Source organism: Cyrtonyx montezumae, unplaced genomic scaffold, assembly GCF_038088225.1.
Source record: "Cyrtonyx montezumae isolate F1298 unplaced genomic scaffold, pur_monq_1.0 scaffold_8, whole genome shotgun sequence".
Classification (NCBI taxonomy): domain Eukaryota; kingdom Metazoa; phylum Chordata; class Aves; order Galliformes; family Odontophoridae; genus Cyrtonyx; species Cyrtonyx montezumae.
Window position 1 is genome coordinate 51,055,897 of NW_027072089.1, and position 144,179 is coordinate 51,200,075.

At 34.6% G+C, this 144,179-nt stretch overlaps 1 protein-coding gene across 2 annotated transcripts; it reads left to right on the plus strand.

Moving 5' to 3' along the window:
- Positions 1-17,517: 17,517 nt before the first annotated feature.
- On the plus strand, positions 17,518-89,483 carry CDH7 (cadherin 7). Of its 2 annotated transcripts, XM_065751864.1 has the most exons (11): positions 17,518-17,727; positions 46,847-47,141; positions 54,365-54,484; positions 57,259-57,426; positions 58,728-58,915; positions 69,710-69,963; positions 73,847-73,983; positions 76,139-76,260; positions 78,808-78,925; positions 81,522-81,773; positions 88,990-89,483. In XM_065751864.1, exons 1-11 carry the CDS (start codon positions 17,518-17,520, stop codon positions 89,481-89,483), a joined length of 2,358 nt encoding a protein of 785 aa, XP_065607936.1. The 2 variants fall into 2 exon arrangements, with proteins under 2 accessions (XP_065607936.1, XP_065607938.1); XM_065751866.1 differs by lacking the exons at positions 81,522-81,773; positions 88,990-89,483 and adding an exon at positions 80,807-80,850.
- The last annotated feature ends 54,696 nt before the right edge of the window (positions 89,484-144,179 follow it).

Sequence of the window (144,179 nt, forward strand, 5' to 3'; positions counted from 1 at the left end):
TCAGAATGCCTTTAGAGAAACAATTTTCTTCCCTCTTCTCTCTCTTTTCTGGTGAAATTGTCAGAAAACAAATCTTCAAATTACAGAGCACAGTAGACTTACAATACTGAAGAACAGTTAAATTTTCCTTTGTTTTTTTTTTATTCTTAGAATTAGACGGTGTTTGAAAACTGAAATCTTAACCACGCTTAATAGCAGGAGTGAAGGAATCTATGCTTAAGTTCCAGATCTGTTGCCTTCTAATTTGTTTTATCTTTTAAAACAGCTATAGTAATGCTGGACCAACTGCAGCATTTTAGTGCTATAGCTATGATTGATATTATTTATATATATTTTGTGAAGTTATTTGTTATGTTTGTTTTCCTATATGTTCCCCTCTCTTCCCTACACTCTTACTCCCTAAACATTGATTTCATTCTGCACTTAGGAAGAGGCAGTTACTTGGTTTTGTCTCCCTTTTTTCTTCACATAGCTTTTCACAGGCAATTTTGCTCTGTCCAACCATGACATGCCTTCATAAAAATGACAGATGAAGCAGCTGAGTAAATGGAGGGTATATTATCCTCTTGCAGGCATCTGCCTCTGAAAAGATACCTATTCTTCTGTTGGCCTTGGGCCTGAGGATGTATACTGAACATTATACATGAAGGCATTCTTATCAGCTTTCCACTATTTTGAAGACAATCATAGTAAATGAAATAAAAGCTTCTTAAAAGAAGTCTAGTAGAGTTATTAAATTGCATACTTTAACAACAAAGCTTTACATAAGTACAAAATTTTAGATGCAGAATGTAGTGCTAGGATTCTCAAGAAGACCTCCTGCAGTGCATACAGTTGAAATGATTTTTTAATTGATCGGGCCATGTCCAGTAAGCTCAAAGAAACATGAATATGTGTGAATGAACACGTATTGGATGTGTGGATGAACATAAATTAGATGAACACTCTATGACATCAGAAGTCCTAAAGTGACAGACTAACATGTGTATTGTGTAGATTTGTGTAGTAAACTATTAACGTGTACATATATGGTGGTACTTCTCATTAAGATATTGTGTTCTTATGTTCTAATGATCTGTCTGTACTCTAATTTGCAGAAAATTTTGACCTAAAAAAGTCTTGCCTCAGAAAGTTCACAGCAGAAATTCACATGACATAAGCTTCAGTGACTCAGAGAATAGCAAATGCAGTACGTCTATCAAGAAAACAAAGCATGTAGAACTCGTAGTACTAAGGTCAGTGTTGCTGGATGATCAAACACAGTGTCCTAGTGACCAGTTTCTAATGCCTCCAAAGGCCATAGTGTGGAGGAAATACACTAAGAGATTGAAGGAAACTCAGTGGCTCTTGATTCTGATGCCAGGGCAGTACACTATTAACCTCCTAAAAGCAAGAGCAAGAAGGTTGCAGAGAACTGTCATTTTCTTTCACCTGACCTCAAGCCCTTTTCTTTCTCTTTGCATAAGCATCGGTAGAAATAGTAGGAAGTAGAACTGGTAATACTCAGTTTTGATTCTTGCAGCACAACCACTGACATATTGCCTTGGGACATGCATTTTCAGAATGAGAAGGGATTTCTACCAGCTTCTTTAAGAGTGCTGTATTCCATGCCCTGAGCTGATTTTCTCACTGACATAGGACTGACATATTCTTCCCCTACTGAATCAAACTTCTTTGTTTTTTTTTTGTTGTTTTTTTTTTCCCCCACTGGTTTTAATGAATGCAAGAGCAGGCAGAAATTATGTAGAATTAAGGGATTTAGAAAGTTTAAAACATTTTAAGGACAAAAGTGAGGTCTTGTCACTTTTAACAAAAGGAAAAAAAGATAAGTATATCAGTTTGGTAGAAAATTTATATATACATAATCATGTCTCCTTTGGCATTCACACCAATTAGTTACTACAGTAAGCAGTTCAATCAGATGAAGGTAGTCAATTCTTTTCTCCAGCTACAAAATTTTTATATCTGCTTTCTATAAAATAGCTTTCATGTCATTTCAGAATTCTGTCTCCGTAAATATTCAGGTATTAAACTTCAGTGTTTAGGTTAACATTCAGACATGACAAGTTTGACTTTCTGAAGGTGAAAAAGAAGGGTCACCAGGATGCTCCTTACTGACTGCTTATTCTGTACATTTTGTAAATATTAGTATTGTAATATTTCATTTTTATATTTGAAGGAGAAAGAGAGTACGCCCAATTATTGCTGTGGCCAGGTGAAGAAAGTACAAATAAAACTTGCTTAATTATTTAATGTGTTCATACAGAGAATGTTATGAGCATTCTGAATAACAGTTTGGATCAAGCAATGTCCATAGCTTGGTCCAATTATTCTGAAAAGTTTTCAGAAATTGTAAGGTCTGATTTGTTCTAGAACATATTCAATTTTGAATGACAAGTTACACTTGAACATGAAAATCTTGTTTGGGTGTAGAGGTCATTGGAGAAGTTATTCAAACTAATTTTGTATAGATGATGCAGAATATAGACTCTGACCAAAAGTGATATATATTACTGTGTATGAGCATTTACTGATTTATTTGTGTACACATAGGAATTTTTCAGGAGTAACTCAGCTGCAAATTTTCAGAAAATTGTTATACGAAGCAGCTCCCTGAAGAGTGCAAAACTCCCTGAAGTCAATTGGACTTCCTGTGTTTAACTTTTCATAGGATCAGACAAATGCTCTCAGTCTAGAGTGCAATTCCTCTGATAAATTGACCTCAGTTTTGCCACAGTGTGAATGCCCTGCAGAACTGAGCTTAATATCCAGCAGAAACTTATCTAACCTAATTTTTTTTCTGCATACATCAGAAAAGAGAGAAGTGCTGATTATAAAAACGTTGATGCCTCTTCTCCACCAGCAGGATATTGCTAGCATGAAACATTACTCTGAGACCCCAGTGTTCATGGATATATTTGTTTACAATTTGAATGATTATGTTCATCAGTATTTTAGAGATGGTCATAAATGCAGCTACTTGAGAGAAACACTTTTTAATATGCTCAGTACCACTGCAATATGACTGTTACATCATGAGGTCCAAGGATACATGGGTAAATGGCACTACACTTCACAGGAACTCTATCTTCTGCATTTTTCCCTTTTTTTAAATTTTGATTACAATGTTTCATTTCCTACCTCTTTGTCCTAGCTCTTGTTTTATGAATTCTAATGTTTTCAAAATAATTTTCACACTTTTATTCTCAGCAACTTTCTTTGTCTGACGATTTTAGAATTTGACGATTGTGCTAAAGGACTTAATTTAGTAGTTGGGTAGAGATAGTGATAGGAGGATGGTTGGACTAGATGATCTTATAGGTCCTTTCCAACCTTATGAACTTATGAACTTATGAACTTATGATTTCTTTCCCTATTGGTAACATGCGTTCTTGAAGAATGCTCAATGCACAACTCTGCCAGCTTTGTCCTGTCATGTTCTATCTATCTGTTTCATTGTTGGCCAGCTTGGTACATCCACTTATAATAGGATGAATGACATCTGGAGCCTGGCCACACAGACTACATTCTGTACACACAGAATTCTACATTACCTGGTGTAGGGAACCTGCTTTGGCGGGGGGGCTGGACTAGATGATCTCTTGAGGTCCCTTCCAACCCCTATGATTCTATGATTCTAGTCTTGAGTTTCTTTTAAGACATCTATCCTTGCTCAGACAAATTGCCCGTCCCTATGTGGTCATAATGAAATTCTCCATTTCCCTTTCTGGCCTTCTGACAAGTTACTTACCATTTGCCACCATCTTCTTGTGAGATTTTCAAAATTTCAGTTTTTCAGTTGAATTTCCTTCTTTTAAGTTTTGACCATTCTTAGGATTAAATTTATTAACACACAGTTTCCTTTACTAAAACTTTCTCTGCTGCCTGTATCTGAACTATTTGATGATAGAAACTCCATTTTAGTTTGCACCTGCATTTTTTGCCTTAGGCAACAGCACCTTCTTATTACTTTTACAGTTATAGTCCCTTAGATTAACTAAATTCTGAAGAAGAATATAATTCTTAAGAATATACCAGCTAACCACTTGTACCAGTGTCTGTATACCCAACACATCACCAAAAGACTGTGAAAACTCAAGACAAAGCGCAGAGGGACAAGAGAAGAACAGCTAGAACCATGATGAGAACGCTGAATTGGTAAAACTGCTTCCTATGTGTCATGGGCCATTGTGGATATTTAACAAATTTACCAATTATATTACTATTATTTCTATTTGCTACAGTGTAATTCATATTATTATCTAATTTGGCCTACCAAATCTTCTGCATGAAGTCTTTTATAGAGCAGACTGCTGAACTTTTGGGACTATTAGGTATGTTCCCACAAAGTACTTGACACAAAAGCTCAGTTTAAATGGTGAATTAAGTCATAACTGGATGGACAGTGAAAAGCAAAGACATTCCTGTGTTGAGTTAAAGCCTGATTCTTAAATTTCAATAGGCCTCTTGTTTTTCCTCCTGCTAATGATAGAAATGAGTGTAAAAGATGACTAAAAATCAAACAAGCAATGGTGGGTTCTAGCATTGAAACAGAGCCACTGTAACCATAGAACCATAGTGATTTCCCATGTGATATGAAGGTGAGAAGTTTACATCAGAATCAGAGCCACCTGTAAATAACATCTCTGTACAGCAGAAGTCCTTACCTAAAAGTCCTGTTTAATTGTATTAATATTCATAGAGTGCAACCCTGTGCTAATGGTTATTTGTAATGTTTTCTTTTGAAAAAAAATCTTAAAGTGCAAGCTCTTCTACAGCTCTTCTATTTGCCTTGTGCAAGTCATATGAGGTTTCAGGTAAAGCAACAAAAAGTTAGCATTTTGCCTCGGAAACATAAAATACTCTAGTATCAAAGAAACAATGCAAGCTGTTGCTGAGTGCATGAAGGTAGTTATTTTTGCCTACAGTCAATGAGTTATTGGCATCCAGGTAACCAGACACTGTATTTATATATATATATATATATATATATATTTGAATGCCTATTTTGATTGCAAAGATGGAAATACTGAGAAACTGACAGTGGCTTAAGAGACTGAGGAGGACTATAAAGCTCTTTCGTTTTCAGCCTCAAGTCAAAATGTTTCCTAACCAATTGTCACCAAAGCCCTCATTTCTAAGAAGTATTTGAGAGTGTGTGAGAGAGCATGATTCCTGGTTGGTCCTAGATCTGCCTATGGATCTCCTATACAGTACAGTATTGTAACTTCAAGACTGTGATGCTCACAACACCTCCAGAAGTCAAAGGAAAGTTGTAAGAACCAACAGGATCTTCAATTACAGGGCCTAGCTAAGACATAGGACTAGTGCTTGTTTTGCCAACTGTAGACTTTCCTCTGGAAATGCTACACACATACCTCTCAGGATGACTAAACGCACTATAAAACATATTAGAAAGAAATACAACAGCACTGTTAGAGTGGATTACAGCCAAAATGTTCCAGTCAGTGTAGTGGAATGGACTGACTCACTGGCAAAGACCCACCAAGAAGACAGTTCAGAACAAATTGTATTAAAAAAAAAAATATACATTTGCTTATGTTACTAAAAGTGGTAGATTGCCAAAAGTTACTAAGAATAATTGCTTCTTTATATTTGATTCTGCCTGGGCAATGAAATTAAATTGGACTGCTTAGTCACACTTTTTCTTTGGAGTCACTGAACTGTTTTTCTCCTGTGAAAGTCAAAGGGTTTAATACATTTTATTTTGATGTGACAGGGTAAGCATTTAGGAAAAAAAAATAATGATACAAAAATATCTATCCTATTTTCAACACAGTAAAAATAAGTTCAAATGTTTTCACAGGCATGCAGTTTAATGAAGAGTTTTGCTTGAGAGAATATAGATTTTTGGAAAACAAACTACATCCTTGAGAATGGTCTGCTAAGTCAGTAAGAACATCATGAAATACTCTATGAGGGTCTACCCGTGAAAGCTTTATAACTGGGTGATAATTGGCTATTCCAATTCTGATTAGTAACATCAGAATCAAAATTATTGAGAAATAATCCTTCTATCCTAAACATTTCAAGTGACTGTACATTTATTTTGTCCCTATTTTAAATCTGAAGACCAAAGAAAGAGATAGAAGTTGTTGGGTAACATATACGAGGATCACTGCCCCTGTATATTTTTTTCTTTTGTTTCATCCCATTCTCAGGCAATGAAATACTCTTATTTATTTATTTTAATGATTGAAGTTATAGCTGCTAAAATAAGTAGGAAGAAATAAGGTTCCCGAGTATTGTTTGCATGAGAGAATGAATTTGAAAGAAGATGAAGGAAGGGTATTTGTATTATTTAGTGAGCAAGAAGATAATTTGCCCTTGAAATTCGTCCTTCAAGGATCAGTGGAAAGAGTCTTATTTTGATTAATTTGTGAACGATGAATTAGGGATTGGGAGAAGGAGGACGAAAGAAAGAAGAGTCCTTAATTGCAATCTTAAGCAACTGTGTGCAATCATGTTTCAGGATTTTCTTGCCTGAATACATCCTATTACATCGTAACCACACACTCAGATACTACATAACTTCCAGAATGAAGATTGCTTCTAGTTGCCCTCTTTAAACTACTTCTCCTGTTCACAAATGCCATATACTGAATTGCCTCTCCTTGCCTGTATGGGTGATATTAGAAATGACATATCTGAGAATGAAGCTAAAAGACAAGAAACACAGAGCTGTTACCATCTATTAAATATGCATGCATGTATGTACTTTTGAATTCAAAGGACAGAAACACATCCAGAAAGTAAAATGATAGAAGAAATGAAAGGAAGAAAGAATGAAAGATCACTTGTGATATAAATAATTTTCTATGTTAAGAAGTGACTTGGTCTTCACATTATTACTGTTGACACCACACTTTATAGTGTATATATATATACATATATATATGTAGGAGGAATTGAATTCAGTTATAAACACAGATTATTAGTTGATTCATAGTAGGTAGAGAATGCTTTTCTCATAAAGCTATAAATCAAAAGACATTGACCAAGGTTGCCCTTGGTATGATCCATTGTTCTAAAAACAGTAGGTGTTAAAAATATTTTTGCCCGTGGAAAATGTCAGCTCAGCAGCTCTGCTAGCACTTGGAACCTCTCTCTGCCTTTTGCAGGAGGAGTCCTGACTCCTCGGCGATCACCTTTCAGTGGAGGACCTCCTTTGTGCTGCAGACCCAAAAAGGCTTCAGCAGTGCTGAAACGAGGCAGAAAGTTTGTGCTACCGCTCTCCCAGCCGATCCAATCCCCAACAAAGCAGAGATTCATCTCCCAGACCGGCATCACCGGGCAGCTTGTGGGGCTGTGCGTGGCTGCTTAAGGCACCGACCCCGGTGTGACACGGAGCCTTTCTCCTTGCCGGTGCGCAGCGCTCCATCCGGCACAGCCACGCTGCCGTGCCTCGGCCACCTCTCCCTATGTCCTATGGGAGCACCTGCGTCATTTATTCCAGCTCTTTATAAATACTTTTATTATTATGATGATGATTATCATTATTCCCCACCCCCCGTTTAAACAGAGTCAGGAAGGAGGGACATCGGCACTGAGTGTGGCAGAAGTGAGTGGGTAGCCGTCCACAGTGACAGCTCCTTGTCGCTCCCCGGGAGAGCCTCACCTCGCCCAGCGGCCCGGGACACTCAGGGGGGACACGGAGAAGGGATCCGCAGTGGGGGCTTGACCCTCTGCCCCCTCGCTGCCCTTCAACGGCGGTATGGGGTCTAATGGGAGTCTTCGCAAATGGGAACAGGGGCAGCCTGGGGAGACTGAAAGGGCAAAATTGTAGAGAGCCCGGATACTTCGGATTAGTTTTGCTACTTTGCCTTCGCACCCCGCGGTGCTCTGTCGACAAGCTTGTTTGTGGGGGGAGGGGGGATTAAAACATATCTTAAACTCTCTGCCCCAGCTCCATGCTTTCAAATGCAAATCGGGAGATAGATTGGCTCGCGCCCCACCCCCCTAGCCCTACTCCTGATTTTTATCCAAAGGGCTCCATCTGTATATCCTGTCAAGGAGGAGGAGGAGGAGAGGCGGGGGGAGCTGCTCGCTCTTTGGATCCCTTTTCAATAGCGGCCGCTGGGTCTTCGGGAGGTACAAAAAGTCGCGGTGCCTCCTCCGCGCCCACGAAGAGATCTTGGCAGCCGGCACCGGCCGCTGAGCGGTGATATCCCCTGCCCAGAGCAGCATCCCCACCTCCACTGTCTCCTCCCTCCTTCCTCTCCCTCCTCCTCCCGCAGCCAGGATCCGCACCCAGTCGGAGCTGGGCTTGGCACCGGCACCCACTTCTCTCTCCGTGCGCACAGCGGCTGCCTGCGCCGTGCAGTGCCGTGGAGGAGGAAGAGGAGGAGGAGGAGGAGGAGGAACGGGGCAGCGGCGGTGCTCGTGCCTCCGCGGGTGCGGGCAGTGCGCGGGCGGGCGCGCAGTCCCCATGCCAGCCGTGCGATCGCCGGCCGCAGCCCAGCCCCCGCCTGGGAGCACCCCGACAGCGCTCCGCCGCTCGGGCACCGCCGGCCCTTGGGATTAAAGCACTCAGTGCGCCGGGCAGCCGAGGGAGAGGGGCTGCAGGTAAGTGCCGCCCGCACCTGCACCTTTCCCCGTCCCCGTGTAGGCAGAGGGAGATCGGAGGAGTTGAGGGAAGAAGGGCTGCGCGCGGTTCCTCTCCCCGTGTCCCTGCGCGGCTTTCCGCGGCAAGTTTCCACTCCGCGGTGCGGGGGGACGGCGGGGAAGGGGGAAGCGGGGACGTAGGAGACCGCCTGCTGTCGGGAAGTGAGAGCGCCGATGCTCTGCTTGTGTGTGCGCCTTCTGAAAGGAATAAGGGAACAATGGCATCTCCTGACTCTTTGGAGAAGTCTCACGAACAGGGGGGAGATAGAGTGGGGGAAGGGAGGACTAGACTTCTGCACAGCGTAGTCAGCACCGAGCACCAAGTCCCCGATCCTCTACCGAAGCCGTTGTCTTGCTGGAGCTCTGAGTTTAGCGCTGATGCTACAGAGGAAGCTGGGAAATCACCGGAGTTATTTCCCAGACCTTTCCTCCTCTTATGTCAAGGATATTCTGGAGTTTGCAAACGTGGAAATGGTGGGAGCTTGTCTCTTTGATTAGTATTCAGCTGGTAGGGCTGGCTCTGCAGTGCTTGGCTGGTTGGTACTGACCCTTCCCCCTGCCCCGACCCCCATCTATCTATGCATCCACTCACAAAAAGCACAAAAAGCAGATTGTGTGTACTGATAGTAAGTGTTCCGTGATCTGGATCCAACTTGTAGTTGGTAAACAGAAGGAAATACCCTTCTTTGATAGAGGATTTAGCCTTTATACCTGTGCTTTCCAAAGGTGAGACAGTTCAGGTGAGCAAAGATTCTGTAAACGATGGCTTTCTCAGCAAACCCAGGGATTTAGAGAGGAGAGGGCAGAGAACAGTGAGACATTTGATTCTGGGACCTGAAATACTTTAATCTTTTTACCGTTGCAAGGAAAAAAAAAATTCTTGTTCTGATAGATAACTTCTCGAGACAAAGCAGATACTTGAAAGGGCAGCATGTGCTTAATAGTCTCTCTAACAAGACATAGTGCAATGCCATTTTTCAGGAAAAATAAAATATAATCGGTGATCATAATGTTTTGCATATAATAAATTACTTTCCAGGGCAAATAAGAAAATCAATAGGAACCAAACTCTTATGTGTCCACTCCTGTAACAATCTCACCTTGTCAGTGGTGTGTGACTTTTCTGCCTTTATCATGTCTACTTACTGCTCATGGAAAGTTTGCAAGGGCTTACTACTGGCGCAGGATAGATCCTATCCTGTTTCTGGAAAAGACAGGTCTACGTAATATCGTGTGAAGAGTTATTCACATGGATAGACAAGTTACATTAACAGCGTGACAGTTGTGTAAGAAATCGAAATTTGCTTAGATTATTGCTTCTAAAGGTATAGCAGGTCAGCAGATGAGTTGTGAAATGATGCTGGTTTGCTCTTAAGAATATCATATCAATATAAAAAATTGTAAAAGTGAAGTCAGAATGTTTAGAAATAATCTGTGCGCCTCATTTAAACTAGTTCAGCGTGACACTGGCATTAGAATCTTTGGGAGAAAAATAACAGTAAAAACACCAAGCAAATCTAACGCAACTCCCAGAGGACCAAATGTGACATCCTGTTTAAAGTCCTTCTACGCACTTCTCTGGCTCTCACAGCCTGTGTCTACCATGGGATCTCATCTAGACATACTTCTTTTTTTATGAGCATGGAGAAAGGCTAAGTAAGATTTTAAAAATAATTACAGTAAAATCCTCAGGAAGTAGAGCAAAGAAAAGAATCTGAAAGCTGATTCTGATAATTTTAATGTTAAGTATGTGAAAAAAATCTGGGTTTGAGAAGTTAATAGAGATGTAGAATGGCCTAGCATATTAAGAAAATATCCAAGTTAATCTGAGCTACCACTGCATGTTAGAAATGTGTCTGAGCTAATGTGAAGAAAAAAAACAAAACAATCACTGGTAATGTGGACTATTTTCTTGCAAAAGCCATTGAAGATTGGATTTTTAATCAGAGGGCATTTCAACCTAATAATGGGAGACTTTATTGTAATTAAAGTCTGCTGCAGATCATTAGAAACGTGTTAACAATGTCAGATGACAGCCTTACAGCTCTTTTAAGTCTATTTTTATTGATATAATAGCAAAGCACTCTTGATTATGTCTTTGATTTAATAGCAAAGAACTCTTATCCTTCCATACAAAAGGATAATGGCAAATCATTTGTTTAGCTGCAGATTACCCATGAATTATCTGATGAGAAGAATGGATCCTTTTCATGTATAACTTTGTGTGTAATGTCCGTGTTCTTTTTTTTTCTTTTTTTTTTTCCAGCAGTCAGACACTTGACTCAAAGTTATTATTAATGTAAAACCTGAGGTTGTTTTACTCCACGTTAAAGTCTTAGTTTGCTGTAAACTTGGCCGAACCATTCCTCAAAGGTATTCAACACAAAAACAGATTCCAATGTCAATGAAAATAGAAGGTATTTTCAATTTCAAATGCTCTGCAGATGAATATAGTATTCAGAAGAACATTTTAGTGACGGGTTGATTAGCAAATTTCACTGTTTTTCTTTTTTTTCTTTTTTTTTTGACTGTTGGCTTCAGTGTCTGAACAGCTCAGTGGTTCTTCAACAAATGCCTTTTCTGAGCCATTCAGTTTAGTTCAAATTTATCATGCACTTTTTTTTTTTCTCATGTATTTCATGCCACTACTGGGCATTGTTTTCTTGTAGCAATAAAAATCATTACATTCTAGCTGAGGAAGGGTGAATAAAATCCATGACGATTTCTTCTGTCCTGCCTGTCAAATCAGGCTTAACTCTGAGCAGTAATGCAGGAGTGCCTCCTCTGGGAATTCAGTGGTTCTGCAAGGAAATGTCACTAAGTCATTTCTTCCCCTAGGTATTATATGAAATTCCTCAAATTAAATGAGGCTGCAGATATTGAGCTTGAGGAAATTTAAATATTTGACTTGATTGGTCGCAGAATTACAAATACTGCTGCTGTTTCTTTTCAATAACAGACCAAATTAGCATAATCCTTTCCAGCAACTTAGATCTATAAAATATAACATAGCAAGGTGGAAGAAAAAAAACAACAAAGCATTTTCATTTGGAGAAAACTATATAAACTTTTTTTTTTTTGTTGTCAATATATCTAGGGAAAAGGGGGGTAAAAGAAGCCCAAATAACCGAACTCTCCAGCCACATACAGAGTTATGATCAACTGCAGAGCATGGTGAAAAACCAAAACCAGTTTGGTGTTCTCTCTTCATTTTTGTGAAGCCATATAATTTATCAAAATGTGCCTAGTGTGTTCCTGTTATCTCACCAGGTTGTTCCACCTGAGTCAGAGGGTACTGGAGCCAGCTTAGTGTAACAGTGCCATATGTTTGGAGCAGTGGTAGTTTCTTGCTTGATAACCAGATGCAGATTGCAGAATGTGCACTTCATTTACAGATCTCCCGTGTGAATATTTAGGCCAGTTAGCTGCAGGAGGTTGTGGTCTGTAGATGTTATGTCATCTGGCACAGGGAGTTAGCAGGTCTGATTGTATCACTTTGACTCCTAGACTTTCATTTCATGGAATGATTCCCACCTCGCTTGCTCCAAGGTACCCTCCTAAAAAAGGAAAAACTTTTTAATTTTTTTAATTTATGTAAAAAAATGTCATGACCAGACAGTTCAATCTACACCATGATTAGACATGTTCTCATCTCTAAACCCTTTGTCTCAATGATCATAAAGTTCCTGTGCCTGCAGAAGAGTCTCCTGTGATATTTAGATGTGTGACATTGTTATGAGACTGCAGTTCCTCAAAGGAAAATTTTCTCTTCCACAGAAATTGAAACCCTTTCCAGTGGGCATTATAAAATTGAATGTCAAGACATAAATATTTCAGCAAGGTTACTTCATATGTCAGGGGGCTTACCTGCTGGTTCAACTTTGTTTAAGTGATCCTGGTTCAAGATTTAGTGACAACAGTCATCCTCAGAATTAACTCACAGGGTCTTGTTTTCTTGAATGTCTAAAGTGTGTGTGTGTGAGGGAGGGGGAGAGGGGGAGCAGGGAGAGAGAGAGAGGAAAACTGTATACTCTTGGCCAAGACAAAACAAGATTTACTGGCAAGTGTTTTCTGGGCTGCAGTTCCAAAGATGGTGAGATCTGAGTTTAACTAGTGAATTTTGTTATGGTATCAAAGATTGAAGCAATCTTACAAGAGGATTGTAAGAGTGAGGGAGGCAAGACTATTGAAAAATTCTGCAGTTAAACTTTAAATGGATGCTCTGATCTGAAAGCAAGTTTTCAAAATAGAGAAAAGTAATCCAGCTCCACGGAGTTTAGTAATGGAAAAGGTTTGGGATTTCTACTTCCGCCTGAAGAATTTTTTAGGGAAGACTTCAGAACAACAAAAGGTGATGGACAAAATTCTGTTAGGTTGACAGAAAAATGATATGGTTCATATATTAAACTGGCACTGTAACACCAGTAGTAGCATGTAAATGAAAGATTGAAGTAATTTGTACTTTGTTTGCAAATGTTAAGTGGTACAAAAAGGAAGGGCGTCATGAACCATCACTAAAGGCCCTTCAAGGATGTAGAAATTTCAACGGTGTCCATGAGGACATCTAGGAGGCTGAAGACATGTTTTGTCCATACCTACTGAGGCGCATGGCTACATGCAGATAAGGAGGACTAGTCTTGGTGTGTTGTTTTAGACATTATGGAGTCAAACAAAATATTCAGAGAGATTTTCAGTGGGTGTAAACGATCTTTAACTGCTTGCAGCAAAGGGAATTATTCCTTAAAGCTGAGGATCATATTCATGATCTGAATGCTTTCATCAAACCAAGATTGCCCCTCGGAGACAAGGCATAATGGTGTCTTTTTGACACTAGCAGATTGTTTTGGTGAAGTACAGTAACATTTTTCAGAATAGTAGTCAGAAAACTTCCACTACAGGGTTCTGGGTCAAATACTGCCCAACTTCTATACAACAGATGGCAGAAAACGTAAATTTTATGCTTTATATTGAATAAATAGAAAAATATACTTTTTCAGATATATATTCTCCAGTTTAATGCCTTATAGGAACATAGAATGACAGAATTGCTCAGGATGGAAAAGACCTTCAAGATCATAAAGTCCAACTACAACCTAAACATACTACACTAACAATCCACTGCTAAATCATGTCCCTGAGCACAACATCCAGGCGGTTTTTAAACACATTCAGGGATGGTGACTCAACCACCTCCCTGGGTAGCCTATTCCAGTTCTTAACTACCCTTAGAACAAGAAGCTATTTAAGAGCATGACACGAAAGGGTAGACGTTTGATGGATATGTTAGTGGACTTTTTTGGGGGGGTAGAGGGTGTGGAATGAGGTGGGATTTCTTGTAGCATTATACTGATATGGCTAAAGGCTCTACATATATAGTCCAGATCACAGAACATACTCTTTGAATCATACACTGTTTGTTTTCAATTTCTTTTCTCATATTTGTGAATATCAGAGCTATATGCAAAGCAAATAGGGAATGCAAGCTTATATGTAGAAAGTAGAGATTAGTGAACTTCATCTTAGTTTTAAAATCTAAATAGCTTTTTAAGAAAGTAAAGCTTGAGGAGACATTATTTTTCTTTGGCCGCTTCTTGAGGAGAGAAGCAACTTTATATAAAGGTACAATAACATACTAGAATAATGAATGACATTAATTACAAGTGCAAATATTTCTGAGTTCTGTGTAGTTCATTTGTACAGAACAGGATACCATTTAATAACAGAGGAAAGTAATTGCAGGTCAGTTTTGTGTTCATTTCACACTCAAGTCTGTAAATAGAGATAACAGAGAAGAGACCTAAATCAGAGAACTCCATCCCCCCCCACCGTTGCTGTCATTATTAGTCATATCAATTGCTGAAAGTGCAAATTAAATTTATGCCTTGATGAGGAGAAAAACACCAATATTCTAGCTTACTTTTCAATTTCGCAAATTCTGTGATGTTGCTTGTGTATTAAGTATGGATACTTGAGAACTTCACAGAGAAGGTGACGTTGAAGTGCTAGCCATGCTTGAACAGAAACATATTTTCTTTATTTACATATAAGCCATCTACACTTTATAAAAATCTCTACATTTATATCAATATGAAAAAGGATGAAAACCAATTTAATAAGTATTTTTTTCCCAAACAGAAAAGATTTTATGCATTTATTGCCCTCTCCTTAAAAAAAAAAATAATTATAATAACAAAAATACAGCTCTAAGAGGAATAGAAAGATTTGTCCTGAAGAAGGGGAAGGAGTGAAGGGAAGAAGGTTTCAAAGCAAAATGCTGCCACATAGCTGAACAAAAATAATTGGGATTCTGGAGTCTGTGTGATGAAAGGATTTGAGAATGAGTAAATGACAACAATTATTATTTTTTTTTTCCTAGGGGGTGTGAGTATTCCGTTTTTCATCATATTGTGCTGTCTAGCATATGGACTGTTTTTCAGTTGGTATTTTGGGTGCATTTTTTAGTTCCATGCTGTGGTGTGTGGCTGGGGACCATGGCACTCCATATGGTGGCTTTCATACTTCCCTGCAGGTGTAAAAGAAAGGATATAAGAGAACACTGTTCAAGATAAAGGTTAGAGCAATTCTAGGTTTGAAATGTCTGTTCAGAGCAAGAACAAGACATTTCAAACTGCTTAGTGGAAAGACTTTAACATATTGTAAATGTTTTACTGACATTTCTTAAGAAAATCCATTTCATATTTTTATCTCTGTTAAGTAACAATCTGCTGCTTCTTCGAAATAAACTGACAGCTTATCAATATCAGATGTATTAAACCTAATGTGACTTAGACACAGAGAGGGAAAACTACGGGGTGTGCAAGCAGCCTCTACTATAGACAATGCTTTTCTTACCCAAGTGGAGTGCAAAGAACTGCAAGTGGCACCTGGGTTGAAGAGTGCTCTCCTGGATGCCTATGGTAGTCCTTCTGGTAATTACAGTGCCATGTGTTCATGATTTACCCAACAGCTCACATCAAAACTGAGCTACGACTGTTTGGGATGAATCATTTTAAACTGGACTCTGCTACTGAGAATGGCACTTGCATGTTAATTCCACTGAGAAAAGAATCTTGGTGTGTGCTGGAGAGGCGTCTTTTGTAACTGTAGCATCATGTTTTGGAAATTAGGATCTTTAGGTAAGATATTTCCTATTCTCTTTGTTTTGCCTGTAGGGAGACACTAGGTTTTCACATATGGAAGCTTTCAAATTGCTGCTGCTTAGCATACGTGCTCCGTGGGTTTGTATTTTATCCCACTAGTCTCTAAGCAAAGCTTTTTTGGTGCAGGGCAGTACCACAGAAGGGATTATTATAAAAAGGCTTTAAATACAGTCTATAATCAGAAGAGCTTTTTATTTGTTTCATGTTTATGCCCTCTAGGTACTTTGGCAGCACATACATAGTTCTGCAGCTAAAGAGTCTGACATACTGAAAACAGATATCAGAGATTGCATTCCAGGCAGTTTTTATAGCAATGGCTAGGAATACAATAATCTAAGAGCGTATAATACATACATGATTTAATGTCTCCTCTTTTTAGATTAATACAATGTTCAAAGGATGAAATCTTCTTTCTTCCATGACTTTCTAAGCAGCAACGGTTCACTCCAATTGAAAGCCTTGTTATGCGTTTTAATTTCATCCTCATTTTCACCTTGTGTTTGGCACTTCTTAAATACTTCTCATCTGCTTCACTGCTCTCTCAGATGAAAAGTAAGCCTGTTTCAGAGAACACTGCTTACTTGGCCTTAATGCAGGTGAATTCCCTGAAATGCAAAGATGCATTTTGCTTCTAACATAATGTGTGCTTTCATAATACTTATATTAATATATCCTTAGTTGGCCAGACAGCATTCTTACCTGTAAGAAGCAGAAATGAGGACTGATTTAAACAGTGTTAGAGGTTTTTATAATCTTTACTGAATTCCTCCAGTTACTAAATGATCAGGATTTTGAAAAGTAAATGGTCAAGATGCAAAGGATGATAAAACTTCTATGTGTTATTGCTAAAAAATCATTAGTCATTAAAGTAAGTTAGCAGTGAAAACATAAAATAAAATTATTTTCTGATAATACATGTGTATAAGCACATAATCTAGTCTAATGTGCCTCTTATGTTTTAAGAATGCATGTAGAAAAAAATGAGTGTGGAAATGTTAGAGCTTTTGAGCTGGTCATATTCAGATCACAGCAAATCCTAACATCTGGTCTACTGTGACTAAGAATCAATTAGATTGTTCTGTTTCATTTTATACTCTGTTATTTTACTTTTCAGTAAGAGAGTTAAGCTAGCATATGTCCTTTCCATTAATACAGCTTTCTGCATGTAGCTGGTTTATAATTGTCGTGGTAATGGCAAGTAAAGCTGAGTATAGCAGGCAGAGGAGAAAAAAACCGAAACAAACAACTGCAAAGTAATCACGCTTGTTTTGCTTATTTTAAATAGAAGAAGAATCAGCCTTTGTCCTGGGGAAACAGTTATACAGAAAGAACAGTCATAAGGAAATATTATAGCTACAAATACAGACTTATCAGCAATAGTAATGCCATCCAAGCAACACAGTCTAAACTATGAAAGACTTCAACCATCTGTATTGATGATTAGAAAAATTATAAATTAATATTTCTATATTGTTAATTTTGTCAAGAATTTATATTCTTAAATAAAATAAAGTTCTGATAACAATTCTTGCTTTTTTTCCCCAATAGGTACCTATTATGCTATTTATTTGGTGAAGGCTGCTCAGCAGTGGTGACCTCTCCCAATCAACCACTCCACAGATTATTATCCCTGGACTCCCAGCTGACACCCTGCTGGAGGCGAGAGCTGTAGAGACAACTGGAACTGTGCCCATTCTCATCAAGGTTTTTTCTTACACGGGAGAAAAAAAAGATGAAGTTGGGCAAAGTGGAGTTCTGCCATTTGTTGCAGATAATAGCTCTTTTCCTGTGTCTTTCTGGGATGAATCAAGCAGAACCCTCCAGGTCCAGGTCAAAGCCCTACTTTCAATCTGGGAGGACGAGAACCAAACGCAGCTGGGTGTGGAATCAATTCTTTGTGCTGGAAGAATACATGGGCTCAGACCCACTCTATGTAGGAAAGGTAGGGGATTTAATCAAACTTTGGAAGGTATAGGTGTCTGCTTTTCAATGAAATTGTAAAGTGCAACCTGAAAACTGCAGCTCAGCCAGTGATGTTGAAATGCACTGAGATGGGTCAAAGTTACGTTATTTGGAGAAAAACAAAGCCAGAAAACTTTTAGCACTTTCAAGCAGCAATGCATTGTTTCTGATTCCTCATAATTTTCTAAAAGCATGTTGTCTATGCTTCTTTAAAGGAGTACAGTAATGAAAATGTTTTACTATCATTGATACAAATGCAGTATTTTATTACTAATATAAGTTATTTTTTGTTGTGTGGGAATAGAGAAATATAAAAACGTTCTTTCATACAGACTAAAAGCTACTCCCAGAAAACAGCTGCTCTCTGTTTTGCTATTTGAGCAAAGACCAGCACTTTTGTGTTCAAGAGAGAAAGATTTGGGCATCTGGGGGTGTGACAGTGGAAAGGAGGGCACATCTGCAGCGCTGCTTGTTTGGCAGAATGGTACCTCAGGGGCCTGCTGCCTTCCATGGACAGCACAGCCCTGTGGCTTTGCTCACCCTCTGATGGGCACCAGACCAGCACAGAACAAGCCCTTGCGTCAGGGCATCCCAAATGGCTTGTTGTCAGCATCTGTAGCTGCACGTGGAGCACACTGAGCACAGCTGTGAACCCGGGCCTTAGCTCATTCACTGTGTTGTGTTGGTGAGCAATGTGCTTCCTTCAGCAATCATGGAGCAAAAAAAAAAAAGAAACAAAAACCCATCCCTCTTGTGCTTCTGTGTAACGTTTTTGTGTAATCATCTTAGTGAAAGAAAAACTCATTTCTCTGTGTAATATCAGAATCAATAAATAGAGTTTCTCACTGAAAGAGTCAATGTACAGAAAACACAGGAGTGACAGTTTTTGGCAAAATGGCATGCTTACAGAAAAAGAGTTGAAATAATCTGAATTCAAGTGCTTTAGATGTATGAGTGCTGGGAATTTAAGCATACTTGTTTTGTCCTACTGAGACAAAAACCTTGATGTTTGTGTTAATGCAGTTAAGCACTTAGATTTTAATCATGCCATCTGAGTAATCAAGCTGAATGGGGATCTGCTGTCATGATTAAAGCTATAGTTGTGTTTGGATGCTTTTCTGAACTAGGGCTACTATTTCGTGGCACTGAGACTTGAAGAAATAAGTGCTAGAATCAAAAATAACCTCCTCTTGCAAGAATAATGAATGTTTCCGTTAATTTGAAGAGTATATAGCAGTTTTCATTTTGATGCCATGTTGCCATGCAGCAACTACTTGGCTTTGTAAGTTTTGTCTTCCAGGCAAAACCATTCTCAGGTTGGAGCTTCTTTTGTGCTCCTAGAAAATGACACATTTGGCATTCCTGCCTTGTAATAGAAAAGGATATGTGACTTACAAATTAGAATTTCTCTCCTGGAAAAGAAATGTCTCTAAGTATTTGAAAGAAGTCTGGTTTTTGTAACAATTCTTGTATTCATTTAGTTATTGTATTTTACCCAAATATACAGTGGTAGTGCTAGAGTACATGATATCTGCATGAATGTGGTTACTTTTAGCTTTGCATTCTGCTCTTTCCTGTCCTTTACAGGAGTCCTAACATTCATGAGCAGATATCTTCTGAAAAATAAGCAGTCTTTTTTCTTTTTTTTTTCTGTCAGCAGTATGATTTGTTGGCTTAAGAACGCACTTTTATACCAGCAGTTCGTTTTATAGGAAAAGCAGACGTAAATCTGCACTTGCAAAAGGAAACCCATCTTCCTGGAAACAGAGCCCTTGCTGAGCATCTTATGAGATAAGACATGCCCAGTTCCTAACCTTCACACTGGAGAGGCTTTTTACTGTGTGATTCCTGAGGTGCAATCATGACCGAAGCTGCATTCCCATGCAGGGGAGCAAAGAGGTGAAGAAGTGATTTTCTTTCTGTGTTAACATATTATGTGTAGCACCACTCTGAAGTGAGCAGCAGTCACTTTCCCCTCCTAAAAATATTGCTGTCCTTGTTTCAAACCTTTCAGGTTAGAAACTGACGAGACTGAGATTTGGATAGGAAAGGGCTTTTTTTTTTCTTTCCCTCTTGGCGAGGAAAGTGAAGAGCTGGCACAATACTTCTCTGATCAAGTGAAGTGGAGACAGTAGCCAGACTGCCTCCTATTCTGTGGAATGCTTTGCTCCTGGGGAGGTCAGTCCTGTGCTCCTTGAACAGAAGTTCAGGATGCTTCGTGGGGTGCCAGTCTAACTGCACACCCAGGAAGGAGGAACCTTCCTCCAGTTTTTAAAAGGTCTGTGAAAGAAAAACGCTTCAGAAACACACAAATGGAGCTGTGCTAGGGGATGTTTTCCTCCTTGCCACTATCCTATTTCAAAAAGCCCTAGGCAGTTCTGTTTTGAAGTCAGTACTGGAGAATGTTAGTGTTACATGGCACATTACTGAAAAGTCATGAAATACTAGTGTTAATTCTATGTTTGGCATTAATTCTGTCCTCCTGGGTGCATACATTTTGACACTCAAATCACTTTAATATGCAGGGTAAAATCCTATTCCCTTTAAATTATTATAGAATTTCTATTCACTTCAGATAGGTGGGTCTTTTGCTCAGGATGTTTTTCTGCCTATTTTGTTTTTAATGTTTTTGTATTTTCAGACTATACCTATTGCAGGGCATATATTCTTGTATCCTCGAAAGCTATATAACGTCAGTGGTGGGAGCTTTGTTTGGCTTTGTAAAAGTATTTATTTTCTTGAGGGAGCAAGAGCCTGTTTCTTCAATTTCTCTGAAGAAACTTCTGGAGGAAGAACTGTATTTTTATACTATAGGAATGAGAGATAAGGGAGGTTTGCTGTTGATGTTTGGTTTTGTTTCCTTTTTTTATTGGGATTTCTATCCATTGTATACATTTTAATCATTCTGAGTTAAAGCTTGAGTAAATCTGAGTGTCTTTTGGGAGGTGCTTAGCATATAACCAGATTGCAGACTGATTCATACACAATTTCTCTCGATCTGTCAGCACAGCATATGTTACATTCACTGAAGGGGCTGAAGCATTTAACTGTTTAGCTCATTTACCTGTTTAGATAGGTCCTGTTATCTCCCAGATGTGCCATGTAGGAGTTGAGGCAGTTAACTATGATACTGATCTAGCTGGAAGCATGTCTTCTGTTTTCCAGAAACCATTTACTGTTTCTTTTTAATATGTCTTGTAAAATGCTTTATTCTGTATTTTCCATATAAAGGGCTTTGAACCTATTTGGACAATCATAATAATAGTACAGAATAGTTTTAAATTATTAAATACATGAATACTTAAAATAGGGAAGTATATGTGTTGAATTTTTGAAAATCTGTATATAGCCATTTAAGTAAAGTATACGTAGATATGCCCCTGAAGTATAACTTTACCAGCCTGTTAAATATAACAAAGCAAGAAGAAATATTTTTTGTTACATAACCAAGCAGACTTCCAAAGAGTGTATTTTTTGCACTTATTTCATTTTGGTTTTTCTTTTTCTTTTTTTAGTTTCCCCAGTGTTTGGGTGCTAGAGTGTTAGTTTCCTGAAAAGTATTGGAATGACACAGACTCAGTCAGCAATACTTGTATTTTAAAAACAAACGACAAACAACAAACAAATCAGAAGAACCCCACAGATTAACACAGTGTTCACAGCCTTGTTTCACTTCATGTGAGTGTGAAGATTTGTGGCTAATTCCACTTTTTTCTTTTTAAATCCAGTCCAGATCTCCATTTTCAATGGCTCTAGACTTAGGGATAGAGAAAGATGGGGGCAGTTTCAAGTCAATAAGCATCACTTTCAGGCTGAGAGAATGGGGCAGTTCCACCCTCAAGGGGTTGAAAAAAAAGAGGCTCTGAGGTGAATGGATATCAGCCTTTCAGTATCTAAAGGGGGGCTGTAAGAAAGAAGGGAGCAGATTCCTTATTGAGGACCTGTTGTGATATGAAAAGGGGAAATTATTCCAAACTAAAAGAGGGGAGATTTAGGCTGGATAAGGAAGAAGTTTTTTAGAAGTGGTGAAGCACTGGAACAGGGTGCCCAGAGAGGTGGTAGATGCCCATCCCTGAAGACATCAAGGTCAGGCTAGAAAGGGTTCTGAGCAACATGATCTAGCTGTAGCTGTCTTTATTCTTTGCAGAGAAGTCAAACTAGGTGGCCTCTAAGAGTCTCTTCTAATTGTATTTTTTTGTTTGTTAGTTTTTTTCCCACTTGAAAGCTCAAAGATATGAAGGGATGAAAATAGAACAAGGAAATAGCGTTGATTGAGCACAAAGACAAAAGGTTGGTATCAAACTTTCAGAGGCTCAGTGGTAATTCTCAAAAACAACACTTGGAAATTCTGTGGTGCTCTGCATGTAATTGTTTTCCTTAGTACACTGGAAAAGAAAGCATAAATCCTAACCCACATTTCATTGATGGGAAGACCTAAAAGAGGTGGGGGTGGGGGGTGGAAAGAAAGGTTAAAATGATGAGTAAAGACCATACAACTGGTTAGAGCTCACAGTTATTGCCTTCCAACTATATTTTATTTGTCTCTCTTTCCCTTCTAACCATTTTAAGATAATAAGGGTTGTTAGATTTAATTTTCAAACTAAGATCAACATGCAAAAATGCTATCATTTGCACTCCTGTTTTCAGGAGTAATAATGAGTGAAACATTAAAAAAATGCAGTGAATTTGATATGTCACTCATTTCCTAAGACATCTGTAAGCAGCATTTTCATGGATGACTGAGACAGAGAAGGGAAAGGGCAAAATAACCAAAAGTGTGTATTATCATCTGGCATATAGCATAGAATGTCTCTTCCAGCTTCAGAAGTCTGGAGAGGTGAGCAGAGGAGGATGTTGTTTTTGTAATATTTTATTATTATTATTTACTTATTATTTTGACTTAAGATGTCAGGGAATATGTTAGCAAGCTGACAATTATTCACGTATGATATTTTTCTATTGAGTATTGCTGTATCAAGCCAAACAGACATAGTGAGAAATAGATTTCTTTTTCTTAATTATAGCCTGCCATTTTTAAATGTCTGGTAACTTTTGTACTGTGTTGGATAATAGACATCTTTACTAAGATACTTTAAAGCAGTGAATACTGTATAAGCACTGGCCTCAGTCAAACTCAGAGCAATATGCTGAATATCAGCCACTGAAACAGAAGGAACTTCATCTGTGAATGAAATAGGTGAAGACCTCCACAATAGAAGTAATCTCTAGAAACCCAGTGCATCTGCTTTACTGTCACTTTTGGAAATGGAGAGAAGTGAGGAATTACAAAGGCTAAATGTAGGCAAAAGGGTTTAGGCTCCTGCAGGGAGCAGGAGGTGGATTGGGTGCAATTCCCCGTGGAACTCTTTTCCTCTTGTTGACTGTGGAGATAATCCATAGAGACCAGATAACTTGCTCAGTGTTGGGTTTTCAACCCTCCAAACAGAAGGATAAATGTTTACACCTTCTCTGAAAAACTGCAGGTGAGCAATCAACAGAGACTAGCTACAGCTCTGTTCAGAACTAACTGTATTTTTGACCAAGTAATTCGGGGGGGGGAGGGGAAAGAAAGTTCCTCATCTCTTTTCTTTGTGCATACTCATAGAAAACAAAACATAATAACTCAGAGAAACTTCCATCCTCTTTGTTATATATAAACTTTTTTTTTTACTTCTCTGTTTATGTTATCTTTACTTTAAACAAAATCTTTGAAGCACTGTTATATATATCCCCAAAGGTCCATTCCTAAAACTGAAAAAGCAAATCTACTGTATTTGTGTTATTTATCCATCTCAGGGACTCTTTGTTGTGCTGTGCTGTGAAAATTTATAATAGTTGACCTTTTAAGTAATATGGGACTTGCCACTTCTGTCAATATTATTCTACCACAAGTGCTACAAATGAACAAACAAAATACTCAAATACTGCTTGCTGACTGGATTGAATAGGCCTTGGCAAAGGGGTGCCCCATCCACACAGAAGTGGTATGAATTTACCAGCTCAGCTTGTAAAATAAAGTCGCAAGTGGCACAGATTTTTCTTCACTGGAGAGTCACTGTGGTCTCTGTGTTACTCCATGCTTTATTTTATTTGGATTACCCCAAATAACAGAGTTCACTGACAATCTGAGTGTTTCCTACTTAGAATCCAGGGCTAAAGTGTCCCTAGGGAGAACAGTGAGATTAAGGCACACAGGAAGAATTATCCAAAGGGATAACCCCAAATCAGCTTTTTTTTTTTTCCCCTGATTTATTTCATTAGTCTGCACTGCTATAGTATAATTTCCTCTTTTGCTCATCGAAAGTCATTGTCTTGCTCACATAGTTGAATGGATACAGAAATGGTTTTTATGCAGGGGATTTAAAGTGATGACAATTTCACATGCTCAAGCACTAAAAGACAATTTATATGTAATTTCATTATTAGAAGTGATAATAGAGTTGAGAGTCTTATGGTTGGATACTGAACTAGGACATGAAGCTTTCTGATCTTTTAGTATAATTCAGAACATTGGTCCTTAACATGTGGCATTACAAAAGAGGAAGGTTAGTGAAGGTGATGACAACATCTGTAAATTAAGTGTCACTCACTGCAGTTTTTCTTCAGTGGCAGTTATGCTAGTTATATAAACATGTAATACCAGTTCTGTATTTCAGAGGCTATGAGGCTCTACCAGGAGTGCACTTTTTTTAGGCATTATTTAAAATTATATTTTATAGCTTTCTCTGATGAAAAGCAAGAGTAAAAGGTAATTTTGCAACAATATGTAGATGGAAGACTCCTGCGTGCTTGACTGGTTATCACAAAATGCCTTATTTTCATGAGAGCTTGAGGAGATGTATTTTGATATCAGTCAAGCTCATGCTACTTCAGCTGTTTTTATTATTTTTGTTTGTTTGTTTTGTCATACTTTAACATTTCTTCTTATTGTTTGTGAAACTTGCTTTTAATCTGATTGTCTGTGTTATTGGTTGTCCTGTTCTACTTTAGTCTTCCAGTCTTATAATGTGTTGGAAAAAACATGTCTATAAAGCAGGGGCTACCATGAATTGTCAATATTTGCATTTTTCTATAATACTATCAAGTCCATTCATGAATCACTTTCCCACTGTACTAGGCACAGTGCAAGCAAACAAAACTGTGCTGGGCAGGGGTCTTGTAAGACAGGAGACAGTAGCAGATTAAAGTAACAAAAGAATCCAGTGGAATGTGGAGATATCAGTCAACATCCAGAAAATAGCTTGAGAACAATAACTCATTCTCGTCCATTGCCATGAAACAATGTGAACAGATAACAGGGCTGATTTCTTGCCTTCATGTTCCATCTTTTATGGGTGACAACTTGATGAAAATTTGTAAATGCAGATCTCTTTGATACTTACATTAGTACAAGGTTACTTGTCAAAAAAACTTCTTTCAGGCCAGTGAAAATAAAGGAAAATTTTCCATTGCTTTCAAAAGATAAAAGCGTATGTAAGCTTTTACATCGTGAAGTCTGCTATTTCTCTGTATTTTCTGTGCTGCCTTTTTTCTTATACCCTGTATTTAGTATTTTTCATGTCACAGGTCTACAGTTAATCCAGGTCTACTGCTGCCTTCTCACAATTCTTTCTTCTTTCCTCCACACCATTTTATTTATTTATTTATTTGTTTAATGTCACGCTGCACTTCTCAACTTTCTTCTCTTTTTTTTGAGTAATCACTTAATAAAATAGTACCCAAGTATGTATGCCAGTTTTTTGATGCTGGCTTTAACCAGTCAGGGAGCATATCTGATATCTCAATACTTAAGAGATCTTGAAATATCAGGAATGATAACCCAGCATGTTGGCTCTTATATATACTGATGATTGAGTGTTGGAAAATGTCTTCAACATAATACAGAACTTTGAACAGTGATCCACTTCCCTGCTAGGAATGTCTGAGCTAAGTGTTAAGGTTGGAATGGCTGAGAGAAGTAAGGGAATACAGTAGGTTGTGCACTTCAGTCACAGTAACTATTAAGCTTCTTTATACTACCAGCAACTTCTCTGTTACTTTTTGCTCTGGAAGAAACACCTATTGCAAAGTCAATTATAGATAAATTACTCTCAGAAAAATCAGTGCAATCCAGTGGTCAGTGGTTGACTACCAGCACACCCTGTGAGCAGTAGTTTGAGGAGGTCCTAGCACTTACTGCCTAGTAACTTTAAGGCTATAAGAAAGAAGATATATTTTCTTTAGCTTCTCTTATTACAAGACATTTCTAGTAGAATTCTGTCTGTCCAAGAGAGAAACTATATTTCTCTTTTTATCATTTTTAATATTGATTTAAACATTTTATTTTCAGAGCTTTCAAACAGACTGGTTTGTATTAAATAAAGAACAGCGTAACAATTGTTTTTATTTCTGTATTTTAATTACAAATGGTTGTTCAAGAGAAAAAAAACACCCTTACAATTTTTTACTTCAAGAAGTCGTGTCTGAGCTCAGGAAAATTAATGGCCTTTGTTCACCAAGATACTACCATTGCAATTTTTGCTATATATATAGTGGGTTTTTTGTTTGTTTCTCTGCGTGTGATTCACTGTAGCATTGAATGTGGATAATCAGCAACTGGAGATCTACTTATACTTTCTCAAATTTAAAAGATCAGATTTTGTTAGTTGCATCATACAGTACTGGCAACATTTTGGAATGACTTCATTTGAAAGAAAAAAAAAACATACAGATATATTAACATCAGTGTTTTTTTGCTGAGCTTTCCATTTTGAACAAAAATATACTGCATAAATATGCCGTTGCTACGCTATATTCTGAGAGTTGGGATGGTATGATAGCAGCAAATGCATATTTCACTATAACCTGAGACTATGATAAATGTAAAAGAAATAAAACAGAAATGTTTCTTTATTTCTTAAATTATATATTCTTTTTCAAATGCTGAAGACATAGAAAATAGCCATTGCTCTTGTATCCTAGATGCAAAACTGAAACTCAAATTTAAATATTTCCATGATATTAACTCTTATTCCACTAGTCATTATATCCTGTACAACTTTATAATTGAAAGGGTACAGAAAATATCTATTTTGTTTATTAGTAAGTATTTTATTTGCATTAAAAAAACCCCACAGGTTTTACTATTGTGTGTTTCTCCTATTCATCACTAAGAGAAACTTGGTAAACTAAAAGAAGATAGTGATGTACCTGTGTTAGCATTGTGCTTGAAACGTCAATACACTTCTGCAGCGAATCTCCCAGTTGTTTCTGTTTACTATACTTCAGTTTGCATTGTGGAGTGGGATTTGAGTGTGTAAAGCTAGATTCCAGTTAGTCAAGATTAAGTCAGAATTATGAGATCCATAAATATACCCACTGAGCTTCTACGTGACCAGTGTATTCTGTTTGCTAGACCAGAGAAAAATCCTAGAACTCATAACAAGGACATTAGTATCTCAGCACCAACTATTTTACTCTCCCTTTTATTGTACTACTTGCTGACGCAGATTTAGTTAATGAAGTAGTTCTACTAATGACAGAGGAGAAACACATCATAAGAAGTTGTTGATAATCAAAATCAGGATAAATATGCTTATAAAATTGTATATTTAGGATTCATTCCTGTAAATATTCATGACTCAGCTTAAAGATCACTATCATGAGTAGCACTTTTCGTATTCAAGTACAGTACAGTATTTGCTGGCCTGTGCTGTTGCAGAAGTAATTTTGCTCTTTATGTTGGTTTAAAACACATGGTACAGTAGCAGCTCTATATAAATCATAAACAGTATAGCAAAGAACAAACATTATTCTATCTTCCAGATAAATAGGAGTGCTATGACAAATACAGCTCCTTTGCGCATAATAGTTCATGTGAAGCTATTCATGTATGAGATAAACACAAAATATGCCTTACTGTCTCAGACTGTTTTTAGAATGCTCCCCTGGGTTGTGGCAAATCAAAACAATCGGGAAAAGGGCAAAAGTTTTTGTTGTTGTTGTTGTTTGTTTTTAATGTGTGTGGTTTGTTAAATTCTGTATTTCATTGAGTAATTGAAGATTTAATCCAGATTGTTGAGAAGACCAATTTTAGCAACCTTAGAAAGCCATCTGGGATTATGAACTTTTTAATTCAATTATTTCACTACTTTGGTAAATATTCGACAGATTCAATTTAGACCTAATATTTTATTCCAGGGAATACTGGGAATCGATCAATAGCATTTTGCAACATATTCCACATTTTGACAAAGAAATAAAAGTGCTTTCCTTTTGTATAGTCATACAGTGTTGTTTGAGCACTGAAAGCCTACTTTATGATGCTTCATATAAAAAAAAAAAAAGGATATATCTGTTGCAAAAAGTTAAGAACAGCCAATCATAAAGTTCTGCCAATATAACAAGAAACCCTTTGGACATTTCTGAGTAGGAAGAAATAAACATAATGTCATTTTCCAGGTAATGTAAGAAGATTTTTCTTCATGAATTCCACGAAGTGTTATCATAGTCATACTGTCCCATTTACTCTTCTTATTTCAGTCAATCATGAGAAATTGCACTGAGGACCAGAGAGGTGTGCAATTTTCTTGCTGTGGAGGGCACATGAGAAGAATTAAGCCCATGAAATTATTTTCTATCTGAAATATTTACAGAATACAGAATATCTGGCACTTGGATATGTATGTAAGGAAGATAAGCTACTTAAACATTTCATACTGAGCTATCAAATTGTAAACCTCCTTACTTGGCAATCAAGAAATTCACTATTTTATTTTTTCCTGCAAAGGAAGATAGGTACCATGTTAGGAAAGATTTATTTTGTTGTTCCTTAACAATGGAAAGTTTTCAAACACAGTTGTGATAAACAGATGGTTGTTTCTAAATTTTCTGTAACTATGATATAATAGCAGTACTAGAAATTAGCTGAATGCTTTTGTTTCTTATACAATATGTACATATTATATATGTGTAGAATAGGTATTTGGGAAAAAAGCTTTGCATATTTTATGCTTTTTTTTTTTTTGTCTGCTTGTCGTTTTTAGCTTCTTGCACAGTGTTTATATCAAATTTTTAAAACAATTAGTCTTCTTTGATGTTCTTAATCTTCATATATATGTAGGCTTTTGTCCTCTCCATACTTTTCTTTCCTATAACCACTCTAACTGTTGCTTAGAAAAGCAATACACATTTCACTTTCTTAGAAGTTTTCCTTATTAGAAAGCTTTGCTGCCTTTTGTTAAAATTTATGGCTCTTCTGTTCTTCCTGATGATAGAATGCACAGGAGCAAAAGTACTTTACTATACTTTCAGCTAAATAGGAAATAAGCAGAATGAAACTATTATTTGCTGTCTATTTGTATGGTTCAAATTGTATAGTTCATTTTTGTTTCTTCCTTTGCAAGCTCATGTCCACTTCTACACAGGGGATCTTAAAGCCTTTCTGGTTTTCTCTTTCAGTCTCTTAGCTGAATTGTGTGCAGCATTCAAAAAATAGAAAAGCAAAGGAATTGGTAAAACTTAAAGTTATTTAAGTTATCTGTTTGACCAACAGCTTGAATTCAGCCTGGTCAACAGGAATGATTTTACTGGTGGACTGTATATGTAAATATGTGTATATGTAAGTATGCATAAGAAACAACTGAGGGAGCTTATGTTGAGGAATAACTCCTAATTGGACTGACACATTTGTTCAGTTCAGATTTACCTTAAGAATGAGAGAAATTGTAAAGGTTGTAGTAAAGCTGAAATTAGTTTGGAAAATATGTTCCTGAAGAGAAGGTGCAAGAAACACAGGAATCAAGGTGAAGGAGTATGGTATGTTTTTCTGAATCCAGAAACTGACATAACATTGAAGATGATATCAGAGCAATTAATACAAATATTAGATTAAATTATGATACAGTAATATGCCTTGTTCTTGATTATCTTTGTTCTTTTCTAATTATGTTATATACCTGAGCGCAGGACATACATTGTTTTAAGTCACGTTAATCCACCACAGTGATTCTGGACATATTGGGGGAAGCTAGCCAAAGGTCCTGTCATACTCCAATTTGAGAAATGTGGAAAAGACTAGGACTGCCAAATAGCAAATACAGTTGAAAAGGGCATAAGGATAAATAATGTTCATTTGTAGTGGAAAGGAGGATGCTGTATGACAAGGTAATCTGTGATTACTGCTGAAAAAACAAATATTGTCAAGATTAAAAAGGTGATTTTGTGTCCTTTTCTGTGAACCGGGAAGAAAGGAATAGGAAAAGAGAGATGTAAATATTTCTAATGAAACGCTACTACAGACAGGGAGAGATCCCAGAATTTGACCTGAATAAGCCTAAAACACGAGAAACACAGACAGGATAAACAGGACAAGATAAAAAAATCTGTCTTTTCCAGGCTGTTTTTGGTAAATTTTGCTTGTAGAAGCACAAAATGAAATCAATGATTGTTTTTCACATGGGCCCAGCTGCTTTGTTTTGCTTTTAAAATAACTGCCTGGCAGGCAGCAAGAATGTGAGGAATACAGAATGATAAGATATCCAGCCTGATGACAGATCCTCCTTAGACCTTTAAAGATTATAGGTTCTGTATCTACAGACTACACTAAATAGATATTTACCTGTGAATTTAGAATAATTGTATCTTTAGTATATTAAGATACAGTAGCTCGCCTCCCAATTCTGACTGTTTCATGCATACTTTGTTATGATTCTTAAACTGAGAAGAACACTTTGGAATATGGTTGTGGACTGCAGCAGGAAGAGCTAACAGGTTGTGGATCAGATTCAGTTCTCCAGAAAATTAGTTCATAAGGTAATTAGCATGATACAGGGGAAATGTGCTGCAGCTTAAACATCAAGGTCAGAAGTGTTCTGTTTGTTACAGTGAAGCAATTTGTCGGTGATAGTACAGATTTTCTTGGAGTCCAATGTTCTTGCATGTTTAAATAACCTTTGCTGAAAACAGAGCTGATGCAAACTCATCTATGCCATCATAGAGAGTAGTGGTACAAAACCAGATTTTTTTTCTTTTTTTCCCCTTTTTACTTTCTTTGGAATTATTAGTATAAGCAGTGATGAATAATAAGTTTGAATCTTAATGTGTTCTTTATATCATACTACACTTCTGGTTTCATTTTTGACAACAGAAATTTTTGCAATTAAATAACCCAGTTTTTCTTAAACTCTAAATAATTGAGATGCTCCTTAATAGTGTTTTGTAGGGGACAGCATTATATTTCTGAGTGATTATTTGAAGGGCAAAATAGTGTTTCTGTTCTTCATACTTCTGATGCTGTATGCCCCATTACTTAAAATAAAATCCACAACTTTCCTGATGTTTTTCTTTAATGTTGAACTCAAAGAAAACATTCAGTCTTTCTGAAGTTTCTTTTTAACCTCAGTGGAAAGCTTGGTTTTGTAGAATCACCTTGTAGCAAATAGCGTGTTAATAGAAAGTCTTTGTACTCTCTTAATGGTTTTATTTATTTATTTATTTCCAATAATAAGATGAGTTCACTTTATTAATTTTGTTTGTTCTTTGCCACTTAACTTTAATTCACTAGATTTTATACTGAGCAACTATTTTCCTTCATCTTGCACCACCATTTTTTAGTATATATATGGACAGAACGCAGCTCTTACTCAACTAGCATGCATATTCTTTGAGAATATTGGAGCAGTTGATAGTGCATTCTGGTTCCCATTATACAACTACTGTTTTTGTATTTTGAGTATTCCACCTGTTATATAAAAGTAACTGCAGAGAAGACTGAAAGATACTTCATATCCAGTGCTCTCAGTGACCATCAGTGTTTGGTCACTTCTGTAGACAACATGCATTGGAGATTCTCACGTATTCTTCACTGAAAACAAATGAAGCAGTCTTTCTGTCCTCTCATCTTACTGATAAAATACGAATAGAGATGAATGGAGAAAACAAAACAGGAAGAAGCAATAAAAAGAATATGTGTAGAAAAATCAAAAGCCAATCAGGCAACTAACTAACCACCAAATTCAGGAAGGGCAGGAGAGCTGAGGGATCATTAGGAGAACATTAGGGTTCACCAGTTAGAAATGTGAGTAATAGAGTAAGACTTAAGAAACACAACGATATCTGAAAATCTATATAAATTAGAGAGAGGAGGGGAATACAAATTCAAGCTGTGAACTGCAAGTGAAGTGATTAAGCTAAACTTTCTGTTTAGTTCAGAATGCTTCATATTAATTATATTTGAAGCTTATACATTCTTAATGGGCATTAGTTTGACTATCTGCTTGTGACCGTTTGTGGAAGCTTTTATTTATTTGGATTATTTTCAAAAGCTAGATCTCAATCATTCATAAGTAATATAAGTTTTACTAAATTACTTGTGTATTTATTACTTAAAATTGTTGAAGGGGAGAAGTACAGAAGAAGCACTATAAATAATACATTTATTTTTCATTTGCTGAAAGTTGATTTTTGGAAATTATTCATTGAATTGAAAAAAATATATATTTTTTCTTTCTGAAAGTTTTTTTTTTTTTGTCAAAATGTTGGTATGTATTAACGTGCAAGGCTCAGAATTTTATCAGTAGGGTTATAATTAATTTCTCTTTCTTTAACAATGTAGAAATAGATCCTCAATGAATTGAAATTGCTCTTTCCTTACAATCCGCTGAGCTCTTCTGATTTACCACAACAAAAGCACATTGTGGAATTTCCATAGGGGAGAATATTTAGGATAGTTAAATTACGGGTTTTTTGTTTGTTTTTCATGTTCTTTGGATGGACCATGCGGAAGGTCTAAGTCAAAAGTTGGAAATGATACGAAGTTCTGCAAACTATAACTGATGACAGAAGACTAATCAGTGAAAGAGTAATCCTATAAAAATACAGAAAGACCAGATTGCTTATGGAATTAGAATTGTTTTAATATGGATGTATGCAAGGGGACAGCAAAGGAGCTGGAAACTTTCCATCTGCTTTGTATACAGAGTGATTAGGTTGTGATCACTTAGTCCGAGAAGATAGAAATGAGGCAGTATTCTGGCAGGATGAAACATGCAAATTGGATCAATTAAGCTTTGAGAGTGCTCAGACAATCTGGTGGAGATGTTTACAACTGCGTCAAGTGAAATTTAGCAAAGATAAGTCTTGGATGCTGGAGGCATTTATTATAGTGATTTTAAACTCTAATCTCCAAGAATAATTCATTGTTTTCAGATATCTTTATAGAAAGAAAATGATCAGATAGCATAATGAAGGACTCCTTCAGGAGGTACTTGGAGATACAGAAAAATTAGTATAGTCAGTTCAGAATTCTGAGGCCAATGACAATAAATTCAGATGAGTGGTATTGTTTGCAGTTAATAGATAAATAATGCTAACAGTTCATACTCCTTCACGCTGACCGCAGTTCTTCAGATGCAGTGTTCTTGTAAGGAACTCATTGTCTGCCCCATTTTTGTTAAACTTAGAAGGGATACAAAGGGTAAATGGTCATTAGATAAAAATGTTCTAATTTCATCAGTGACCAGGTAAGAATTTGAATTATGTATGCAATGCAAAATCTTGCAGAGTGCTAAAAGGACACATTGTATTAGATAATTAGAGGAGTTTTTACATATATCACGAGTTCTTAATATATGTGAAGTACTGGAAACTTCAGAAATTGGTTTTTGAAGGAAGACTTCAAACATTTTCTGTAGAATACAGATGGTTTTCAGAATTAAAAACAGTTCTGCATAGTTTGAATTCCAGTATATAGACAGCAAGGGCACATGACTAACATAAAATAATACCTGCTTAGTGCACATCATTTATTCATCAATAGCACATAAATTGATTGTATTGCCAGCATTTAATGACAGTGACTGAAATACATAGCAAGAATATTTTATGGAGAGAACACAAAGAACAGACAAATAAATCCTGGATTGGCATTAAAATTGAAGAGGTCAAAATCCATGGATTTTTTTTCTGAAAAAGGCAATGAGTGAAATTCAGTTTTAATCTATAAATACCTTGTCATCATTTTAAATGTCAAAATATGATTTAAAGGGAAAAAATAACTACATAGAAATTTGTTTAGGTTGTCTTTATTAAATACTCCTCACCAAAATAGAAAAAGGCATCAGGAAATCACTGCCCTCTACATACAGCTGTTAAAATCCCTCTAAGCTGGAAGGCTTTATATACAATTAACCTAGCGTTGTTCATATAAAGGCAGTTCATTATGGCTTTGAAATACTAATGCATTATCCTTCCCCTCAAGTGTTTAAAAAAAAAAAGGCATAAAACACAGGCATTAAAAACATTTCTTTCCCAGCTTTAATCCCACGGAATGAAAATGCACATCAAAATATGAATTACCATCTTGAGATCAGCCCTCCTAGACCTGCAAATTTTAATGGTTACAAAAACTTAAGGAGAAACCAAAACTTTTAGTGTTTATTCACAAGGGATCATTTTAAATTACCTAAACTATTTAAAACAGATTTTCAGACGTCCATATTTATTGTGCATACTCTACTTCAGCTTGTTCTGAACACTGAACAGCTACGGTGTGAATTTATGTAATGAAATCACTTAAGCTTTCAATGCTACTTCTTACAAATTAGTCAATGTGATACACATTGATGTTTATTAAAGTACTCTTTCTTTACTCAGGGATTAAGGCTCTGATTCAGAAAGGCGCTTAGGCATATGTTCAGTACCAACTTCCATGAACAATAAGCAAGTCATGAAATGCATAAGCATGACATCAATGAGGATACTTTCTTAACCTAGAAAATTATAAAGTGCAGATTTAATTTCATCTAACAAGGTTACTTTTCTTTATTCTTTGGATTAAAGTTTGAACAATTAGCTGTTAATTCAGTAGCCAATGGAGACGAATGGAAATGGATGGATGGATAAGTATATTTCAAATAAACACTTGGGGGTGAAAATGGATAGGATAAACCACCTTAAGTGAAATATATAAGAGTAGATGAAAAAAGAATTAAAATTTTACTGTAGATTTTTCATTGCTATCTTTTTCATGTAAAATCATTTACTCATTTTATTTTTAAAATTATTATTTTAAAAATTATTATTATTTTTAATTGTGTATCACTGCTTTGTTTCCCTGACCCACTCTCAACTCTGAGCAGATACTACTGTATTCCCTGCATAACTTTCCAGGGACTAGTTACATGTGATATGAGCCTTATGTCAAATTCTTAATTTTGCACTTTAAGTCTAGAAACATTCCCATTGATCTCTGTGGGAATACTCACAATATTTGCTTTGTGGTAATGTTTTGATAAACAACTAGGTAGTGTGAATTATTTTATAGCATAAGAAATATAATCTTATGAAGTTCTGTTCTATAGCACTTCAAGTTTACTCTAAATCTTTTGCTAAATACATCACTAAGGATTGCATTTGTTCAAACTTCTAAAATGTTTGACTGTTTATATGAAAGGCAATATAAATTTAATTTTTACAAAGCAAAATATACTATCAGATGCTAGTAGTATATATATAGTACAGTATAGATAGTATGTATAGGCACCCTGCCATGTATGTTTACTCACTTCGGTGAGTAAAATAAGCAAATATATACCAACCTACTGTTTCTGCTTTGTTTTAATAATTTCATAAATTCTATTTAGTGAATCTTTAACTGTTTTCATAGAATTAAAGGTTAGTGTGCCTGTAGACACTAACAATTCTTTATGTATTGTAAATCTTTCATAATTAAAATGATCAGATTGTGCTGTCTGCCATAGTCCAGTACTTTCTAAGCTTCCATAGACATCGTTAGTCACAGTAACTCCTTCAACAGTTTTACAGCGACATATTTTGCAATTGTTTTCTAGCCTGATAGGCTTTCAACACTTCCCACTAACATAGGAGGTAAAATTACAAGTGAAGCTTAAGTAGAATTACATTTTAATAGCAAATTGGAAATGAGCAAATAGCAAATTGAAATTGAGATTTTAAGATTGGCTACAATGTAAGAGCTAACATCCTTATATCCCCCCCCTGCTTTCTCTCACAAAAAATGAAAGAAAGTAAAAATAATTTAAAAAAAATAATAATAGTAATAAAAAAAAAAAAAAAAAAGAAGAAAAGAAAAAAGCTGTAAATCCTCCAGGAATCTGTTTCCTGGTACTAATTTTCTTTGGATGACATCTTCTATGAAAAAAATATTACTAACCAAACAGTGCTGCAAGCTATTTTGGATAGTTGAAGCTGAAATAAGGTGATTACTCTAAACTATGGATCAGTAGTTTGATAAACAAGAGGCAATATGAGAAGTGCTATTTCTATTCTAAAATAAAGATATTCAGTATAAGTATGTACCTTATCTCAGAAATTACTTTAACAGCAAATGAATTTTTGTTTGTAAATTTGATATTATTGATAAGGATAGTTCAACAAGAAGCGTGTGTGATTATTTTCCCATTTTGTACCATTATAGCTAATTCCTTATATTACAGGCATAGAGATGAAAAAGTAGATCCTTTAATGTGCTCTCATCTTTTATGACTGAAATCCCAGGCCTGAATTATCATGGAAAAGTAGAACAATTGACAGAGGCAAAACAACTTGTCTTGTTGTTCTTTTCCTTGTTTCTGTTTCTAAGAATAAAAACAATTAAAACAAAAGCCCAAAAAGCATTAATTTTGGATTATAATAGATATGTAAATTCTACCATTGCTGTCTTCTCCCCTCCCTACTTGTTTCCTGTACTAAATTTTGAAATGCATACATGTATTTTCTGGTCTCTAGTAAATAAATAAATAAAATCCAAGACTTTAAAATCATGGATTTTCTTATAATGTTCAATAGTATAAGAAAGTTTTGAGATTACTCTCCCTCTATTTATATATATGTTCGTCTATAGATGCATGCATCTATAAACATATTGATTTCTTTTAAAGAAGATGTGTACTTAAGAAGTACTTCTTTATATATATTAATGTGTCAGTAAGAATTGTTTGATGTATAGTGGAGAAGTAATTAGAGAATAGTGAGTGAAGTTTCTTAAAAGCTATTTCTGAAAGCTGCTACACATGCATAAACCTTTTCAAGCCAATGGATATCTGCTGGCCCAGAGATATTCCTCCGTAAAGTATGCTAGGGTCTTTGATATCCATTTGTCATGTTGCATTTTTTAAGCCTGTTCATTTTCATAAAGGATATACGTGAGGAATAAAGGAAGAGATAATCCTCACATAATTTCATTATGCTACTGAAAGAAAGTAGTGACTTTAAGAGAATTTTGTCTAATGACTTCAGTGATTCTTGGTAACAAAATAATTCATATCACTGGACCAGTAAATGCACTGGTTTAGTAGGTAACAGTAAGTAGTATGGTGCACTATGAAACATATAAAAATACTAGTGGTATGTGTGGAAGATAATTTAGTCTCTCTCCTGATTGTAAGTAAATATAGAGACATGTGCAATTAGTAAGAGCAATCTTTCAGAATTTTGTAAAAAGAATTCTACTTCAGTGGTATTTTGACATGATGTAATTGTTTTAGGCTGCTGCATGATTGAGTATTAAGACTGTTTTCTTTAATAAAAAAAATCTATGTAGGCTAAAAATGAAGCAGTTTTTATATGATAAGTCAGAGGGCAAATCCACTGCTCTGTGTCTTGGTTTGTCAGTGGTGTAATTTTGTTCCTGAAAAACTCAGAATAAGAATACCAAAGAAATAAACCATTAGGGACTCTGAGAGTTGTTTGAAAGAATTGCAATATGCATACTGTTTACACAGGACAGCCCTAGTTCAGGTGTATTTTGAAAAACTTTGGATGTATGTGTGTGTGAGGGAAAAACGGGTCTCCTTTCCATTCTTCCGAATGTGTTATGTTGCCTGAAGACTCTTGGTGGTGCTACAATACAGTAATGTTGTGTCTACCCCCAAGCAGATTCTATGCAATTAGTATGTGATGATGCACAGTATACAGATGAGCTCCTGAAGCTGCCAAACTGTCTTTTTAAGAATGTGAATGACAAATAGTCATTTTAGAGAGTAACATGCCGTGATGATCACCCAATAAAACTCCTCAAGAATACTCAGCCAGCTACATATGCCCACTCAGTTCCATCTACAGCAGCAACTGCTCCTGAGTGCTTCCTGTAGCTGTGCTGATCTTAATAGGCTGCTGCACAAGTCCCTGTTGCCACAGGGCATTTTTTGCTCTTTTAAAAATTGGGAGGGCTGTGGTGGGGGTAGGCACAGATATATGAGTATTTCAGCTTTGGTAAATGTAGGAAAAGACATAATAAGGATATGTATGTATATAAGCATGTGTGTGTATATGCATACATTCGCATGTTTCTGTATGTACATGGTCACTATTCGTCTTTATAAGGAGCTGTCATACAAGTATACAGAGAGAATACTATGGACACAATCAGGCATTATTGAAAGAAAAAGGTTAAAAATGTGACATGGCTGATCTTATCACATCCAGTTTTCAGTATTTCCTATTAATTATTCAGTTCACCAGCCCTTAGATTACAGCGTCTCTTATCCCTAGGGGATTCTTCCATCTAAACTTTGTTGTTCATTTAGAAGTCTTGAGGGCTTACTTAGAAACTAACTGGGATGTTACAAAGCATAATTTTTAGACTTCTGATACTTCTATTTTGAATTTTGTTGGAATAATAATCATCAAGGGCTTAAAAAATTTCACTGCTTTCTTTCCTGCCTCACCTTTCCTTTTCAAAAGGTCGACAAAATTAACATTCACTTCACTTTCTGTGGCTGAGTCATTAATGTTATTCTTCTACAGGAGAGCTGATCAGTCAACAGGGAGTATAAGGGCTATATACTACTTAGTGAGCTCTACTATGAATTTGACTGAACTGTTGACTGAGGAAACAACATAGAGAAAGAAAGGGGAAATGAGGCCTAACTGCTTACTCAAATTTTAATCATAAGAGGAAATGTCTGAGGGGAATAAAAAATTCTTACAACTTTCATTTCTTAGAGTGCTAGCAATACATACCTTGATTAAAATAACACCTGGCAAGATTCAAGTTATCAATAATTTTGATTCCTGTTGCAATACACAGAGCAAGAAAACCAACAACAACAACAAAAAATGCTGGCAGTACTATACAGCTTTACTCTCCAGTACTATTCTTAACCCTTTCCAATCACTGAACAAAACAGGTCTACTTATTACTACGTGATTTTGTTTCTTTTATACTTGAGGATTTAGTTGCATACTATTTCTTTCCTTTTCAGATTACCCTCCTTTTCTCTGTGTTCCCCTGTCCTTTTCATGCTCCGTCTTCTGTACCCAAGCACATTCCTTTTGAAGGCTTTCCTCAATCTGTTAGCCACTCTGCTTCTCTCCTGTCCTCTCAGAACTGCTGTTGTTTTTATTCCTTTCTTTTTTTGTTTTTAAATCTGCATTTCCTTTCTTCCCTCTTCATCCTTTTTTATTTATTTTCTCTCCTGTCCAGTGCTGCCTTTATCAGGCATCTATGTGAATACATAAAAGATAAAACTTTGTTCTTACTGGCTATGTTACATCCTATTGCATATGAAACTCTCTGAGGCCCCGGAACACAAATAACATGCAATTTGCTTGCAAGAGGGACCAAGGGGGACAAGCTATAGGGTGACATGGCCTGTATGCTAAACTGGAGTACCAGATTGATTGTGAAATTCACTTAAGGGCTATTTAATCTTTAAATAGTCAATTTCATTTTGGGTGCTTTTGGATGTACGTGTTAGCTTGTGGTCATAGTGTTCTAATGTTACCAGATGCAAGGTGAAAGGGTTTGGAGATGGTCTGAGTTCTGGCTGTGTGTAAGGATTCTGCTGGAAGAGTTCTCAGGAATGTCTTGGACCTCAGCCATTTCAGAAGCTCTTGGGTATTCAGTCTGCTCTGGGGAATTTGGACACAATTTTGGGGATTTTAGTTCAACACAGAGAGAAAATCTTTACTAGGTTGGCGGGGTTTTGAGTAAGACTGCTACAAGTTCCATGTATTAAATAAATATAATGTAGTTATGCTGTGGTCTACAGCATGGGAACTTGCTGTGTTCCCACATGTCTATTATTGCTTCTGCCTGATAAGGAGAACCTCTGGAGGCAACATAACAGTACATGGAATTGCTACTGTGCCAAAGTGGCAAATTGTGCCATTGTGGCACTGTTGTCTGTGCTGATTTCCTAACTTAATGCTAATATCCTTGTGACAAGGGAACTCAGGCAGCGTTACAAATCTATATCCCAAATTCCTTACATTTAATCTCCATTTTATTAAAAATGTAGGCAGCTTTGGATGTAAACAGTTATGTTTACTTGATCTCTTTTCCTCAATATAATCTGTTGAGCTGAAAAAACAGAATTTAGACGAACCTGTTTTGTTTTGACTCCAGGCTTGTGCTATAGTTTTATATAAATTAATAAAACCAAAAGCAAACAAAAACCCTTCAGGACCTTCCTTATCACTTTCTCAATGTCTTTTGGTGAAAAGAAGAAAAGAAATTCACTGTCTGCTGAGCAGTACTTTCACTACTGCCAAGGTATGAAATGAATCACAATTCGCGAGGTTTTGTTGATATCAGTAATGTTTGGAATCTGTTTCTGCCCCACACAACTTTTGAAACAAGACCTATAAGGAAATTGAAAAAGATGTCTCAAGTCATTTGTAATGAAATATGATTACAGTTTGCAAAAGTGAGAGATTCATAGTTATTTCTGACAATAGAAATGATATCCATAACTAATCTTTGTGATTTCCTTGCAGGATGTAGAAACTTGATATATGTGCAGATTGGATTTTAGTTTAACGTTGATTCTGTTAACTGTGCTACTTTTAAATATTAATTTTTGTTCCTATTAAAACTGTTCTAAATCAGCTATACTGAGTTGTTCTGATATCTAACAGTGTTATCTAAAAAAAAACCAAACCAATATAAAGCAAACCACAAAACAAAACAAAAACAAACTAACAAAAAAAAAGCTGAAAATACAAATATCTATTAATTTAGATGTTATCATGATTCAAAATACTATTATTGACAGTGATAATCTAAGAGGAAAAGGGATTTCAAAGTCTCCTAGTTGCAACTAAAGTAAATATGAAATCCAAGAAAAGAAGTTTCAAAAACTTCATTGATGTAATAAACAAGATTTAACAGAAACAGACAAGTGAAGCCTTTGTTTGGAATTACCTACTTTCCTTTATCTTGCAATTGCATGTTTAATCTGTATACAAATTCCTTCTCTAACTCTCCTGAGAAAGCAGCAGGTGTATATTCTATATGAAGGTAGGAGTGCCTTTCTTTCTCAGTCAATTCTCCATTGTTTTGTGATAGCTATAAATAGAAAGTTTTCTGTTATGTCACAGTAAGTTATAAAACAGGCAAGATGATTACTTCTGTCTCAGTGTTCTTTCTTCATTTTGTCACTTTTCTTCATTCTTGTTTCTTCGTACTTTTAGAGTCAAGGTAGGAATAAAGATGCAGTTTAGCCACTTCTGCATGACCAAGATATATATAGGTGCCTGTACAGTCATAAGAACATATATGTTATTCCTTTCCCTTCTTTGTAGCTATTTTCATATGAAGAAAGGAAAGAGTACAGGCAAGGCAACTCCAGCTTGAGAAAACCTTCCAGCCGTTCTGCACACATCTGTATGTTTCTTCTTGTTTCAGGGAGCTATGCTGCCTTGAAACATCTAATATTTTCTCTGTCTGTCTTTACACTGTCATCATTACTCTGGGAGTCTGCTGCTGCTGCAAACTTATCAACTCCACATGTTCTTTCTGAGCTTTTCTTCTTCATGGCCCCAGACTTGAATGTGTAGAATTTGCCCTGAAACATTAGCCATGCTGCCACAGCATCTACAAAGTTAAAACTTTGAGGAAGACAAAAGCATATGAATGTTGCACCTGCTTTAATGGGGACATAAACTGAAAATCAGAATAATAGCAAACCTCGCATTCAGAACTCAGATAAGTGGTAGCCAGATAAATTGATCTTAATGTAGTGCAGTACCTCTACTTACTGATAATAATAAACTATTGTTAGCATACTTTAATTGCATGGAATGTAAAGATTTGTACCTAAAAATAGACTAAACTCAGAAACTATTGAGTATTAGGGATAATGAAGTAAATGCATTTCTTAAGTTTCTTCTGAAGAATAGTCATGGTTCTGCGGGTCTAAATAAGCACATGTGCATTGGATGATACACTGTACTGAGCTTTTATTGCTGCAAAACCAAAAATGTATGTAAGAACAAAATTTTACTCATCATGGAAGTGAAGGTAGCACTGCCTTTCCTACTGAATGAAGCTGACCACTTCCTTCTGTCACACATACCTTAATATGCATTTTCTAAATTTGAAAGGAGATTTAGCGCTTGGCCCTTAGAAGATTTGAGTGCCCTTTTTTTTGTTAATCTTGTTCTCTCTAAAGAGAAAAAAATGTTTACTTCTAATAAGAATTGACCCTCTCTACCTCCACAAAGCTTATATGGCTTTACTTATTAAATCTGTTCACTCTCTGTTAACCTTTCGAACTTCAGAGTTATCTTCCTGCCAAAAATACATGATCTGTGCAAAATCTTGCTACTTTATTTCTCATTTTTCCGTACTTGTTTTTACATGTGGTATATTTCAGGGAATGCTCAACATAAAAACACACAAAATCTTCAAGTTTAATGCATGTAGAATGTAGCAAAGAGGCAATAGAATCAGCATATAATAATTTCATTATGACTTGCATATTATGGATAAGTTCAGTTGATAACTATGGCAGACTAAATGGTAACTATCACGGATAATTTTGTGGAAGTGGAAATTAATGAAATAAATTATAAGTATGCAAACATCTTTATGTATAGCATTGCCCTTTCAGAAAATAGCAGGAGAAATGAACATACTATGAACCAGACTTATATCTTCTTAGAGTTTTTTGTGAGGGGCACAAGAATAAGAAAATAATATTTGGGGGGGGGGGGAGGAATCTTCTGAAATAATTTTTTTTCTAGAGTATTCCAGAATGAGATACAATGAGATTTATTCATCATTTTTTTTAATCTTCCATGTCTCTTGTAACAAGAATTTGAAGCAGTTTTTCTTGCTCCCCTCTTTTCTAAAGTCAGTGTTTCTATATGCAGCTACAGACTGAGCTGCACTTCTGTCTTCTAAAGGAATCTCTCTATAGAAAGTGATAAGAGTAATAGACAAGATAGTAGATAGCACAGCCATCCTTATGGAGCTTACAGATGATTTCTGGAGATATTCTGTGAAATGCAACTCTCCTGGGACTAATATTGGCAACAACTCTACAGTTGTTGTCAAAACAATCGTGCGAACAAATAACAATATGTACCTAATCCCAGGGCTCAGTCTAAAATGTACTTATTAATAACAGAGCAAACAAACAACAACAACAAAAAAAAGCAAAAAAACACTGAAAAAGGCACTTTATAATGAAGACATCCTAGGATATTAATTAATGTAGCTGAAAGTATGCTAATTGAAGTCACATTGGTGGTAGCAGAGGTGGAGAGACAGAATCACAAAATATTCTGAGTTGGAAAAAGCAAGGATCATTAAGACCAACTCTTGGCTCCACACAAGTTCACACTATGTATGTGAATGTTGTCCAGACACTCCTTGAACTCTGGCAGTTTGGAGATGTTCTTACTGCCCTTCTCAGCCTGTTGCAAGGCCAGTCACCCTGTGGTACAGAACCTTTCCGTAATACCAACCTAACCCTTCCCTCACACAGCTCCATGCCATTACTTCAGGCCTTGTTGCTGTCACCAGAGAGCAGAGATCAGCTCTGCCCTTCCAATCCCCTTGTGAAGAGCTGCAGCCACCATGAGGCCTCCCCTCAGTGTCTTCTGCTCTGGGCTGAACAGTCCACTCATAGATTTTCCCCTCCAGGCCCTTCACCAGCTTCAGTGTGGTTCTTTGGAAGCTTTCCAGCTGTTCTACCTTCTCCTTATATTGAGGCACCCAAAACCTTATACAGTATTTCATGGAAATATTGTGTGGGGCTGTTGGGTCCAATATTTTTGTTCATAGTTGCAAAGCTTTGATGCAGTTATGTTAATACTTCAAAGATCATCTTTTTAAAGACTATATTGGAGGGAACTAAAAACAGCATCAAAAATATGTTGTCAGAATAGCTTATGTTTTTATTTTTCTCTTGTATTTTGCATTTTTCCGCACAATTATTAAAGAATGAACAAAAATTTTAAGACAAATCCTTGAGGGTATTTTATATAGAATTGAATGTACCATAGTGCCAGAGATTAACTAAATCTTTAGGTATACCATCTTTACTGCAGTTAGGTAGGTAGAGAATGGTGCTTTACCCACTTAAACAAGGGCTGCTGTTTTTTAAAAGAGATTTATAAAAAGTTTTATAAAAAAGATTCAAATCGTTTTTTTCACATTCACTCTTAAGAGCTTCAGACTTGGAGTAATAAGGGGCATCGCTAACCCCCTTACAAATCTGTGCAATAGCAGTTTTCTATTAAGGCATGCTTTCAAAAAGTAACTTTTGTTGAGCATGTCACTCCAGTACATGAGCCACTAGTATAATCCTCCTGAAGATTCAGACTTCAGAGTAGAACTCCTTAAAATACAGTATGTTAATCAGAGAGTTACAACATGAGAAAATGGGAAATGCTGAAGTCACTACTTTTTTTCTCTAGTATGTGAAAGTCTTAGTGCATCTTTGAGGATTTATATTCTAGTCTCTCCTCTGAAGGTCTCTTTTCTTTTGTAATCCTGCTAGAAAGTTACTCAGGCCATCTTGATCTAAATACAAGGTGAAAGGGAGGCCGTGCAGTCCTATGGCATGAGATCCAGATGTGAGTGCTACAGTCTTGTGTGCTGATGGGTGAGGCTTCATCCTCATGAGGGAGTGCTAATGTTACCCTCTGCAAGTTGAGATGTGGATTCAGTTCCCCTCTCTGCCTGAAGAATCTACTTGCACATCTCTAATGCTCAAGCATCTGCTCTACCTGATAAAGAGCTGAGTATGCTGGTATCATCTGCACTTTCTCTCATCTAGCTTAACCTTAACTATGGCAGGAGAAGAGGAATTATTTTTATAGGGACAATGGCACGTCTCAGCTGTCACAGAAAGACCAGTGCTCTGCTAGAATATGAGATATGGAAAAAAAACCAAACACCTGAATCTCTTCAATGAGATAAAAGCATTGAATTCTTTCTACCCCATAGCTTCTGTTCTTGAGTAATACAATGCTGTGTAGCTCATAGGAGAACCTTGAAATACAACATAGGGAAAATAATGAAACACAAGCTGAACAAATTGTTACACACACCACTGTTCCTTTGTAAAAAAGATAGGTACTTCTTCCAGTGAAGTTTGAAAAACAAGCAAGAGCCACTGCTGCCAGATTTGTGAAATGAACAGCGATATAGTTAATTGAGTTAACTCAATATTATGGCTGAGGAATAGACAGTTCTGTGCATGTTCAAAGAAGCGGGGTATGAAATATATTTTCTCTTCATCTGCTCACAGTGTCAGCATTGATTGATCTCGGGTGTACTGAGAAATAGGAATTTAAAGGTTTGAGAAACTGCATCAAAGCAATCCCAGACTTCTTTAAGTACCTCAGGAGTCATATAGTAGTCAAATGAGGTTATGCTACATTTTGAAATAATGTACAAAAATCTGCTTGAAGCACCCTAGTTCTGTTTTCTTGATCCAGTCCTAAGCTCAGATTCATTTTCTGTTGTAAAAGCGAGGATTACCCTGCAATTGCAAAACTATAAGGTATAGTAACAGTGAAATTGAGCTAATATATAGGAAAAAGACAGCTTTTTATCCATGTGAAAAATTCAAAATTGGTCACTAATTCTCCCCTTCTGATATAGGGAAAGGCCTTGCAGCTGTGCAAGTTATGCTCGAGATAGCAATTTTCTGCAGGTGTATTCTGGAAGTGATTATTCTCTCAATGATAATTCCAGTTGAGAGGAAAAAAAGAAAAGTTAGCAGAGGACATTGTAATGATGATGACAGTATATTTAACTCCAAACTCAACATATGGAGGAAGACCAAGAACAAAGTATAAAAGAAACAAAGAATGCTCTCTTCCATTATTTACAAATAATAATATATTTTTAACTAGCTAAAAGGTATTTATTTATTTATGTTATATTTACCTGTATCATATTAAATACATGGGGCATATGTTGTTCTTTGACATGGTATTATATTGCTAATGCAAGTATGAAAAGAATATGAGTTTGTGTAACTCTGGATTCTGTAATAGTAGTGTGTGACTCAGTAGAGAAAAAGAAGCTATGAGAAATGTGGAATCTTTGTGACTTAAAAAAGCTTGCAGAATGAGAAAGAAAGTTTCTTTCTATAAACCTGTTTTGCTTTTCCAGCGGTAAATATATTTTGGCCTAATGGAATATTTTTCTTCTGAGTCTGCTGCGTGTTTTCCAGGGAAACTACACTTGGCATGTGATGCTGTACTTCAGACAGCATTAGGACATTTCTTAGCCTTTCTCAAACTCTGTATTATTCTTAAATTAGATGGCATTAAAGTATATATGGAAGTTAAGTTATTGTTCTAAGCAAGAAACTGAACCATTGGCCAATCTATTCTGTTCATTTGAAATATTTTAGTGAACTATATAGTAAACACTGCAGAAACACATATAGGCACAGTAGCAAAAACTAACATCAAGTTTATAGTGACATTTGTTTGAAGTCACACACTCTAGTAGGGCAATAAACAAACAAACAAACAACAACAAACAAGCCAAAATTAGTTACACTTAGGTGAGAGTAAAGGTTATGACAATCATGTGTGTGTAGGTTTGTATGTGTGTGGTTGTGTTAAATTCCAATATAAGAACCTGTAAGAGAATACAAAATGCATTTGAAAATGAAATGTTTATAGAAAAGAGTGAAATCATTTTGCTCAAAAGAGCAAGCTGACAGATTCAAATGGTCCCTTATGGGCTGTGCACAATAAACATTCAGCTTATCTTTCCAAGAACAATAAAATTTAATGTACTACTGCTTGACATAATTATTTTTACATATCTCCATGCCACTGACTCTCTTGGAAGTTAATCTCATCTCTCATCAATTTTTCACCAGCTTCACTCTGATGTTGATAAAGGAGATGGTTCCATCAAATATATCTTGTCAGGCGAAGGGGCAAGTTCCATTTTCATTATTGATGAGAACACAGGGGATATTCATGCTACAAAGAGGCTGGATCGAGAAGAGCAGGCCTACTACACACTCCGAGCACAAGCACTAGATAGGCTGACTAATAAACCCGTGGAACCAGAATCTGAGTTCGTCATTAAGATTCAGGACATCAATGACAATGAGCCAAAATTTCTGGATGGTCCTTACACTGCTGGAGTTCCTGAGATGTCTCCTGTGGGTAAGTGCAAAATAGATTGCTGTCGTTGTGGGAAATTTCACATCTATGGTATAGTATTCAGAGGTGATATCATTTTGTTCAGATTAAGTCTGTTCTTAACAAACTCTTTTAATTCCTGCTAGTACATTACATGTTTTGTAAGTTTTGTGTATATCATTAACAGGTAGTTTACTGTGAATCTTTCCCAGTGCTGTCATCCAGCACTCTGTAAAGTATATACAAATGGAAAACACTGGGCTACAGCTGAAGATAGTTGATAAAATTCCAATGGAATCAGAGAAGAATTGCTCATAGAAGCTTCAAACCCTCTCTTAAGCTTTTAATCCTGAGTTCAAATTAAGGAAGAATTTCAAAATTAAGGCCACTATCTCTTTATTTTAAAGAGAGCAAATGGTTATTTTTTGTCAGATGCTAGTCTTCCATCAAAATATGTTCAATTCAGACCAGATAAGAGACATTTTGATTAATTTCAATTTAATTTGAAATTATAAATGCATGCATGACATTAAAAGCATAAAGAATTTCACTATGTCAGTGGAAATATGTGTATGGGAACAGGTTCTTAATCCTCAGGTTAAGAAAGTTTTACAGTGATTGTAATTGTAATTAGGAATGTATTTGACTGATTTTTAGACTCTTAAGTAAGACTGAATTTACTGTGGTGTCCTCAAGTCAATTTCTTGTATTTTTGTACACTAAACAATGCCTCTAAATTAGAGCTTGAGAACTAAAAATGATCTTCCCTGCCTGTGTACTCTACAGTCATTACATTTTGAATCTGAATCTCACTTTAGAAGCCAATAGAATATAAGTAAAACAATGCTAATGAGTTTTCTATTTATTTATATTACTTAACAGTGAACATTTGATACTTTATCTCACTTGATACTTGACAATAATTCAATATTACTGAAACACAATGTGAATATCTGAACAATCAGTGGTGGCCTTGGAAAGAAGAATGGATGCCACAGTTTTTTAAAACATCAGGAAGGAGACAAAGTTTTGATATATTCCTGTGAAATTCCTTCTGTGCTTCGGAAAAATAAAGATAATCAGATAATCCAAAATTAAAACAAAAATATTCAGCACTTTAAAAATATGTTGTAAATATTAATTTGTTTTATTTTTTGATTATATTAACTGAGCTGTAGAATACATAAATAATTAGTATTTTACACCTTTGTTCTGCTCTCTGAAAATTATTTCTACACATCCTTCTTGGATGAGTTAACTCTTTCTTCTGTACAGATACAGTGACATATGAAAAACTCCTATAAACATCTGAGGCTTCCCTACATGCACAGATCCATGTCCTAACATGTTCCATGTATTCCAAAAACATATAGAGAATCAACTATTGGAAACTGTATAGTGTACAGTGGAGAACATAAGGACTATTTTTTAAAAGGGAGCAAGTTTTGCACATTTTCCCAAATCTTTATTACAAAATTGAAAGGCAGTCTGTCCCATGCGGGCTGCAGTATCAAATATATATTTAGCTTGGAATTGTGCAAAATTATTGTTAACTCTAACTTTGCTCTGTCTAAATCTGTGTTGAATAAAGGCAGTATCATTTTCACAAACTTTGTGGAACTTCATTTTAAACAACTTCACTATTTGTATAACACAACTACTGATTACTAAATTAGGGATTATGATGAAGTTCTTATGTGGCACTTGTCTTGCATAGTCATGTAGGTTCATAGTTTATTCATATAACACAATTTTTAATTACCACCTAGATCATTCATGAAATATTAACGAGAAATTATCTTTTATTTAGTACGAAATTATATCTTTGACAAGGATTTTTAATTGGATATTAAACAAAATGAAAGAGACCACAGGATTATAAGCCCAAATTAACCATAAAGCTTGGAGAACCATAACCTTTAACCTAAAAAGGGCAGTTATGGAAGTAAAATGATTCTGTATTACATTTCACAAATATTTTAGGTTATTATCTAAGGCTAATTGAGGTCAATCTCTTCTATTATTTGAAATGATTTCAGGTCAGGTTCAAATTATATTTGGGTCAGAACCAATTATATTGATTCAGGAAAAAGTAAATACTTTGTGACAATACATAGCAAGAACCAAAAAGATATAGCTTTTCTTAGTGGGTTTTTTTTTGTTTGTTTTGTTTTGTTTTGTTTAATCTGGAAGTGTTATATTTCAAGCAAAAAAAGATTGCAAATTATACGTAAAACAGAAGAATATCCGTGATGTTACACACAAAAATATCTGATGTGAGACACACATCTGTCTTGATAACAACTGGAAATAAAAATTCAATACCCAACATAGCTTTGGCTTTATTTCATTATCAAGACTCTCCACACATATGAACAGCTTTATTTATTACCCAACAAGAGAAATGCCTGTCTTTCTTGCTACATTTATTATACCTGATAGAGATGGATTAATACTCTAAATATTTATGTAAAACAAGGAAAAAGAGGAGAGGGAGAGGGAGAGGGAGAGGGAGAGGGAGAGGGAGAGGGAGAGGGAGAGGGAGAGGGAGAGGGAGAGGGAGAGGGAGAGGGAGAGGGAGAGGGAGAGAGAGGGAGAGGGAGAGGGAGAGGAGGGGAGAGGAGGGGAGAGGAGGGGAGAGGAGGGGAGAGGAGAGGAGAGGAGAGGAGAGGAGAGGAGAGGAGAGGAGAGGAGAGGAGAGGAGAGGAGAGGAGAGGAGAGGAGAGGAGAGGAGAGGAGAGGAGAGGAGAGGAGAGGAGAGGAGAGGAGAGGAGAGGAGAGGAGAGGAGAGGAGAGGAGAGGAGAGGAGAGGAGAGGAGAGGAGAGGAGAGGAGAGGAGAGGAGAGGAGAGGAGAGGAGAGGAGAGGAGAGGAGAGGAGAGGAGAGGAGAGGAGAGGAGAGGAGAGGAGAGGAGAGGAGAGGAGAGGAGAGGAGAGGAGAGGAGAGGAGAGGAGAGGAGAGGAGAGGAGAGGAGGGAAAAATATTTGCTTTGAAATGTCTTTGGTACCAGTGGCTAATGGAGGCTCTCCACTTGCAAACATCTGTATGAGTTTATCTAACTTGTTAATGGGCTGGGATCAGTCTTGTCTAAAGGAAGACTAAAAAGGCTGTGGGAGAAGAGGAGGGAGGGATGAGTCCTATGTCTCCTGTTTTGTACTCCTTGAGTAGAAAAAGATCTTATAGATATCATTGCACGAGATCTGAGTGAATACTAGAGGCTGAAGCACAGAAATGCCACACCGTATAGATCAAAAGAAGGCGAGGCTATTGCATGTAGGTATTAAGGAGGAATTATGGATATCTTCATAGTAATGGTGTTTACTGTTTCTGGTAGTAGCTGATATCACTTTGAAATGTGAAGACAATGTAGAATTGTTTTGAGCACTATACATCATTAACTTATATTAGTCAGTGTCTTTAGTAACTGACTGTTTTTAAAGGCTTATATTTAATTTGTTAATGTGATTATAATTTTATTTTTAGAGAGTGTGTAATTTCAAGAATTGGCAAACTGATTTTCCTGTAAATGTTAAAAGTGGAAGTAATGCACATATTCCTTACACAAATGCATTCAAAACTTTGATCAAATATCACACGCTGTAATAACAAGATTTTAGAAAGCTCTGTGCAGAAGTTTCTAAAACAATAAACCCAGAGATTTAAAGCTGATCCATGTGAACAATTTTTAACTCAAGATAAAATCAACAACCCTCTTATCTTGCCTTTATTTGACCCTATCACAGAAAAGGTCGATATCTGCAACATGTCCAAAACATCTGTGAATCTTGACTTAGGTAAATTAAAGTACAAATATCATTCTAAATTAAAGGTCCTCTCCACAAAAAAACTTTTCCCTTCCTTTTTCCCTAATATCAGAACTGAAATAGTTCAAGTTCTCAGATAATTGTGATTCTTTAATATCTACCAGTATGTATTAAAGTTTAACATAAAAATGACAGCTTAAACATTCTGGAAGAAAATGGAAACGTATGCCAGCCACCCAAAAAACAGTGTGTTGTTAGCAATCATCAATAAAGAAATATATGGAACAGCCTTTCATTAGCAACACAGACTTTCTCCCACCTACTTGCTACCATTGATGAAAAAGTTTATGAAATGGCTTCAAATAGAATTCATTTCAGTGAACTGACATTCTAACTTTGCTACTAGGACATAGATAATTGAAGAGAAAGATAATTGTAGAGAAATTCACAGCTGAGAGGAAAATAAACTATTTTTCAGTGAATGGACCCTATTTATCTTTTCAGCCTGTATGAGATATACAAACTATAGGAAACATCTGAAGTTGAAATTGTGAAGCTACAGGCCATAACAGTTTTTAATGAAAGTTCAAGGAAGGGTTGTTGTCCTGTTTACACCTCAACCTAGGACTGTGAACAATGCTGCAGTAAGCAGGATTTACTGGATCAGACAGTTCATTGAATAGAGAGAAGTTTTAGTTCTGTTTGTAGACTGCCAAATGTTAACTGAATCTTAATGTTGGACACTTGCATGATAGATGATTGCTGGTGTTGTAAGGTCAGGGAACACATCCAGGAGTAAAAAATAAGAAAATGTAATTGATGGAACATGAATTATTCTTTTGAAAAATGATTTTGTATTTGGAACTATTACACAACTACCCATTTTTCCTCAAACCATAAATTATCCATCAATAGTATCCATATAGCTTACTTGGTTATTCTTTAAAGAAAATAAAGAAATGAATTTAAATCAATCCATTACTAGAAAAATAGGACATCTCTGTGTTGCAATGATGATCCTCTGAAGGAATATTTATTCTTCAAGAGATATGCTCTTCCTCTGGAAAAATCTGGAAATCCTTACTATCTATCTTTATGTTCACTATATTTCCTTGCAACTGATGTCCTCCATGTAGGTTTATTCACATAGTTAAAGCACCTTGTATTAGCTAGCTTTAAAAAAACATTTTGGGCAAAATTATCTTGCTCAACATGGAACTACTGGAAACAAAGTTTTTGAGTGAAAAAAGTAAAACATTATGATAATAGTAGCTGTTATTAGTTAGCTGTTATTAGTAGCTGTTAATAGTAGCTAAAATATTTTTCTCTTTTATGAGATTCGAGAAAAAATACTTAGTACAAACTAGAAGTAGATAAGTATAATAATTTTCTAGTCGCTGATTACAGTCAAGTACAATGAGCACAGAAAGATTTGGTGTTAGAATTCTGCTTAATATTGTTTGTTTGCTTTTGTTTCTAGAGGGTATATACATTTGAATGGGCAAATCTTCAGTTTACGGAGCCAGTTAGATTCAGATACTGGCTTTTATACATCTCACAAACAGTAGAGTCTTTGCTACATCAGTAGATTTACATTAAATAAAACCTTCTAAGCTTACAGGATTTTCCAAAATTTCTGTGTTGAGATTGAAGAGACTGTAATTTCTTTGATCTTCTATTGGTCTGAAGTCCTTGAAAGAGGCAAAAGCAAGGAGTAAGTGTATAACTGTCTGTGAGGTTTATAAGCACTTTTCCCAGTATTTGCAGACATTGTAAGCTTCACTGGCAGGACTTTGACTCTTTGTAAATGTGTTAAACCTGGCTTTCTCAAAGAGTACTAGATGTCAAATAATCATTATGATATCCTTCTACTAAAAGCTTGAGGGACTTGAAGTTTAGAATAGGTCTCAGTATGAAATTACATTATAGAGTAATCTGTGAAATCAGTTTGACATAATGAATTAAAACTCTTAGTTATTGGTGAACAGAAAATTGATGTATTTTAAGTCCTGTAACAGATAAACGACTTGATAGATAAACTAACAGTTTTCTTTTTAAACTTCCCATCTGTTTAATTTAAAATTTCAGGTGGAGAGTAACCTTTTCTCTGTCCAAAAATATTACCGTCCACAAGAGAGAAAAATAGAATTTGAGATAGAATTGCAATCATAATTCTTTGACATTGATACTTCAGGAAAAGAGGTCAGGCATGTGGGTTAGTTAGGTCATAACTTAAGTGAATGAAGTTATCTTATGAAGGATGACTTTTTGGTCAGAATTCATTCCAGCAGGTCTCATCCTTTGTTGTCTGTACTGTTTTATAAAAGGTCACATTTATTCCTCTCCTTATCCAAACTTTCAGCTGGGTCCCAAAGCCCATTTACAATGCTCTACTTACCTAAGAACAGAAATGATTAGGAAAATGGATGGTGCACATACTATATCAGACATGAAAGATTTAAGAATTTTCTCCCCACCTTTCCTAAATATGTCCAAATAAAACAGACCAGGTTGCAACTTACGTAAAATTCACCCTGGTCACTTGTTAGTACAGTTTCTTCTTAAAGAGTGATTTATGGATTTGTTGTTCTCTTATTTACGTAAAAAAATGTGTTCAGTTAGAAAATGAACACTCTCTGTGACAAACGCTATTCTCTAATCCTTTGTATAAATCCTGTTTAACAGGGAATTTGATCCTCTGCTGAAGACCTAAACTGGGCATCATCCAAATTGCTACAATATTAATTTGCAACTTAACCTCCAAATGGTTCCCTAAGGTGCTGAGTGGAAGGTCTCAATGTTCCAGACAATCTGCCAGTGAGAAACAATAATCCTTTCTGCCTATCAAAAGATGGTGACCATGGCCAAGGCCTTGGCTTCTAAGTGTTGTCTTATTTTTCTCTTGGCATACATCATGGAAGCAGTTGTACAGAAAAATAAAAAACGGGAACTGACATGGTGAATATAACAAACAGGAGGTGGATGTTGAAAAAGATTCTCAAAAATATAGAGGTCTTGCTAACCAGCTGAAATTTTTCCTTATTAATTCCTGTTAATGTGTAGACATTTCTTTTAGATAAATGTTTATGTGGCAGATTATTACCACAAATGGTACTAAGACATTGCAGATACAGTGTGAAGTGAGTACCTTTTAAAGGAATTTAGGAACAACTCTGAGCTGTTTGTTGTTGTTTTTTTGTTGTTGTTGTTTATTGTTAAATTGTATGTTAATTATATTAAAAAAAAACCCTTCAAGTGATGTGGCTTTATTACTGTTAGTCAAAGTCTGAGAACATTTGGGAGGACCAAATTCTGTAATAACTGATACTACTGATTTATGAATTTTGTAGGTTGAATCATGGAAACAAAGACTAGTTATGAAAAAGACATCTCACACTGCTCTACTTGTACCTGGTACTGTGTATAGAATGTGGTGTGGATGTGTGGATCTTATATGTACAATAGTTTCTTAAACATTTGCAGGTACCTCTGTGGTTCAAGTGACAGCCACTGATGCAGATGATCCTACTTATGGCAACAGTGCCCGAGTGGTTTACAGTATATTGCAAGGACAACCTTACTTTTCTGTGGAACCAAAGACAGGTAATTTTCCATAAATTCTCTCTACTTTAATGCTGCAAAAGTATAAATTTGCATTAAAATATGTTAGCAAATTATTAGTGTAATCTCTTGCTTAATTGAATACATTAGAATTCTGTTGATCTTTTATACTTCTGAATAGATTAGAAATGCTATACATGTGAACTATGTGATAAGCTTACATTTTTGGAATGGAAATTTTTATCTTCTTGTCAATCTTCAAGCTCCCTGATCTATTGTCTAATACAGTATTTCTGAACACTAAAATTCAAGATGCTGTGAATAGGTTTAATTTTCAGATAGTTCTGGAAATATCCAAATATCACCTTCTCATCAGATTTCCTACACCACAGATATATGGCATGACCAGCTCTTCATTTTACTTTCTAAACAGACTTTGTTGTGGAAAATTTGTATTGTCTTCATCAGTTTGAACATGAAATTGTTGTTCTCATCCTCATTTGACACACCATTTTACTACCACTTTCAAAACATTATTGTGGAAACATTATTTTGGAAACATCTTTTTTATTTTTTAATGAAATTTTGTGAGTATTGTTACTCAAAGAAAAATCATCCTTTATTCCTCTATTTTAATGAATATTGCCCATTCTGCTGTATATTTTGTTCAGTTTTGGACACCTCACTGCAAAAAGGACATTGACTTGCTCAAGTATGTGCAAAGATGAGCAACAAAGCTAACAATAGGACTATAAAACAAGACTTATAAAGAACAACTGGGGGAATTGGGGCTGTTTAGTTTGGAAGACGCTGAGGAGAGAATTCTCTGTAACTAATTAAAAGAAAGTTCCAGCAAGGAAAGCATTGGTCCACTTTCTCAGTGATAAGTCAAGTTACACCAGGGGAGATTTAGACTGGGTAGCAGGAAAAATTTCTTCATGTAGATGGTGATCAAGTATTGGAATGGGCTGTCCTAGGGAACTGTTAGTGTCACTGTCTCTGAAGATATTTAAGAGACTGCAACATTTAAGAAGTTGTGGCAATGAGAGACATGGTTTACTGATGGGACTCAGTAGGTCAGGTTGGTAGCTGGACTTTGTGATTGTAAAGGCCCATTCCAATGAAATAAATGTATGATTCTGTGACTTGATGATTCTGCAGTATCATTTTGCACAGCGCGAAGTTTTCAGCTTACTTAGTTCAGCCTGATCTCAGCCTACAAGGAGAAAAATTACAATCTGCATTTCAGAAATGGATAAGCCGGAGCAAAAGAGAAAGAAAATATTTACCCTATTCATCATATAAAAATCAACCTATGAAACGACTGCTGGGAAACAGACCTGAATCCTAATGTTATGACTAAGAGGTCACACTGTTATTTAACAGCACCTAAACTTGCAGAAATAAGTAGTATAAAAATATTAACATACTTATACATTCATATGTTTATATACATTCATGTATTTATGAAAAAGTTCATCCTCAACAGGGTTATATAGTACTTTCTTTTTCTCCAACAGATATGCAATATAGTAGGCTTTTTTTTTACTCTCTATATATGTACAACACACACTGTTACAATGACTGCAATTAGCCCCTAAGCAATATTATGGTAGTTCCTGCAAAATGAAAATCTTTAAGAATTAAGATTGAAATGTTTGCATACATTTTCATTTTGATGTGGTACTCAAATTTCATTTATGCATGATAATTAGCTCTCAAATTGTCAGTTAGCATTGCCTGGCAATTTAAATGTAATAGGAAAACAAATGGGCTAGGAAAAGTAATGTTGAGACAATAAACTTTTGAAATTGTATGTTAATCATATTTTTAAAAGTCTTGACAAATGGTGAAATAATTCCAGAAAGTCTGTGAAGTAAATGTTTCAGCAAATGGCAAGTCCTGAATTCAGATGGGAAGAAAGAAATACTGTAACTAAACATTCAGCAAATATCAAATGAAGAAATATGTGCCCCAAAATGCCTCTCCTTTACTTAGGTTGTTCATGTTTCCTTTACTGCTGACACTGATTCTCCTGGAATAGTTGCCTCTCTGGAAATCAGAGTTAGCAGTTCTACTATGTGCCAGGCATGAAATATTCATAGTCATCATGTTTTGAGAACCAATATTTATTTTCTGATCTATATCTACAAAACTGAAAGAATGAAGTGTGGAGCTTTCTTCTAGTTTCCACTTCAAATAATTCCAAATTGTATGCAGATTATCAATTGGATATTAAAAAACCTACTTCAGATATTACAGTATTTTGTTTAATAAATGAGGGCATTTTAATCACACTAATGTTTTAGAAATGGTTTATTTTTAAGCAAATATTTGGTGAAATGAGATAATTTCATATATATGCAAAGTGTGGCATGATATCAATATTAGTAAGAATTAATGTGTAGAATGACTATTTGAGACGTGAAATGAATTTTTGAACTTGTAATCTTAAAACTGAGTACAGAATATTCTGTTCTTAGCTGTAAGAGAATGAGAAATCATACACAGAAGAGTATATCCTCCAGGAAACCAAGTGTTATGCAAGTTACTATAGTTCAGGGAGAAGTGAACATGGTCATGTATGACATTACTCAAAGCGTGTACTACAAACTAAAACGTTGTTTTTTGTGACTACTTAAAGTAAGCTTGTAGCATAGCAGTTTAGATCCAAGTAAAACATTGTGATATTAGCACTGAAGTTATTTCCTCCATTTTTGAAATCATTATTCTGCTGTTGCCTTTTAAGGTCAAACTCAGTTTTCACATTAATGTATTTACTTTCACAACCACTGACATGTCATGTATTACTGCAGGCATTATCAAAACTGCCCTTCCAAATATGGATAGAGAAGCCAAGGACCAATACCTACTAGTTATTCAAGCAAAGGACATGGTTGGGCAAAATGGTGGATTATCAGGAACAACATCTGTAACTGTCACTTTGACTGATGTTAATGACAACCCACCCCGTTTCCCACGACGTAAGTTACACGAATTGTAGTATTCTTTCTGAACATTGCAGTTTTCTTTGCTTTTTATGTTATATATAAACAAAGAATAAAAGAACTTGTCTTCCTTGTTAAATACTCTGAAAACTACTCAGAGCAAGCTATATTATTACTACTACTGTTATAATTTTTTATTTTTATTCTTCTTTTTATTATTGCTACTGCTACTACTACTACTTTGAAAGAATCATTTTTCCTTACCTATTTCAGATTAGCTGAAATATAGTGATATGGAATAGATGCATTTATTAATGTACTTTACTTCTTCACCACAAATAAAAGGACAAAAAAATACACCTCAAATCATCTCTATCTCTTGACAGCTGGACTGGCACAATTTCTTAACTTGACTGTTAGTCTTTAACATTCCTTTGTTAATTCAGCAGGATTTCTCTTGTGCATGTAGTGTTTCCTAAGAAATTGTAGATCTGTAAAGTCATCTTTCCTCAACTAACTGTCTCTAAATAAGGTAGCTGTCATCTCAACCAAAAAGGGAGTACACAGTTGTAATCTCATACCAGTTTATAAGTAACATTCTGCCTGGTATGATTATTTATTTATTTATTTACACTATCTTATAAGATCTTTGCAAAATTAAATTAAAGTGAGGAACGTGTTAAGTTAAAGAGGAACGTGTTAATTCCACCCTCACCTCCAATGATATAAAACACTTCCTGCCACTAATTATTTGAAATAATGATAGATTAACAGAAGTTACTTTTGAAGGTGAAAATATTATTGCTTTCTGACTTCAGATATCCTTTTGACAGCGTATATATGGTTTTCTACTTGAATGAAAATGCTGTAATTTTCAAGGCTGTAGGTGGTGACTTTACTTTTAAAGAAATGAATATATATATATATATCAGATTCTAGTCAAATTAGGAGTGTAAACTGCCTAATCAATATACAGATTTGTAATATTATAAGGCTTTGTATCAATTTTACTGGATATATTTGCTTTACTTTCTTTATTTGTGGAAAACAAAGCATTAATTGCATTGGAAAATTGCAGGCATTTGCATCATGACTAAGTGTCGAATAAAAATGTATGCATCTTTGTCTTAGATTTATCTCTTGTGGGGAAAAAAAAAGGAAAAACAGAAAAAAGATCCATCATAACGAAAAGCTAGAAAAGAAATGAAAAAATTCTATTTTAAACTGAAGTACATTTTCTGGTAGCATGAGCAAATATTCAGTTGCATGAATATAGACTACTTTTTAGCTTACAGACTCAGAAATCTCTGAATTTATTATATTTCTGAATTTCACAGGATCATATCAGTATAATGTCCCGGAGTCTTTACCCGTGGCATCTGTAGTGGCCAGAATAAAAGCTGCAGATGCAGATGTGGGACCCAATGCTGAAATGGAATATAAGATAGTAGATGGTGATGGTTTGGGAGTATTCAAAATTTCTGTAGACAAAGACACCCAAGAGGGAATCATCACAATTCAGAAGGTAAGTCTGAATTTTCTGACTGATTCTGCTTGAATCCAGGCAAGATAAGGGAAAGAAATGTGGTTTTTTTATTCTATCACTCTTATATTCTGTAGGAATTCTCACTGGTTAATTTCACCATGACTTTAGAGTATGTTAAAATTGTGATTTTTTTTTGTTACTGGGCTTTTTCTTGGTTCTATTGGGGTTAATTTATTTTTTTATTTTTATTTTTAGAAATTCTCCAGCACATATGGAAATCTCAAATTTTCTTTCACTTGTTTTTATATTAAAGAGAAAATGTATGTCTTACAGTAAAACTGTAAGGTCAAAATCTGAAAGGAATCCAAAGCATAAAATGAAAAAATTAAAAAGAAAATCTGTTTTATTAATTATCTTCTATCCAGGAGGTATACAGTATTATCAATAAAATTACTTATTGGTAAGATTAGTTGTTTTGCAAGAAAATCTTTTATTATATGTATTATCCCCAAAATATTAAAATAAATATATATATATATATTAGCTTTTTATATGTGCAGTTAAAGAACTAACATTTTTAAAAGAAAAATTGTGTTCACAGAAAAATAGTAAAACTCAGCATTTTTGCCTTTTTGCAACACATTTTAAATAGTATCCTTTTCCAAAATAAATTTGAACTGAAATATTTTGGCAGAAAATCTTAGTTATGAAGAAAACTGTAAAACAAAGAAAGAAAATCTTGCACAGAAGAGCATGTTGTGAATACTTATCACTGACAACACTAAAACTATATGGTCTTATCTCTCCCAAATTATTTAATACCCTGTAAAATGTAAGACTGACTTAATATTTTAGAATTAGTATATTCCTGAACAAGGACCTATTCCTATAGTTTGATTACTTAGATCACTTTTCTTTTTTTCTTTTTTATTTATCTCTTTAAACTTTCAAGATTTCATGTACCAATTTTCTTTTTTTTTTTTTTTTACTGCACCCATTTCTTCCTAAAGTAAAATAAAATTTCAGTACCATGTCTTCTTTGAAATAAGTTATTACTGCCTGATATTGCAAAGTAATGGGCTAATTCTCTGATGCCCTGAACACCAGCTGAGAGCTGGTAAGCATCTGTATATGTAAGTGAAAATGCAGGATATTCAGCAGTTTTGAAATATCAGGCTCTAATAAATGTAATGCAAATATATATATATATATTTTTTTTTTTCAAAGCAAAAGCAATTGTCTGAGTCTTCTTGCAGACTGCTAATTTCTTCTTAGCACATTTAAAACACAAGTGATGAAAAATTAATCCATTCTTTGTTCAACAGCCAAATTCAATGTGGCTACTTCAGCTTGTTCATTTTAAGATTTTTAAGGAAAAATCAGGAAGAGTTATGCCCATCCTAGAGGGAGGGTGTTTATCAGTGTCATAGCAAGCAACACATATGGTTGGCAATTGTCAACAGACTAATTTGGGAGCTTATAAGAACATTTTAATTTTCAATCTATACTTATACTCACAATGCCTTTTCTGGGACACTCTTAATTCCAGTGGACCAATAATTGTCCAGCAGACAAATAACTGTCATTTATTATTTCTATAATCACTTTCATCAGGAAACTGGAGTTATTGTTTCAGTACTGAGTCTTTGTGCCAAGAATCTCTTTGAAATGGCTACTGGACTGCAATTTTTGACCCAAAGAAATGCTCCAGTTTGCAAATCATTTTAAACCTTGTAAATGCTGCTGTAATTTGACACAATAATTCTGACTTCATTTTCTCTGCTACATTACAAACGTTCTCTCATTTTCCTACTATTGTCAAATACCTTTCCTCTGTTGTATTCAAGCACAAATTGTCATGCTGAAGGGCACCTCCCAAATCTCTACATGGTCTATATTTGAATTTCATGGAAGTTAAATACCTTGCTAAAGGATAAAAGATCTTTCCTATTAACCTTGAAAATAAAAAAGTGCAGATTTTTGACTAGGAGGGAAGAAAGAGGTGAAGAGCCCAAGCACAGTAACCACGGAGAACTGCAGCTTCTTCTCCTCTTGAGGGCATGCACATGGAAGACTGTTAATGAATGCTCACAGGTTAAATGGACTTCAACTACAGTGGCTAGCCTGACAGGTCACCATAGAATCAAACAGACATTATTCTTGCATGATGTTGTGTGCTTTTTAGTAAGGACTGAGGGAAGAAACTGTAGCATGAAAACTGCCTAAACATTTTACTACCTGGCACATGAATTTCTGAACACATCTGAGAGCCATTTGCTCTTTCCTTTTCATACACCTGAAATCAGCTAAGACACTGAGAAACAGCTCAGCCTCCAAATCTGTGCCCATCGTTTTAAACTTGTGCATATTTATACACTCAAATAACAGTTTTTTTATCCACATTAAGAAGAAAGACTTCTGAAAAGGTATACTTCAGTTCCAAAAGCGAATATATTAACTTTGCATACTATTTCTGCAATCACACAAAGGCCACCCATCCAAAACTGAATTTAGAATGACTGAGAATACAAAGTCAATACTCCATCTACTTTTGTGCTTGGTGTTGTGGAGGATGTTTGGCACTTGTTTATCAGAGATTCACAAACAAGCTGAGGATTTTATGTTCTCTTCCTAGAAGGATAACCATTTTGAAACACTTCTAAAGCTGACTCCCACACTAAAAATTAAGTTTTTGTTTTAACATTTAAGGAGCAAAAAAAAAAAAAAAAAAAAAGAAATTGTTTAAAAATATGTTAAGAGAAGTAATATTTCAGAAGTGTGAAAATTAAGATTCTTTGTGTTACGAGTAGATGAAATATTAACAGAAAATAGCTAGGGATCAGCAAAAACTTCAATTAATGAATTTGTATATAGAAGGTTAGAAAATGGAACAAGATTTAAAAAGACAGGTACTAAGGACAGAGATTATATAATTAATAAAAGATCAAATAGCTAGGAATTTCCCAAAATTCCTTGTCTGTAATGGACTTGACTAATTTAAGTTCTTGGTGTGAAAGTTGGCAAAGTTTATGAATGCAGTTTGAGTGGGTTTATTCATTCATTCATTCATTCATGTGCATTTACACACATTTTTGCACTGTACCCAAAGATACAGAGATTTTAAACCATCAGAGGACAGAAAAAACAAAAATAGATGTTTTTATTTTAGCACTTAATATTCATTGAAGTATGTATTGTGTTCTGCTTATACATATAGAAAAAACCTATCCTGAAGCATTATACTTATGTTAATGGAACTAAATATATAACGTTTCATTTCCACTGCAATACATTACAAAATTCATTAATTGATGTCACATGCAAATAATTTATCTAACCTGCATCTAGGAAGGCATATAAAAGTATAATACATAATACTAATATAAATAATATATAAATAAAAGTTTCAGAATTGTCAAGTGAAACACAAGCTCCTACTTTACTTTTCTCCTGTACAGAGAAATCTAAATATAACACCCACTCATACTCCACACTAGAGTTCTGATGTTGCAAATAATGGTAGAGCTTGGCTATTCTCTAGCTCCAAATTATTTCTTCCCCTTCAAGCCCGACTCGATACACACACACACACACCTTTTAGTGAATTCCTAAGTAAAACTCAGGTGCCTAAATTACTATAAAGGAGGATTTAGACGAACATCAATATTAGATGATCATTTTGGAAAAACAAATCTTATACAGCTTTTGAAATGGAACTGGATATTTATATTCTATACGAGTATTTGAAAAGTTTATCCTCATTCACAATGTGACTCTATTTTCAGCCTGTAAAGTAGGATTAATTCCTTTCTATGGTTTCATTTGTAATTCTTATTCTGCTATTAATACTGTTTTAGTAAGAATGAAGATCTTTGCATGTGAATGGTATATCATTCCACAGTTTCGAGAGTTTTTTGAAGAAAATTTTAAGCATATACTAGTTTTTTTTTTGTCTTTTCTGTTTGTTTTTTTTTTTTCTTTTAAATGGGTTTGATTTGTCTCTACAGTAACACACTTAGAATTGTAGAAACATTTATGGAATTGATTCCATCAATTAATACAGCAAATTTTGTAGTGTTCTTTTGAACTATATCTATACAACCCCAAAGTGAACTCATGTTGTCTGTTCAAAGAATCCTGATCATAATAGAAATAAAGGGAATTTTTGCTTCATTTCTCAGCAAATTAATATACTGACCATACAGAACACCCACAGCCCTATTCCTAAAAATAGCACACTGAGAGGTATCATATAAGTATGGCTTCAACTTTATTCACAAACTTGCAGGCAACTTATGGACTATCTTACAATTAGTCTTCAGTAACAACAATAGCTGAGTTGTAGAACATCTTAAGGTAAAATATGATATATAGTATGCACTCTGACACCTTTATCAGTTACTTGGTGCTTCAAGTAGTAATGGTAACTTAGCATGGTACGTTTTCATTGTATGTACCATATGGAACTTTTTCAGAGTATGGTATTTGACTCAAGGTGTTTGAAGCCAATGGAGAAATTTTACTGGACTTCAGAGAAACAAGTCTGAAGGCTTTGTTGAGGGTTTTCTTGTCTTTCTGCAGCAAATGACAAGCATAAAGATTTGCCACTGTATAGTTATTGCTCACTTTGTCTTCATTTCTTCCCCAAATACACAGCTCTCCTACCACTATCACCAAACCATTTGAATATAATATTGCAAAATGTGAAAATAAGTTTTGCAAAGTAATTTCTCATAGAAATTGGCTGCCAATATATTATTCAAAAATCTGACTTTATTTTAAGAGTAAGAAGGCAATTACAAAAATGGGGTTTTTATGTGTAATCCTTTGACTGAAAAGCTATCTTTCTGTTATTGTTAACATTTCTCTTTTTTTCCAGCTAAAAAATTTGCTTTCAATTCTATATCAGAGTTTACAATGTAAGAACTTGAGCCTTCCATGGTTCCTTTGAGAGATAATGTGCATTTGTTTGATGTACTGCAGTTTTCAATATAAAATCTCAACTAGGCTTAAAAATGGGATTTTCACCTTTGTAGAGTACATTATTACAAAGTTACCATACAGTAAAAAATGAACATTACAGAAATAGGTTTCCTGTGAAAGATAAGTTCATATCCAGTCTCTGTGATATAGATGACTTGTTTTGTAATTTCCTTCAGATAGGAAAAAAATTCTCACCCCTTTGAAGAACAAGGCAGACTGACAGAAAACATAAGAACACAAGTTCTCAATTGAGGGAAAGATAAATAGTCCTGCAGAGGTCCCAATCAGATAACATTAATGCACAGATATTAATGAAGCTGTCAAGATCTATTCACTGTACTGAAGAACTGATGTATACATTGTCCTTTTAACCTTCCACAGTAATGTAGTGATTTGTAAGTTGCTGACTTGGTATTCCATTATTGAAATCTGTGCTTTTATTGTAAAAGGAAATAATAATGGTATAGGCCACAGACTAGTTAAAAGATACTCATTATATAATAAGGGTTAGCAGTAATTAGATAATAGAGGAGGAAAAAAAAAAAGAGAACTTCTCACTTTGCTTTTTCACTATTTCACTCTGTGGTACATCTTCATGTATAATTCTTGATTTGTTGAAAGATTTCCTTCAGATCAAGAAAGTTTGTATAGTCACCATATCTTAGAAATTTTATTTATTTTCCTAAAGTAGAATATGCCTCAAAACTTGGTACTTTTGTATTAATCATAGAAACTGAGGATTCGTATCTTATTGGAGTAGACTGAGGATGATGACTTCAGATTTACAGTCATTGTCACACCCCACAGAATACTCTACTGTAAAGAACGAAGAAGTGAATATTAGCATTGCCATGTGTAACTATACCATTTGATGATGTAACCTTGCCCCCCTTACATTCTCTACCTCTTCTAAACACCAGCTGCTCCATATCACATAGACACATATGAGTACATTAGATTTTTTTTTTGTTTTATTTTCATTAACAAAGTACCTTACAAATTTTGTGTACTGACAGCAGCTTTAGTTATCAGATCTGAGGGAATGCTAGGCCAGGATTCATATTATTGAAAGCAGATATTTACATCTTTCAGTTATTGACACTCTACTGTCTAGTGAAAACCAGACATTTGTAAGTAGACCAGGTGACTTCTTCCCTGTAACAATTTCTACTCACAGTAAGCAGTGTATGGTAATTTTGTAAGATTTACAAGGCTAACTTAGAGAAGGTAAAAATTACCTTAAGTAAGCAGACTTGTTAAACATCACCATCATTAGTTTTTCATTTATTCTACTGATTGTGTTGTCCCTGTATCCCCTACTAATGCAAGAGTCCTGTATTCCACTCAAAAGGGCAATCTCTTTCTTCAGGAGTGAAATAGAAAGGTTTTAATGGGCATGTCGAACGCGTTAAATATCCACATGGAAAACAAATGATTATATGATTTTCAATAAAAACACTAAAGCTCTAATTTAGTATTTTGAAATAATACTCACCTGGAGTATTATGTCCAGTTCTGGGATCTCCAGTAGAAATAAAAGCAGGTATCTCCCTGAAAGAGTCCAGAAGAGGGCTACAAAGATGATAAAAGGTGTTGAACACTTCCCTTATGAGGAAAAGCTGAGAGATCTGGGTCTGTTCAGCCTTGAAAAAGGAAGACAGAGAGGGGATCTGACCCACAACTATAAATACCTAAGGAGCAGGAGGCAAAGGGATGAGGCTGGACTCTTCTCTGTAATATGTGATGATAGGGGAAGTGGCCATAAACTAACACACGGGAAGTTCAGCACAAATGCATGTGGGAACTTCTTCACAGTGAGGGTGACAGAGCTCTGGAACAGGTTGCCCAGAGAGGTGGTGGAGACTCCTTCTCTGGAGGTGTTCAAGACCCACCTGGATGCCTACCTGTGCAACTTGGTCTAGGGAGCCTGCTTTAGCAGTGGGGTTGGACTCAATGATCTCTAGAGGTCCCTACAATTCTGTGATTCTGTGAAACATAAAAACATGAGCAAAATTTTCATTTAAATGAAATTTAATTTCTTCACAATTATGCTCAGTCTAATAAATTTTATAGAGTTTGTTCAGTTATATATATAATGCTCTATGCATATTTTGTATTAAATTCAATTTTTTCATCATCTTTTTTTTTCTAAGGATAGCAGAGATACTGACATTAACATGTTGTAAGAAACTATCTTGTCTTCATCTTCATGATTTCCATACTGATTCCATACATTGATTAAGTATTGTTGTAATTTAAATTATCAGAATTTAACAGATGTCACTGATTAGTGAAAAGAAGTTACCCTTAACTTCTATAGTTTATGCAACTTTAAAGTCAAAACAGTAACTTGAAAAAATCTACAGTAGGAAAATTTTGTGATACTATTAGCTGAAAATTGGAATCACGAGATTTGTGACGTGTGTAGGAGCATATCAGTGGAAAAATCACCACTTATTTTGCCTCATAACTTGGCATGCACTGGCTACTCCTTCGTTCAGTGTTAACAGAAATTAGTAATTACAGAAATCCAGTAATGGGTCCTCCTTTTTATTCAATGGAAAACATGCCCAAGTTTAGAATATTTGTGTGTCACAACAAGTTTCAACTTTTCTATAGAGCTAATCAGTCATAGAGGGCTACTCAAAGCATCAAGGGAAGATTAAAAATAGAAGGCATGCAATAGTACATAGGAATATATGTATTAGGAATAGGAATATAAATAGGATAATAGGAAATAGGAATAGGAAAATAAACAGTATCAAAGTACTGTATAAATTGGGCTAATCCCTTGTATGTCTATTAAAACAAAAAAAAAGTTTCTAATGCAAATTGAGTTGCCACAGAATTTTCTTTCTGCCATGGCAGAAAGAATCATAGAATCATAGAATATCTCTAATTGGGGGTGATCAAGGCCAACTCTTGGCTTCACACAGACCACCCAAAATTCAAACCCTATGTCTGAGCACAGTGTCCAAATGGTTCTTGAACACTGGCAGCTTGGGACTGTGCCCACTGCCCTGGGCATCCTGTTCCACACCTACTGCCCTATGGTGCAGAACCTTTCCCTAACCTCCAGCTGTCCATTCCTTGGTACATCTCCATGTCATTCCCTAAGGTTCTGTCACTGTAACAGAGAGCAGAGGTCAGTGCTGCCCTTCCACTCCCTGCTGTGGGCTGCCATGAGGCCTTTCCTCAGCTCCTCTGCTCTGGGCTGAACAAACGAAGAGAGCTCAACTGTTTCTCATACACCTTACCCTACGGGCCCTTCACCATCTGTGTAGCCCTCTTTTGAACACTCCCTGATAATTTTAAGCGCTTCTTATATTGTGGCACCCAAACTGCACACAGTGCTTGAAGTGAGGCCACAAAACATAGATCAGAGCAAGACAACCCCTCCCCTCACTTGGTGGCTAGTGCCCCCCCAGGGTATGATTGGGTCTTTTTGCTGACAGGGTTACTACTGACTTGCGTGCAACATGCACGCTCATTTGAACACCTAGACTCAGCCTGATGTAACCCTATTTTCTATAATCCTTTGAGTCTGACCCATCAGCCAATTCATCAGTTTCTGAAATTGAATTCTGTATTTAATGGAAATATATACTTTGTTGAAAGTTTTTGCTTTTTTTAATCATCAAATATCAGACTTCAGTCAATGACACTCTTCAGGACATAATTTCTGTAGTCCGTACAACATTGTTACAGGAAAATAATTCTAATATATTTTCTGAGAAAAATATTATTATTTTTCTTTATTTTCTGAGAGATTTTTCCTCTTAATGTAGAATCATAGAATGGCTAGAGTTGGATGGAATCTAAAAACCCACTCAGTCCCAATCCCCTGCTGTGAGCAGGGCTGCCACCCATCAGATCATGCTGCCTAGATCCCAGTCCAACTTTGACTCAAATACCTATAGGGATGGGGCACCCACAAATTCTCTAGGCAGCCTGTGTCAATGCACACATCCCATTACATTTGCATTGTGGCTGTGAGGTGTGTTCCATGGCTCATATTTTGAAATTTAAATATAATGCCAAGATTAAGATTCAAAAACAATATCAGTACTAATGAACATTGACCAGTACCCAGTTGTATCAAACGTATTGCCCAGTATTCAGATAGGCCTTCTTTTATGCCATAACACTATTTGGAGAACTGGATACTTCAGCTCTGGCTTAGTGCAGGAAGTAAGTGCTTGCATAAAATGAAGTTCATACACATGAACTTCATTTCAAATCTTTCAGAAAAGATTTTTGCTGCCACATAAAAGTTTATAAAAGTATCCAAGTGTGATGTGCTGCAATTCATTTTTCATTTCTAAATCCAGGCTGTTTACAGCTGTATTGTAATATCAGCTTAATCTGACTTTAAGATGCTTATTCGGGATTTATTTTACTGTAACTCCATGGAGAACTTAGACCCTTGCAGGTAGTACGTCAACAGATGTGTGTTTCTTCTCTGCTGCTCTTCTGAGTGAGTACAGAAATATTTTGCAGATGCTGCCAGATTATTTTTCAACACCATTTCAGATACTTAGGATTCGTTGAGGATCAGGATTGCTGAAACCCTTTTTTAATCTGTTTTATACACTTGAAAATATAGCTTGAAAACATAGTAGACTAACCAGACTGAGCTTTTAGAAACTCTTGGGTCTTTTGTTTCCATTCTTAATGATTAAATTTGGAATTGCAAAGAAATATTAGTCTAGGCATTTAGTGCAAGCTGACGGTCTAAGAAAGTAGATGTAAAATAAATTATTTTAATATTAATATAATGCTTTCCTCCAATATCTGTGAGGAAAAAAAGATTTTTATTTCCAAAACAGTTCTAGTAATGGTACTATTGTTTAGATCACAGTTATTCCATAAATTCTGGAGGATAGTTTTTGAATTGTAATGCAGTATTAATTCCAAAGGAAACTCTAATAGAATTAAAGAAAATTGAAGTAGAATAAAATTTGAAAGAAATAATAAAGATTGTATTTAATAAATAAAACAAAACAATCTCCAAGCTTCATCTAAGTAAAAAGTCTTGTTATATAAGCAATGTAGTTTGATAGTTTCCTACATTATCTCCATAACTTTATACAGAACTTCAAGAAGTATTTGATAATTAATGTCAGTTTTATGCAAAAACGAAACAAACAAGAATAAGGCGTTTTCAATTGGGTATTTTCAGCTGTGAATATTATATTGATTTCTAATGTCTGGGTACTATGACACATTCTATTTGATACTATGTATAAGAAAATATGAGTAAAAAAATAATTCATTCACAGCAATGAAATGAAGGAATACTTGGTTCCCATAGAAATCACAGAATGTTTTACTATTGACTCAGAGGAACCTTGTTTCATTCATGGGTAGAATTTTCAGCTTTATCTTTCCCATTACATAATGGAGGAATATTCACTAGTGTTAATTTTAGTGGAACTAAGGGTGTTCTTGAAAATCCTATGCATACTTTTCTACCAAAAAACTGAAGTATGGAAATATTCATTAATCCGTTACCTTTTCTTTTTCTTTTCTTTTTTCTTTTTTCTTTTTGGTTATATTTAGTCAAATAATTCTTTTTTTTTTTTTTAACAATGTTTTCAGTAATGAAAAATACCTTCAATATCTTATGATTACCTTATAGTCATGTGAGTTATGTTTAATCAGACTGAGTAGGACACTGCAAAGACAGTGTTTGGATAAAGACGAAAGAAGAGCCATCCACTATGCTCTAACAGTTGAAAGTACTGCTTGGATAAAGATGGCAAAACTCATTTTCTTCTTACTGTCTGTTGTGAGTTTTGCTGCAAAATTATTGGGTAATAAAATTTTCAAATAATTTTATCTGTATAGGAGTTGGATTTTGAAGCTAAAACAAGCTATACCCTGAGGATAGAAGCAGCCAATATGCATGTTGACCCTCGCTTCCTAAGTCTGGGACCCTTCAGCGACATGACAACTGTGAAGATAATCGTAGAAGATGTTGATGAGCCACCTGTGTTTACTTCACGTTTATACTCCATGGTGGTGTCTGAAGCAGCAAAAGTTGGTACTATCATTGGAACTGTAGCAGCCCATGATCCAGATGCCTCAAATAGTCCAGTCAGGTAATTAGAGCTACAGAATGATAAAATCACCTAGGTTGGAAACAGTCTTCTAGATTACTAAGTCCAACTCTCAAAATGACCTATTGAATCAAATCACTAAACCATGCTCGTTAGTGTCACGTCCACACATCTCTTAAATGCCTCTAGGTATGGGAACTCATCATTTCACTGGGTGGCCCATTCCAATGTTTGGCCACCCTCTTCATGAATAAGTTACTCCTAACATCCAATTTAAACCTCCTGTGATGTAACTTATAAGACTTCTTAATTAATTATTTATTTAGCCTTTGCTTTGAAGCTGCTTTTAATTTTTTTTTTTTTGTAATGAGAGACTATTTGTTTACATTTAAAGCAATTATTTTTTTCCCTTGCAGAAGGAGACAGAGGTACTCTTTGCGTATTTTCAGTTTTTTACACATGAACAGATAACATTTGACAAAAATTAATATATTTAATTCTCTGTAAAGTAAGTAGGTAAGTAAAATAAATAAATAAGTAAATAAATAAATAAGCAAAGATATAATTTCAGGATTCCAAAGCAAAAATAATCCTCATTATATTACCTATATTATCTTCTTTGTAAATTTAGGAAGAATGCATTATAATCTGTAAAAAATTATGTTGCGTTCATTCAGTTAAGGCCAAGATCTCTCTCCTTTTTTCATTTACTGATTGCACTGTACACAAGAAAGTAATAGTACTGGGATGCTTTTGCATGGTAAACCAAAACTGAGATCTCAAAAGAAAAATTAATAACAATAAACTGTTTATGTGAGAGAAATGGATAGGGTAAGATGTGTCCTGTATTTGCCAGGATAATTAAAGGCAATGATCTTATGACTATGGTAAGCTCTGCTACAGTTAAATATCTTCAGTTGAAATAGACACTATAAGACACATGAAAACCTTCAGGAGCTTCTTCCTTTGTCTTGCTTATGAAGAACTTGTAGTTGTTCAATAATCTAATGTCCAAGAGCATAAGGAACATAGGAAGGATCTGAAGGGTAGTACTGTGACTCAGGAGAATTCTGAGGACTTAAATACCTGTAGCAGGAGGACAATAATAAAATTGAAAGTTAGTATCAAGTTTCATCTGTTATTATTTGTTTAGGGCATATAGAGAAATAAACTTCAGAGATACAGAAGTCATTTGGATGTTATCATTTTTGTTGATGTTAAATTTTACTTTTATGCAGTGAGTATGACTTTGTGACACTGGTACAAATTTTAAAAGTAAAGTGTATGTTTTACACTTAGAGGTGATGCAAGCATTCTCTCCCTTTCTTTCATTATGCATTTGCAGGAGATTCAAAATAGTTGCTTCCTATCATGTATAAACAAGTCTTAGATGGATGAGTTGGCAGGGATTTACTCGTGAAATCCGTCTTTGATGATCTTTCTCTGCTGTGGAAATGTTTTCTGGCATGGACGTTAGTATCTGGTACATAATATAGTTTAGCATACCCATCATAAAAAGCTGTTATATCACCAGCTTAACTGACATCTGGAAGACTTCTTCTGTTTCAAAGTTGCCTGGAATTCAAAGGAGATGAAAGTGAGAAATAGTGAGAGTTTATATGCTTATGATCTTGCTATGTATGTTATCAGGGGCACTGGAAAAATATATAGAGATGTCCTGCATCTGCTGTGGTGTACATAATAGACCAGATTTTCCTAAAACTGGAATCTGTTAAGGAAGATTTAAGCATAATTCCTTTCATGATCAATTTATAAAGTTTAATTTATTAATCTGTACTCAAAATTCAAAAATTGGAATATTGGTAGATTAAAATTTTTCATTTGTTACCATTCAGAGAAGGTTGCAATTAAAGGATCAGATATGCCTAAACTTTGACAATACCAATACTACTACTATTACTAATAATAAATAATTTGAAAATAAGAGATTATTTCATATGGACCTGAGAATTATTGATGCTTGAACTAGCTTAAATAAAGGGTTTAAGACTCCTGCAGCTCAAAGATTTTGAAGTTTTAATGGTTGCAAGGAATTAAAGTATTTAGAGTGTTTAAAATAGTTTGTGGTTGTGTTTTTTTTTTTTTGTTTTGTTTGTTTTTTTTTTTGTTGTTTTTTAATTTGAATATGGTACAATAGTTGTAAATAAGGGTTAAACAAAGCTGCTTGGTTCCTATGCATAAAAAACTATTTTTGATTCTTGTTTCATAACAATCTGTTTATTTTATACAACCTGTTTTCCTGTGTTTTCCTACAATCTTTTCCTCCTTCCCTTCCTTCCTCCCTCCCTCCCTCCTTCCCTCCCTCACCCCTTCCTCCCTCCTTCCCTCTTTCCTATTGCTTTCTTTGGTTGATTTTCTGCTTTTTCTTTTTCACTTTTTTCTATCATATTTCTTTCCCTTTCTCTCTCTCTTTTTGTAATTTATTACAATGTTTGTAAGAAATACCTTATTTTCAAATTGCAGAGTAATATTGTTTATAATTACAAAGCATAATGATTGACAGTGGATTGAATCACAACTACTGGACCTGCCATGACTGACTACTTAGTAGAGGTGGCAGACAATCTGCAGGGAAAACTTGACAGGAACAAAACAGTTGAAGAGCACAGCTGACCAAATAAACAACTGTGCTGCAAAGAAAATTAAAATTGAAGTACAGTTCAGGTTGTCTTTAAAAATGTAGAGTGAAAAAGGGAGACCCTCAATTAAAGAAAACTTCTGTTGCTTTATTTATTAAATTCATTATGTCTTTCTCTCACTGTGAGATAATTAAGAAAAGCAACGCTAAATGCATAATAAGTCTATACTCTAGAGATTTTGTATCCAAGAGGGTTAAACACAGTAATACAACAGGTTATGTTGTACAGCTGGTGTATTTCAACACAGAACAAACATATCGTGCCATAATATTGTCATGTCTGGAAAGTCCTGATTTTGCACTGTCATCCATAATTCTTTCTTTCCACATTGTTAAAAGGTTTTGATTAATGCTATATCAATAATCTAATATATTGTCAGTGTGACAGTAATTGTAATGAACACACTTGGTCTGACTCAGACATTTTAATTCATCTTGATCTAAATGACAGTGCAAGATTCTGACCCGATATTAAATAGAACATCAAGAATACTCCAGCTGTAAATCTAATTCTGCCTAATCAACTTCCTCATTCTCTCAAAAAGGATATAAGCAAAACACTCACAGGCAATCTGACCCTTTCACTCATGCTGTTTTCTGTTTACTAAAGATCTCATTTCCCCTTCCTAAAACAAGTTTGAAAATAAAGCATATGTTAATCTAAAGAGTCCAGGGAATGAACTTATGTTTGTCTAAAGACAGTGAAGTGCTGGGAGCTGACAGTGATGGCATACAACCCCTTGATTTACTTCCCAACCTCATTTTTTATTTTTTTCCCTTCCCCAAAGCTCTGAGTGACTCAGGGTTTCTTTTGCTGGTAACAGAAAAGATTTATGCTCAGACTGTGACCCCCTGTGGGAACAAAGCCTGGCTTTGCTTTCATCAATGTAGCAAACTTCCAACTCACTTTCTCTTTAGTTTGGGTTCAGGAGGATACTGTTCCATGAGTAAATGGATATTTACATTGTAAATATATTATACTATGTCCAGAGAAAGAAAAGAGGGGAATTCCTATAACGTCACTTAAGAGGGCACTGTAGTAACAGAGCCTGCCATGGTCAGGACAGGTCATTCATTGTCTAGCCTGTGTGGTCTTGTCATTACTTAACAGTTTTGCCTCTTTTAAAACTCTGGAGAAAAGGGACAAAACCAAGCCCAATATGGGGAAATAATGGAAACTCTGTCTTTCTAATGAGAAATCAATGAAACATTTTTACAAGCTATAACTGAATATAAATCAAAAGTTTTCTTTCATCCTTCACCTAGGTACTCAATAGATCGAAACACAGACCTCGAGAGGTATTTCAATATTGATGCCAACAGCGGAGTCATTACAACTGCCAAGTCTTTGGACAGGGAAACTAATGCCATTCATAACATTACAGTCTTGGCCATGGAGAGTCGTAAGTAATAATTAAAAGATTTTATGAACTGTTTATGTGCAAAACTTCAGGTTTAGTTGGGATCAGCTACACCAAGTGAAAGTATGACAATATTTAAAAACATGACAGACTCTTCTCATTCAATGTAAAAGACACTTATGTGATTAGAAAAACAAATACAACAGTTTAAGCATTCTCTATTTCCTTTGCCACACTTTGTGTAGGCTTTTAACTTTAGAAAAACAAGTACAAAGGTAAATTGAATTAGTTATCATAAATCTCACATCAAATATCATTAGAACAAGAGTAATATGCAATAGATTATATCAGTTATCCCCTCTTAGTTTGAGACTCAGAATTGATTGTTGTTGGTCTACAATAGCACTCTTAAAAAGGATGAAAAACGTGAATACTTATGTGTCTTTATTCTTAGGTAAGATATTAAGGGATATTTTGTATTTTATGTCTTTTTTTTCTGGAGAAAAGTGATGAATCACACTTTTGAAATGCATGCAAGAATTTTGTTAACAAAACTTCTAAGTGTAAAGTTGTTGGGCTCTGAATACATTCTGTAAAAATATGTTTTTGTGCCTTTTTATTTGAATAATTTCTTGATTTAAATGTAATTCTTATTATTAATCTATTGGTCTACATGTGTTGGCCTTGGGTGTTTGCCGTCAGTCTACAACACTATGTCTCTGCTGCTCTTTCATCCTCACTCTCTTTCTCCATTACAACATGGGTCCCTCCCACAGGATACAGTCCATGAATTGTTTCATCTTGTGCTTTCAATGGGCTGCAGTTTTTCAAGGACTGCTCCAGCATGGGTTTGTACCATATAGCGCAGTCCATCAGGAACAGGCTGCTAGCATATATTTGTTCCTCAGAGGTCCACTGTATGATTTTTGCAGTTTACAGCTTCCATCAAGGCATATTCACCTGTTGCAGTGTAGATTTTCATGGCTTTCAGTGGAACCTGCTTCACCATGTTCTTCAACATGGGCTGCAGGAGAACTGCTCTTGCATCTGGAGCATATTTTCTCACCCTACTTCACTGGTCTCCGTGTTTTCAGGGCTGGGCTGTTTCTCTCTATTTTCCTGCTCATTTTCCAGATACCGTGAAGCATTTTGTACCTTTTCTTAGATACATTGTCACAGAAGTGCAACCAGTGTGCTCATAGACTCAGTTTTGCCCAAAAGTAGGTCCCTGTTACATCAGTAGAGGGGAAAGTTGGTGTCAAAATTGCTTGATATTTCACACATGGAATAAAAAGAAAAAAAGACATTGTCTTTCTGTGTCTGAATGCATTTCTTTAAAAATTTCTAATGTTTGATAAGATTTGTTTGTAATACACTAAAAAAAAATAGATACATCTTTTAACATCTGTACAGTTTTTTATTCTGTACTGATATATCACTAACGGAAATAATGATGGTAAAAATCAATAAATAATAGTTATGTAGTCTCTCCAATACAGAAGTTTTATGTAACAAAATAGATACAATATGCACAGATGTTCATTTTCTTTATTCTACCAAATATCTGCTGTTTGAGATTCATTCAACATTTATCTGCTGTTTGAGATTAAATGGTGACATTATGTCTTGCACAAAATGACATTTTAGCTGGAAGTGTGCATCAATTAATAATACTGTTGAAAGGTATAGTTCAGTGTACACATTTGCTTGGAAATACAAATTCTCACCCCACTTTTTTGTTTGTTTCTTTGTTTCAGGTAGCTGAAAGAATTCTGTTTTTAACTTTTAAATTTGAGTTTTACTTAAATTACTTTCATGTATAATAACTGGGCTACTCCTGATATGGGTAGTGCTGTTCTGTCTCACTGTGCACCCTCGCTGATGGTTATAGATCACTTTATTATCCTTCCATGTGATGCAAATGATTGCTCTGACTAATGAGTTAGATTTTCAACATAGTCTTCATAATACATTCTTGATTTCATTGACTCTATCAAGAAGCACAAACATTGTTTTAATTTGGAATAGAAGATTAAACTAAGATCTTTCTTTTTCTTTTAAAGAGGGATTGTAATTGATTTGGCAAGCATATGAAAAACAATGCAAATGAAAAATATACTGACCCAAAGAAAAAATCTCTTAGAGTTCTACTTAATTACATTGTTGGCTTTTTTTTTTTTTTTTTTTTTTTGTATAGAGAATCCAGCACAGATTGGGAGAGGATATGTAGCCATAACTATCCTTGACATCAATGACAATGCCCCTGAGTTTGCTATGGAGTATGAGACAACTGTCTGTGAAAATGCTCAACCTGGCCAGGTATAGGTCTTAATACTTTTTGTGTTTATTTTTATCAACTAGGCAGTATTTCCTTTGAAAGTCTGTAACCTTTAAGATAAAATAAAATCAAATTATAGCAGTAAAAATGATGCTTTGATGTGCAGTGTAAGCAAATTTTCCTTAAGTTCTAAAATATTTACCCTGTGTTGTGGTCGAAGGGTGGACTGGTGGATAAGGAATTGGAAGGTCATGACCAGAGTGGACAGTAGCTCTATGCCCAGGTGAAGGCTGGTAATGACTAGTGTCCCTCACAGGTTAGTCTTGGGACTAGTATTCTTTAACATCTTTATCAGTGACACAGATGATGGGATTAAGTGCACCCTCAGAAGGTTCATTGATGACATCAAGCTGAGTGGTGCAGCTGATATGGCAGAAGGAACGGATGCCATCTAGAGGGACTTTGATAAACCAGAATGGTTGGCCCTTGTGAACATAATGAGGTTCAACAAAGTAAAGTGCAAGGTTTTGCACTTGGGTCAGGGTAATCCCAGATACATATACAGTCTGGGATAAGATCTCCTTGAGAGTATACCTTCTGAGAAGGTCTTTTAGAGGTCCTGGTAGATGAAAAATTTAACATGAACCAGTAGCCAATGGCATTCTGTGCTGCATCAGAATAGGGTTGGCCATCAGGCTGAGGCAGGAGATTATCCCTCTCTATTCTGCTCACATGAGGCCCCACCTAGTATACTGTGTCCAGGTTTGGGGCCCCCGACACAAGAACGATGTCAGGCTTTTGGAGAGATCCCAGAGGAGGGCCATGAAAATAATCAGAGTGCTGGACTACCTCTCCCATGAAAACAAGCTAAAGAAGATGAGCTTGTTCACTCTGTAGAAGAGAAGGCTGTGAGGAGACCTCATTATGGTCCTCCAATATTATAGGGAGATTATAAACAGGAGGGGAATTAATGTTTTACTTGTCTTTATAGAGTTAGGACAAGGAGGAATGTTTTAAACTGTGGGAGAAAAGTTTCTGATTCATTGTCAGGGGGAATTTTTTCACTGAGAGGGTGGTGAGGTGCCTGAACAGATTTTCCAGAGAGGTTGTGGATTCCCTGTTCCTGGAGGTGTTCAAGACCAGGTTTGATGGGGGTTCTTGGCAACATGGTCTAGCACTTGATCTAGTGGTTGGCATCCCTGCCTGCAGTAAGAGGGCTGGAACTTAATTATCCTTGAGTTCCATTCCAACCCAAGCCGTTCTATGGTTCTACTGTATGATTGAAGAGAAAGATGCAGATGTAAAAATGACTTATTCAGTGTAGCTGTTAATGTTCTGGTTTCTTTACAGCATAGCTAACATATTTTGCTAGCTCATAATGTTTTTACATAATGTTACATAATGTTTAACAATGCTTACTTTCTCATAATTTTACTGGGAAGTGGGAAATCTCAACACTGAGCATCTTCTGAGGCAAATTCCTATCTTTTCTAAAACAAGTTCAGTTTTCATTTTTCTTAGGAAATATGTTTCATAAGGTATGAATTTCACAAGAGGGAGATATTCCTAGAAAAATCTCTAGTGTTTTTAATTTCTGACCTAAATTCCAAATAATCTTAAACTCAAATAACCTTATGAAATTCCTCATAGCCCTAGACTCCAACGTTGTTTATCCTTGGTATCTGTCATATTTTAAGTTTTCCATTTTAATTTATAAGACATCTAATTCTCTCTTCTCTCTCCCAGACAGCTGGTAGGTCTCTCACAGAGATCCCACATACTCCCTGGGATTCTTTACTCTTTTGTACCTTCTTCTAGAATATCTTCCTTTCTGTGGCAGATATTGTTTATTATACATTTCAAAAGTACAGCAAAATTTTAATTCTCAACAGAAAAAAAACTGCAGTTATTAACTTACATTCATAAGAAATACAGGAATAGTATAAGAATGTTCTATTGGAGTATCTTCTTCTTGTCCCTGTGGTCCAATCAGAACTCTTACCTCTTAGTATTTGTTACTTAAAGGATTGTAAGCAATATTAAAATCTTTTTTGGGGGGGAGAGAAGTTTTGACAGAATTTTAAAAAATACAATTTAAATAAAGTGAAAAAACAACAACAAAAAAAAAACCCAGTACCCTATTATTATACTTAGGATTTGTCATTTTCCTTTTCATACTTCTTTTTAAAATAAAAAAGTGAATGTAAATAATCAAAAGCATAATCTCTTATTTGCAAATGATTACATTGCAATATTGATTGCAACAATTGATAACTACAAGGGCTGTGTTCTGGATATCACTATGCAGTTCATTCTCCAAACACTGATGAATGACAGGTCCAATTCTCTCGAGGTCCTGCAGAGCATTACTTTCATTGAATAAATTTCAAGTATGGGGAAAATAAGTCATGTTTCAATTAATAATACTATCTACTCATGCTTAGGAGTTAAGAAAACTTAAACACAATGTAAGCAGGACTTGAAGAGAGACTTGACACTTTAGCAGGTAATAGAGAACATATATAATATGCATGTATTTATGCTCCTTAATGTGCTAAACAGTGAAACATCTACGTATCTCAAAACAGATCATCCAGAAAATCAGTGCAATTGATAAGGATGACCCACCAAATGGTCATCAGTTCTACTTCAGTTTAACAGCAGAAGCAGCAAATAACCATAATTTTACACTTCAGGACAACAAAGGTAAGAATATAAAGACAACAGAACTTTTTTGTTTGAGTAAATATTCACCTCTAATACTTACTGTTTTTAATATATTGTGCTGATTATGATCTATATAAATTTCTATTCTGGTAATGATGTGAATTAAAATAGAATCAGCCCCTAAATTAATCCTATCTATAGACTATCTGTCAAGGAAATAAAGCTGTTGTCTGCATCATTTAAAGCCTTGAGCCAAACAGGAGCTTCAATTTTTTTAATTTTTTTTTCCCAGAAGTTGATCTTTTCACATTTTCCCACTGTATTTATATGTTTTTGTCTAAACTAGATTTTACCTTGGGGCAGTAACTGAAAGACATCCAGGAATTCATGTTTTATTAAAATAACTCAAGGCATAAAAAATAAGTGTACAGGGTTGTTTTTTTTTTTTTGTTTTGTTTTTGTTTTTTGAAAAACTAATCTTTTCAATAGGCATACCACCTACTGAAGAATGATTTTGAAAATAGAAGCTGTCTGCAGTATTTACACGGACTTCTTACTAACATTTCCCCACAGACTTATGAAAAGAATCCCATGGACATCACATTTCTATTAGTTAAAATATCTGAGAACATGCTTCTAATTAGTGTTCTCATTGCACTGCATAGTATAGCAGCTGGATATGAGTCAGTTTAGATATTAGTTGAATTTGAGGAAAGTATAACTACATAGGTCACTCTGAATGTAATGCCTCCTATTTATTTCCATGGAAAATACAACCAATAAAAAGAGCACAATAAAATTATTTGGTAGAGCACATTTTTAGCCACTGAAAACTATTTCTCAACACAGTCATCACCATTAGGTATGCATTTTTTCCAGTGATGAACAGGAGACTTTATTCTTTGCCCATAAAAATTGACACCAGCAGAGGCGAACCACTATTGCTGTGGCCACTCCTGAAACACACCACCCATACTTTCAACTATGCTCACATCTGCTTTTTGGTTTCCATAAATGTTCAGCAAGCACTGAGGAATGTCAAGATGTGCCATTTTTTTCACATGTAGAAATTAAGTTCTACACCTTTTATTCATACACATGTCCATGTCAGATACCATTTGGTTGGATTTCTCATCAGTTGCCATATGTTGCATGGCACCAAAATGTAACAGCATATCAGTGGGAAGTTTCAACCTCTATTGCCATACCACCAGCATCCACTTCTGACTCTGTGGGACAAAATAATAAAATGGAAAGTGTTACTTTTGGACCAGCTCTAATGAATAGAACCATCTTACTCTTGGATTGCTCTTTCATGTACTAGTACTAACTAAAGTTGCAAAGTCATTTTTATTAATAAGAAAAAAGAAGACATATGGTGGACTATGCAGTAATGTTTGTACTGACTTCAAACAACTTTCACTGTGTACACGTGACCTAATAAAGACCTCTCTCATGCAGCTGTTTATTGCCTTTTCTTGCATGCAACTACTAACATATGTAATGTTCTTCATACAAGAAGCTTACAGTTTGAGAAGAAGAACTGTAAATAATGATCAAGATAATATATTTCTAGAAATTTAGCACTATTACAAGTATTGTAAAGTGTTTAATAAAAAGACAATCTCTTTTCCAAAGAACTTATAATTTGCTGAGGTCAATAATAGACCCTTCTAATGCTGGTAAAATCAATGGAGTTACAAAATAGTGCAGCAGTTGCCTCTTCTGACATTATTTAGTTTTATACATATCGCATATAGTTCTGTATGAAGAAATGTTTATATGTTTTCCAGAAAGGTCATAATAGATGACACAATAAGATACCTCTACTGGACTATCAATGTATCTATCTATAGAAAGGCAGATAGCTAGATGATAGATAGACAGACCGACCGACCAACCTTTTCTATACATTTCTAGGAGATGTATCTCCCTACCTCTCAGGAGCTGTCAACCTGTATTGAACACAGTGAGTTTTGCAAATATTTTCTGGAACACATGGACTTTTCAGTCACCAAGCTCAGAGCAGCACTGCAGCACACATTTTAGATTGATTATATTAATCATCTTGTTGAGTCTTGGCTGAGGTGGAAAACAAGTGCATGTCTTTATTATATGTGACATTACCTGTATTTGTACACCAATTGAATAATTTCTTTTTTACATTTAAAAAAAGAATCAATCATTTGTCTTCAGAACTGATTCACCTATGAATACGCTCATGAATTCCATACTATCTATACTGCAAATACTTGTAACAGAAATTTGGAAATCAAAAATGAAATGTATGCAAATACTTAACCTAATTACTGTAGTGTGTCTTTTTTTTTCTCCTTTATAATAATTGTATCTTCAACTATACATCAAGACTGTGTAAATGTGAGCATGCTAAAACCAAACAGATTTCTGAAATTCTGAAAAAGTCTTTCATGGAAAGCAGAAATATTTCTGTGTATTTGATCTTGAATTTTCAGCTGATCCTACCTCTGTAGATTAAGAAGTGTTATGACCAGGAAATAGAAGCTCATTGAAATAATACAAATGTGCTTTTAAATTCTTTTGTGTAACAGCCTGTATTTTTTATGTTCCAGTAAGACCAAGTATTTCACTTTGATCCTTTTATTCCTTTGCCTAGATAACACTGCAACTGTATTAACTAGAAGAAATGGTTTCCGAAGACAAGAACAATCTGTTTTCTACTTGCCAATATTCATTGTGGACAGTGGATCACCTTCACTTAGTAGCACTAATACCCTCACCATAAGAGTCTGTGATTGTGATGCAGATGGTATTGCTCAGACATGCAATGCAGAGGCATACATCTTGCCTGCAGGACTTAGCACTGGAGCCCTGATAGCAATATTGGCTTGTGTTTTAACACTGCTGGGTAAGTCTTCTTCCTGTTATTATTATTTTTCATATAAGTAGCAAAATATAAATACATACATACAGAGTTCTTTATTTTTTTTAAATCCCTACTTTTTTTTTTTTTAATGGAGTATCTAATATTGCAAGTGAAACAGCATTTTGTATCACGAACCGCACAAAACCCTCAGTCTGGGATTTACAAGTTCAAATATTTTGTTTCTTTTACAAGCAGCCTCCAGAGGCATATATAAAATAACATTAGATGGAAAAAGATCGTTTGCAACAAATGTATTATTGAAGAGGTAGACAATACAGTTTACGGAAGTATTTCCTAGTTTAGTGTAACAGCTGGTCATTTTCAGATCAGTGTGTGTTCTTTTCAGAGAGATAACTCTTAAAACATTTCTTGAATTGTAGAGAACAAAATACACTCAGGAAATAGAATTGATATAATTTACTGATGAGAATCATCATATTTAATTGAATATCTTCTACAGAACAATCTTTTGTTAAGCCTGCAACTGGAGGCACAGTTGAATTTTATGTTATGCAGTGAAACTACAGCTGTATAAAAGACAGGCGGAGGAACCAGTTTGCAAACAGTGAAACAGTGTCAAGAGCCTAATTTGGTTAGCATTTCTCATTTTCTGCCAAATCCTTAAACAACATGCCTACATGGTAGCATTACAAGCCTAAATCAGGGAATAAACATGAAGAATCATCCTTGCATCTTTGGGATGCAGATAAGCAAAGGTGTAATTTCACTTACTGTCAGAAAAATACAATATTAAAAAGTTCCCACTTGTCCCAGTTCAGCACATGAGAATTCCCTCAAGTGTTGTTATCATTGAAGAGATTTCTCTATTTGCTGAATTCACATATCAGCCCAAGAGGAAGGAGAAGACCAAAGTCTTCCCTAATTCATGTAGTCCCACTGATGAATTATCTGTTACTGTTATCCAAGTAATTTGCATCAGATCAAGATACTTTTGTTGGCACTTTTGTTTGTGGAAATATTTTAACCATATATAGAAGATTTTTCATTGACTTTGTGTTGTTTTTTTTTTTCCACATTAAGAAGGAAACGTTCTTTCATCTACAAATAAATGTTCCTCCTGCTATTATGTGACAAAGAAAGCCAAGAACATAAGATTGTTCAATCTTAATCAACGTGTTTCAGTCTAAACTTAAGAAGAGATGGAAGTGAATTTTTGTCAACAATTTTAATGAACATTTTTTCTTACAGTGTTTCTAGGTTATCTATACTCCCAAATAAACTTTATTTGCACATACAGGTAAATGGTACAGTTCAAAAAGGTACACAACCATAGGTTCTTCTGTCAAATGACATTGACATCAGTGGAAAATTGTCCACTGAAAGCATGAGTCAGATGTACTTAAGAATTCTGTAACCACTGGAATTCATTTAATCCTAAATTGAAATGCCACCATTTCTGTTAATATATATATAAAAGAATTTCTGAGAAGTGCATAAGGAACAATCACAGCTAAAAGTCAGGCTTTCCTGGGCAGGAGCATTTTAGAAATAGGAGTCTTATGTGATAAAGTAGAACATTCAGTGGAGATACAGCAAATTACCAGGTAATAATAACTTCCTTATTCTACTCAGTATACCAGGCTTTAAACACAACCAGTAAATTAAGTAACCTAAGCTTTTATTCCAGTCACCTATAGATTATGTCAAACCAACATTTGGTATAGAACTGAGGATAAACTGTGTGGGCACGGATTTTGAATGAGCTGAGCACTAAAGAGGAATCTCACAGATGACAATATTACCATTGATTTTAGTTGTCAAGGAATTGGACTTTGAAATTTATCTGTGTGAATATGTTGACACTATTTATTCAAGTAGACTTTTCAGTGTGCTCCCATTGTTTTCTTTCTAAACTATTCTTCTTGGATACAATTCACAGTTGGAGGCACATTTTAGGCTGTGTTTGTATGTTGTCCATGGTTTGAGTCCTGCAATTTTATGTTAGATCTTGAAGATGTTTTGTTCTCAGCCAGGTATCAGTCTTCTCAGATAAGAGATGGCTAAGGATCCTGTATCCCCAGTGAAATCCCAAACAAGTCTTTCTTGTCTGATTCCAGAGTCTTTCTTCTTCTCTTGTTTATTACCAGAGGGCAGTTTCTGGATCAGTTGCATGGTTGTACAGCTAGGAATTTCCTTTGTAGTCCCATTTTCTGTTCACATACTCTCCTGGGAAAATAAATAAATAAATAAATCCTGAAGATCATCTAGTACTGCATTAAGAATAGGCTTCAGCTGTTGATTATAATGGGTGAGATTTGCACAACTGTCAAAATGTCATGAATACATGCATTCTGATGCTAATATCTTGAATTCTTAACAAGTTGTTATCTACTTAAAGTTAGTATTATGTGCTTTGGAATTTGTTGTTGCCCCTTAGAGCCCTTTGTCTAAGAAATAACATTTGTCTTGGTGAAGACACTGATTGTCTCAATGAGATTTCTCAGTGTAATTATTTTTACTTAAATAACTGATCAGTTTTAGATAAGCACAGCGTTTTCACTGACGCTAAGAAGGAAAATAATTACTGCATGATATGAATTCACTACGATCACATACAGCATAGTAAAGCCTATTTTATTCAAAGTAAAATCATTTAAAAAGTTATAGACATTTTACAGAAATATTTTCACTCCTTAGTCTGACTGATAGAGATTAAATTCTAAATTTTATTTCACAAGAAAATTCCAGTACTTTGTTAATTACTCAAAAACCCTTTTAATTATTCACTTTTCAGTATGGTTGTGTTTTAAAGAAGAAACTTAATAAAGAAGTGCTTGCAATTTATTCTATAAAAAGCATATGGAAAGCTAGTTTACATTTTTTTTAAATACATAATTCTTAGAGAAATAAGAAAGATTTTTTTTTTACTTCCCCTTAAAATTACGTAGTCATTTAATTCAGGGTAATTTATTTTTTAATCACCATCTTTGAGACACAATAATTGCATATGTTATAAATGCCTTGTATAAAATGTATGCATAATATAATACGCACATACACAAATAATGTTCAGTTGTAGATAATCCAATTATATTCAAGAGGTTAATGTTTTCTTTGTATTTAAGCAATAAAAAGCTAGATTGACATAATTATCTTCCATGATTTTAATCTTCCATATTTCTGAATATAATCTATTCCTTTAATTTCCTATCTTTCCTTAGAAGTAGTAAAGAAAATGGCCCATTTATCTGGCATTAGATTTTATAAATTAATAACAGGATGGAAGAGTTCAGTATGTTTGGTTCTTTATTTCACAGTTGCAGAAGTGATAAATCAATAAGTGTTTCAATCTGTAGGTAATTTGAATTGTGTCATGTAAAAGATGGCTGCATATGCAGTCACCAAGTCTGGGCAATCAGAGGTCACAGTTGCTTTGCAAACATCAATCCAAACTGATTAAGCAACAGTTGAACATTAATCTTACTAATTCAGAATTAAATACAAATTTTCTAAGTCATGGCCTCTGCATTCCTAGATCTTATCTGACTGTACTAGTAACTGCAATATGTAACAAAATCAGTTACTAGTGTGGTGCACAGATGGCTAAAAGTCTTCAGTCTTCAGCTTTACAGCTCATGACACAGCTAAGCCATAAACCAATGTGCATGTTCTCTTGCAGCTGTGGTGACTTATTGTTATAGTAAATGCCAACCTAAGGTGTGTAGTGTGTACAGGGCCTGATAATACTTGTGATTTAGGTCTATCTCTTTCTGTACAGCACTGCATGTAGGCTTCCTCAGATTGTCTTAGAGCCATTACAGCTTCTTTATAGATATGCTGCCGTTTCAATAATCACAAAAGGAAAGAAACAGAGAAGTAAGCATGGGTAAAATGAACCCGACTTTTCATTAGATCACACTAAATCTGAAATTTCAAAATAATTCTATTAAACACATTGCAACATGTCAAAGCCAAAAACTCTTCCTGCATTCAATATTATTTTAAAAACTGATCTAGCTGAACTGACACTATCGATGCCATGATTATAGTTGTATCAACCCAAAAATAAAATTATACTTTATCACAAATGCAAATGACAAATTTTTTTAATGTCTTACCTATTAAACAAAATGAACATTTTTACCAATTCAGGTAAATCAAAACAAAAAAGTTACTATAAATGTATTTCAACTAGTTCTAATTATTTGGTATTAATTCTTATTTACTTCTAATATCAGTTATTAATTTATTTGTTAAATTACATACAAAATCAGTCTTGGCATTTCATCTAGCATCAGTTCAGTGTAACAGTATAGAGCCAAAGGTAATATATATGTCTCTAGAAAATTTCTAGATGACATTTTATTACATTTTATTTTATTAACATTTTATTACATTTTATTTTATCTCTAAACAGCCTGTAATAGTTTTTTTCTAGATGTTCAGCCAGTCACAAATTACTGACTTATTTCTTCTTTTGCAAATCCATGACATAGTGAGAAATGAATCAGTTTAAAAATAATTTTCACTTGATTTAGATATCAGTGAAATTTGTTTTGTGCATCTACTCATCTCTGCATTTGCTGAAATGCCACTAAAAGCTTTGTTCATTGAGAGGTTAAACATTATTGTTCATAGTTGTTGAAAGGGCTAGAAATTAATAATCTCATAAAGCCATCTGAATACTAAAAGGTTTAACCTTTAGAAAGACTCCATGTTTCTCTTGGCTTCAAGGAAGTGTGCGATGTACAAGGAATACTATATAAAACATTCATTGCATCTTGATTTTTATTGCACCTTCAGGCACACCTGCCTACAGAGCTTCATATTTTTTCCCTTATTAACAGTTATTTCACTTTCAAAATGAAGTCTGTTAAGAATGGCAGTCGTAGAAAAACACATTTACACTTGATTAAAGATTATCTGCTTACCCTCATCGGAATAAAAATTGAGGCAGTAAATATTAAAAATATTAAAAAAAATATGTTGATAGCAATTTTGACTTAAATGTATATTTGTACTGTCAGCAAACTAATTTGTCTTTCACTTAAAAATATCTTTCATCATTGGAAAAAGCTGGAACTGCTGTCTGATTACTTTTGTCTGTTAAGAGGAAAATGTTATCTGTTACATCATCTACTACTCAATTTATATTTTAAAAATACCAAAATGTTTTGAAATTTCATGAAAAGCACTGTAGATGTCAAAAGTTCTTTGTTTTCAAACTGCTTATGTAAATGTTGAAATTCGTGCTCTAAACCAGTGACACTTGAATTCAATAGACAAGACAGGATTCAGCAGTAGTATAGAGTCATAAGGCATCTGTTAGTAGATGGATCATTAGACTTGTGTCTTAAATATATATATAAATAATATATATATATATATATATATATATATTTTTTTTTTTTAAGAGAGAAACTTTTTCCAGAATTCTTTTTAGACATACATGACTCCAAAGGAAAACAAAAAGATTTGCAGGTCTGCCTTTAAACAGCTTACTCCTTAGCCCATTTGAATCATTATTACAATGTCTGTGGAAATATAGTATTAATTTCTACATGTAACATTTCTGAATAACTTGTTTAACCCTAATCAAGTGATCCTCATGTTAAATTATGTCTCTTGCTAACTGGAATAATACCGCTTTTAAAAATTTCTGCATGAAAATAAAGGCTTTCAAGTGTGTTTTATATAAAGGCTGCTCTGAAAATAATGCCTCCTATTTTATGTTGGCACATGCCATCAGAAGTGGATGTTGCTGGTATTCCATTTCATAGCTTTGTGACAGATGGCAGCTGAGAGGTAGTCTGACAAAATAGTGTCTGACATGGAAGTGTGTATAAAGAGGTGTGTCACTGAATTCCTTCGTGTGGAAAAATCAGCAACTATGGGCTTTCAAAAATGCTCGCTGAACATCTATGGAGTCTAAAAAGTGAATGAGAGCACAGTGAGGTGATGAATGGGGTGGTTCACCAGTTATTGTTTCCATGGAAATAAAAAAGAGGTATTACTTTTGGAACGACATATGGACAATTTATAGAGGATGCTTTTGAGACGTGTAAGAGAAGTTCATACTTAATTTTATCTCAGTAAACTTTACATTTTTTGGAAGTTTATGAAGCATTTAGTAGTCATATCAAAGTACACTAAGAATAGATGTCAAGCCTTAGATGTGTGAATACTCATAGTTATACATTCTTAAAATTAAAAATAAACACTAAATCAGAACAGATCAATTGAATGTGGAATTATGCTTTTTTTTTCAATATACTATTATTTTTACAGTCATAGCAGTGCCATCTCTTTTCTAGAAGTATCATTAACACAGCAAATGTTATCCTGCTGCTAAAAGATAATATTAACTGTTTTTGTAGGAGGATGATTCACATTTCATCACGTCCCACATATGGGTAGAATATTACTGGCTTCTATATTTTGTATGCCATTAATCATTCTTCTTTATCAAATCTATGTTGGAAAAAGGGAAGTCTTGACTTTGTTTCTCATAGTACTTTTGGTTGTCACCATAGTTTAACATTAAATTTTGAGGTGAAAGAAACACTAAAGACTAGAATTTAAAAATAATTAACTTTTCTTATGCTAGCAGATCCAGTAAAATCCAGTGCTAACAGTTCTCATTAGAAATAATTCATATACCTGAAGTACAGTGCTTTGGACTTAGAAGGAAAGCATGGTCTTAGGGATTCTTTTAATGTATGTCTGTAAGAGAGTCTTAAGTTGCATATAGCTTAACAATTCAGTCTTCCCTGATTTTTATGTATTTATTTTTCCCAGAAGAGATTTGCCATATACTTTAATTCAGTCACTTCCAAAACTAGTGGTTGTTAAATTCTATTCACTTTAGTTTATGAATGTACTTTTACTGTTCGGGCAATTAAGAGTACAAGAAAAGGTCCTTTTTTTAATTTCATGACTGTGAGATTTTGTAGTGAGACTGAATCAGTCCTAAAATTTATGTTTAGCAGATAACACAGGATATAGAATTAGAAATGAAGGCGTTAATTCTGAATGGCTTTGGAAATAAATTCTTTAACAGCTAAAAAGCTCATGGTTTAAAAGCTACTTTGGAATCTGTTAGATTCGAAATCTAGCTGCATAAATTGCCTGCAATTTCCTTATGTCTTTACCATATAACTTAATGAGTGCTTCCACACATACGAAAAATATGAGCAAACTTTAACATTTCTAAAACTTCAATCCTTTCCCATTCTAGTTCTTGTCTTGCTGATTGTCACCATGAGGCGTCGGAAAAAAGAGCCCCTCATTTTTGATGAAGAGCGAGATATCAGAGAAAATATTGTCAGATATGATGACGAAGGTGGTGGAGAAGAAGACACTGAGGCTTTTGACATGGCTGCCTTAAGAAACCTCAACATCATCCGAGACACCAAGACCAGGAGGGATGTGACACCTGAGATACAGTTCTTGAGCAGACCGACTTTTAAAAGCATCCCAGATAATGTTATTTTTAGGGAATTTATCTGGGAGAGACTAAAAGAAGCTGACGTGGACCCTTGTGCACCACCCTATGACTCCCTGCAGACATATGCATTTGAAGGGAATGGCTCAGTGGCAGAGTCCCTCAGCTCATTAGATTCGATAAGCTCAAACTCTGACCAGAACTACGATTACCTCAGTGACTGGGGCCCTCGTTTTAAAAGGCTTGCAGATATGTATGGGAGTGGTCCAGACTGCTTATACTCATAGCCTTGGAATCTCTCTCTGAAAATGCACTGAGGAGTACTAAAACAGAATATCTCAACCTTACAGACAGAAGAAAGTTGTAAATACTTCTCCATTTTTAATCTTTTACATTCTCTTTTTTTGTCTCGATGAAACATAACTTCATTAGACTTGTCCTAGAGACTGCACTGACCACACAGTATATGAGTATTTGATATCATTTTTAATAAAATGAAATGCTCAGCCACATTCAAATAGATAGCAACCCTCAGATACCTGCAGAGGGAACTTACTTTCAAGAGTATGCTATGCACAATGACCTCAAAGAGTCAATTACACTCTGCAGATGCCTTCACAGTATTACTATACCTAGAACACAAAGTCTGTGGTATATGTTTTAATAAAAGAATGATTTTTTTTAAATGACATATTCCAGTAATTACAATATATAGTATTTGCAAATGAAGTCTTTCTAGCAAATTTTCATTACAATGTTGTATATAGCTTCTGAAGTGAAAGGCAGAAGAGACTGTGAAAACAAACAAGAACTGAACCTTTTTTGTTTGTCCCTGTTTCCTTTCAAGTCAATTTATCTGTAAATTTCTGAGTAGATTTATAAAAAATAAAATTGCAATTTATTTTAAGAAATTCCAAATTTGTCATCAACATACTGGAGTATTTTCTAAGCCACATAAAAGGAGAAATATGGACAGATGTCCTTAAGGTTGAAAAGTTTTGTGATGCTCGCGTAGGTATAATTAAGGTGTTGCTATCTATTTGCTATTTTTTATTATCTCTTCTGATTTGTACAGGAGAACTTATCCTTTTTTATTATTATTTGACATAAAGCATTATATTTATTTTGGAGCTCTAATCTCCACTAAATCCAGGTCCATTTTACTGCCTCATATTATTAGACTTGTCAGAACATGCTGATTTTTCTCCAGTCTCAGATAAATGTAGGAAATGAAGCATGGAAATGGAGAAATTACAGTAAAGAAATTGAGCCCACCGTTCATCTCTCAGAAAGGAGAACAGCTACAAGGACATGCAGTTGTTCTTCTGAGCCGCTACAAAGTCTGAGACATTTAAATATTTGTACATTGCATTTTTGGAAAGAAGACTAGATGTAGCTGGGAGTGTTATTAAACACTCCCAGATTTAATTTCAAGGTCAAACAATCTTTATGCTTCAAAGACTGCATTTCTCCCTCCCTTTATCTTTTGCTGCTGATGAATCACAGTAAAAGACTCTTTTAAATTTCTTTCTTATGTTAAGCAATGTAATACTATTAACTCCAGAAAAGTGTTATCTCAGTACACATAATTTCAGCACTGGTTCAGGAGTGCCAAAACAGAGGGATAACTGCTGTTGGTTAAAATACCGTATGGTTTTAAGTAGGTTTTCTTAGAATAAGACAACTTTTTTATGATTCTGACTATTTATACTTCATATTTCATGATTTATTATTAGATAATAAGGCATATATTACAGTAACCTAGTGTTTTTTAAGTATACTTTCAGATTGTTTTATTTTATGTAATCTGTAGATGAATTCCTAAGTTAGACTCTGCTGCTGCAAAATCTTTTGTTTGTACCTAACTTGTCATGGTTTGACTTGCCAGCAATTACTGAGAGACATTCAGAATTGTTTAGATTTTATCTTTGAATAGAAGGTACTCCACAGAGAATGATGCTCACTCTAAAAGTACTTATTTCTGAAAGATTATTGTACTAAAATTCTGATGTATGGTTGACATAAGGCTGGGAGAGGTGAAATTATCATCAAGGTTTTGGAATTTTTGTATCCTGGCAGTATCAATTAAATATTTGAAAAAAAAAAAAAAACCTTCAGCTTCATCAGAGGAAAACAAAATAATTTTAATAATCTGAAACATAGATACTTAATTTTGAGTTACATTTTGGTAGACAATCATTGATTCACAATTCAGTAGATTTGCTTCTAGTTGTACTAAATATATATATATATATATATATATATACACGTATATATATATGACAGATTTTGTAACGGAACTGAAAGATATTGCCCATGACTTTTAGTCATACATGTAAGATTTTTCAATAAAAAATAACAAACAAAAAGAAAAAAGGAAAAAAAAAAAAAAAAGGAGAGTGATCCATGTGTTTATAGTTGAATAAGACTGAGATACAGTTAAGCAAGCATTAAATCAGCAAGGTGTCAAAAGAATAGTATTTTATTCTGTTGGGTTTTTTTTTCTGTTTGTTTGTTTTTGTGGAAAGATAATTCGTTAATCTGGATTACAAGTCAACAATGCTGATTTTAGCACATAGCACTCAAAGGAGATTTAAATCTGGTTTAGTGTAAGCAGCCCAATTTCCTTGCTTTTCTACTTTGTCCAGAGAGGGGGAAAAAAAAAAAAAAACAACAAAAATAACCAACTCCTTTGTTATGAAGCTAAGTTATTTTTCTATGTGTATGTGCTTTCTGTGGGGAAAAATATGTTTCTCTCTATTTAACACTATCCAAAATCATGATTATATTTGTTTGCTGCAGCACAGTTATAAAACAATCCAGTATTTATTATTTTTACATTGAATATGCTTACCTATTAACATATTGTTGCAGTAACAAAAAAAATTCCATATATTTGGTGGCAAATTTTACTGTACCATATACATATGTTATGCAAAATACATATACTACATACTGCTCTCTGTAATTTACCACATATATGGGTTTTCAAGGGTTATATTCTAATTCAAATTCTTCTTTTAATGTTATTTCTAACAGATAGCATGATGTCATAAATTATGTTTTACTGAACAAATAATGGAAAATATAAGAAATATTTTTTCTATCCAAGAAAAATTTCAGAATTATTTGAGCTAATTAATTAAAAAAGCCGTTTTAAATGAATTTCTATTTCATTTGTTAGCTGATCTTTCTAAAAAGTTCCAGTATGCACCTACAGGCCACAATTACTAGTTATAAATCTATCAAATTTTGCATTAACTTTTAGCATATAGTGAAGTACTATCATCTGTTTCCTTCTCTTTTTTGACAACTGAAAAGTCTTCAAACTCCAAGCCCCTTTAAGAGTTCATGACTTTAGAGAAATACTAAAAATATTACACCCTTAGAAGATTTAAGGCTCAGCTTTGACCTATGTAAAATCTACTGAATTCAAAATAGCTACACTGTTGTAGGCAGCGGACATTCTGATCTACATACATATTTTGAATTTAATAAATTTAGTATATTTACTTTATTAAGTTATATTCCCACTGGTCTATAACACAGGTCTTCCTAATCCTAATAATTCCTGTGGCTGGGCTGATACAATCACTGCAGAACTTGAGAAATTTCAAGATAATTAGATGAAAATTCTCATTCTCCAAAGTATTCAGAAATAATGCATTATTGATTCTTATTTTCAAGGTGTTATTTTCATTGTTTTGAAAGGTAGGTGTGACTGTCATTCATAGGAATTTCTCTTAAAATTCAAGATGTCCTTATTATTATATTATCCTATTCACTCCACATGCATCAGCGTACCTCAGTAACAAAATATTTCCCATCCTTTTTTCTCTTTTTCTTTTTCTCCTCCTTCCCCCCTCCTACCCCTCCTTTCCTCTTCCCCTCCTCTCTTGTCCTCTCCCTTTCTCGTCACCTTCGATCCCCCCTCATTCTCTCTTGGACCTATGAAGTTTTTTGTGGTTGTTTATTGTTGTTGTTTTGGGGGCTTTTATTTGCTGTTAAATCTGTTATTTATAGTGAAAAGCTAATGTTTGGATAAGTTAACTCTTTTTTATTATTATTATTTTTTTTCTATTGGTCAAAATCATTACAGTTAAGTATATCCTGACTTTTTATGCAGTCTTGACTAGAAACTCACCTTCTTCTCTTCTACTCATGGGTCAGAAAGGAAGTCCTGAAATGTTTCCTTTCTTTGATGTCAAGAAGCTACAGGAAAAAAAGTTAAACACATCAGCAGCAGCAGACTGCGGTGAAAGTAATGTTTCACAAACACTGCACTAAAGCTGCTGTTGGTACGGTTCAAATCATGATACCAATCTATTTTTACAACCTGACACATGCTGTCTTTTGCTAGCACTATGGTCAGTAATATTTACACACTTAGCATAGATTTTTAAACTGTTCAGGTTCTTTACCCAGCAGTTTCACCATTATTAATTACATTATGTTCCTGATGCATCAAAAAGGGGGGAAAACTTACAAATAGTAAAACAGCAAGAATTCAAAATGTCTGTGACTTTTAATACAATATTTTAACCATTGTTGTTCCTCAGTGCTCCCTAATACATTGATATCTTTACCTGTCATTGAGACCAACTACTCATTTATGAACGTGTGACATCTAGCCAGGTACTATAGCCACGATAGAAATGAATGCTCAGTCTGAGTTTTAATGTCCTCATGGTTGCTTAATCATCAAAACAACCTTTATTTTTATCACTCAAAATTACATGAAGTGTTTACTGATGCACCTGAAGGCTAGGTGCAATTCTGATCGTGTTGAAGTACCTGCAAGATGGCTTTCAAAAGTTATCAAGATTTACACGTTATTAGGAGAGACTGATAAATGACCACTGACATAATCAAAGCGAGAAAGTGCCAATTTGAACTGGATGTTCTTTCTTTTTGCACAATCTCTTATTTTTCTTTCCCTTTCTAGGAGCTGCAATCCCCATCTTTTTTTAATAAAAATATAATAGTAGGATATTTTTAGTAGCATAAACTATTTTCTGTTTGTTTCACATAACCTTGCTGTAGCAAAAAGTCCACTTGCTGACAAAGTTCATTTCTGATTTCTGCGCCCATGTAAATATAGCTCTTCTTCCCTATAAATAAGGACATTTAGAATTTCCATGGTACCAAAATCAAATTATGACACTTATTTTCTTTTAATGACTTCCTGACCATCTGTAGCTTTATTAGTGTCCACGTCTGTAGATACAACCTAAACAGATCATAATTTTCCTTTTTCACAGTCTGTTGACCTGCTTTCTTGAGATTTTACTATCACAGAAAGGGAAGGTAGAAAAACAAAACAACAACAACAACAACAAAGGAAAAAAAAAACAGAGAAAGAACCTGTTATTTTTATTGCTTCATACATGACCTAATGATGTGAAAAATAGCATTTTACCAGATGCTACTGGAATACAATTTCCTCTGAGGTAATAATGTTTCCACAAAGTGGAAGAATATCTTCCAACACTCTAGAGTACTTGGCCTAGTCTCATCTTCACAGAAAAGGAAATAACTGTTAAGGAGAAAGATTAAATATTTAAGTGGCAAGCTTAGTATGTAGCTTGCTATACCTCAAAAAAGTTGTTTTCCTTGTTTGTGTGTAATGAACCCCTGAAAGGATATCTCATATGACACCTAATCTGTTGATGTGGTTACCATTTCTATGTAGGAATGTCTGGATAGTTGCTCATATTTTTCTTCGCTTAAAGTTCTAGTAGATTTTTACTGTGACATTTAGAATAGAACTACAGGGATGAAAAAGTACTGTACATTTGCTACCAAGAACAATGTGAAGATTCAAACAGTGAAAAAAATTACTTCTTTTCAACAGTTTAGTTACACATTTTGTCTCCCCATTTCTCTTCTTTTCTCCTCTTCTGTCCTCCGTCTCCTCAAAAATAATATGACACATAAGCTTTTGCTAATATATCATTTTGCTGTTTTAGATATACATTCAATATCTTTTGTAGTATTCACACATAGAAGGCAAAAGGAGAGCAAGCCAGCATTGAAGTCAAATCTTGAGAATTAGGTAAAAGATTTAATAGGTTCCTATTCTTTACTGCTATATGACCTTGACAAACGTACTTCAAGGTAGAACTATGCTTTATCTTTCAGTGTAACTTATTATAAGATAGCAAAATAAAATTATATGAAAAATTGATACCTAGAAACAGCTGATCATGAGAAATAGATTAATATATTATGTATGAAATTAATATTTCTTTTTCACTGTGGCTTAACACAGGTCAATATACTTTATTAGTATTCCAACATTAACATAGAACATCTTGGTGTATGCACAAAGAATTTTCATGAAACAATTTTCATTCAAATATCTGCAATGAAAATCTGGGACTACTTCATCATTCAAAAGACAATAGTTATTTGGAAATAAAAGGATGTAACAAAAAAATCAAGTTTTTTTTTATCTTTATGAGTAGATATGTACTGAAAAGACAGGAAGGGAACTTTTTAGCATTAACATCTATAATGAATGTGTATGTAAATCCAATTAACAGCAACTGAAAGCAAGACAGAAACAAAGGAGGCATCCTTCAATGGCAGACTTTACTCAAGCTCATTTAGCCATTTTTCATCAGTTGTTAAAAACTGCCTTATTCTGGTGTCGTCTCTGTGTTCTACAAAACCCACAAATTCAAAAACTGAAAAGATCTACTGTTTTTGGGTTAACTTGCATTCATGAAGAGACAGAGCCAGGGAAGGATCAGACTGGATATTAGGAAAAAATAATTCTCAGAAAGAATATTGAGGCATTGGAACAGACTGCCCAGGGAAACATTGGCGACATCATCTTAGAAGTGTTCAAGAAAAATGTAGATGTGGTTCTGAGTTAGTGGGCATATTGTAGTTGAGTTGCTGGTTACACTTGACAATATTGATGGTCGTCACCAGTCTTAATAATTACACGTTTTTATGATTCTGCGTACCAAAGTTGTATTTGACAGCCAGTCTGTTCTCACCTGCAATACAGTTAACATATGCAGAAATCATGCCAGAAATCATGCCAAATTACATGGTCTTGCTGCCTCATTCTACATCCTTTCCTGCATGGATCTATTATTTATCTCTTTCTCAAGTTATTTCCAACAGGAGGGTTTTAACTAATTTAATTCTTTTTGTATTATTCTTCCTATACTCTGTTCTTATAAGATCTTCTAAACAGAAATGTAATGCTACTATTACATTTATTCCTACTTTTAATAAATTATGCCAGGGAAACAAGACATTAGTGGCGTTGGATTCAGAAAAACAAGTTATCTGCCCAGCTTTGTCACTGCTTTTCTCTGGTTGGTTGACTCATCTATCTTCAGCATCTGTTGTTATAGAGCCCTGAGGAGGAAAAGAGTGTTTCCCGTATTTTTGAGACTACAAATAGCACAATAATATCTACGTAATAAAGGTGGGTTTGTTGTAATTGTTGGCTTTTTGGGGTGATTTTTTTTGTTTTGTTTTATTTTGTTTAGTAGTAACTATGTAATATAATCATTTATAAAATTGAGTCCTGGAAAATGTCAAGATTATCTGTTCATTTATTTCAACAACTGAATCTTGCTAAAATAAAATGTATTTTGGTAAGCTTAACATTTAACTAATCTGAGATTAATAAATATAAACTTTATTGACTTTAAAGCTCCATCAGAGGAGGGAAAGCTCATTTTATGCTGTTTACCATTTAATCATAAAAAATACAGTTGTGTAAATTTTAAAAAAATGTACTGCCCTTCAGAAATGTGAAATTAATGTCACCTTCAATAGTAAGTTATATTGGCAAAGCAACATATGGGAGAAGCTTATGGTCTTGAACAGACTACCTCACTGTATAATGCTTCTGAAGTTTATCTACCATGTTCATCAGGAATCACGGTTCTGTTGTAAGAGTAAAGAAGGCAGCTTACATAAGCTATTATCAGCTCCAGAACCAAAATAGGTTTTGTTCTGTCACTTATTCTCTGTCACTTGATGGTGGATGGAAGTGATATAAGTAAGTTAATACAAACAAAATTGATACACTGCTAATTTTAAACTTGATCAAAATCTGTCAGTGTTTCATGTGAAATAATCTGCAAAGATTCAGCACCCTAAACTTGGACTGTTCAATTTTTTGCTAACAATGATTTGAAAAGAATGTCAGAGCTGTGATACTGAAATAATTTTCGAGTCTAAACAGAATCTCACAGAACACTGTTTTCACTGTTTGCTTTCAACATATTTAAATGAAAAAAAGTCAGACAAAAAGGACATAGAAGATAAGGTCAAAGAAATCAATTACTTATTCTAACTACAACAATTATCAGAATACTTTTTTTTGTCATCCAATAATTGGTGCAATATATTGACAATAACTGTGTACTAGAATAACAGTGGATCAACCCAGAGAACAGGATGTGAGTAAGGCTACAGTTAACTCTTCAAAGGTATTTAGGTGCGTGGTGCACAGTGTATGGAAATTAAACACATTGAAGAACTTTGAAGCAGAGCTGTTCCCTCATCTTCAAAATTCTCTAGAGATCAGATATCTAAGGACGAGACTCTTTAGGCAACAAAATGTGGCAAGACTCTCTTTCTTAGGGAAATCTAGTTAAAAGAGGTAAAATGTCATATGTAACTTTAACTTTTTACTTTTTTTTTGTTAGTATAAGGAAAGAGATCATACTAATATTATATCTTCAAATGTCTAAAGCATTACATGAAACTTAACCCATACGTTTCTCATTAAAACAACATTATTTATAAAGCTTCTTAATCTTTCTTGGGAATCTTAGGTAGTTCACAATGAATTATCTTCTAATATATAATTATTTTTACATTGTTATTCCTCATTTCTTTACCTGCTGCATCGAGAATGATATAGTAGGTCAATAATAAAGCTATCTATCTATTTGTTTATTTATTTATTTATTTACTATGCGTGTGTCTGTTATTTTGTGGGGTTTTTTTTAAGAATTTTACATTCTGACTGAATATGCTCAAGTATAAAATCACAATTATAGTATAGAATAGCAAGATATCATAGCTAAGAATACAGCAGTAATAGCTCATGTATTATCCTCTTTTAATAGATATTTTTCCTATAATATTTCTTACGCACTATAAGACAGAGAAAATTATATAATTTTTACTATTCTTATCCAAGGTGCTTGTATAACATGGTATTTGCATCCAACAGACAGAAAAGCGAGCATGTTAAAGATTACATCATACTAAATAGTGAATGGATATGACTTTAGCCAGCTCAGAAACAGGACATCTGTTTTTATCAGAGAACACTTAAGTACAAACTATTAAGTCTTTTGCATTCAAAGGATGTAATAGAATGTGGGAAACTAAAAATATAAATTACATTCTGAAAACAAATATATTTAAATTAACATATTTTCTGGAAGATTCATCAAGGAAATAAAAAAACAGAATTAACATAGACACTAAAATATTTTTCATATCATTTCAAAATGCTTCCTTCAGGTAATTTTTCTTTTAGTCACATCAGTGAAGAAAACCTTCACTAGCAGCTACAAAGCGAGTTCAAGAAAGCTTCAGATGCTAAGGGCCTGTTAATTCAGCATTTTTATAGGAGCATTAGGAACAAAAGAAAATATATAGCTAAGCAAAGATATTTCAAGTTAAAATCAGCCATAAAATCTTTCTGATATTTAAAAAGATGCCATGCTCATCTTTCAAAACTTCTAACAGTTACACTGAAATCAGAGGAAAGTAATATTTAAAAAAGGGATGTATTTTATTACTTGAGAAACAATTTTGATTCTATTTTGTGAAAAGTGGCAATGTTTTCCTTTTTCCTTTTTTCTTTCTTATCTTTACACTATACAATGCAATAATCTTAGTAAATTTCTGGAAAGTTTAAGCAGCAGCTCCATTCTACAGAGCTGGCAGGTATCTCAACCAAATACTGTAATGAAACAGTGAAATAAATTGTTTTAGACTAAACAAAAAGTATAACAAAAAAAGAAGTATATTATAACAGAACTAGTCACATAAAATAATCTGTGGCTGATGTGTTGAAATGTAAGACAAAGATAATCCTCTGAGTTTAATTTTTTACTTCTAATTTGTGCTGTGACTTGAATGAAGGAGGGATGAGCATTTGAATGTGAAATAATTACCTAGAAAGGGTAAATAGAAGAGCTTGTACTCAAAGCAGAAGGATGTAATATGGGAAAATGGGAGATGGAAAAAATACGAGATTTACTGCATGAAGGAACATTTCTAAAAGAATATTAAGATAAAAACACAAAGAATGTAAGAGGAAATTTACAATTCTGTTAACAAGACGAATTTGAAAATAGAGAGAAAATAGTCAAAATCTAGTTACGTTGAATTTTTGAAGAAAAAAATGCTACTATTGTTGACAAAGATAAAATAGAAAAAGATAGACAGGATGGAAAAAGGAGAAAAGTAATACCAGTATGTAATAAAAAGTATCAAACACCATGATTAAATAATCTGCATCAGGTGCAGGGAAAGACTGTGCATGACCTTGTGAATGGAAATTATGTTAGGAAATATATTAAAATTAACAGTGAGACGTCATGACTTTCTTTGCAAATGTGCAAATATAAGAAGGACAATAATTATCTGTCACAGAAGACATCACTATACATGGCCATATGCATAGAATATCAACATTAATAATTCATAATTAGAAGAATGTTTTTAAACAAGGTTCTGTTTCAGCTTTTCTGAAGCTTTTGCTTTTAACACAAAGATTGAAAACATTACAAAAGAAAGGAATGCTTATGAAAAAAAATACACCAAACTTAATTATCATGATGGAAGGCTTATTCAACTCATTTATATATTCAAAGGATGTTGAAATAAGCCTTAAATTTAATGACCAAAAATACAGACCCTATTTTTGCCTTAAACACGTAAGTCAAATATCTCTTGGATTGCATCCTAGATGAATATTTTTTATTTGTTGCTGTTGTTTCCTTTTTTTTTTTTCTTTCCATCCTTTTTCATTCTCTTGTTCACTGGTCACAGGCTACTGTACAGGTTCTCAAGTGGCTCTCTAACAGTACTAAAAGTCTTTCAAGTGTCCTCTCAGCATTTATTGCTCAAGCACTCAAGTGATCATCACATAATTAAACTAGTTATCAAGAAGTCATTGCCAAGGCTGAGTGGCTGGAAACACTGGAAATCTGGTTTCATTTGCTTTGCAGTTTCCTTAGCTAAATGGTTTCATTTAACAAGTGCCTGCATTCTTTCTGGAATAAGGAAGTTAGAATGCCTGCGACAACCTTAGCTATATTTCCATGTAATTTTGCGGCATTTTATCTTATATAGAAATGATGAAGACTTTGTTTTATTAAAATACAGTTGCATTGTGATGTGTGAGACATTCAGATAAAGACTTTTTTTGTGCACATCCAATTAAATGTTGTCTAAATAATAATATATAACAAATATAAACAAATATAGACTATACAGCTATAGTTTTTTGTTTTGTTTTCCTATAGGTTCTATTTCTTTATTTGTTCCAATTTCTGTGTTTAAACTATATTCTTGACTGTTTTCCCAAGTTGATAATAGAGGCAATAGCACAGTTATTGTCATTCTTGAAGGCATTAAATAACATTACTAAAAGTGTATATATAATATTTAGGATCAACCAAAATGCATGTAATATTATAAAATGTAAGACTGATATTGGAAAGAGCACTATTCTAGTTGTTAGAGGGTCTTGAATATTGCATGTTTACTTACCTACCAAGTAATTAGTTTTAGTCAAGCAATTTTAACTTTTTTTTCCCCCATTACTGATTCTTTTTCCCAGTTTATGTGACTTCTGGCCAATTATTTGAATCTTAACTATTATCATTAACCTATGATTTCACTCAAACTGTATTTCACTCAAATCCCCTTTTCCTAGTGCTTAACTGGGAAAAGACAGCTTACTCTGGCAGGCTGTAGCCTTAAGTTATTTGTGCACAGACTGTATTACCCAGCTGTAGCTGCTGTTGTACTGTGCTTCATGGCTTAGGAGACAAGAAGAAATTAAGAAGGCATTTCCATGATTTTTCTTTATAGCGTTTCAAGAAGAAATGGGGAGCAAATATTCTGAGTTTACAGAGGGAAGGAAGATTAACTGAGATTAACCAAAGGGGAATCACATTTTTAATACTGAAAAAGAAACAATGAGTTTTTCATATTTTAAATGAGCAATTTTACTATTTTTGCTTTTCAAGAACAAGCAAGTATAAATCATGAAAACAGAATTGTATGACTTTTTTTTTTCATACTATCTCTCAATTCTAGTTTCCTCCGCTGCTTTATTTGGTCAGTTTTGGTAAGGAAACAACAGGAAATAGGAGGTCATATGTTCTCAGTTGTTTTGTTTGCTGTTTTAAAGCAGTGTTTAGAAATTTATTCATAATAGCTTTACAAAGTATATATTTTTGAAATGAATTTAACTTATCTACAGAAATCAGAATGTCTTATAAAGTCAGATTAATTTTTCTGACCTGTTACCTTTAAATCAGTAATATAATTGTTTCCTTTGACTGAGAAGGGAAGAAGAGGTTAATGTAGAATAGGAGTAGTAGTCTGTGATAAAACTTTACATTTTTATTGGCTGTTCTGAGTGAAGAATTCAAAGTATTTTTCAAGCTTAATAGCATCTAGCTAGGTAATACAGCTTGATTTACGCAGAGGAAGCTAAGATCTGAAGCACAGACAGTGGAATTGACTTACCCAAGGCCACACAGCAATTCAATTCCAGTAACAAGAATAAGACTCCATAATTTCAGTCTTCTTTTTTCCCGGCTAGATCTCATTCCTGCCAAGCATCTGTCTTATAGACAAATAACCTTGGTCTCAATTGTGAAGTGAAATGAAAGGAAACGAAGTCACCTTGCGTGATGTTGTTAGCTGACCTGTCTCAATGAAATATTATATCTTCTAAAGATGGTTCATAGAATTTTTCTTTCTGCTCCTAAATATGTTAATAATATTATTCTCTTTCTTTTGGAGAACTTTTGGATATAACAGAAATTGTGCTGTACCACCAAATGCACATCCTTCCAGAACCATCTTCTGCAGCTGTCTAGACTCAAGAGTATAAGGGAGCAGATGTGATAGCAAAGGACTGACTGCATTAACAGCTTAACTAAAAAACAAATGGCATATCAAACAGAAATGTGATGGAAGTGAAAGTCCTTCTATCTAAATATACACATGCAGCCGCAGCTGTTTCTGAAATAACACTATGTGCTTTTCTCAACAGTAATTCCCAAAAGCAGGTGTAACTTTCAAGGGATAATTCAGTGCAGAAAGTCATTCAGACCCATAACATTTCTAACATCAGCAGTTAGTTATTTTAGTTGTTTTTTAGCTTGTCACAGGCTAAGCAAACTAAACAAAAGTTTGCCAGGAAAATAAGGGCACTTTGCTGTTAATCTCCACATCTGCTTCCTTAAGAATGATCTGTGTTTCTGTACGTTGGTAAAAAAAAGAACAAAACCAAGCTGATAGGAAAGCTGGGATGAGCAAGAGAGAGTATTTGATTAAGGTTTCATTGTCCGATAAAACAGATGTCAATAAATCTTTTGTGCATCTTTTACCTTTGCAAAACTGGGCACTAGCCAGTAATGTACAACACTCAGTAAGTATAGAATCCAATTCTCTACTGCCTGAAGGCTGTGTACTTTCTTACAGTTTTTCAGAGTGTGTATAAAATATGGCTATTCCAATCATACTCACACTTTATTACCTAGGGCAGTGTGAATTCGGACCAAGAAAGAAAACAAAAAGGACATTTTGTACTGAAGCTGGAAATCACAAAATATTAACAAGTAAATGCATTTGCATGGGCTATTTTTTTTAATCCATTGTTTGCAATGGCATTAGTCAAATTCTATTTATGAATTCAAGCAGGTGTTAAAATATTCAAAATGTATATAAAGTTTTGCAGTAGTCTCCTATTACATTTAAAACTGCTTAAAATTGTTTTTGACACACTTATAGAAACTGTAACTTAACAATCTATGCCGAAAAATTATTTTAAATCTATGTACATATTTAGTAAAAGATTCTTCCTTTATCACTTTTGAGTTCTCTAATGTACCTATTAATAATTGCAGAAAGTACCAGTGAACTAAAATATCCAACAATGCCCAGAATGAATACGAAACATCTATTTGTTATTTTTTTATAGTCTCTGTGTATATCTTACCAATACAAGCTGAAGGATGAAAGGATTGAATACAGATCAAGGGAGGTGATCCTGCCCCTCTACTCTGTGCTGGTGAGGCCTCGCCTGGAGTTCCGCATTCAGATGTGGAGTCTTTAGTATTGGAGAGACATAGACCTGTTGGAGCACGTGCAGAGGAGGGCTACAAAAATGACCAAAGGGATGGAACAACACTCCTACCAGGACAAGCTGAAAGAGCTGGGGCTGTTCAGCCTGGAGAAGAGAAGGCTCTGAGGTGAACTAATAGCAGCCTTTCAGTATCTAAAGAGGAGCTACAGGAAAAAAACGGTCAGACTCTTTAGCCGTGTCTGTGGTGATAAAATAAAGATAAATGGTTTTAAGCACAAAGAAGGTAGATTTAGGTTAGATAAATGGAAAAGATCTTTCACAGTGAGGGTGGTGAAACACTGAAACAGGTTGCCCAGCAATGTGGTGGATGCCCCATCCCTGGAGACTTTCAAGATCAGGCTGGATGAGACCCTGGGCAACCTGATCTAGCTGTAGGTGTCTCAGTTCATTGCAAGGGTCTTGAAATAGATGACCTATAAAGGTCCCTTACAACTATTCTATGATTCTGTGATTCTATGATCTGGCTAAATCTTAGTGCATTTGTCACATGCTTTGAGGGTTATTTACAGTAAAGGACTGCAGATTTTCAACTGTAACAACTTTTGGAAGGGAGGGTGGGATTCTAATTGTTTGAGACCTTGCAAAATCCTTTACAGAACGTGATTAACCATTTTTTTTTCTCATTCATTCTTATATTTTTTGTTCACATATTGAAAGTAGAGTCCTTCAGTCAAGACAGATATAAGTATCTTTCAGTAAAAAAGCCGAGGACAATTTTCCACCAATTATACTTTTCTCCCCCCTCATGCATTTTTGTTCTAAAGTTTTTGTACCCAAATATTTGGAAAGTATGTTAGACTAGATGAAACTGGAGAGAATGTAGAGCATCCACATTTTGCTGTACTTTTGAGACATGGTATTATTTTTAATGTGAATAATTTTTAATGCTACATTGGCACTTTAACAAAGAAGAAAATTATATTATCCAAAAAAAGCCTTGAACATTTTGATAGATACATCAGGACATCAGGTCAAGGTGCTAATAGTAATAGTAACATAAGAATGGCTCTGGCTCAGACTAAATGACCCTGTAATCAGAAGTGAAAAATTATCACAGAAGAAACTTAGCAAGGAGAGGATGTTCTGTGTGTTGTCAAAAGAATTTCCCAGATCTGAGGTGGGAATTGTAGTTCAAGGATCTCAGCCAACAGATTTGTCTTTGTCTGAATTGGACAGATCCTCCCAAACATGTTCCAAATCAGTCTAATTTTTGATTTTTAAGAAAACTCTGAATTTAAGGATAATTGTATCAGATTATGAATATGGGACTGTAAAAACAAAACTATCTAACCATTTCAAGGGTTACAACATACTGAAGAGAGTAATCAAAAGACACTAGTCAAATCCTAGTTCAGGGAGTCCAAAGTGACAGGAACTACAAAGAAATATCTCAAGCAAATATTTTTTGTTTTTTTTTTTCCCTTTAAAACTATATTACAATTTCTATCTAGTCAAACAGTTCTGAGCTCTAACAGCTATAAATCAAGTCTGAGCATGAATGTCTCATATTTAATTAGTAGGTGACAATTTTGAATGTTAGCCACCAGCTGCCTACATAGCCAGCTAATTTCAAAGTAATTAGAGCCTCCTGCGTAATAGTTCAGGTTAGCTTTAGTTAGGTTTATCACTTTATAGCTACTATTCTTCAGTGCTACACTGCCCATTACATTAAACAATAAAAAGACAGAGGGAAGCAGGGAAGGAAAGAAGGAAGGAAGGAGAAATAAAGATGTGAAGCAAGAATACAAGCAAGCAGTACTTAATTGCTATGCAATAATTCCAAATTTTTATTATAATAGCTAGGAAACGTAGTTTGGAAAGGGTAGGAAGAAAGAAAGGAGGGGGTAAAGCTGTTTCCATGTTAATATTTTTGCTTAGTCTTTTCAGTGATTCATTTCTGAAAAATATCCATTATTGATCCCAAGGCACAAACTGTGATCACAGTTAAGCTGACTCCACTGGCCCTAGAACATCAGCCACAAGTTGCACAGATTGAACTGTGACTTTCTGACTCCATGCCCCTCACTTCATGTAGAATAAAGATGTAGTTGAGAGCAAGCAAGGACCTAAGTCTGAAGTTTAAAATTTTAGCCAATGAAACAGCTACAGCAGCATTCCCCAGCTGTGCTTATTGCAACTGCACAACAGTGATAATTAGCAAATTTCTGTATTTATAGAAAACTGATGTCTCATGAATATCCAGCTGTGCTTTTATCTAAGTTCAGTATGTGCCCATTTTCTATTATTATGAACATTTTGTAGAAGCATTTTTAACTGTTAAAATGCATGATTAAGCTATAGGAATGTCCAGTAATTTTTTTATTAATTTTTAAAGCAGAAAAATTCTGCCTTCCAGGAAAATCAATATGAATCGTTACCATTTTCAGTGAACTCATCACAGATTATTCAGCAGTATTTACCATGAGTTATGTTTTTGTGTGTATCTGTGTTGCTGTGTTGTTAGTTATTTCCGTTTATTTGTTTCTTTGTTTTTTCAGCCATATGACATGACAGGAAACAGACAGATTCACAAAGTTTTTTATCATCATAGCTAATGTGCATAGTTTCTAAGTATGCGGACTATAATGCTGAAAACACTGGCACCAAAAGCTCTGTCAGTGGTTTGGAGCTGTACAGGCTGAGCAAAACAGCGATGTTGATTAAGGCATATTTAAAAAATTTACTTGCAAACAAAAGGAGCAGCAAAACCCTGACATAATATTAGATGGTTAATTTTGAACTTGGAACAGATCTTCTAGTCACCAAGGTACTGCAGTGGCAGAAGGCAAGTTGTCAGTAATTAATGGCTTGTGGATTTAAGAAAAAAGCAGGGTGTCAGCATTTATGCAGTGAAGGATAAGAGAGTACCTGGGACCAATCTAGCTGACAACTGCAGGGAGTTTTGCAAATGTTTGCAGGTGAGTTTTAAGAAATATCCACCTGAAAATGGCTGTACCTATAAATGGATTATGATATCTAAAACTCCACATGTTTTTTTCTTGTCACTTCTGTCTGCTGGTCTTTTTCTAATAAGATTTACCTTAATTTTTTCGTCCTGTTCCAACAACAGATCAGTAGCAGCAGGAAAAACAACCAACCCCCCATTTTTGGCAGAAAAACATCTCTCTTTTTATTAATCCAAATGGCTCTGTAGGCTTTTTATTTATTCACTCATTTTTCATATTGCAACGAAAGCTTTTTTGTACGTTTGCATGGTGTGTGTCTGCAGAGTCTATATATAGCATACATACACAAATCTGGCAAAGTTTCAGTCTACTACAGATGAGCTGAATCCTTTGATCTCTCTTACCTTCCCCAAATAAAGTGCAAAGCTTTCAAATGCCATCCTGCCCCCTATGTTGTCACTTGACTAAAATAGATTTTAAATTTTTAACCTGCTCATGCTCTCCTTTTCTAAACAATACAGAGAGGACCTAAAGCAATAAAAAACTGGCAGAAGTCCCAGCGTCATCAAGACAGAGAGGAGGAGAAAACTCAGGAAACTAAATTAGTGCTTAAAATGTCAGTGATTAAAATTAATAGAAAATAATTAAGTAACTCCCATCTTCTTGTTCATCTTCAGTGTTTATTCAGTTTTGATATTAGTACTACAGTAAGCTCAAGCACAGATTGAAAACAGGTTGAAAGCTGTCAGAGTAAGCAATTTGCTGTTTCATTACCAGTCCGTTCTAGAAGCCTGTCAGTGTGCTATGATTTTCTGAAATCTGGTTCAATCAGTGCATGTCCTTGCATTTAGGCCCATCCCACAAGGGCAACCCCAGCACTGGGACTCACCCTGGGAGGAGACTGGACTAAGGCCAGACTTCAGCCATTAGAGTAAATATGGAAACCAGATCACTAAAGAGGTCCAAACTAATTATAAGCCTTAGGAAGGAAGAAACAGACATCTTTCCTTATCTGCTATTTTGTGCAGGCAAGAAAATGTGGAATGTTCCTCAGCGGTAGCTTTACTTTATGTCCTGCTCATTTAATGCAGAATGAATTTTTTGTACTGGATACTTGCTGTCTCATCACAGAATCTACGAATCTCAGAATACAGAATTGTAAGGGTTGGAAGGGACCTCTCATCAGGTCTTCATTTTTAAAATGTAAACTGCTTCCTACTGTCCTTTGATTCCTGAATTTCCCAAACTTTATTCTGATTTGAGTCTTTTTCTTTCATCAGCTGGTATTCAACTGGACTTCTGTTTCTTTTATAAATAGTGCCAGATACAGACATTTAAAGTTGTCCTTGTCAGCATAACTCAGCATTACAAGACCTATGTGTATGGCACAAGACTTCTTTATTACATTGTGCAGACTGGAACTAACCTAATCTCTTTAAAAGATGAATTACAAGTATAGCAGACTGGTGAACACAGACTAAGCAGACAACTTTTCTCAATTTGTGAGAAAAATGAATATATACAGAGTTGCTAAAATCTTAGCTTTTTAACTCAAGATGTTGAAATTCATGTTTTAAGTTTTTCCAATCTATCTGTTCTTGTTTTCAAAAAAATGACAATATGGATATTGTCATTTTTAATGTATTTTTATTTCAAGTTTTAAGTTACTCCCTGAAATGCTACTCAATTTTTTTCCTAGTACTTTATCTGATAGACTCTTTTTCCTTAATAATAACCAAAACATGGAGTCATAGCTGTAGTTTTTATTATGTATATCATTTATTCCTTCTGATTTCCAAATATTATATTACTTACATTTTTTCATGTTCTTCCTTTGACCCTAACAATGCAATTACAGCTCTGTATGCAGTTACCTCATCAATTTCTGGTGATAGGAGCACCTTTCATTCACTTTTTCTTTTTTTTCCATAAATAAATATCCTTTGTGAAACTAACATTTCAGCATTTTTAACAAGGTTTTTTATTGCGCTGTTCTCTCCACATCAGATATAGCAGATTCAAACTTTTCAAATACATATAATAGCAAGGACAGCTATGCAGCAGGCATTTTTTTTTTTTTGCACCAGATTTCTCCTTTCATCACTTCATTCTTATGTTTCTGTCTGAATTCAACCTCTTTTTTAACATAATCTTTGCTAAGAAATCAAATCTCCATTGATTGAATTAGCCTTTAAAAGCCCTACTGATATGGAAAGAAAATTAGTGACTTCTCCCGGTGGGAAACATTAAATATCACAGTTTAGGAATTGTAAAAGTTGAAGAATATATGTTTCAGAAATAGGTGAAGGGAGAAACAATACCAAATAGAGTTCATTGATTTATTTCTGAAAAGAAAAGCATAAATATCTATAATACAATACAGAAAACTGATTTTAAATTCATAGAACCACAGAATGGCTTGGGTTGGAGGGGACATCAAAGACTATCTAGTTTCAACCTCCCAGTAATGTACAGGACTGCCACCCACCAGATCAGCTGTCCAGAACCCCCATCTGACCTGGTGTTGAGCACCTCCAGAGGTAAGGTATCCACAGCTTCTCTGGGCAGCTTGTGCCAGTGCCTCACTGTCCTCTGAGTAACAAACTTCCTCCTAATATTGAATCTAAATCTCTTTCAATTCCTTCTTTTCTATCATTATTAGGCCATGTAGAAAGTTGGTCTCCTTGCTGCTTACAAGCTCTCTTTAAGTACTGGAAGACCACCATGTCCTTTCTCCAGAGCCTTCTCCTCTATCAGCTGAACAAGCCTAGCTCCCTCAGTCTTTCTTAATATAAGAGATGCTCCAGCCCTTTGAACACCATTGTGGCCCTCATCTTGACTGATTCCAACGGTTCTGTCTTTCCTTTGTTGGAGACCCCAGATCTGGATGCAAGATTACAAATAAGATGAGTCTGGAGCACCCATTACAGATGTGGAGCTGCTGGAGAGGGTCCAGAGGAGGGCCACGAAGATGATCAGAGGTCTGGGCACCTCTCCTACAAAGATAGGTGGAGGTAGCTGGGCTTGTTCAGCCTGGAGAAGAGAAGGCTGTGAGGAGACCTCATTGCAGCCATCCAGTATTTAAAAGGGGATTTTAGAAAGGAGGGGAATCAGCTGTTTACTCAGGTAGATAGAGATAGGACAAGGGGGAAGGTTTTGATCTCAAGGAGGGAAGATTTAGATTGGATGTCAAGGAGAAGTTCTTCAGAGAGAGAGTGGTGACGTGCTGGAACAGGCTGCCCAGAGAGGTTGTGGATGCTCCGTCCCTGGATATGTTCAAGACCAGGTTGGAGGATGGGGCCCTGGGTGATGTGGTCTAGTACCACATCTGGAAGTTTGTGGCCCTGCCTGTTGCAGGGGGTTGGAACTTGGTGATCCTTGGTGTCCCTCCCAAACCATTCTGTGATTCTATGACCTTAACAATGACAGAGTAGAGAGGGACCATTCCCCCCCTCTCTACTGGCCACTCTTTTGATGGAGCCCAGGATAGTGTTGGATTTCAGGCTGTAAGTGAACACTGCTGTTTCATATTTGGCCTAAATAGTAAAAAGAAAACCATGCAAATAGTAAATATTGATGTCCTCTAGAATGATAAGTAACTTAGTAGATAGTATCAGCTATTAAAATAATAATGAAGATTCCCCCATCTACATGCTGTAACAAATTCCAGCAAGGGATATATATATAACTGTCTATTGATTAAAATCCTGTATTATGAGATGTTTTTTGAGCTAAGAATTTTACAAATTCTCTGTCAACCATTACTAATTAACAACTGTTCACATTCATTTTCAAAATAATTTTCAAGATATCTTTTGAATTCAGTGTTTCACAATTATATACCAAGTTAAATTTACAGTTGTGATTGAACCCCTCATCTATTCAACTTCTAGATTTATTAACACTCCTTATTCAACATTAACCCTTCATGTGTAACTTGTAGTTGTTTCTGGTCAGATATTGGAAATGCTTTGACTCAGTGTTGTTAGAAAGATAAATTCATTTTAAAATCTTTTGTTAATTTTAAATTGTTCCATAAACACATTAACATAAAGCAGATAACTTCATTTCCAGGTACAATCGAACTATTACAAATTTATCACAAAGCAGACAGGACCATAGAAAACAGACATTTTGCTTACTCCTTTGGATTTCTAAATAGTTATTTTTTAGTTATCCCACACAGTTACAGCAGGGATTTTTTTTCTATCTATTTCTAACTATTCTGCTCGTTCACATCATATAAGAAAATATCCACATGTAAAAACTGGAATTCTTCTCAATTACATTGGCTATAGAAAATATAATTTTATTTGTCGCTTTCAAGTAATTAAAATTTTCAAACCTATTAGTAAGACTATGAAGTACATAAACAGTATTAATCAAGAGTTTATGATTCTTCAAAGACAGAAAAGATGTAACTATTGACAAACGAACAAATAAATAAATAAATAGAACATATTTCCTTGAGTTTTCCAATTGAATTTTCTTCTCTGACATTAAAATATTAAGGAAAAAAAAAAAGGAACAAAAAGGGGAAAAGGGAATTTGCACAAAATATAAATCAAGAGAAAAAAAAAGAAAAAAGAAATGTATCACTTTTTAGAACATTGTGAGAGGGAATAAGAAATGGTATAAACATTAAAAAGTTCTCCCAAAGCGGTGGAGACAACCCAAAGTGAGAACAGGGCAGTTTTTGAAGTCAGTGATTAAGCAGTGACAGCCTCTGGGGCTGTTGAGTGCAAATACAAGCCTACTGTTTGAAGGATGAGCAGCAGCTATCGTATAATATGCAAACTTTTGGAAGAAAGGTTATTCTCAAGTAAAACTCCTTATTTTACTAGTCTGTCAATTTCTTCCTGCCTCTCTCAAAAAGAAAAATACCATCCTCAGAGGCTCCTGAAATCGTAAGTTCAACAAAACTCCCAGTAGAAATCAGGGCACTATGATAAAGATCTTTAAGAACTATTGAAATCTTAGGTGCTTAGCTTTGTAATTTCATTACCAATGTAATCTTTTATCAAGATGCTTGTAGTTTTACCATTCTACATTGGTAGGAGAGATCTGAGTTAGAACTTTCATAATATATACATGGAAAAGCAAGTGTTTGAATTCAGACCACTAGATCTGCCACATATGAAGTTACATTTCTAACCTTTTTGGGGGGTGATATTTATCTATCTATCATCTATCTATCTATCTATCTATCTATCTATCTATCTATCTATCTATCTATCTATCTATCTATCTAATCTATCTATCTATTTTTCCAGGAGACTGTTATCGATTTCCATGTTCTTTCCCTTTTCTATCTTCATCAGTATCTTCCAAACCTGTTATACTGCTTCTTATTTATCCTCCTTGTCTTTAACTTTCCTGCCATGTCTCAGTTAATCTTTTTCACTAAAATGGAACAATCACCTGTCCTTGTCATTAAGAGGCACACTATCTTAAAGATGAAAGTCCAAAGAGTAGCATATCAGAAAGTTTAAAGGCAAACAAAACAGTGCATTTCAGTGTTATGTTGGAAGATCATTAAAATTTAGTACCTGTAATTGGTTGTTTTGTGTGATTTCATTGCATTTGGGGGGGTTTTACTATTATCAGATTTTCCCAACTTGTGATTTTGTGTAGTTCTTATTATTACAGAATACTGAGAATAGTATATTGAATAAATTGCTTGATCAAGCCAAGCCATCAAGGGTTTAAGAAAGGCAGGTCATTCTTGACCAACCTCATCTGCTTCTATGACTAAGTGGCCAGCCTGCTATACAAGGGAAAGGATGTTGACACAGACTACCTACTGCATTAGAAATAGTGTAGCCAGCAGGAGCAGGGAGGTGATCATCCCCCTATACTCAGCACTGGTGAGGCTGCACCTTGAGTATTGTGCTCAGTTTTGGGCCCTTCACTATGAGAAAGATATTGAGGTCCTGGAAAAGTGTCGAGAGAAGGGCAATGAAACTGCTGAGGGGTCTGGAGCACTGGCCTTACGAGGAGTGACTGAGGGAGCTAGAGAATTTAGTCTGTAGAAGAGGAGGCTCAGGGGAGACCTCATTGCACTCTATAACTTCCTGAAGCGAGGCTGTGATGAGGAGGGATTTGGCCTCTTCTCCCAGACAACAAACAGAACCCAAGGAAATGGCCACAAGTTGTACCAGAGGAGGTTTAGTTTGGATATAAGGAAGAACTTTTTCTATCAGAGAGTGGTCAGACACTGCAATGTCCTGCCCAGGGAGGTGGTGAAGTTGCTGTCCCCTGGCAGTATTCAAGAGGTGTCTGGATGAGGAGCTACGAGAAATGGTTTAGTAGCTTGTGGTAGCAATGGTAATGGGTGGTTGGATGGACTAGATGATCTCATAGGTCCTTTCCAACCACGTGATTCCAAGATTTTATGATTCTATGATTAACCTTGTTATGTTCCCTGGGTCATTAAACTGGCTGAGACAGTGACCTCACTACTGCATGACCCTGCTGACAGGAGAAATCTCTCACTCAAAGCAAATAAAAAAGACTCACTTCCCTTACAACCCAAGCGGGATGAGTTAGTGTTAAAATGTTTTCTATATATTAATTCACTGATCTGTTTGCTGAAATGACAATGTTATTTCAGCCCCTCAAGCCTAATATAAAAATTTGCCAATGTGCTCACAAGTATTCCAACAAAACAGCTGCTGGAAAACAAATATTTTAATTTAGCTTTCAACTTATGTCCAAATTGTTTGCTTCTATTAGGAAAACCAACATTTTATTTCACTTTGATCCACACTGCTTCTTCTGCCAACAGAAGAGATAGAATCTCACTTAGAGATTTGAGTTTCCATTGAATCTGAAGATACGCAATGTTCTGTATATATTTTAAATTTTATCAAATGTCCCAGTTTCTTAATAGCTTCCCTAATATGTACATTTCTAGTATGAAGGATCTAGAAACCTCAAATATAGTTTCTTGAAGACTAGCACATTTTTTTCCTCGATATATAGGGAATGCATTATATTCATTGTGTTTGAGCAGATACTTAGGAAATTTCCAGGGTAACTTGAAACAAACTCTTTGAAACTTTGCCATGATAATAGCTATTATTGTACAGGTACTTACAATGAGGAGAGTTTTGGCTTGTGTTCAGCTGAGAGAAGGTGGGATGTTTCCTTTCTCTGATTCCTGCGAGTTTTGTGCTTGTTTACAATTCTCCACAGCAAACTCTTTAGGCATTATTTATTTATTCTCCCAAACTCTTTCTTTAGTGTTATACACCATCATATATCACAATAGAGGTTAACTCTTCTTCAAAATCCATCTTCTCCAATGACTTTGATTTTGTTTGTCACAGCTTTCATTGTTAGGTACAGGGAAACAGTCCTGAATTAAGAGTGAGACATTCTGATACATCTGGACTCCTTGAGATCCTAGTTTATATTTCCTTTCACTGAAGGTTTTAGAATTTGGATTTCTGACTGCAGCAAATATCTCAGGAAAACAGCAAAAATATTGTGTACCAATCTAGAGAAAATGAGTCAAGAGTCTCAGAGATTTAGTTATATATAAAAACATGTCCCAGAAACTTCATTCTTTTAGATACTATTCTCCAGTATCTTTTTAAGAAGGGATTTTTGGAATTGCCTCTTACAAAAATAGGATATTTTTATCCCAAATTATGGAATGCCATAAAAAAGATTTCAGATTTTGTTATGTTGTGATTCTTATTCTGCATTTTTATGTGGTAACCTGAGCAGTTCTCAATTTCTTAATTGCTTATTAAATACTGTTGACAACTCTTTTCATTTTTCTCTCCAGGAGAGTTCTATTTTCTTCTCTAATGCAAAGCTTCTGAATAAATAAAGCAAAACACCTACTTAATCATGTTCTTTACAGAGTGAAAAAAGCAGAATGTAATGCCTTCAAGATTATGAGGAATACTTCGGGTGATGAAAACACAACTAATCTTTCCAAAATCTCTTTTTACTACCTTTTACAGCTGAAGTAATCTCTAGATTAACTATGATTCCCTATGTTCCAATTTCATCAGCTTTTGGAAAGTAGAAATATTCAAATTGAATTTGTTTGTACAAAAAAAGATTAGCTGTTGCTCAGAAGATTACAAAGTGTAAATTTCTTAATTTTTTTCACAGATTTTTCTTCCTTCAAATACAGCAAAGAGTAATGATAGAATAACACGACATTTTTGTGAAGAGGAAATGTGAGTAAGTCTGTCACAGGAACTAGTAGGAAAGTATTCTGTCACTAACAAAACCGTAGCTTATTACTAGTTGCAACAGCTGTGCTGGTGCTATGGCTTCTCTAGGAGTTTTTGAAATGTAATCTCTTGATCTATTTAAATAAAAAATTCCTGGGATAGCACATTTCACAACCATGAGATCCCTGCCCTGCCAGCTATGCTATTACTCTTATTTTCTGGATCACATCACTGATCATCAAGGTCTTCATGGAGCTATCAGCTCTTGCTGCTTCCTGATATTTGGACACCCCATGTGTATTATGCTTTGTTCTGTCTACATATGACAAGTGTCTGATCTGCCAAATAAGCCTCTGGAAAGTAGAAAGAAGTTCATGCTGGCATCCATCTGGAAAATAAGTGTGAAGTAATTAGCATGTTCAGCACCGTATTAGTAGCTTGTGATTGGGTGCTTCATTTTTTCAGTATTGCAAAACTTTGTTTAGGACAATAGCAGACAATGAACTCTAACTTCTTAACATTTATATTTTAGTACATTAGTACAAAGTCTTTTCACTGATGCAGGATTTTTTGGTGGTGTCTTTTCCTGTGCACTTGCTTGATTAGTGGTAATTTGCACATATTAATAAAATAGCTGGGCAAAGCATTTAGATTATGAATCACACATTTTAAAAATAGTTAATTAATTCAGTCAGGATTTCTCTGTAGATATCTTTTTCCTTGACCATGTGTAATATACTCTCTGAGCAAGTAGTAAACACTGACAGACTTATAATTCGTGCGCTGGCTGTATAATACAGAAAATTCCCTCAAAGACAAGCAGAAAGAATTATTTGATCCATCCAGTCAAGCTGATCAGAATGCTATGCACTTATTACAGATGGCATAAGATATCATACTGATATGAAATTTGTTTTTCACATTTTCCTTTCTGACAACAGAAATTCCAAAAAGAACATTTTTGATAGTACAAAATTTCCCCAGCGAATAAAGATCTATGGATTGCATACAAACTGAAGATGTTTAATTAACAAAAAGAAAATGAAAATAAGATTCCCTATTGCTACAGAATTATTCAAGCAATATTTGTAGTCATCGTGATCAATTTTTTGTTAAACATTTTGAGTCTTGCTAGAGTACTTACTAGAGTTATCAGTTATTGACAGATTTGGTTCTGATCATCAGTGCATAGCTTTGGAATTTCTTTTTGAGTACTTATCCAAATAAGTATTTTTTGAATAAAGTGAAAATAAAATTATTATTTCCAAAAAGTTGTATATCATAGCATCTTCCTATGCCTGAAAATAAGTGAATAAAATAAACTTTACTAACACTTTATAATTACAGTTGAACAAACTATAAACAAAATAGAAGATATATTGTGCCATCCTTACATCAAAGGCTGACTTTCTTTATGTAGTGGTTCATTAGTTAACTAAAACGTTAAAACTCACAAATGAAGCAGTAGTTCAGTAAAGACTTTTATATTTCTCATGCCTGTTGTTACTGCATAACACAAGCATATTTTTCTTTGATCTGAGTATTTTAGCAGACTTGTTGTTGTGCTGGAACACTGTTCAAAACATAAAAACATCTCACAGAATTTCGGTGAAATAAAAAAACTATTGGCTTCTGTTTTATCTGTCTTAGGTAAAAATAAAAATATTTCTTTCAATAAATAATAGTGTTATATAGACTAGAGTTATAGTCTGTATGACTTTACATATAATGTGGATAAACAAATGAACAATTAAATGCAGAAAAGAAAAAAGATATAAGTCAATCATAACACCTAAGATGAAGACCATTTAATTTAATAGAATAATGTAAAGTGATCTCTAAGAAGCAACTAATACACCCTTAAATAAATGCCAATAGCCTAGGTAAAAGAAGTATAGATTTTTAAACTATTTATTCAGGAAATGAAATTTGGGAACTAAAGTCAGGACTATAAAATTGAGTTGAAAAGATCTTATTTTTCTTCAGGAGAGGAATTTGGCAGACCTTTTTGGAGACTGGTGAAAAATCAAACATTTAACTATTTCAGGAACTAGTTAGTTCCTACATTACGAAGGATGTGACTATAGACTGATAAAATTGGTGACTTGAAGTTTTAGGTCTCAGAACAGATAGAAACATACAAAGAGGCTCTGAATTAATCAGTTACAAAAAAGAGTTCCAGTCATTCTTGCAGAAGAAATGAGATGCAAACAAAGAATTAAAAAAGGATTGATTATCAAGGAAGTACTTAAAGCTAAGATTAAAAAGTATCCAATAGCAAACAACAGAAGTTTAATGTATATATAAAAACAAGAATGGAAAAAAAGAACGAATAGGAGAATTATGAAAATATAATGAAATAAAAAAATAAATGAACTAGAGATAATCTGTATATAAACAAAAAAGACAAAAAAAAAAAACTTTAATAATTTTTAATAACTTTTAATAATCCTGAATAGGATTTGGAGCACACAGCTTGTCTTGCATATTTTACATAAATATGTCCTGACGGGAAGGACAACATTGTCCTAACTTTAAAAAGAGAAAAAATTCCATGGAATCAAAGACTGGTTAGTTCTACATTAATCATATGCAACACTTTAGAAAGAATTTCTGAAAATCAAGGAAATAAAACCACAGATATAAATGGCAAGTAGAATAAAATACAGTATGAGGTTATCAAAGACAGATAGAGCTAGATTCATCTAACAAGTTTTCGTTCATAGAACAATTAATTTTTTTAGCTAGGATCTCAAAGAGTACTCATTTATATGATAATCCAGACCACAAGAGAAAAACAGTTCTTATATTCTCAGTAAAGTTCACAGAACTCTAACATTTAAAGATGTATCTGCAGAAATTTTGCAAATGTGCTTGATCTAAAGTATAGATGAACTGAACAATAAAAAAAGTCCAGCACTGTAATTCTACCTGTTTTTAAGGCATGTTTTGCATTAACACTCTATTTTATTAAACATTGCATTGACAAATCTGAACTGTGTTTACTAATCCCATCTTTTAAAATTTGTTACATGTCATTTGTCTCTTACAAAGATGTTTATGTTAAAAGGAATTTAGTTTAAAATAACAGAATTTTCTGTTTTCACTTTCATTATGCATGTGGTATATTTCCAGTCTCATTAAGGAAATCAGTATTTGTCTAGATCATGACATTTTAAAAATAAGTGTTCTTCGTGCTCATCCATTTTTTGAAAACCTTGTTATGTTTGTACTCTTTTAAATGTCATGATGAAAATATTAAAATCATTAGCATTTTTATTCATTATTTCATGTAAGTATTTGCATGGGAATCATTGAATGTAGTGTAATACATAAGTTTGTGTCTACTGAAAGTGCTAGCAGTCTGTATGAAATGAATTAAACAACTCAGTTCTTGTATCCTTAACCTAAATAGTATTAAGCTGGATGGAATATTCAGAAACTTTTTGCTTCAAAATTTATTTGACATGACAATTAAAAATTTTGGAATAGATAACTACTGGATGCAAGTTAATTGTTTTTTCTTATTAGCGGTACTTAAAATACAGAGAATGAGTCTAATAATGTTGCCTATTCCTAGTCAAAAGTCAGTCTTATTCTATTTTTAATCACTAATATTTGACCTATGCTTGTGATTCCATTGTTCCTATTAGGTTAAGTGTCTCTCTTATGTCATATACTGATATGACTTACACAATATTATCTGTATGTACTTGAATACAGTGATAATGGTCAGAAAACCTTCAGTTATCAACCATTTAAGATAATCTTCCCCTCCTGCCATACCACAACAGTCTATAAGAAGATAAAATATAGTTATTTCTTTTTCAAGCATTGCAGTTCTCATCCTATGTCTCATCCAAAACAAATCTCACAGGAACTAAATGAATATGCATAATTAACAAATAACGTTAAAGAAATCAGTATGTCAAACTTTCACTTGTACTGATAGAATGTATCATCATGTCACATTTGTTCACGTAGCTGTATTCGAAGCTTACAACTCACAACATTAATTTAATTGACAGTATTCGGACCCTTAATCAGAAGACAAAGTAAAGCAATTTTCCAGTTCAAAAGACAAAAAGTCTTCAATTAGATGATAATTAATCTGTAGCTCACATCTGCAGGGGTGAATAATGTTCTTCAGTATTTCGTTGTTATTCACACTTGATGCAGTTTATATGGCTATAATGCCATTTTTCCCATACAGAAATCAATAACGTGTACCAGGAAAAAAAAAGAAACATTTCTTAGCTTAGGCATAGTGCAGTAGTTTTCTTATATTGACTACAAATATACCTAAATTACAAGGAAACTGTCAGCATCTTCTCATTAACTGTTACTAATTTAAAATGCTAAAAACTATAATTAAACTATATTATGAAACTAGAAATGTTTCATATTATAGATTGGAATTCCTCAATTTAGAAGCCCTGATATTATTTTAGAGAGTGTGAAGAAAGCCAATTGCATTAAGAAAGGAATATTTGTCTTCCTTGCTCAATCAATTTAGCTTAAGCATTAGCAAAAAATAGAATTGTTCATTGTTCAGTGAATATTTGATAGGCAGTTCTACTTTTACTGAGCCCTAAGTAAAAGTGAACTAGTGAGGAAGAAAATGATCAGATTTTACATATCTAAATTATATGATATAAGTGCCCCTTTCTGCACAACCCATTTCCTTGAAACCAGTAAGTTTGGAAAAAGCAAGCTAATGAGTTTGAGTACTATCGGAAACGTATGAACATTATGGAAAAACCTTTAGTTTATTTTCAGAATTTCACAGTCATTTGCTCCTTTCTTTCCAAAACAATTACACTGGCATTAGCAACATTTTTTTTTAATGTACTAAAAGTTAATAATAAAACTTAGTTAATATGCAAAGGCTGCCATATTACTGCTTAATGCTGTGTTAGGATTTGAGCAAATCCATGCAGTCCCTACTGCAATAGATGAATAATAAGAAAATTTTATTTTGTATGTTTCAAAATAGCGTGATCTTGCCAATGCCCTAAAATGCATTATGCTTTGTTAGACTCAGGACTGATGGTTTTCTTATCACAAATATTCTTAAAGGCTTCTATTTTATTTGTTCTACACAGTTTATACTGTACTAAATTATACCTTTGTAGAAATATATAGTAAGAACCTTTATATTAACAACCATACACAAAACAGATGACAATATCATGAAAAATCAACTACAAATACAGAAATCTTGATGTGTTCTTTAATTACATTTAATTACATTGAGAGTATTTTTTTCAACATAATTTAATTCTTCATGTGTACTCAAAATGAATAAATACTGTACAATACATCCAATTAAGGCAATGGTAAATATAAATTCATATCAGGTTAAAGATTATCAGCATTGCCTTTCTCGTATATAACTGTATTTTAAAAATCAACACAAATTTTTGGCACTTCATCCTTCAGTTTAAATGTGTTAAAATTACTTCCAGTATGACTTGTAGACTTGTCAGAAAATGTATACTATAAATCCTTTGACAGCTGGGAAGGGAAGAAACAACACAACACCTTTACCCAGGCACCCTTGTGCACTGCTACTTGAATAGTAATCTTCTCCATGTCATCATCAAGTGTTTGAAATGCTACAGCCCTGTACTTGGCTCACAGATGGCCAGCTGCACAGCAATGGAGGCCAACACTAGGGCTCAGACAATTCTGTAAACAAGCAGAAGTTCATGTGTATGTAATGTTTTGATTCCACACTTGTCCACTGCTTTCTCAGACTATTTTAAGTAGACTTAGAGCAATCCAGAGCAGGAATCCTCATAAATGCTCCTGTTACAAGCCAGAAACAGAGGAAGTACTTGCCATGGGGAGATATCCTTGAAATGGACAACCTAGGCACACAGGGATATTGTGCACTGAATCATAAGAGATTTACAGCAACAGTTAGAAAAAGAGTTTTGGAGGATGTTCAAATCTTCTCAGACCCTGACCCTCCATTTCCACATTTGTGCCCACTGTCTGTAAGTCTGGACATGTGAGGCTTGACATCTGGACCCTCTGCTGCAGGGTACCCAACAGCTGAGACTATGAGATCATCTAGAATAGCTCAGTAGTAGAAACCAGTAAGAACATCTATCCAACGGTTAGATTAGACAGGATGATCTCTCACACAGCTTTCTTAGCTGTTCTACGCTTACTGGAGAAAATGTCTACTCTCTATACAGGCTTGCAGTATTATTCATGTTTATCCTCTGTTTTGAAGATGATAGGACAAAATCTTAAGTCTGAGAAATTTCCTCTTTTAAATTATATAAAAAAAAATAAAAATCAAGATGCAGATGAGTATCACAACCCTTGCCCAGGACTAGCTTGGACATGTTTGGACATGTTCATCAGCAAACTTTGAGGCAATGGTATAAAATATTAGTCTCTTACACTCCTGCAAAGCAGGCTCCCTAAAGCAGGCAGATCAGGTAGATGTCCAGGCAGGTGTTGAATATATCCAGAGAAAGAGACTTCACAATCTCAGATTGCTCCACTGCTCTGTCACCCTCACTGGGAAGTTCTTTTGCATATGATAGAGAGCAGTCTGGCAATAACCTTTGCCAGCTCCCTCAGCGCACATGGCTGCATCCCAACAAGGACTGATGAAGAACCAGTGTAGTTTTCTTTCTAGATTGTATCTTAACATTGTTTAAATAGAAAGTCACAGCAAATAAAATCCATTTTTTTTCTTATTTTTCATGGAACAGAATGCTAGTTGTCCTTTGATAACTCCTATGAAAGTAAACAAATACATTAAAAGTATTTCATGTCTTTATACAGACTGTCTTCAGCTTTTATGAATGGACACAACTAAATTGTTTATGAATGCTAAGGGAACTGAACGTTTTTTGGAATCAGAACTGCATTTAGAATATTTCATGTATGTTAGTAAGAATTTCCATGCTTAGCTTTTAAGAAGCACTTTAATGACAGTTTTAACTGATTGAAACATCAATAATCATTTAGAAAACATTCAATAAGTAGGTGAGCTTGGACAAAACTATTAAATTGGGGTACATTAAATTAGACAATCTTTAAAAAAGATTTAGCCTTTGAAGCAGTGATACTTCTCCTTTGCAGAACTAATGCCCTAAGCATGCATTTTAAGAATTAAATGCAATCCTCATGCACAGACACTTGTACCAGTATAGGGAAGTGGAACATAAATGGCTATGGGACCATAGTAGAATAGGAGACTCAAAAGATGAATGCCAATAGTAAAAGAATCTATGCTGTTGAAATATCTGAATTGTTTTAAAATTTAGTCTTAATAATTTTCACAGTCACCCCATATTTAGTAATGAAACTTATAAAACAATCATTGATTTTCTTCAACACTCTACTTTCGGAGTGTCTAGTAGTAATTAGTGAATTTACATAATAGTCTGTCTGATTTTGTAATCCCATTACAGGAGACATTCCTTAGTTGTATTCTCTTATCTTTCTTACTCCTTCATACATAGCAGAGTGCCATACTGTGCACTGAAAGATAATAGGTAAACTATAATTATATGTCAGAATTTAATTTTTTTTTTTGCAACAAATGCCACTTACAGCAACATTTTGTCATGCTGTTAAATATATCTGAATAAAATCCCTAGAAAATACTTATGAGCAAAGCTGATTAAAAACTTAATTTTCCAAATGCTGGAGTTGAAAGTAAAAAGGGAAACTGGTACATGTTTCTTTTTATGGCATTCCTAAGTGTTAAACCAGCACGTCACATGTAGCTGCTAACATAATCATCCCATATCTGTGAACAGGACGTATTGAAATCAGCAAACATAAGCAGTTATTAGTAACAGTATCTGCATTTTCCTCAAGAATACTCAGAGACTGCTGCAGGGCTACATAACTGGTACTTTTTATTCCTATCACATACAAAATAAGGCAATGTGGTCATTATAAATAGCAAGTTGTGTCAACTACTACATTACAGCCATCTATGCAGGCTAGGAATCAATTGATATAACTATAATAATTGCCTGGCATCTGGCATCTGTTAGCAAATATTAATTTCATTAATATTAACCTTTTTTTTTAATACCTTATCCTCTATTGTCCTTAACTTTATTTGAAAATACTAATCATAGTAGATAGTGTGTGCCAAGCAAATAAAAAAAATACTACTGAAACTGTTTTATGTTCATCTTTCAGTTACTTGCCAGAGAACAGAACAAATGATGCAAGATAAAATAAAATGAAAAGCCAATCTTTCTGAGCTGGCAATTAATTCTCTATAAATTCTATGTGAAAAACCCTCAAAATCTATGCAAACTGCATTAGAAATCCTACCCTGTACCAAAAGCTATAGCACTGTAAAATAAGGGAAACTTCTGGAAATAACAGGAGAAAAAAATGGCACCTGCTTCTGTTCTGCTGACATGCAAGGAAGAAATATGAGTTGACCACACAGCAGGATTTTCAACTGACTAAGATGAGTTTCACTGGATCTTTCTTCCTGACTTCTATCCATAACTAAGGATATGAGTTGCCTCCATCATTGCTTTTTATCTAGATATGCCTCTAGATCAGATGCACAAGTTGGTTCTGTGATTCTTTCATTTTTTTATTTTACAATCTTTGCTACCCAAGAACTGACATAAAGTTACTTTCAACAAACTGTGGATTCTTTTGTTTCTGTGCTTTTAATACAACTAATTTTCAACAGTATACTACAGTCACTCTGTTGGAAGTTATGTGCATGGAGCCAAACAAGGAAATAATCTTACCTCTTGATGCTGTATACAATTAGTTAATTCAAACAGGGATCACAAGCAAATAAAAATGCCTAGTACAGTATGAAATATACTGTAAATTTTTCTACTTACATATAAATCCAAGAATAAGATTTGTATATGATAGAATCATAGCATTATTCAGATTGAAAGCTTTCAGAAGCCACTTAGTCTGATCCCTTGTTTAAGACAAGCCTAATCAAACTAGATGCCTCAGACTTGTTCCCACACCTTAAAGATTCAAGACTCAAGACTTAAAGGTGTTCAAGATTAATCCCCTCAAAAAAGAACCTGTTTAGTCCCTTGTCATGTAAACTAAAATTAATCTTATAATCATTAAAATTACCCGTGTTTAACTTTGTACCCATTGCCTTCTGCCATTGAAATTTCAAAAACTAGAGGGAGCCCTCTAGATAACATTCTCAAATGAAACTTAATGTTCATTTAATTACTGTAATGAATCAAATTATTGAAAATAAAAATTATCTTGAATATGACTTCAGTTTGGGTTTAAAAACATAGCATTTCCAGTATTGCAGATGTCAAAGCAATTTCAGTGGCTGATTCAGCTCTAATTTTGGCACAGTCAGAGGACTGGCATTTTGTGTGCTTAGAACTCAACCAAAGTAAGAGGAACAAACAGCTTGTTTAGCAAAGTGAACTCAAGGACAAAAAAGGTCTTGTGAAGTAAGAAATTGTTTAAAAATGATACTAAATCTGCATGGATAAAAACGTTATGAGCAGATAAGCCACAAAATCTCAATATTATTTATCGAATATACAGAAAATAAATTGTCTTTAATTGTGCTATTAGACCATTAAGTGCCAAAAAAAAGAAAAAAAAGTTCCTGATCTAGTGAACCAGTGAACCACATACTAGGTTTAGACATGTGAAGAGACACACAGAACTATTTATATAGCTAAATATTAGTATGTTGTTTGATTGTGATCCATCAAAACAATTTAAGGCTTGACAGATATAACTGGAAGTTAACTAAGCATATATGAAAATTACTGTTAGGGCTGTATTAAATACTATTGTTCCTTGTCATAAAAATATTATTTTTAGTTCCTTGTCCTCGTCATCAAAGAGCTCCCTCCATGTTCTGTTAATTTAATTTACTACTAATTAAAACCCTTTGATATTCATGCCAACGTGAAATAATTTCGCTTCATTCAGTGTTGTTTTTAATCTAGCTAATTCAACTAGTACTACTGAACTTTAGGATTATAATGGAATTATTATATATTAAAAAGTTAAGTAAGTCACCAGTTTCTTTGGACAGCAATGAAAACCTGGATTACTCACTCAATCCAGAGTAGCTAAAGGCAGAATATAAAAAAAACTTTGGAGAGTTTTGATAGAACCCATGAGACATTTTGAAGCATCTTCATGACACAGGTGTGAACACAGAAATGCAAACATACAAACTCTCAGTATATGTGAAGATTTAAACCATCCTGAATAACTGCCTGAGAAAAATTTCTTCCACTGTTGACCTCTACAATTGGTCAGGGAATCCTGCTGTTCAATACCTAGAAAAGGTGGAAACTGAAAATGTTTACCTTTTCACTGAGAACTGTATTAGGTAATTTCAGTCCTTTCAAAGAATTATTTTCTCCAGGAAGATAATCGAAAAATAAGCCTAATTCTGATGACATCAAGCTGAGTGGTGCAGTTTACATAATAGAAGGAGGGATGTCATCCAGAGGAACCTGGAAAATCTTGAAAAGTGGGCCTTAAATGAGATTCAATGTGTTAATTGACAGATGTTGCACTTGGAACAGGTTGGCCAGGGAACTTACAGTGCCCCATCCTTGGAGGTGTTTAAAGCCAGGATGGATAGGACCTTGGGATAGGACCTGTAGCTCGTATCTACTCTTTTATTGACTGTGATACAGGATAGAATCCTTTTTACTTTTAAGCAATTGGAGGGGAATATTATGCCTTCTAAAATATACTGGGTTTTTTTTTCCGCTATCCTCAATTAGATGACCTTCAGCAGTTTTAAAGTGACATCTAAAGTATATTTGTATTTGTATATTTGAAAAAATATATAAATATATATATTTGTATGTGTATTTGAAAAAAAAAGTCTCTTGGAATTATGAGTGGGAAAAATATGTGATTTAACATCTTTGTTTTTTTCATAATTCCTAGTCCATTTCCCCTTTCTTAACTATTTTTTTCCATTTCCTTTTCTCCTTTTCACATTTTCTTCATCAGTATGTTGCTTACCACTTCTTCAGCTGTTTTTAATATTCTTACCTAATTTTCTCTACTTCCCTTCTCTTTCTCTCAGAACTTCCTCTTCTATTTTTAAACACTTCTCTATTTTATTCTTCAGCTCTATAATTCTCCTCTTAACACTGTCTTTTCTGCTTCTCCTTTCCTTGAGAAAAGGTTACAATCAGAAACCTAGTATATCACATTTTGTGAGTTCCATGCATAACCTTGCCAAATATGATGGCATTACTAATGACTTCTAGAACAAAATAATCAGCAAATAATCTGTATAAACATTTATGTGCAGAGCTAAAAAATAACTAAAATCACATGTATTGATTTTTAGTAGTTTAAGAGAACACCTAATGTTTTTATTTTCAGGAAAGCAGGAAGACACTCTTGTATAAAAAAAATGGAATAAACAGAATGATTATTTCATTATCTATTTTTTCTTGAATCTATTTCTTTAAGGCATTAGGAGGATAAGTAAGATTCTCAATAAATTAATATTTTTGTTTCAATTAGGAAATAGGATGAAAATGTTAACATTCTATGTACTGAGTAGTTGTATAGTAATAAAACAACTTTTTTTTGTTATGGTTTTGAGTTTGCCATTATTTCAGAGAAATAACAGTTTTAAGGTACGTTCTCTAACATTCTCTAACAAATCCCAGCTATTCTTTCTAATCGTAAATAACTGAAGTTCCAACCAGTGATCTCCAAAGGGTACAGGAAAGATGAGGCATAGGAAACAAAAAGAGTAGCTCAGATTCACTACAAGAAAATATGTTAAAAAAAAAGTGAAAACCTCAACTGTAAAATTGAAGAAAGGCTGAGGAAAAAACAGCTGTTACTGTATGAGCACAAACTCTACACTGAAGTAATAGAAAACCTTGAAGCACACCTTAATACTGATTAAATATTTTTTTATTGTATCACGAGTGTTTCTTCCTGACCTTTTTGATTAAAAACAACACACAAAATAAGGTCAGTGTCTTTTTTTCAGGTTTGCCTTCTCACTGTGAAGCAGTTAAACTCCAATGAATCTTTTCTTTGTAGTGAAAATTGCTGTTTGTCTAATCTATCAGAGAAACTTTATTTTACAAGCATGCCATTAAGGCTTTGAAAGGAAATCTTTTTAAACCTGAGTTTCAGAAAATACTGAAGCTATTTGCTGAAATAATCATCTCTCTCTTAACACTTTCCCTGGAAGAAGGAAGGTAAAAAAAAATTAAAATCACTGACAAAATATTATGTATTTCAATACATTTGGAGGTAAAGCTGGCTATTAATACATGTTCCTCCTTCTTTCTTTCCTATTTCACAACTTATCAAGTCAGGTTGAAAATAAGCCATAGATTCTGCAACTTTCTTTCTAGAAATGCATCATTTAATGTATTCAGAGATAATCTGTCCTAGGTTACGTGTTTACTTCATTGTTTCTGCAACATACACTTCAGAGAATTCTGCATAAATTTGTCTTCATTATAGTATTAAAAATACACGATATTTCTCATGCTTTTAATGAGATTTTAAGTGGTTTTCTGCCCAACAATCTTTGTTACTTTGCACTTTCATGTAATCAGTTCCTTCTCTCATCTTTCTCTATGACTCCTGATATCAGTCACTGCCCTGCATCTCCTATGCCTGTCATCTCCTATGAACACATACAATCAAAACCCAAACTTAATTTGGAATAAAATCAGATTAATCTGGGATGTGAGAAAGTAAATTATGAAAAATAGCATACTTCACTGTAGACAGAATATTAACTAGTTACTGTTTTTAAATGATAGACAAAACTGCAATGTGTTATTTACACAGACTTTGATACTTTTGATCTGATCTGAAAATGTCTGAGACCTAATAGGTTAAAATTGTCAGGTATGGATTACTGTGGTTCAACTAGAAAACACAGAATGATCTCCTGCCCTCACCACCCCAAGAAGCAGAGATTGAGGTCAAAGACCCCTATTTCTTCATTGAGACTTCTCTTTCAAATTTTAAACACCGTATTTTAACCTTTGAGTTTTAAGGTATGAAGCAAAAATTGCGAGCATGACCCTCACTTAGCTGGGGGGAAACAAAAGATTTTTGTTGAGCGAAAGCTTTATAATTTGTGTAAATATACCAGAGTGAAATAAATGTCACCAAACAGTAATTGAAGTGAAACTTGAAGTCATGACCTAATTAGAGATCTGGAATCCTTACAGATTGGCCTGAAGTGTTTGGAAGAAAGGTATTTTTTCAGAATATCAACAACTTCTTTTAATGTTGGCATCTGACATATGTCTTATAACTTCTGTTCTGTAATACTGTTTAAGGAATTTAAGGATTAAGAAAAAATGACATCTTGATGCCATTGAGCGGGAGCATCTTATTCAACAGAAGGGAGGTATGGTGATACTAATAGAGACTTTGCCATTCTCAAATTGAAGAAGGACATTTACTGACACAGCATGAGAAATGAAACATGGGAAACATAACTCCAGCTTCAGCCTGACTAAGTTGGTGAGAACAGATAATACGGGTCTGCTGTTCAGAAGGACTTAAGCAGACTCAAGAAACAGGCCAACAGAGACCTCATAAAGTCCTTCCCTGAGACTAAATCCTGCAACTGGGATGGAATAGACTCCTGCTATAGTCAGGCTGGGGGGAGGCTAGCTGTGTGACATTTCTACAGGAGAGACCCTTGACATTTTGTGAAATGGTTAAGTGTCTTGTTTTGGGTAGTCAATCAAATGACAATACTGATAAACTGTAGAGAGATTAACAGAAGTCCAAAGGACATGGGACTGGTGGGACTGTATCACTTGTCCTGTGGAACAAGTCTTCAGAGGAAACTATCAGCTTTCTCTCAATGCCTGCTGTGAGGTTATTGAACTGTAACCAAGATGGTGGAGGGTGTGGAAGAGTGACAATGGCATAAACTGAGAGGTGCTAATGCTGGATATAAGGAAAATCTTTTTCTCCCTGAGGGCAGCCCAGCAGTTGGATAGGTTGCCCCTAGGGCCTGTGAAGTCTGTGCTCTTGGAGGCTTTAAAGACCCAGCTGGACAAAAGCTGGAGCTACCAGGTCTGACCTCAGAGGTGCTCCTGATATGAGCAGGAAGTTGTACTGAAGGCTTTCTGAACTGCTTTCTCATCTGATTTATTATTTGAATGTAAATGAAAAGTACAAAAGTTGTAAGAGGTGACTTCTTCTTCAAGGCACAAGTCTAAGAATGAACAGAATTATATTCTATCCCCTTCTTACTAAGAAGTTTCTAATATGAACTTTTGCTACTCACTTTGTTCCTGACCATTTATTTCCTATGACTTAAATAGAATTAAATCAGCATTTCTCTGCCAGGTGTTCTATAGTCAAATGTTCACTTGCAGGTCTGTTAATGTAGTAATGAAGCTCCAAAACTGACAACAAGCAACAATTTTAAAAATAATTTTGTTACTGGGACCCCATAACTTGAATTCCACTTCAAGTGTTTCAAGCTTTGCTTGTTATTACTTTTAGGCACTTTAATCTATATTGGCACTAGATTTTAATTAACCAAAACCGAAATGTGACTTATCAAATATTTAAGCCACACAGCATATCTACTTTCTCATTAAAAAAAAAAAAAAAAGGAAAGAAGGAAAGGGAAGGGAAGGGAAGGGAAGGGAAGGGAAGGGAAGGGAAGGGAAGGGAAGGGAAGGGAAGGGAAGGGAAGGGAAGGGAAGGGAAGGGAAGGGAAGGGAAGGGAAGGGAAGGGAAGGGAAGGGAAGGGAAGGGAAGGGAAGGGAAGGGAAGGGAAGGGAAGGGAAGGGAAGGGAAGGGAAGGGAAGGGAAGGGAAGGGAAGGGAAGGGAAGGGAAGGGAAGGGAAGGGAAGGGAAGGGAAGGGAAGGGAAGGGAAGGGAAGGGAAGGGAAGGGAAGGGAAGGGAAGGGAAGGGAAGGGAAGGGAAGGGAAGGGAAGGGAAGGGAAGGGAAGGGAAGGGAAGGGAAGGGAAGGGAAGGGAAGGGAAGGGAAGGGAAGGGAAGGGAAGGGAAGGGAAGGAAAGGAAAGGAAAGGAAAGGAAAGGAAAGGAAAGGAAAGGAAAGGAAAGGAAAGGAAAGGAAAGGAAAGGAAAGGAAAGGAAAGGAAAGGAAAGGAAAGGAAAGGAAAGGAAAGGAAAGGAAAGGAAAGGGAGAAAAATGAAAGTTGTTATCTTGTGTGTCCTTGCCATTAGGTAGTGAGGGAGATTTAGGAAAATACAAGTGATTTGGGATTAATTCAAACAAGTACTAAAATAAGTACACCATCTAGCAGATCTTTGATGGCTACGCTATCTCAATTACGTGACTTGGCAAAAGACAGTAAGTGAATCAAGAATTTCACAGGCCATAACAAAAAAATAATTTCACTTCAAATTAGTTTTCTTTTCTTGTGAAATCTGTTCTGACACCACTTAATACAGAAAAATAATAAAATACATATGGCTGTTTAGTTTCTAGGAAGGTGTCAAGTAACAGTTACTCAAATAGATACCTAGTATATTAGAGAATGAGAGGATTTTAAGATAAAGATGTCAAGGTTTCACAAGCACCATTACATTTTTCTTTAGATGTATAGTTGTTTCCACTAGAACATGTTTATGATTTCTAGAGAGCTCAAGATAAGTGAAGTACGGATATACAAAGTGGTATGTGTACTTGTTTCAAACTCGCATTGATTGCTTGATTTACCCTGTAATCAAAGACTAAGTAATTGAAGAGTATTGCTTAAGTTTCCTCTGTGCTGAGGGGCTTTTCACTCTTCTTATAATTTCACCATGTACTGACACAGTCAAAGCCTTAGACCTGACCTTCCTAAAATTCATCTTTCATCTTCTCTTTGTACAGACAAATCAGCCAACAATAGACTTCCAGTTCTTTTGCTGTCATCTTTACTTATCATCAAGCATAAGAGTTCTGTCAGTGGACTAGATAACATAAATATCACTGTTCAAGTAATGAATGCAGTTCTCATGCTAGCCCTCACCCAGAGGAGAACTGTTGCAAGGGAAGATTCGATCAGAAGGCTAAAGGGCAGTGTCACACTGCTTCACACATGATAACTGAGGAGGATGCAATCTGGAAAACATGGCTGCATTTAAGTCAGTGCTGGTAACATGGAAATGGCAACATGCATAGTGAGATATATTTATATGTGAATTAATACATATATGCATATGCATATATATGTATCTCAGTACTGTGGGTAGTTTATTAATAGTTTTTTATTTCCCCCCATTTTTTCAGTAATACAACTTTATTCTTCTCTTCACCTTCTACTATTCAGATCACTGTTTCTATGGCTATCTGAATTTAACTAAATTAACTGAATTTAAAATATAGAGTCTAAACACTGACACTGCAGAGATAAATTGTTGCAGGAAATAACTTCTTTAAAAGAATTATTTCAAATTTTCATCAAGAACTAGGCCTTAGTATAAAATACTAGAATGTTCAATCCACTTTTTAAATGACCTTTCTTAGGGATACACCATTGTAAATTTCCTGTGTCATCAAATGCAGTAAGTCTCTGCATTGCTATAGCATGGATTTAACAGAAATACCAATAATACAATGATAATACCATTTATATAAGAATATATAACAACAATAATAAATATAAAATATAATAATATATAATGATAACAATAAAATAATAAAATAATACAATAATAATACGATTTAATAATTGTATTAAAATAACCAAAAGTACATAATTTGGATGAAATATATATGAAAATCCAGCTATAACATTTAAAAGCTGTTTAATATGAACTATGACACACAGGCTGAACTAGCAATTCTAAATAAAAAAAATCTGTGTTTGAGTTTTGTGAGAAAGAAAATATAATATATATTTTTCTATGTCTTCAGTAATTCCTAGGAGTAGTTAAAAATGAAAACAAAACTGTGCATCAACTGTTCTCTAAATGTGGGCTCAAACTGTTTAAAGCTGTCCCAATGAAAAGAGCAAAAAAGCACACTGACATTTGGGAGAGAAGCATAAGTATTTAAAAGAATTTAAAACTGTACACTCTGAAGGTAGCTATCAAAAATTCCAGTGACATAGAAAATATAGAAACAGATGAAAAATTATCAGTGAGAATATATCAAACAGAAATAGAAAATGTGGGAGACCATACCTCTGAAAATCAGGCTGCAGGCAAAAAGGGAAATTAAAGAGGGAAGAAATGCTAGCATGACATAAACATTAATAAGAGCTAGCATATAGCTAGCATATGGAGGCTGTTTTTACTGATGGAGGAGAACTGCTTCACAGTGAAAATGTAATTAAAATTCTGGAGACTGAAATGGTGGCAGCAATGCACTGTAAAAGATATAAAATAATGAAAATAATATCAGTATTCCTTTAAAGTACATCTTGTGTTACCACACAAAAGGCATAAATATACATAGTTAGAAGAATATGTCCTCATAGGTCTTGAGAATTATATGTAAAGTATAACAGACCAAAGGGACGGTCTAGAGAATCTGTCAGTCCCAGAGAACAAGGTATTTTTAGTACCATAAGAGCATCCAAAACCCAGAAAATTCAGCTCTCAGGTCCAAAGAAACTTATCTATAGTTATACCCCTAGGTATGTGATGTTCACAATATTCTAGTGTTTCTGAGGTTGGACTAGATCACTACATGAACGTTAGTTATTTCTTCATTATTTAATTTAAATTATATAGCTTTCGCCAGTTTCCTTCTATCACTTTATGTATGCCATACATTAAAGTGTATACTTTAAACTCTCCTTGTAGAGTATATTTTTTCTGAACTACCTGAGTTGGCTGAAGTTTTATAACATGAAACATAGTTTGTGCAAATTTTTATGATCCCAAATTCAGTAAATTAGTGAATTCCCTTGTGTGGCTTCCAAGTACATCTAAGAATTGGAAAACAAATCAGAGAATATCTATACAGGTTCTGTTTCATTTTTAGAGAATTTTGGGTGGCTGTTTGATGGACTGTTAAAGCTTTAAGCATCACTTAGATATGTTCAGTCAATTCTATGAACAGAATTACTCATATCTACCTGGAATGAAATAATTGTCGATTCCATTCCAAAGTACACCAGGCTTGAATCTCCATATTATTAGAATTAAGTACATTGATTTTTTATGCAATTTTGTTTAAATACTGCACAAATATGTTTTCTTCATATTTCTCTTTTTAATTTTTTCCCCACTGCTAGACGTCTTAATTCTTTTAGATTGCTTAATTAATACAAATGTAGAATGAGCCATGCCATACACCAGCTGATCTATACTTAATGTTTACTCATGTCATGGTATCTTCTCTCGAAAAAAAGGTAAAAGTTGCTGTACTTTTTAGAATTATATGTAGAAATGTTAAAGAATATGTGGATTTTAATTTATGCTTCTGCCTGGAGATAATCAGAGAGGTGCATTGATTAAAAATGTCAAACTACATCAAGTCTTAGATTATTGAAAACTTCAGGTTTTTTATGAAATTATTAAATAATAAAATGTAATCTAAAAATAAGACAGAATACAGTATGAATAAATTGAAAATATTAATGAGACAATGTAATAAAGATACATTCATTTTTAATGTTATTTTAAGTAAAAATATGAATACTTTATGTGTTCTTTTTAAGGTTTTCTTGAGGCAGCAGCTTCATTCTTATGTAAATTACTATGGAAACATTTTTCCTTGTCCTGTAGCAATGTATATGACTACAAATCTCTTTAATTCACATTGTAAATAATACTGCAGTGTTTATCTTCATAATTTTTCTCTAAAATGGACACTGCCTTAAGTATGTCAAGTATTTTATTGCTAAATAATGCATAATAAAATATCATGTAGTTAATACAGGAAAGTCTTTCTGAGGCTGGGGAAATGTTAATTGTGACTGTATACGCACTATCAAGATGTGAATCCACTTAGATCTATTCTGTAAGCTCAGACGGAAGAGGTGGAGGATTGTCTCGCTGTAAGTGGTAAATGTGTAACCTAAAGAATGTAACCTAAAGAACAAAATTGGGCTTTTGGTTTCCTATATGAGGAAACATATTATAGATCAAATGTGATGAATGTAATGTACTTTCAGCTTACAGTTTTCTCTGTCCTTCTTACATGGAAAAAAGCATGTAGAATTTCTGAAGAAAAGTGCTTCTCTTTATCCTGTTACTGGAAACCTAAACAGAGAATATTTCTTACCTTGATCTTTCCTTTTCTGCCGCTTTACTATGACAGTGCCACAAAACTAATCCTTCAGCTAATTTTGCTTTGAAATCTTTTATTTCACTAGAACTCCAAAGCTGAATTCAAGGATATATTTCTTTATTTCATAAAAGGCAAACTCTGCCAACTGCCTTCTCAGTCTGGCATACTTTAATGGCATAGCCTTAACCTTTTGTGGAAGGAATGTGCTCAATTTTTTTGAAAGTCTGGCCTTTATATGTAGTGAGCAACACTTAGGAAGTGATACATCTGCCAAAAAATGCAGAAACACAGGTGTCCCAAGCTATTTTAGGTGTGTTTTAGAAGGCTCTGACACTCTAGTATAATACTGATAGTTGTCTGTGTATCATTTACATCATCTCCAAAGAGTATATCCACATCGTTGCTAAAACTATTGTTTAAGAGACTTTCTTCTCTCACCTTTACTTTCTTACAACTTTATTTTTCCTGGGTAAGAATGGCTCTTCTTGTAGTAGCTTTAAGACTGTAATTCCCATGTGACTGTTATGCCGTGATCTGGTTGAAATTATTGAAGATTTGTCATTACACCTCATTTGTATGTCTATCTCTTTTTGTAGGCAGATGTGGATACAATAAAGGCTTGGGTGTTGATAACTTTTCAGGTATAGAAAAAAAAAAATAGTAATCTCCTGCCAGCAGAAGCAAGCAATTTCTAGAAATGTCTTCTTTGGAAAAACTCTCCCCTAGTTTGTTTTTATTGCTTGTTTGTTTGCTTTTGCTCTGAACAGTGTTGTATGGTACAGAGTACTGGTTTGATCCATTGGGAAAAATCTGTTTTGCCTTTCCCCCCTCCCAGCCTCTTGCCCATCCCTGCTCACTGGGAAGCAGAGTAAGAAACAAATCTACAAAGAACAAATTAAAAACACAGCACAAAATGGCTAGCTATGAAGAAATTTAACTCTTTCCCAGTACACATACAGATATGTGGGGCAAAAGTAGTATAGAATGAATTTCAAGTGAGAGTCAGTTCTCTTACACCCACTCTTTTTCCTGGCCTGATACTCAGAGTTAAGCTATCAAATCTAGAAGCTTGCAGTCTCCGTCTCATGCATGTTCCTGCATGGAGAGATGTCTCATCATTCCTTGACGATTTCATGCAAATTGTGTAGAAATAATATTTTTATGTTTTAAATGTATAGATTCATAGAATCTTAGAATATCCCTAGTTGGAAGGAACCCACAAGGGTCATCAGATCAAATCTGGACTCTATGCAGGACCACCCAGAAACCAAAGCCTATGTCTGAGAGCAGTTCAGATGCTTCTTGAATTCCAGCAGTCTTGGTACTATGTTCATTGCCCTGGGGAGTATGTTCCAGTGCCCAGCCATCTTTTGGTGAAGAAATTTTTATTAATACCCAACCTGACCTTAATGCAAAGCAGTTCTATGCCATTCCCTCAGGTTCTATTGCTGGTCATTGGAGGGAAGATACCAGTATCTCCACCTCTGCTCCCCTTCCTTATCTCTCTATTCCTAGTAAATAAAAAACAGGATTCTATTTTACTTCACAAAATTCAAATCAGAAATACCATTAGTAAAATTGGTGGGAAAATACAAATCTACTTTTGCTATGAGAGTTATAGAAGCAAGTTGATGATTGTGGTTTTAATTTTTTTTAATTGAAAATGGGGAAGATAAAATGTATTTTATCTTTCTAATGCTTCAACTCAAATTTTTATCTATCCGAAATGAAAAAACTGACAATTTTTGACTTATTAAAATATTAATGGCAAAAGGAAATATCAATTGATCTGTTTATATATTGTCTTTATGAAGACTTTTGTTTAGCTAAAGGCTAACTATTTAGCTGTGATTACAGATACTCAGGACCAATTCTTTACCTTGATGTTATTTAAAAACTGTATTATCTTTTCTCTTGCCTTGGTAATCCAATGGAGTAAGATTTCTTGCGTTCCTAAAATGCATTATGAACTTGCACGTCACTGACAATTGTTGACAGCAAAAGCTCTTGCTTAGTGAAAGTTCATATAGAATAACTGCCAGTATATGAAGGTCAAAAACATTGTCAGCAGTGTTATAAAGGCATGACTAAGACCTGATTTATCTTATATTTGCCAATTTCCTAGTTCCCTTGCGATAACTGTTATAATCTTCTCTTGAAGAGATGGGGGTAAAATGGGATTATATTAACAGCAATCATGTAATATTTGCCAAGCTGGACATTTCAGAAATCCTTCTGGATCAAAGAAAATGTTTAATGCAAAATGTCTCTTTTATTTGCACCACTTTTTCCTCTGTATTCCCACCTACCTTCAGAAATACATGCAATTAGTACAGCAATTTTTTTTTCTGTGGAGTTGTGCTGACAAGAGACATATGCCTTAGTTTGCTGTATGTGAAAAAATAAACTTCTGCTATACTGTACTGTAGCAGAAGTGAGTAAAATTAATTTATCTACATTAACCCTTTGTCATGTGGCTGGTCTGTCTTTTCTTTAAAGTCCTTGCTTTCCTGTCTAGAATTCACTTTTGTCAGTAGGGCAGAAAGTGACAATTTTTCTTGTTGAATGATCTTCTGTAGATCAGCTGGATTCCTCAAATGTGCTTTTAATTCAACATTAGAGAGAGAGGGAGAGAAAGGAGACAAAAGAACATTAAATCACTATATGATTTCTTGATAAATATTCATTTAAGTAAGATTCCTCTTTTCAATCAATGTATTCATATTTTTAGCTTGTAAGCAAAGGTGGAATCATCTTTCTGATGTTTCAAGTCTTGTAAACACTAACTTAGGAGGTAAATGACGAAGAATAAAGCCTTACATATCATTAGCTATTAACTTATTAATTCTTGACTTTGGCTTTCCGATACATAAAAAATGACAGTTGTAAATCACTCTAGATTTCACCTTGGACCTACATCACTACAGCTAAATACTGACCTGACAACTTAATGGAATGTCAGTAACACCAACCCAAGATGCATAACATCTCTGATTAGAAATCACCATATTTGGTAATATTTAAGATAAAATATGTAAACTAATATCTCATATAGAGAATGTTGAAGTTGATATTGTTATGTACTCAGACTCATTTAAATTAATGGGCAGCACGACATAGAAGCTGATCAGTAATTTGAATTCAGAGACAGAAATCTCTGTTGCTTCTGCCTAACAGCGCAGAACTTTAGTTCTTTTCTTCAAGGTATTGCATATTGAGGGAATACTTTTCTACCGACAGGCAACAAAAAATAACATCAGCACTTATCCTGTCAAAGTAGCTGAACAAATGGCAAGGTTAAAGCCCCAAACTAGGTTTAAATTAGTTCATATTTATTTAATAATTGCATTTCTGCTTTCAACTTTTTTTTAAATATGAATTTGTTTGATTCACAGTTCCTAAAGGCTAAGTTACAATCATATGATGGAAGATTGTTATGCTACAAAGTCTACGAGTTCAGAAAAAAATTACTGTAAGTTTTTCAAAGGTCACTGAAGGGCTGGAAACTTGCATGACACCAGAGAAAGAGCTATGAGCAAATTAACTAGAACTGATAATGACCTTTAAACCAGTGAAGAGTGAAAATCACAAAATATTTATTCATGTGGAGCAAAGATTCTCATAAAAAACTTCAGCAAAAAGATATTAAGTAAAATATCTTATTATGACTGGTAATGATGTAAGGAAAGAAAAAATATTTCACTTAGGAATAGTATTAAGAAAACCCACCTGTTTAAGCTTCCTGTTAGGCTTCCTTCTTAACTAAAAGTTTAAAAGGCAGTGGCATGAGTGTTACCTCATTAATTTTAATCTCCACTTTTATTTTCTGTTTTTATTATTATTATCAACTTCATCATCATCATCATCATTAATTTATCTTTGTATTGTGATATCTGGCTGAAATTCTACCCTGATCGAAGGGTACATAAGATGGGTAGCTTAAAAAGGTAATTCACTTTTAGGTATGAGATTACTGAATGTGTGTTGAAGAAACACACACACGCACCAAAATAAATAAATAAATAAATAAATAAATAGAGAAAGAAACAAAGAATTAAATTACCATGATTCTCAATCATTCTAAATTGTTGTTCCTTCAAAGGGAGAAAAAATATAACAAAATATTCTGCTGGAATTTCATGATCCTTTACTGCGTGCTCTTCCTTCATGAGGAGAAGAATTCTAAAAGTTTATTGCAATTTCATTTTGAGATAGACACCAGTTTCTTTTCAGATTTTCAAAAATAGAAGATTGCTTGTTGAAAAGCAGCCATTAAAAAAACATTTAGATTTTACAGTTCCTTTCCTCCCACTCAAAAACTACTTCCCATCCAATATATATTTTTGGCTTTAAACTAGTCATTAATCAAATTCTTGCACTGTGGAATATTGTCAAATCATTTACTTGCTATTCCAGCATGGACAGTCTAGTCCAACATGGCATGTTTCCTTGATGTACAATTGTCTTTTCTGGGTACAATCAATTTCTCAAACTCTTATTATTGTATTAAAGTCTGTATTAGAAATTACAAATTATGCATTTCAAGAGAAGCGAACAGATGCTCTGGCACAGAGTTTTTGTCCCAAATATAGGAATTCTTCTGTTTAATTAATGGATGGGAATAGCATCTAACTTGGCTGAAAGTTTGTACATGGGGGCACAGGTGCATAGATTTTTTTCTTATTTCATGAGTTAAATTCATCTCCAGTTATCACCAGAATTGTAAGAGAGACATAAAATAAAATGTCCAGTAACTTTCATTCACCAATTCACAAGTACTGGTTAGTATTTTTCCAGTCTTTAATCAAGCACAGAGAAAAGTGTGGATATTTACCACTACAAAAAACAAAACAAAACAAAACGATAGCCCAACTAAATTACCACGTTGTTATGATAAAGTACTATTAGGGATCTTTTAATTAAAATTGTCTGAGATTTTATTTTTATTTTCCTTCCCTTTGGGATGGACTGTGTAAGATCAAATGATTTTCATTTGATATTTGATAGCAGAATTGAAGGTATACTGATAGATCTGTGAGTTTCCAGTATTAAGAACAGCAGGTCATGTCCCAGCCCGTTCTGATACTTATGGTTCCTCTTCCCCATGCAACACTCTATACTTGCTCTTGTTAAACCTCATCTGGTTTATGGTTTATGTATACCAGGGAGAAAACCTAACACTGGATACTTTTATTTCTGCAGACCTAGCCCACGTCAAGAGGAAACATGAGAGAACTCCCATCCAATACCTGTCTCTAGTCATGTTTCTTTCTTTTCTTCCCCCAGCAATTAAAAGATTGCTGAAACACATATAAAGGAAAAACAATATTTCTTGGGCTCTGCAATCAGTGAAAGTCAAAATATCTATAAAATGAATTGAAAAAGTTGACAAAACAATAATCAAATATTCATTTAAACATGCTTCTTGGACATAACAGTGAATAAGACATTCTATAATCATCATAAGATATCTCAAGTAACATCACAAGAAACCCTTATAAATATGTCTCCCTTAGAACTGAAATAAATTTGTTTTACTCTGTAACAACTTTGTCCTTTTCAGAACTATTTTCACTGAGAACATAAAAACTTCTTTCATTTTCCTTTTCATGGGTAGTTTAGTTCAGGCTCATGTAGAAGCAAGCTTGTTGTTCAAATGTCTTCTCCCTGTTAGGCATCCTTTGATATTATTCTTCATGAAAGTTTGCAGTACTGTATATTCTGAGAAGGTTACACAATAACACTACCACTCACAAAAGGAAAAGAGAAAACCTTTTCTCACTAGCTGTCACTTCCCTTAAGCAGGTGACAGAATGGAAAGACTAATCACTTCAACTATAGTGATTTTATGTAGTTTAGAAAATTTCAGGATTGCATGCAAATGTCACTATAAATGAGCAGTACAACTTAAGCATGTACATATTGCTGTAATGAGTGCAGTGATTTTTCTTTTTTTTTAAACATCTTGGTTATAAGAAAATAAATGTAGACTTTGTAATAAAAATACCATATATCTTTTTCAGTGTTGTAATTTGTTAAAACCTACCATTAACATTCAGTAGTGTTCTGTTTGGTTTCTTTGCTGTTAATAGAGATAGTGTACTAAACTTCTTGCCCTCTGAGCAAGTATTGGCAGTGTATTCTGACCTGTAAACTGTACTAAAAGGTTAGAATCTTATTAGGAATGTTCATGGGTATTTTATTAATCTACAACAAGCTAAATTGTTCCATGCATAGCTAAAGATAAAATATTATAGAAGATGGAGCAGAACAGCTAAAATTATGTTCCTCATCTAATTACAACAAATGTTGTTTATCTACGTAACTTTCAACATCATACAACTATGCAACACTTTTTTTCTGCTCTGTATATTTGTTTCTGATAAATGGCATTTAAATTACTAAAAGAAAAATATTAAAGTGAGATGGAAAGCATAATTTAAGTCTGTTTGCAAGATCAAAAAAATGCTTCTTTTTAGAGAGCATTAGAGTACGCAAAATAAATAAATAAATAAATAAAAAGTTAATAAAGTTCCAGATAGAAGGGATTTTTGAAAGATGTTTGTCATACCTGGGGTCTTGTCTTCATTCTGTGATTAGTTTACCACTGTTACATCTTGAGTGTATCTGTAAATATTTTGTCTCTTAATTTTCATACAACTTTCTGTAGTATTCGCAAGACCATAGGTCTTGTTAAAATCTTAATCTCTTCCATGACACAGAGAAATAAGTTAAAGTAGGGGCCCAAGGGGCAGTGTAGCAATAAAATAACAGAAGTAATAGTGTAGAGATTAAATACCTGCAGTAGAGATTAAATACCCAGGAGATCTCGTGTGTGAGCAGATAGGGATAAGACTTAGTGCTTCAATAACAATGAGTATTGTGTGAATTCTAATTCATGTATGACTGTACTCTTCTTCAAGAAATTCTCTCAGTTTCAAGTATCTAAAATTGGAACGTGACATGGTGTCTTATTCCAGTGCATAAACCACTTTAGTATCTTAATATTAAAGATGTGATGTATTTTATTTTATTATTCATTAATTATGAATAGTTTACAGTGTCAAGAACTCATACATGTTATCATACATAATTCATGAGGTTGTAAAGAAAGCTCAAATGCATAGAAAAAGATCTGTTTCTCTTTTGTTTATTTAACCCACTAATTCAAAGATAAAGTATTTATGTCTGATCAGAGATTCTAGTACAAGCTCCAGCTTGTGGATTTTACAGCTGTTCTTGAGGGACTTGCAATACATAAACTATTAGCATTATCACTTTTCATTTTGTAACAACTTTTATCTGAAGATCTCAAAGTGCTTTTCAAGTTCTGTGTACTTTACAAGGATTGCAAGTGGATATACATAAGGAATGCAATGGGAATTTGTTCATTCTCCCATTCCCCACTGAAGTTAATATCTTATTGCTCTTTAAACATTTGTAACAGTATTCTAGTAAAGCTCAACAGACTATGGACTTCTCCCCTCTCACTAATGTGATCCAGTTTTGCAATATATTCAATTAAAATTGTTGGAATTCAAGAAGGCATGATGGAACTGAGATGAAATTGTGTAAAACATAAGGGCCATCCCCTTAGCTGATGAAAAATGTCTTGAAATCTGAATTAAAATAAATGGTTAGAAACCACATTTTATATTTTTGATAGAATAAATAAAAACAGAGTAAACCAGGATCGTAAATTAATTATAAAATTATAGTACACTTGGACCCTAGAGATATTCAATTCCTCTGGGACAGACAGTAAGTTAGAAGATTAGCAGTGTTTCTAATTCATCTGGCAAATGTAATGTTTGTTTATTAAAATTAAGTCTTTTCACAAAGAAAAATGATATTTAAATAGATAAATGACTATCTGAGTTTTGAAGTTCCATTTGTCCATTTAAATATGCCCATTCAACTGTGTATTTCTTAAAGAGAAAAGAGTTCTGGAGTCTTTATCACAATGTAAACATGATATACAGATGCACACATAGATGATTCACATTGGAAATATATGGCTCTGATGTCCATATATTTCAATTCTAATAACAAGATATAACCACTGATTTAAATATCTTGAAAGTAAACACATGAAAAAAATTTTCCATTACCTCCCATGTCAGTATTATAGCGCTGCAGAAGGACAATTTTTTCATCCCCAATTCTCATTTTTCTGCAAATTTTATTGAGATCACATTCAAGAACTGAATAGAATGCAATGCAATACCAACTTATCGAGTGAGCTGGCAAGCCAATATGACACAGCTTATCATGAATAGGCACTGAGATCCTGGAAAAATGTTACACTGTGTTAATAAGATGACAAGTTTAGCTCATTTATTGCTACAGCAGAAACTTTGTCAATTTGTTTCCTTCTGTAATATAGACCTGACCAATTTATTTTGTTTAATTAATGGAAATTTTTCCCATTTGTATCCCTCTATAAGTCTATTATTAACTGTCCTCAACGCTGAAGTGCTGTTACAAGCAAAGGACACCACAAAGCTGTCTACTAGACACCAGTCTCTTGTTGATTACTCTGTACTAACTTATTATCACTGTAACACAAATTGTTACATATAAAGGCATGATATTGATGCAAATGACAAATGAAAATCGTATTTGTATTTTCTTCTGTTTTATAGTGTTTGTTTTTCATTTGTTATGTTCCTTCTGTCATTCACAGCTCTTGGACAGATCTACTGTTTTTTATAGATTTCAGTTCCCAAGCCTCCCGATCAAAATTTTTAACAATCACTGAAACAAACAAAAATCTGAAAACAATCCATATATATTTAATTCAGCCTCTTATGTAATATGAGTGTGAGCTTTGCTTATATGTTGCAAGCTATTTAAAAGTGCAGTTTTCAATACTCTTTGCCATATTTTAATGGTCAACCAATGAAATGCTAACAGGATTTGACTGATTAACCTCTCCAGTCCTTATGTAACCACCAGGATTTCCAGGATCTTCCTTCATATATGAACAATACTCTTGCCAGAGCAAGAGAAAACTGATCTGACTCCAAGGATGACCATGCTTTGAGCAAGGAACTTCTTGTAGTCTCTTCCAACCCAGAATTGATCTTAACCTGCAAGATTCCATGCTTCTAAAGTGGAAGTATTTGTCTGGATTAACTCAATTCTGGGATTCACATCTCTCAGTCTTATGAGGAAAAGACCAATCAAGCTCAGTGTTCATCATCTTGTACCATCAAGGAAGTAACTATGATATGAAATCTGCTTCTTTAACAAAAACATATTTCAAACGTGCATTCACATTTTAATAGTATCTAGGGATGTTATTTCAAGGGGAAAGGTAAATCACATTCTTATGAAGGGTACAAAGGATGACCCCCGGAACTGATCTTTCAGTCTCAACTCTGTACCACAAAAGATCATGGAGCAAATCTTCCTGGAAGCTGTGCTAAGACAAATGGAAGACAGGGAGGTGATACAGGAGAATGAGCATGGCTTCACCAAGGGCAGATCTTGACTGACCAATCAAAATTTTACTTTACTGTTGTTCTAACTGCATCAATGGGCAAGGTAAGAGCCACTGATGTCATCTAGATGGACTTTAGTAAGATCTATCACACAGTATCCCACAATACCCTTCTCTCTAAATTGGAAAGATGTGGATTTGATGGGTGAATTGTTCAACAGATCAAGAACTGTCTATATAATAATGTTTGCAGCATGGGAAATAAACAGGAAGTATTACAGATCTGCATGTGGTCACTAGGTCACAGTCTCAATCTATGATTCTGATTTGGATACAGGATTGAATCCTGAGAGTGGTGGTTAATCACTCAATGTTTGGGTGAAGATCTGTGACAAGTGGTATCCCACAAGAGTCAGTGCTGGGACCAGTACTCTAATATTTTCATCAGTGACATTGACAGTGGGATCAAGTGCACCCTCAGCAAGTTTGCAGCTGGATATGCAGTCGACACGCCAGAGGAACAGATAGAACAAGGAGTAATAGTCTAAAACTTGAACATTATAAGTTCTGTACTAACATGGTGTTTCAGAGTACATTTTGATCTGAGAGACAAGAGCAGAGGCAAGCCAACTATGAACTCAGAGCAGACAGAGGGTTATGAGTTTTATTCAGCATACACACACTCTTTCACACACACAGGCATCCATTTTAGATCATCCCAGTAAGTGGCAAACAGAAACTCCCAAAGCAAGTACACTATTACTTACTAACTCTTGAGAGTGGTGAACCACCATAAAGAAGAGAGAAGGAATGTGCCAGTAGTGGATTCAATAGGTAGTGCCAGCAGGGCAT

Coding starts and splice junctions, on each gene's coding strand:
- CDH7 (XM_065751864.1), top strand. CDS start 17,518: ATGAAGTTGGGCAAAGTGGAGTTCTGCCATTTGTTGCAGATAATAGCT. Junction 78,926..81,521: donor TACACTTCAGGACAACAAAG/GTAAGAATATAA, acceptor TCCTTTGCCTAG/ATAACACTGCAACTGTATTA. Junction 81,774..88,989: donor TTGTGTTTTAACACTGCTGG/GTAAGTCTTCTT, acceptor TTCCCATTCTAG/TTCTTGTCTTGCTGATTGTC.